Here is a 144,179-nt window from a genome sequence, read left to right as displayed (position 1 = left end):
AGCGGCATGGAGTGGAGTGAAGTGGTGTAGAGTGGAGTGGTGTGGCATAGAGTGCGTACAGTAGAGGGTTGTGTTTCGATTTAGATGTCCGTACATAGGTTTTCCTAACTCATGTCCTTATATAGGCACAATTCGCATTGCCCTTATTTAGCATAGAATCCCAGTCCTTATTTAGGCATTAGCCATGCTATCCAAATACAGGCATGGTCACCTACATCCGTCCATCCCAACGTCACAACGAGTTCTTAGAAACCAGACCCTTAAACCTTTGGAACTTTCCCTAGCTAGGATTATTGATTTCTCCAAGAACTCATCTATTATGCATGAACTACTATTCCTTGGGGGTTCATTCATGACGTCTTTCTCTGCCCGAATTTACGTCAATGCTAACACTCCTAAGCACCTTCCAGGTATAAATTTACCTTCCCTTACCATGGCAAACCACGGCTCGGCTACACAGCTCGATACGGCTCGCCACGGCAAGTTCGGAAGAATTCGAGTCCCCGCCTGACGCACTGATCAGACGCTGTCATCCCTGCTTGCAGAGAATCCAGCTTCCAGTGTTCAGACTCCCTTCGCGGGGTGTTAGAGTTTGAGACCTGGAAAAAGATTCCCACCTCTCTCATTCTAAGGTATGGAGCTGACTAGAACCTAGAGGGACTCTCGGCATATGCAAAACTATAGCATACCATACTATAGAATCCAGCACCTACTTTTTACCTTGTACTACACTTAGGTTAGGTACACTGGGGTAGAACTATTTAGAAGCATCAAACGAGTATCCACTTTTTAGCCTGTTATTTATGTATGTGTATATGAATATATGTCATAGCTAGAAGACAATGCTGTTGCAGTATTATTTCTTTTTACTGCTTACACTGTACGTATTATTTCTCGCATACTCTTGCGATTGTAACAGCTCATATCTCTTACACAAGAAACAAGACTGTTCAATAAACCCTTTTTATTGAAACGCCTGTCTATCTATTGCTGTGTAACTCTGAAGAAACTAAGCATGCACGATTGACTGAGTGAAACTGTTATCTGTTGTTTCCAAGATTCTGAGACATGTTCCGATTCTAAGGGAAACAAAGTTGTCATGTTTATGCGGTTGCCAGAAACTACTCCCTTCTTGATTATTCAAGGAGTTTCTAGTGGCCTCTGAGTTAGCTGGCACACAAAGTAATTAAGTTTAATGTACTCGATAGAGGCATACTGACCTCAGTCCTATGCCACAACTATAGTGTATATTATTCCAATGCGGAGAGCCTATAGGGAAATAGGAACTACACTACAAGAGTGCAATAGAGTGAAATGGTGTAGAGTAGAGTGGCATACAGTGGCATACATTAGAGTGGTATTGAGTGGAAAGGCGTAGAGTGCCTTAGAGTTGGATTGTGTGGAATAGAGTGGCATAGAGTGGAGTGGAGTGGTGTAGAGTGGCACAGAGTGGAGTGACATAGAATAGAGTGGAGTAGAGTGGCGTGGAGTAGAATGGCATGAAGTAGAGTGGTGTAGAATGGAGTGATGTAGAGCAGAGTGGCATGGAGTGGCATAGAGTAGCATGGAAGTAGAATAGAATAAATTGGCATAGAGTGGAATTGAGTGGAATGGCGGAAATTGGCTTAGGGAAGAGTGCGTTAGAGTGGAGTGGGAGAGAGTGTCATTGTTTGGAGTGGAGAGGCACAGAGTAGAGTGGCATAGAGTGGAGTTGCATGGAAGGGCATACAGTGGAGTGGAGTGGCGTGGAGCGGAGCAGCATAGAGTGGAGTAGCTTACAGTAGAGTGGAGTGGCATAGAGTGGAGGAGCGCAGAGTGGCATAGAGTAGAATGGTATAGAGTAGAGTGGTACAGAGTAGAGTGGCATAGATTGGTGTGGAGTTGAGTGGTGTAGAGTGGCCTAGAGTGGAGTGGCATAGATTAGATTACAGTGGCTTAGAGTACAGTGGCAGAGAGTGCCATAGAGTAGAGTCCGTTGAGTAGAGTGGCATGAAGAGGCGTGGAGTGGTGTAGAGTACAGTGGTATAGAGTGGATTGTCATAAAGTGCCATAGAGTGACACTGTGTGGAGGGGAGGGGCCTAACGTGGAGTGGCATAGAGCAGAGTGATGTAGAGTGCAGAGAAGCGGAGTAGAGTGGCATGAAGTGGAGTGGCATAGAGTAGCGTAGAAAAGGGTGGTTTGGAGTGGAGTAGAGTGACATGGAGTAGAGTGGTGTGGAGCAGAGTGGCCTAGAGTGGAGTGGAATAAATTGGCGTGGAGTGGCATAGAGTAGAGTACTATAGATTGGAATGGCGTAGAGTAGGATTGTATGGAATGGAGTGGCAAGGAGTAGAGTGAAGTGGCATAGAGTGGCATAGAGTGGAGTACAGTGGAGTAGAGTGGTGTAGAGTGGAGTGGCATAGAGAGCAGAGTGGTGTAGAACAGATTGGGGTGGAGTAGACTGGCATGGAGTAAAGTGACACAGAATGGAGTGGTGTAGATTAGAGTGGCCTGGAGTAGCATAGAGTGGCATGGAGTGGTATAAAGTAAATTGACATAGAGTGGTATAGAGCAGAGTGGCCGAAAGTGACATGGAGGAGAGTGGCTTAGAGTGGAGTGGAGTAGAGTGTTGCAGAGTGATATTGAGCAGAGAGGCACAGAGTAGAGTGGCAGAGAGTAGAGTGGCATTTAGTGAAGTGGCATGGAGTGGTATGGCATAGAGTGGAGTGGCATAGAGTAGAGAAGAGTGGCACAGAATAGAATAAAGTGGTGTAAAGTAGAGTGGCATAGAATGGAGTGGTATGGAGAGGTGTAGAGTGGAGTGGCGTAGAGTCCATTAGAATGGCATAGGGTAGTGTGGCGCAGAGTAGAATGGACTAGAGCGGCGTATAGGAGAGTGGAGAGGATTGGAGAGGCATACAGTGGAGTGGTGTAGAATGAAGTGGCATGGAGTGGAGTGGCATAGAATAGAGTGGTGTGGTGTAGAGGGGAGTGGCATACAGTGCAGTGGTGTAGACTGGAGTACGGTAGAGTAGAGTATTGTACAGTAATACAGTTGTGGGTGTAAGTAACTAAAGCGTCAATAGAGATGGCAGATAGGGTGAAAGCAACATAAATAAGAAGCAGTATGCCGGTGCTAAAAGTAGGAAAGCACATTTTGTGAATTAATACTGAAATGCTTATAAAATAAAACATTGTGCGTTGCCAAAAGACGAGGAAGAACAAAGACAAGAAAGACCACATTTACTTGGTCCATGCTCCAGGGAGGAGTTAACACAAGAAAGGTAGGTACGCCTATGAGAGGTAAGCAATCAAAAGATAGCAGATTATAGTGACAATGAATACAACTAATAGTATGCTGTAGGTGGGGTGTAAGACCACCGAATTGTATATAAGTCTCGCAGCACAGCGCGTGAGCTATGTAGGTGAGACCTACCAATGAAGGTATATTAAGCACTGTGTTCAATCTTAGGGCGTTGACAATATTTCTGAGATTTTGTGGAATGTTTCAAAATGATATATGTGGCAGGTGTTGTTAAGAGTACAAACGTACTGTCAGCTAAAGTGTTTGGCTTCCTGTTCATTTTTGTGATAGTAGGGTCGGTTTGAGTGTACTGTATGGGGCCAGGATCGGCCTCAGCCCTGGCGTTGATGATCAATAAAGGCTTAACTTCATTCCAATTTTCAGAATGACTGACAGCTTTACAAAATATATAGGGGGATATTCACAAGGAGCTATCGCCTAGTTAACGGCACTTCATTGCAGCCAAAGTTGCGATAAATCGATTGCCCCATTCACAAGCTGGTGTTAACAGCCCACTACACAAGTTTACCTGCAATAGCAGCCGCAAAAAACACCGCCACAGAAGACCCCCGCAACTATCGCTAATGAGATGCAGAGTAGGCGTTCTGATGCCCAAAGCCGCGACAACACCACTCCACAACATTCACAACAACCAGCCAGAACTGCGATAAGAACACAAAACAGGAAATAAGGCGTGTTAGCAGCAGGAAAATAACACCTGCTCTGACCTGGTGCAAAGTCGTACCACAGCTTGCACCACAAAAGGGAGCACAGCCCACAGCCACATCGGAAGGGCAACAGATGCCATGGAGCCACTGGTCATGCGGGCCAGACACCCAAGAGGGCCACAATACCCACCGCCACCACCCAAGGACCCCAACCCCCACCCGGAACACCCCCCGGACTAGACAAAGCCAGCAGACCCCCAGGGACCACCTACACCCCACAAAGGAGATCCACACTGCCATAGGGACAGATGCTGATGCACATTCACAGTCCACAACCATGCCCAGGGGCATGCACATATCAGTCACACACCCACGTTGGCCCTGCGTACGACGGCCCAGTGGGTGATGACAAAGCAACACTTCTGCGAACTGCCCCACTGGCCGTTGTGACATGGTTGCGTCCACTTTCCACTACACTCCATACACCAGAGGTGTATGTCGCCATGAATATGGGTGTGTTCGGCATACTGAGGTCTGTCCAGCACATCTCTGCCACTCTTGGCATGGTGTGATTTCCCAGTCATGGCACAGGGTCAAGACTGATTTGCATATGGCTGGGTTCAAACTGGAACGGCATAGTGAGCAAATAAATGATGGATTTATGCCCAGATCTCTGTACTGGGGTGAATGTATGACATTGTTCTACATTCTGTCCATTAACTGTTGTTTTTGCATTTGTCACACGAGTGGGAAGGGTATGCCCAGACGTGGGTCCTGTGCTCTCCATGCCACTGGACTCGAGCTATCCTGGCTGAAGAGGGGTGAGACCCCGAAACCAGTCCTAGGATGCTTGTTTCCAGTCCAGGGAGGACCTGGATTGGCAGTTCGGGCTGGACTGTTCCCATGAGGCACAGGGTCAAGACTGATTTGCATATGGCTGGGTTCAAACTGGAACGGCATGGTGAGCAAAAAAACAATGGATTTAGGCCCAGATCTCTGTACTGGGGTGAATATATGACATTGTTCTGCATTCTGTCCATCAACTGTTGCTTTTGCATTTGTCACCCCGAGTGGGAAGGGTATGCCCAGACGTGGGTCCTGTGCTCTCCATACCACTGGAATCAAGCTATCCTGGCTGAAGAGGGGTGAAACCCCGAAACCGGTCCTAGGATGCTTGTTTCCAGTCCAGGGAGGACCTGGCTTGGCAGTTCGGGCTGGACTGTTCCCATGAGGCACAGGGTCAAGACTGATTTGCGTATAGAGGGGTTCAAACTGGAACGGCATTGTGAGCAAAACAACAATAAAATTAGGCCCAGATCTCTGTACTGGGGTGAATGTATGACATTGTTCTGCATTCTGTCCATCAACTGTTGTTTTTGCATTTGTCACCCTGTGTGGGAAGGGTATGACCAGACGTGGGTCCTGTACTCTCCATGCCACTGGAATCAAGCTATCCTGGCTGAAGTAGGGTGAAACCCCGACACCGGTCCCAGGATGCTTGTTTCCAGTGGAGGAAGGACCTGGCTTGGCAGTTCGGGCTGGACTGTTCCCATGAGGCACAGGGTCAAGACTGATTTGCATATGGCTGGGTTCAAACTGGAACGGCATGGTGAGCAAAAAAACAATGGATTTAGGCCCAGATCTCTGTACTGGGGTGAATGTATGACATTGTTCTGCATTCTGTCCATCAACTGTTGGTTTTGCATTTGTCACCCGAGTGGGAAGGGTATGCCCAGACGTGGGTCCCGTGCTCTCCATGCCACTGGAATCAAGCTATCCTGTCTGAAGAGGGGTGAAACCCCGAGACCGGTCCTAGGATGCTTGCTTCCAGGCCAGGGAGGACCTGGCTTGGCAGTTCTGGCTGGACTGTTCCCATGAGGCAGAGGGTCAAGACTGATTTACATATGGCTGGGTTCAAACTGGAACGGCATGGTGAGCAAAAAAACGATGGATTTAGGCCCAAATCTCTGTACAGGGGTGGATGTATGACATTGTTCTGCATTCTGTCCATCAACTGTTGCTTTTGCATTTGCATTTGCATTGGTGCTAGGCAGCTAATTTTAGTGCGAGCACATGGGAAAACATAGGGGTGTACCGTATTCTTGAAAATACGATGCATCCCTGCATTTTGGTAAATGTTGGAGTGTGGCGCTGCCATATTTGGTGGTGCGCTGCGCTCCAACATTTCCTTCTAAATATGCCCCTCTATGTTAGCATCTTGAAAGTCCAGCTGCTGATACTCAGAGATCAACTGTTTGTGTTATTTGGTTTTCCATTTATTGAGAAGTAGCTGTTACTTTGTGGGTCATTATTAATTGTAGCGCCCTTGCAATAATTAATCAATTATGCTCTCGAAAGGTACAAGGGTGCTAACGCACCACCAATAGAATGCCTCCCTGTGGGGCAGAGTACAGCAGCGATTTTTGCTGCGTTGCATTACTCTGAATTTATTGAGCCACTCAGGGCAACGCAAGGGGGCCTACGTGGCTTGAGAAATTGCTTCTTGAGGTTTGTGGCTCTTTTGCAACCATTGCGTGATACAAAACCAACACAACCCCTCGATAAATATGGCCCAAGGTGTATTGGCGATGCTGTGTGTAGTTCCTTGTGCTAGAATAACAGGAGGCACTACGGTTACATTAAAAAGTATCGACAGGATACAGAAATGTGTATGAATGGAGGTCGCGCGTACCGCGACCCAAGATGGCCGCCTGACGACGGAGCTCCGCATCGCGCCGGACTTCGTATTTCACCTCGGAGCGGTTCCAGCGCCTGTCTGCACATCATGTTGTCATTTTCCTGAATCGGAATATCTCCTCTTCAAAAAGATGCCCTTTTCCCTCCTCTTCCTCATGGAGAAATAACAGAATTCTGCAGGTGATTATTTTTCACTCTCTAGCGGCCGCCATTTTGTTTTTCTCTCAGCCGTTTTTTGCTCATGTTTTCTCAAATGGCGCCTCGTTACTCATTTTCTACGATGACTCCTGTATCTTTACGCATTTTTCTTGATTGACTCTTGCTTCTCATTGTAGGTCTTCAGTATTTTTTGCATTTGCTGTTTTTTTTTTAGGTACTCTTGCATATCCTTCTATATGATGCCAGTATTTTTTCCTGCACTTTTCATAGCACACTACATGGGTAGGAGCAAACGTTTACTTCACCTCACCAAAATATCGAAGTTGAACAATCCTACTACTTGTGACACCAACGACACTACCCCTAACAAATTCTCATATCTATCTGAGATATCGTCATACGGGGTTTGTCCTACCCTGGCATCTAAAGCACAGTTACCTCCATCTACCGGCAAGAGACTTAAACAAGACCCTCCCTCTCCTCCTAAATCTGTCTCTCCGGTTTTCTTGGACATTGTTTTGGAGGAGATATGTGCCGTCTATCCCTTTATTGAGGAAACCAACTTTCATCTACAAACCTTGGACAGTAAATGGTCATCTATGGAGTCCCGTCTTACTGTGGTGAACCAACACCTTGATGAGGTTAAAGACTCATCTTCAAAGATTTCCTTCTTGGAGAAGGAAATTTTGCAATTAAGGAGAGCGACTGAAGATTTGAAAAATAGGAACCGTCGTAATAATCTACGCATTTACGGTCTTCCTGAGGGACTTGAAGGTGACGACCCTGTTGAGTACTTTACTTCCTTCTTGCCACAGTTTTTGGGTCTTCCTCCTACAGCCAAACTGAATATACAACGAGCACATAGACTGGGCCCACGTCTGTCTTCTTCTGCTGCTCCATCTAATCCTCGTGGAGTAATTATTTTATTCTTACAATTCACTGACCTTTTGCGGGTACTGAATACCGCTACATCTAAAAAGCAGCTACTCTGGCATGGTACAAAAGTGTTTATCTCCCAGGATGTTTCTTCAATAACTGCCAATCGACAAAAAGAATTTCTGGATCTCTGTCCGGCTCTTCGTTCCTTAGATGCAAGATATGGTTTGTTCCATCCATGCCTGTTTAAGGTCACCTTTCTCAACAAGACTTCTACTTTTGAAGACCCAGCTGACCTCAGAAGATGTATTCAATCGCACTCTATTGACTCAATAGAGACGGCTCCTCTTTCTTCTGGATCTTGACTGTAGTACTTCTTTTGATCCACTACTGTGTTGAATTAGCTGTTGTGATTTATACTATTTGGTCTCCATTGTTCCTCTTGTTTTTATATATATAACTCTTTATTCTTTTTACAGGTTCATTGAATGTTCACTGTGCTCTTCTCCATGTTCCAGCTCCTGCTCATGTCTATTTGATGTTCTGGTGTGGTGTGTTGCCCCTTGTTGGGTGTGCTGTTTTCCTTGTCCATTGCCGCCTCTCATCCTTCCCTTTTGTCCCCCGTAAGGTACGTATTACAGTCGTCATTTGACATGTACTGTCTCCTCTTGTTCATATTCTCTCTTCCCTTCCTTTCTTTCCTCTTTTCGTATTTTTCCTCTCTTTTTTCTTGACTGACTTGCATACCTCTTTCTTTATGTTCCCTTTCTCATGTGACTTCTCATTTTTTCCCTCTTTTTCTTTCCTATCTCTTACCTCATAATTCTATTGTCGCATATATTGTTCTTTATGTATTCTTGATGGTTTTACATTCAGAGTTATTTCCTGGAATGTGAAAGGTTTTATTAGCCCAATTAAGAGACAGACAATATTATCCCATCTTAACTCTTAATCTTGATTTGGTTCTCTTACAAGAAACCCACCTTACAGAACCCGAAGCGTTAAAACTAAAAAAAGGTTGGGTGTGTTCAGTTTTATTCTCCCCTACTTCCAATAAGAAAAATGGTGTTAATATTTTATGCCACAAGAGGCTGAATTGTAAAGTTGTATCGCAAGAGACTGATACAGAAGGAAGATGGTTGTTAGCGAAGTTGTTAATTAATAACATTTCTTTGACTGTATTCAATGTTTATGGTCCTACCCAACCTGACTGTTCCTTTTGGCCTCTGGTTACACAGAAATGTATTCAGTTTAGAGATGATTTCTTTATACTAGGAGGTGACTGCAATCAAGTCGTTGATCCCTTTCTTGACCGCCAATCTCAAGTGCGCTTTGTTCCTAGTAAAACGCACAAACACTTTCTTGACACTATCTCCCAAACACACTTATTGGATGCCTGGAGACTCTCACACCTCGACACTCTTGATTTTTCTTTCTTTTCTTCTCCTCATAATTCTCTCCCCCATTTAGACTATATTTTTCTTTCTCAATCTCTATCCACCTCTATTGAGCCTATTGTTATTTCTTACCATGCCCCAATTATAACCGATCTTGATCTGCTCCCTCCACATGCTAAGTCCTCCCGGTGGCGTTTTAATTACTCTCTCCTACTTGACCTGTTTTTCTCTTCCTCTTTCATTACTTTTGCTAATGAATTATTGAAACTAAACAGTGATCCCAACTCCCCTCCCCATATATTATGGGATTCCTTCAAGGCTACAGCGAGAGGTTTTATTATAGACTTTGTCTCCAAAAAAAAGAAATGTTTTCTTCAACAACAAAAAGCTACCCTATCATACATTAAAGACCTAGAACACAAATTCCATACCTCTTCGGCGGATTCAGTCTTACCAGCTCTTACCCGTCATAATTAGCCTTTAACAAATCCATGAGTGATAATGCCTCTTCCATGCTTCTTCGTAGCAGTGCTCAATACTATGGTGGATGTAATAAAGTGGGTAAGCTTTTAGCAAATTCTCTCAAGTCCCAAAAAGACCGTACTCTCATCGATACTATCTACTCCTCAGAGGGTACTCCCATTCATAAAGATCAGGACATTCTTAATGAATTTATGCTATTTTACAAAGATCTCTATTCTCCAGAATCTCCCCCGTCCACCTCCCTCATCCAATCTTATCTCGATAAACTCCCAACCCCTTCTAATGATCGCCTTAATCTTTCTGATCTTGATATAGATTTATCCCTTAATGAATTATCTACTGCGTTAAATGTTTTAAAGAAAGGGAAAACCCCTCGGTCTAGATGGTTTTTCAGTTGAATTTTATTTACATTTTTCCAACCTATTACTCCCTAAACTTTTATCTCTTTTTCATTCATTTTTTCTTTCCGGTAAGACAGAAGGCACTTTTCAGGAGGCCACGATTTGTCTCACACATAGGAAGGCCGGGATCCTATGTTTTGTAAAAATTATCGGCCGATCTCCCTGGTTGATGTAGACTACAAATTGTTTGCCAACGTCCTTGCTTTACGACTTGATCCTCTCATGCCTCATCTGGTGGGTAAAGAGCAATGAGGCTTTGTCAAGGGCAGATTGACTTCAGATAATGCTCTTCTTTTTCTTAATGTTTTGAACAAAATCCCTTCCCTTTCCACATCCTTGGCGGCCATTTCTGTTGATGCTGAAAACGCATTTGATTCGGTTGATTGGTTCTTTTTTTTTGCATCCTTGAAATGGCATGATTTTGGTCCCAAGTTGATTTCACTTATCTCTTTATTATATTCTGCCACCAGAGCTTCAGTATTAGTCAATGGTTCTCTTTCTTCTTACTTTTCCCTGCAACGTGGTGTCCGCCAGGGCTGTCCTCTCTCCCCCCATCTTTTTATCTTAGCTCTCGAACCCTTCCGATCCCCAATTCGCAATAATGATTCTATATCCGGTTTTTCCTCTGGTGAACAACATTTAAAATTCTCCGCTTATGCGAATGACATCCTTCTTTTCATTTCCGATCCTGAAACCTCTATCCCTCCTTTATTACATGAATTCACTTCCTTCTCCCTAGTTTCGGGCTATTAAATAAATTCAGATAAAACAGAAATTCTTCCTCTTACAAAATGTTGTCTTCCACATTCCTTCTCTTCCACCAGTTTTGCATGGAATAGTTCCAAAATCAAATATTTAGGTATGTGGTTCTCCAATTCCATCGCCTCTTCTGTTAAATTAAATATGATTGAGGTCCTATCTCAGATTGACAAATTATTTTCCTCCTGAATCCTCTCTTCCTTTAATGGTGGGGTTGGGTAGACTCAATTAAGATGATGATCATCCCTATATTGATTTATGCTCTTTCCATGCTTCCTGGTCATATTCCTGCCTGCTATTTTAAAAAGATTGATTCTCGTCTTTCTAAGTTTCTTTGGAAAAACAAAAAAGCCAGGATTTTCTTATCGTCTCTTTGCAAGCCAAAATCTAATGGGGGTGTGAATTTCCCTGACTTTCTCATTTATCATAAATCCTTTTGTCTACATCAAGCTTCGAAATGGCTACTTTCCGAACCTTTCCCTTTTACCCCCCTTTGGTTTTCCATTGAACAAGCACTGTTATTACCCTTCTCTTTAAAGGAAGTTCTGGCCTTCTCTGTTAAAACTCCTCATAGTTCTTTCTCCTTGTTTAAACATACTTGTTCCCTGCTGAAAGCTTTGACCCAACCAAAATTTGTTTCTAGAGAATCCTTTTTAGAACCCCCAATTTGGCACAACTCCCTTATTTCTATCATCTTTCTACCATCTTTTGGAAATCCTGGAGATCAAAGGGTATAGTTTGGGTTAAGAACCGATTTGATGGCTTGTCTCTGTGCTCATTCCCCCAATTTCAAGCAATTTTCCACTGTCCCCGTTCCTTCCTCCAGAAATTCTCTATCCTAATGGCTGTTATTCTTGATACCTTCTACTCTCTTCCCTCTCGCCCTCCTCTCTCTGATCATAATCCTCTTCTTAAGATTCTCCACACTCTAACCAAAGCTTCTCTCATCTATAAACTCTCCTTAGCTCCTAAACTTGATCGTACCAAAACTGAATTGGAACGTACATGGGCATCTGACCTGGGATGTGAATAGGCTATCATCTTTTGGGACAAAATCTGGTCCCGCTCTCTCAAAATTTCTCGCTCAGCCTGTCTTACTTAAACTATGTTTTCCTTTACCATAGACTCTACTTCACTCTTATTTCTATAGCTAGGTTTACCCACTCTACTGATACAAACTGCTCGACTTGTGGCTCTTCTAATGCTGATTTCATACACCTTCTTTTTCTTTGCCCTTCAGTATCTCTCTTCTGGGGGAAAATATGGTCCCATATTTCTCGCTTATTTCACATTCTCATTCCTTTTTCTAGTCCTCTTCTTTTCTCTGGGAGTTTATCTGACTCCTTAGATCTTCCCACTCATACACGGTCTTTTTTTACCTTATGTTAGCTTTAGCTTTTCAGCACATAACTCTTAATTGGAAAACTCTTACAAAGATCTCTGTCCACTGGTGGAATAGTCTGTGCCATTTTCACCGACTTAACATTGCTTTTGCCTCCTCTTGCAAACCAATGGTTAATAGGGAGCTCTTCTGGCTGCCACTCACTACTTATTTAGACAAACTAGCATTAGCAAATGATTCTCGTTTAAATGCGGAAAATGTTAAGCCACCTTAAACATTGATTTTCTCTGTTCTTTTCTTCCAACCCTTGTTGGCTTCTTGTTTTATATTAATCGTATTATAATTCTTGTTCACATTCCTTTGTAGATATGCACTATTATATTTTAGCAATTTGAAGGAGCTAGCCCTTTCCTCCCCTTCCCCCCTCTCCCCTCCTCCCCTCTCCCCCTTACTTCCTTATAAAACGTAAACAGCTTTCTTTTCTCTTCTCCTGCTAGCCATTTTATCATTTTGTAGTCATTTTAATATGTTATTCTCTGTATTGCTGGTCTTTTGTATTCTCTGTTATTGTTCAATAAAGCTTTTTAAACATAAAAAAGAAATGTGTATGAATTTCAATGATCGAAATTGGAATAATTAGGTAAACATTGAGGTACATTTGTTGAAGTGTGTGCTTGTGGGTCTGTTCCAGCACTGAAATAGCAGGATGTGCTACAGAATAGGAGCAGTTGCTTTGCTCTGTGCCCTTTGCACAGAGCAAGTGGATAGCAGGAAGGGTTGCGCCTGCATTGAGATGCATTGACAGGGCTGTGTGTCTGTGTGTGTGTTCCAACACTCAAAGAGCACGCGGTGCCGCAGGTCAGCAGTGAACTGCATTGGTAAAGCCCTTTCAAGTCCCGCTGCTGCAGAGAGGTATGGCGCCCTCGGGCTGATGTATAGTACCACGCCAGGTGCATTACTGTTAATTTTCAGTCTGCATCCTCCGGGGAGCGGTGCGTCCCTCCTGATTCACGTGAAGGTGATATTCATAAGCGCGCGCTGGGCCTGAGGGGAGCGCGAGCTCTCCTTCATTCCATCACAAGGAGAGATAGACGCCGCATCTACTTTCCTTCCATTTTAATTAGATTTGCAGCCCCGCAATCACACCACTGACTCATTTGCATTCGCTCTTAAGGAGACTGCTGCTGGAATAGTTCCTCACTTTTCGAAGGAACTCGGATGAATCCGGACAGGCCTATAGACAATCTGACAGTGCTCGAAGTGTTAGTCTTGACAGGTCTGTGTGTGGGCCGCTTTCTGCTCTATAGTCCGGTGGGCTGGTTTCTACAGTTGATTTCCTTGCTATTACCGCAACCATTGCCTGCAGCAAGTGCAAATGCAGGCAGGCTCCCATAATTTGCAAAACACCTATACAGCTTGTCTTTACAAGTGCAATCTACCAAGTACTTTAAATGGGCTGGTACTGTCTGGTATACAGTACCAGCACTTTTTTATTCTGAGAGGAAGAGTACCTGCACTTTTCAAGAGAAACGTAATACTTTAAATTTGCAAGTACTTCTCAGAAACAAGCAGGTACTTTGGTACAGAGTACCTGCACTTTTATTTTTCCATTTCAAGCACTGAATCTATCACTTTTTTAGCGATCTGATTCTCTAAGGAGCAGTGGCGGCTGGCAGGGAACAGGCGGGGGGTAGTGGAGATGGCAGGACGGGGGGAAAGAAAAAATGTACAAAAAAAGTACCTTTTGTCGGCCGACGTCGCTGCTCCGCTTCAGTCCCTTCCCACACCTCCTTAGCTTCAGTGGAAGCAGGAAGCACACAGGCTCCCTCCCCTAAGCCAATCACAATGCTGCAATGCAGCATTGTGTTTGGTCTGAGCGCCGTAGTTCGGCACTCAGACGGGAAATGGGAGCCTGGTGATGTTCCTCATCAGGCTGTGTGATGCAGCCTGGTGTGGAACATGTAAAGTGTGCATGACTGTTTGGCTGGCCTAAGAAAGCCGGCCAAAAAGTTATGCGCACTTGGAGCTGACCACTGCTCCCCCTGTGCCACCAGCCCCGCCTCGCCTTAACCTAGCGCCATAATGAAAAATAAAATGATAATAACTGGGTTATTATCATTTTATTTTTCCTTTCTCCTGCTCTGAGAGAAGTGGGGCGACGCTCCTCCGCCTTAGCGGAGGAGCCGCCCTTGCTAAGGAGTGCCACTTTTATTTTGGTGCTGGGACCTTTATTCTATTCCAGCCTCACCCTGGTTCTCAACTTGTTTTCATTCCACACCGTAACAACATTCTAACACTATTTCACCAGATGCTAAAAGCTACAGGCCTTCACAGAGTCCTGTTTTATATAGTCAGCAATAAAGAGAGGAGCAGACGAGGGCATAAAAGAGGTACGTTTGAGGCACGTACTGCCCCGCTGGCCTGCTCTGGCCGCCCCCTGTAATATACAGATGAATCTGGATGAAGAATGTGTCGGGGACAGGGCTCTGCATAGGCCGGTACCAAGAACATTGACTGGAAAGGCTCCACTTCTGTGACCTGCCCTGGAAGAAGAAAAAGGCTGCACCGACCTTTGTGTGGCAAGGACTGGACCCCCATACAGTACAACAAACAGCAAAGCGTAGCTCGCTAAAGCCGGCCAGGAGCCGCAAGGACCTTGCAGCCCAGTTGGCATCAACCGATGAAAGGACATATTGAGTGATCAGAGGATTGTGGACCGGTCAGGAACATTCCAGGTCTATGAGTGTGGCCCCCTGTGCCAATCCTGACCCTTCTTTCGCACTATTGATGATCATATCTGTCCGTTTCCAGACCGGGAGGGACACACATATGATCCTTCTCCACCAAAGGCCTCAGGATATTGTCCAATTGGTTGCACACCGTTGTCCTGATCCCTAAGACATTTTAATGACTTCCTTAGCCCTTACGTTTCTGAAGGTATCACTATCATCTCGCGTGGTCAAATCACATTTTATTCAGTTTGTAAACATCTCATGAAGATGCTCCTAATTTAGATTGTGTCAAAACACACCTTAGACTAATTCAAGATGGCGCTTTGAAATGAGTTACCATTAGGAATGTTAAATCGTCCTGGATACTTTTTAATATGTAAAACGCTTATTTTAAATGGTGCTTTACTGGAAAAATATTTCTGTAGATATTATAATTTTGCCAGGTTTAAAAGGCACTGCCTTAAATTAATGCAAACCTTTTTTTTTCGAATATTCTTTTAGGAACAACTTCATAGATTGTACACCAGCTGACGGAAAATATAACTGCGCACCTGCACTAATCACAAAGGAGGGCATATCGTCACACTGGTGATTGGGCATATAATCCCACAAATGCCCTGCAAAAATCACAGGCGCACATTGTTGAAGATATAGCCACTGTCCTTTGCATCCTATGAACATTTTGGAGAATGTACTTTTAAGGTGGGTTTTTGTGAATATCATCATTGATTTTAACATTTAAAAACGGTTGGCTTCTTAAATAAACACAGACGAAAAAGAGGCACATGTTCCTTCAGTGCATCTATTTGTTAGTTTTAATTATTTTCTATTTTATTTTGATTTTTTTTACCCGTGTTCTGGGATAAACAGATTTTCCAAAGATTAGAAAATTGACCCACACTTGAATTTATATGCTTGTCTCTTCCTTTAAAAAGGTCCCGTATTACTTTCCATATTTTTCCCCCTGTTCATTAGTGCCATAAAATGCAACATAAAAATGTGAGATTGACCACCGATCACAAAATGATGATATGGTTATGGAAATATAAAAAAATAGCACTTCACACATTTAGAAAAGCTAAGAAGATCATGATTAAAAAAAAAAGTTTTATTTGTAAAATTCACAGTAGTAAAATTCTAAATATTTTCGAAAAAATATTTTTTTGCCTGTTTTTTTAAACGTATTAACACAAAACTACAAACATTTAGTACCACTGAAGTTACCCTCAGATGGAGAAAAATTCCACACATTTTGGTTAGTGTTTTATAAAAAAAAGTGATTTACTGAATATCTATGACAGACATAATGTCTGATTTAGAATTTGGTGGACAAGATACTTCTTCACAAATGTGGTGGATGCCCTTGTCTGCCAAACTGACGTTCTACTCGCTCTATTTAGAGTTCGGTGGACACTCATGTTTCTGCTGGTGGTGCCTCTATTGGCTCTGTCATTGGTAACCTTACACCGACAGCCCAATCGACTTAGGGGCATCGGTTTAAGTACATCACACTTATGCAGTTGCGGCCCGTGCAGGTAAGCGCGGTGGGGTGTCGGGGCAGGGGTGAAAGTGACAAACTACAAACTACAAAATAGGGAAAATAAATAAATACAACCACTTACCTTGCGCACACTGCATCGCAGACTCAGCGATGCGGAGAGCGCAAGATAAGTGGTTTTATTTATTTATTTATTTTATTTTCCCTATTCCATCGTTTGTCACTCCCACCCACCCCGCCCCACCCCACAGCACTTAACTGCACGGGCCACCATTGCACTTATGCAATTTTTTCTTTTCAGGGCCACCAGTAAAAGCCCCAAAGAGAAAAAGCAAAAAATGACCCCAACATTCCGGGAGAAATCTCCCAAGGTGTCAAGGGCATTAGTTTTTTTGTGTTTGGGGCTTTGTTTTTGTAACCCAAAAAAGTTTGTTGAGGGGCCACATGAAACATGGTGGCCTCTTAGCAAACATGCAAAGCCTTCAAAAGAGCTGCTGTGGTGGAGACTTCTCTGAACTCATAGATATCGCCACCAGACCCGTGGAGAGCTCTTAATGCGGCAAGCGGTAGTCCTGCAGAACAGGCTAGAGGGCTGCCTGCCAAACTCTATTGGGCCCTTAGGTCACGGTTCAGTATTTTAAAGCTCAATGGAATAAAGTGAAAATGTCAGGATACTCTGCACGCCTTGCCTCAGGTTCTACAGATGGGCACAGCCATAACAGTGAAATACTGTATGGTCTCCAAGTTAATGAGCAAGGCCATGCATATGCTCTTTCATGGTGTCTCTGAATCTAGCACAGTTATCACAATCATAACGAAAATTAACAGGCAGTTAAAAATGAGTGTGTATGTCTGGCTGTGCGTTTTCATTTGGATTCCCAATTTCCAATACAATTTATATAAAGTCCCCTCTTCCTCGACTGCAAAATCTCGAGCAGTCCATTACAGTGTCTGGAATTGTTTGCACAGTGGTACTTTAGCAGCAAGGGTTCTGCCTCCATACTGTGAGCAGGCTGAAAAGAAACAGAATCCTACTGGGACTGCATTTTTCACTGATAGAGTTCCTTGCTGTGCAAAGTGCTTACTATAGGCATATTGCCACTTTACGATTGGTTGCGTAAACCTACAGTGCTCCGCTCCGTCCTCAAATGCAGTTACGCCTGTTCACGTTTTACATGTTAGATGTTTCTGCAGTTCAGTGTTAGTTAACTTAAACATTCTACATACCGAAGAAGTTTTTGCTGGAATAGGTAATATTACACCTCCATTTCTGTTTATCATTTGGCAAGGGCGAAAAGTAAATGTGCGACACAATTTTGGGAATTTAGCGTTACACATGTTATTCAAAATTCCCGTAATTACACCATTACGTCATGTTATACAATTACGCTGCTGCTCCCGACAAGATTATAGTGCATGAGTACAGAAACAACACGAAAAACCAGAGCACGAGCAGCTGTTGTGTTTTTGCACTATTTATTTTAGTTCAAAATGTGCCCATGTGTCAAAAATGGAGAGATGGATATTTTGCGCTAAAATATAATGCTAAATTACAGATTTGTATTTTACTTAGGTTCCCATCATTTTCTCAATTTTTCGCACGATTTCGTAAAAGCAAATTATGCGAATATCTCACACCCCTATTTATCATTCACTTACATTAAAAAAAATGTTTCAAACATTGTTCTTTGTAACACGTGTCTTTTATGTAATAGCAGTAATTAGGTCGTATATATTTATTATATATGTACACACTGTTTTAATTTTAGATAAATGTCTTTTAGTGCATTATACTATATATCAGCTATGCATAGATAACATTTTATACAGGACTTCCAGTTTTATGGTAACTTTTTTTTAACAATTCTTTCTGTATTTATCCCTATTTGTTTTTCCTCATCTTATTTACATGTGGCCATATTTTCTTGCATTCTCTGAAAAATGAAGTTGGAACTTGTTTATTTTCACATTTATTTAACCCATAAATCGAAACTCACATGTTGGTTCTATTCGGATTTTAGCGCTACCAGCAACCATAAATGCCAAAATAATACACGCATATGAAAACATTAGCATTATACTACGAACTCATGTGGATATTTGCAGCAATGTAAGAATATTCTGTACATTTGTGATTCTCCATGCTGACAACCCATACAGATATTGGCCTGGCATTCATGGAGAGTCATTCAAAAGAACTTAGCCCATAGTGGGAGATTTATATTGTGCACATGTAGCACATCATTAATAATGCTCATTATGTATACCTAGTCTGCACATTATGATCAGTTCCAGTTATGGCAAGTGACCACATCAAGACTAACTTTCATTATGCAGGTGGAATTTTGTCTGAAGACTTAGGGCCGGATTCTGAGTTCAGCGATCCATTTGACAGCCGAACCTTTGGTGGCAGTCTGACAACCGCCGAACTGTGGGACCGCCTGCAGTATCACAATTGTGGCAGTCAGACCTCCACAAGACCACCGGCACAGCCTGGACCAAGGATCCCGCTGGGCTGGCGGCCTTCAACCAGCAGAAAGATGCTGGTGGTGCCAAAGCTATCACTGCCGAGCATATTCCAAATTGCCATTTCACCGCCCTTTTCAAGGTGGTGAACCCAGCATGAAAAGGGTGGCGGAATGGCAGCAAAGGGGTCCATTACAGGGCCCTCAGATGGGTTTGGGTACTGGCGGTGCTTGTGTGTGGAGGGGCACATGTAGTGCACCCCTGGATTTGCACCCCCCTTCCTGCACGGTGTGGAATGGATGCCACACCGTGCAGGAAGGTGCAGTTGATGCTTTAAGAACAGCGGTCTGCCTGTTAGGCTCTGTAATGAGCCTGACAGACTGCCGTTCTCAGACCACTGCAGGACTGCTCGACAAACCAGGAAAAACTCCTGACCTTGCGGGCGGTCTCACCACGGGTTTGGCGGTCCCACAGCAGGCGGCACGTAGCACCATCCGCTGGGCGACTGCCAAACACGTAATGAGGCCTTGATTTATATCAGGAGGACGGCCAGTCATTCCACCACGGGGACTTAGTAAATTACTCCATTTACATGACAAAGGGGGCCTCTGCCTAATTTATAAATGACCACCAAGCAGGTGGTCATTTTTAAAAGCATTGCCAGGAACCGCCATCAATGGTGGTTCCTGGGAAGGAATTTTACTCAATGCTATGGGGCTACGTCAGCAGGACGCAACCCTACAGCACAGAATATTCTTTTTTTTCTTCACAAAAAGAAATCCCGAAATGGGATTTTCTTTTGATAAAGGAAAATATAATGCTCCCCTTGCCATGGAAAGTCTTCTCCCATGGCGGGTGGAGCAATAGAATGTTTTTACTGTTCCTTTAGTAAGGAGCTGTAAAAAATTACTACATGACCACCCATCTAAATTGGGAGGGATGAGATGTAGTCATTTCTCCGATGGCCCTTACTCCCCAGGGCCCACAGAGAAGTTTAGCTACTTCAGAGACAGAGTAGTCTTCATCGTGGTCAAACTGAAGATCCGTCGACTTTTAAATTGGGCTGGCAGATTCAGGTTGGTGATATGTAAACCCCAATGCCATTGCGAAGAGGTATACATACCACCAACATCTAAATCATCTCCATAGTTATGTACTTTCCAAACCAGAAACCCTCTAGTCTTCTCTTGCTAGCAGAAATTGTTCAGTTCTATGCAAATGGCTTTATCTCCCAGTGCCTTTGATTTCAGGTATGAAATTGCACTTGAGAGCTAGGCTGTCCTTTTACTCAGCCTGCACTGTCAATCCTAGTATTGCGGATGAGTGTCATGCATGTTCGGCTGCTTCTTCTTAAAGAGACTGCAACCACAAATGTATTTTAGATATACAGGAAGGTAAGCACTGCTCCCATCAATATTAAAATTGTTTGGGGCAAATCTATGCACTACCAAGACTTCTTCCTATGGAACTCTGTTCCACTGCGTGTATGCGATGTTACTTCCATCAGCTATGTCTGAACGCAACTGAAGAACCACCTCTTTCTCCACGCATTTGGATCCTAGATGACTTTCTCCTTCAATTCTCACCTCCAAGCATTTGTTCCTCCAACTATCGAGAAGACTACACTCTGCCTCCCTTTCACTTGCTGATACTCCCTGCATCTACCGAAGCAGAAGTGGAGGACACTCCTTCTCCCACATTGCAGCAAAGACCTGGAACGGCCTCCCACGCAACTCAGGACCATCACCTCACTTTCAGAATTCCGAATAGCCCTCAAGAACTGGCTGTTCGAAAAAGCCTCTGAGGCCTGCAAGCGCCTGGATGCCCTATCGGGTGATTAGTTGAACATTATAAATCCTGATTGATTGATTGATTGAATTAATTTTGTCTTTTCCATCCCCCTCATGTGCTTGCGCTCTGTTGGGACCGTTGGTCACCTCAGAGTGTCATAAAAAGCTTCAAATAAATAAAATAATAATGATCAGCGGACAAGAGGTCTTGAATGAAAAAATACGAGATATAATGGGTAACCCAATCAACCCTTGACGCTTGGGTAATACAAGATAAGCAGGTAAGTATGCCACAAGGGATTTGTTTATGTAAATAATTTGAATTATTTTTAAGTTTTTACTTAAAACAAGCTTTTATGATATGCTTGCAAATGAATTTCTTTTGGTGCATAAACAGTTCATATAGTTTCGTTTAAAAAAAAAAATGAAAACATCAGTATATGTCAAATATGGAAAGAATTTACCAAAAGGATAATATATCAAAAACGCGGGTGTATAGTGAAAAAAAGGTTTTATCGTATTAAAAAAATATTCAGGGGTACTAGATCATTAAACACACAATGTAACAGGAAGTTGCATACATGAATTGTTGTTTTTTGTACTTCTCAGTAACAATTGTGTACACTTTTTTCAAAGTAGAGATGAGGCAGACCCATATATAAAACAAATGGATATTGCCTATATTGACATTATACAGAAAATAAGTGTGGTTATCGACGTTTCGGTCGATGGGCTGTCGTCTATTCGACCATCTTCAGGACTGTAGGAGTTTGCAATGGTTGACCCCTATTTGAAGACGGAAAGAATTTTGATTACCTTGTTTACAGTTCAATATTCGTTATTGTTAATAACGTATATCACCCGTGTGGAAAGATGAGATGGAACAGTGATTTTATTAGAACAAGGTAAAGTTATGAATAAAACTAAAACATTAGTCATTGTAGTATTAACCTGTCACGCATACCAGAAAAGGAGTGGTGAAGGAATCAGAAATCTAAAAAGAAGTAAGAGTAGAATCAAATATTGGCACTGACTCAAAAATCTATTCGAATAGAGATTATCTTTTTTGTCTGGAAAATCAGGTATTTGTTGAATCACAAATCCTGTTTGAAGGAATGGAACCAGGTCTGGAACAATGAAAATTATATTGTCCGTTAGAGTATAAAGGATCTGTAATTTTGGATGCATATATGCATAAAAGGGCCAGATATGCAATACCATAATTACTGCATGGAATAGATAATAATAATAATAATAATAAAGCCATTTCTAAAGCGCCTGGCTGCACTAAAAATAGTGTGTCCCCGCGCTGAATTGTTGCTATGTCACAGGAGGTAATGAGTCATGAAAGTGGAAGGGGGCGGGGGGGGGGAGAAGGGGATTAGTTAGGTGGAAAAAGGTAAGTTTTAAGTTTGCCACGAAATCTGGTCTCTGAAGGTTCCATACGGAGGTCAATCGGTAGATCATTCCAATGCCTAGGGGCCAGGTACCTGAACGAGCAACCACCCATTCTAGCTCTGCGGATGCGGGGAAGTTTAAACAGCATCGCGCCGGATGACCTTAAATTCCGGGCGGGGCAATGGATCGTGAGAAGCTTTTGTAAGTATCTAGGACCTTTGCCATGGGCGATGCGATGCATGAAGCATAAGGCTTTAAATTTAATACGCTCCTTAACCGGGAGCCAGTGGAGTTTAGTTAGAGCATTCTTCCCAGATGCTCTACGAGGCAGGTTAAGTACCAGGCGAGCCGCCGCGTTTTGTACGCACTGAAGACGATGTAGGCCTGTTTTACTTAAACCTAGGAGCAAAATATTGCCGTAGTCCAGGTGGGGTGTGACTAAGGCATGGACGAGAGTTTTTCTGGTGTTGATGGGAAGCAGGTCAATGACTTTGCAGAGAGTTTTTATTGTGCTGAAGCATCTACCCGTTACTTTGCTAACCTGAGACCTGAAAGAGAGATCGGAGTCGATCATTACTCCGAGGTTTCTGACAGATTCGGCGGGAGTGGGAAGATTTCCTAATTCCGCAGGCCACCACATATGCGTCCAGGCATTTGAGGCTTTTCCGACGATTAAAAGTTCCGTTTTGTCGCCATTAAGGCGCAAACAGTTGTTGTTCATCCACGTTGCCACTGCTGATAGGCAGTTGGAGAAATTAGTGGCATCTTCCGTGTGGTCGAGCGTAAGCTTGATCATTAACTGGGTATCGTCAGCATAGGTGACAATATCCACACCAAAAGCTTCAACAATATGGGCCAAGGGTTCCATATAAAGGTTAAACAGAGTTGGGCTCAGACTGGAGCCCTGTGGAACTCCATGGGTCAGCTTGCGGGGGGAAGATTTAAAGGGAGGGCAGTGCATTTGGAAACTCCTGTTATCTAGGTAAGATTTTATCCAGGCAAGGGCGGATCCCTTCACCCCCATATCAGAGAGGCGGGACAGCAGCGTGGTGTGCATCACGGTGTCAAAAGCTGCACTAAGGTCAAGTAAAACCAACGCTGCTGTCTGTCCTTCATCCACCATCTGTCTAAGGCATTCGGTGGAGTAAAGGACGGCTGATTCCGTTGAGTAACCAGCTCTGAAACCCGATTGGGTGGGGTGAAGAAGGGATTCCTCCTCCAGATAGGTCATGAGTTGGCCGTCGACCACTTTTTCCAAAATTTTCGCGCAAAAGGGGAGGAGGGAGATGGGGCGAAGATTTTGCAGTTGGGAGATGTGGGTGTTGGTTTTTTTTTTCAGTGGGATGACCTGTGCTGTTTTCCATGCATCAAGCACATGGCATTCTTGGAAGGAGAGGCTGGCAATATGAGTGATCTGATCAATCATGCTATCCAAGACTCCCTTACAGCGCTTAGGGGGACACACGTCACAGGGGGAGCCAGATTGTATGCTGTAGGCAATATTCAGCAATTCTTGTCTTTCGGGAACTTTGAAGTGTGTCAGACCAGGTATTATTGTAAGATTGTCTGTAGGTGATGCATGCTTACTAGGGACATCGGTGTTGATTGTTAAAGTGGCATGTATTTTATCAACCTTGCCAACAAAATGATCAGCAATAGCATCACATAATTCGCTGGAGTAGGTATCTTGCGCTTCGAGTCTGGTAGGGACCGTTAGTTCTTTGTAGATGGTAAAGAGTTCTCTGGTGGGATTGTCGGCGGATTCTATTCTACTCTTGAAGTGGGCACCTTTTACTGTTCTTATAAGTTTATGGTATTTGTTAAGTTCTGTTCTGTATAGTGACTTACTTTTATGGTTATAGTTTTTCCTCCATTGCCTTTCCAAATTTTTGCATTTAACTTTGGCTATTTTAAGTTCCTCAGAGAACCAGGGGGCCGTTTTGGTACGTCTTGCTGGTGGTTTATGTGTCCAGGGGGCTACCGTATCTAACGCGTTGGACATCCAGGTTTCATAGCTATTCCATGCCTCCTGTAAGGTGTTACTAGGGGGTGGAGGTTTTTCAAGTAGGGCAAGATTAAATGCTTCTTGATTGAATTTTTTCCAATCTCTCCGTTTCAGGGGTAGGGGTATGTTGGATCTTGTTTCTGAGGACGTGTTTTCTATATCGAACGGAATAATAAAGTGGTCTGACCAAATCGTTCTGATCGGGGGGGACACGTTTACACCCTCCCAGTTGGCAAAGATAGGATCGAGAAGGTGGCCTAGTTGGTGTGTGGGGGAATTGGATTGGAGGTTAAATTCTAGGGCTTTCAGTGCTTCTGCTACGTCTTGTGCCTCCCTGCAATCGGCAACATCGAAATGAAGGTTTAAATCTCCTAAAATGAGAAATTTTTTGTATCGAAGTGCTGGTTGGGTGATTAGTTCTGTAAGTAGGTCGCCGAACTGAGCTGCCCCTCCGGGCGGGCGGTATATAAGTAGCCCATTAATGATATTTTTAGTTCCTGCCTTTATAGTGAAGAAACCACTCTCGCTATTAGGTAGCGAAGCCTTCCCTAGGGTGCATTCTAAGTGTGCTTTATGCAATAATGCAAGCCCCCCCCCTCTCTGTTTCTGTCTGTCTAATCTGAGTATGCAATAACCAGAAGGGATGGCTTCGAGAATTTCGGGCGATGAGGTTTCGTCAAGCCATGTCTCGGTAAGAAAAAGAACATCCGGACAACTCTCCGTCAATAGATCGTGTATTTCTATTTTGTGTTTCTTCAAAGATCTGCAGTTTAATAGCAGCATTTTTAATTTCGTTGTCGCCCGTTTTTCCTTTAGCAAGGGTTGGAAGGTGCATTTGCAGGTTTCGCAGATGAGGGGTAGAGCTTCCGCCTGCGCGGTGTGGAAGCAGCAGTCTGTCGGTGTACGGCATAGGGATAATAGTTCTTGTTTAGTGTAATGTAAGTTTTGTCTGTGGACTGCCGGAAAGTCCCGGGGGACAAGCGAACCAGGGGGTAGATGATTATTGAACTCAAATAGTGGTTCTTTCTAAAGTCTTTAGTATATTCAGTCCACTATTAATCTATATAGTGGGAGGAAGTTATATTACAATACCACCTTAGTCACATGTGTTCGAGAATTTGACCTCGAAAGGGAAAGATAGCTTTACCTAAGGTATAAAGAGATGTATTTAATCAGGCACGGTTATTAATGGCTCGTCTAGCTTGGGAGAGTAGCTATATATGAACGCTATTGTCTCAAAGAAATGTAACATATAGGACAACTTAGACAACGTAGTCTCCTCAAAAATATGTATCAAGTAACTCATATTGTGCAGGGAATTAGAGTTAAAAGGAGATCAATTGAGTACTGATCTTTAGTTCAGTACAAACTGTATGCAAATACATATAGAATCGTTAAATCAAGTACCTGAATAATATTGTAGCGGTTTTACTGCAAAATCTGTAATGGCCCATATTGTCAGTGATTGTTAGTATACTTATAGATAAATAATGCTCATAGCAATTAATGCACGATGGAAAGAAATCCATAAAAAGGGAAGCAAGTAGTCTGTATTTACTTGAAGGTCAAAGTATATTATAATTCAACCAAATAAAGCACCTAATGGAGTCTCTATGATCTCCTTGCTACATACCTGAATAGTATTGTGGCAATGCACTTCAAGGTCTGTGCTCAATCGTCGAAGTCTACGCTCGCTTGTAAAAGTCGGCGTCTGTTTGTAAAGCTGGTAGCGCGATTTAAGTACAGTGGTTTTTTAGAGCGCGAAAGAGAACTGTGTTGTGGCTGGTGATAAACGTATCTAACAGACGCTGGCCATTATAGAGTATATATGAAGGGAAAAAGGTCAATTGATGTCATCAATATTGCGTGAAAGTAAAAAGATTGTCAGGCCTTCGCCACCATAGACCAACCTATATTAAGGTGCTTTGTTCTTTAAAAACAAAGATTTTTCGATAGATGTAAATCGTGAATTGGTAAGTATGGTTATAAAAGTTAGTAAATCCAACACCACGATTAGTAGAGAAAAGGGTCCAATATGGTCTATCATCATTCTCATAATGCTCTATAGCAAACAATACTGAAGTAATTCATACAGAATTATATTCAATTTTCACACTATGAATTCCAGATGTATAGTACGAAAATTAGAATAACTTGTTTTTGATGTAACATGACAGGAAATGACTTGTAGTGTTGTGTTTTAATATCATTATACCATTTCTTATCAATTTCCTTGATAGTGAGGATGCAAATGATAACAAATAAGATAGTAGTATGCCTGGAGACGACTAGTAGCATTATGTTTCAATATCATTCTAACATTTCTTGTCGATTTCCTTGATGATAACGATGCAAATGATGACAAATAAGATAGTAATTCAAGTCATACATAGTTCATCATAGAGCAATATTTTGTATCATTAAACATCAATATTCACAAACTAAAACAATATTTTTACTTTCACGCAATATTGATGACATCAATTGGCCATTTGCACTTCATATATACTCTATATTGGCAATAATTCACCACGCTAAGATGGCCCCCATCTGTTAGATACGTTTATCGCCAACCACAACACAGTCCTCTTTCGCGCTCTAAACAACTGCTGTACTTTAATCGCGCTACCGGCTTTGCAAACAGATGCCAACTTTTACAAGCCAGTGTAGACTTCGACGAGTGAGCACAGATCTTGAAGTGCATTGCCACAATACTATTCAGGTATGTAGCAAGGAGATCATAGAGACTCCATTAGGTGCTTTATTTGGCTGAATTATAATATACTTTGACCTTCAAGTAAATACAGACTACTTGCTTCCTCTTTTATGGATTTCTTTCCATCATGCATTAATTGCTATGAGCATTATTTATCTATAAGAATACTAAACAGTGCTGACAACGTGGGTGATTAAAGATTTTGCAGTAAAACCACTACGATATTATTCAGATACTTGATTTAACGTTTCCATATGTATTTGCATACAGTTTGTACTGAATTAAAAATCAGTACTCAATTGATCTAGTTGTAACTCAAATTCACCGCACAATATGGGTTAGTTGATAAATATTTTTGAGGAGACTACGTTGTCTAAGTTGCCCTATATGTTACATCCCTTTGAGGCAATAGCGTTCATATATAGCTACTCTCCCAAGCTAGACGAGCCATTAATAATCATGCCTTAGTAAATACATCTCTCTATACCTTAGGTAAAGCTATATTTCTCTTTTGAGGTCCAATTCTCGAAATCATGTCACTAAAGTGGCATTGTAATAAATCTTCCTCCCACTAGATAGATTAATAGTGGACTGAATATACTAAAGACTTTAGAAAGAACCACTATTTGAGTTCAATACTCATCGATTCCATGTAAACAGGCATGAAGTTCACTGTTGGCCTATATCGACTACCTATACAATGCAGTAATTATGGTATTGCATATCTGGTCCTATTATGCATATATGCATCTAAAATTACAGATCTTTTATACTCTAACGGTCAATATAATTTTCATTGTTCCAGACCTGGTTCCATTCCTTCAAACAGGATTTGTGATTCAACAAATACCTGATTTTCCAGACAAAAAAGATAATCTCTATTCGAATAGATTTTTGAGTAAGTGCCAATATTTGATTCTACTCTTACTTCTTTGTAGATTTCTGATTCCTTCAGTACTCCTTTTCTGGTATGCGTGACAGGTTAATACTACACTGACTACTGTTTTAGTTTTATTCGTAACTTTACCTTGTTCTAATAAAATCACTATTCCATCTCATCTTTCCACACGGGTGATATACGTTATTAACAATAACGAATATTGAACTGTAAACACGGTAATCAAAATTCTTTCCGTGTTTAAATAGGTGTCAACCATTGCAAACTCCTTCAGTCCTGAAGATGGTCGAATAGACGACAGCCCATCGACCGAAACGTCGACAACCACACTTATTTTCTGTATAATGTCAATGGAGGCAATATCCATTTGTTTTATTTGTGGGTCTGCCTCATCTCTTCTTTGAAAAAAAGTGTATACAATTGTTACTGAGAAGTACAAAAAACAACAATTCATGTATGCAACTTCCTGTTACATTGTGTGTTTAATGATCTAGTACTCCTGAATATTTTTTAATTACGATACAACCTTTTTTCACTATACACCCGTGTTTTTGATATATTACTGTTTGGTAAACTCTTTCCATATTTGACATATACTGATGTTTTCATATTTGTTTTTAAAAAACGAAACTATATGAACTGTTTATGCACCAAACTAAATTAATTTGCAAGCATATCATAAAAGCTTGTTATAAGTGAAAAAGTAAAAATTATTCACATTATTTACATAAACAAATCCCTTGTTGGTACATACTTACCTGCTTATCTTGAAACAATAAAGGCAAATGTTTTGAAGACCGGGCATGTCACATAGTTTCTCAATCTTATGGGATGGTCTTAGCTGTTAATGGGACCCAGGCCCTTGATGTGAATTTAGTGAGTCACTCGTTACGCCTTTGCCTTCTGCAGAGACCACACCATGTCTTCATGTTTTTTTAATACAGCATCTTTTTTGTAAAGGAACATTTGGTGTTCTGGAACATATTTACACCCGTATTGGTTAGACTTTTTCTTCTAACTCGCAATCACTTCTGGATACGTAGTTTGCACAGTTTGAGTTAAAGGCAGAATTGGTTAGCCCTGTGTTGTTCATGAACTTTCACTTGCCTTGGCAAGTTGGAGCAGGGGGGTTTAGGGCTAGTGAGACTGCTGTGAACTCTCGGATGTTCATGTGTATCAACTGCCTTACTTTATCAATGTGCCACGTGCCTTCAATGGTCCTTTAGTTGAATCTAACCAGATGTGGTTATAGAGAGATGAAGGACCAGGAACCCAAAGGAAACCTCCATTACAATAGGTATGTTCATGGCTCAAATAGGGATTCAAGCGGGGAGGACAAACTAAAGGAATTTTCAAAATGGAAGCACCTTTCATATGCAGTTTAATTTCACGATGTCACTGGGAGGGTACTAAATGCAATCCAGCAGCAGGCCTTGCAGGTAATTGGTGGGGCCGGGAGGAGGAAGGGGAGATTTCGACAGACGACGAGGAGGGAAATGTAATTATTTATTTAATTTTTCCTCCTAGTCGACTGTTGAATCCCCCCCACCTGGCCAACCCGGCCCAAACACTCTTACCTGCACGGGCAACGGCTGCTGCAATCCATTAATCTTGCTATCGCAAGCAAATGCAAAGAGAGCACTGTACCGAACAAACAGGCCAGGAAAGAAGAGCAAGCTTCAGCAACCTATGCTCACACTATCTGATACTCATACATATTGTGTTGGCTGTGCCAATATTTGTTTTGTAATTGACTCTGTGCAGATAGATAACTAGAAAGCGTAATATGATTTTTGGGGGTCTGAACCCTCCATTTGATGGTAATATTACTAAACCTGCAGAAAAAGAGTTGACTAAAAATAATTACACCTAAAGACATACCAATTACTTTTACCGACTGGGTTAAAAAATGCAATAAAACCCACTAACTACAATTCGTTTCATGTTTTTTTTTAATTAGGATTCATGTTTGTGTCCTGGAAAGCTTTATTTGATTGTTTTCTCTTTATGATTGAATGCAAATTTTTTATTTATCCCATTTGTTTTCATGACCAGAATGCTAAACCTAAATAAGTATTATTAAATCTAAAGACACAGAGGGGCATATTTATGAGCCCCTTGCGCCTCATTTATGCCGCCGTTGCGTCACTTTTGTGACGCAGCGGCGGCGCAAATCCTGCGCCATGCTGCGGGGTATTTACAACGTGACGCATCTGGCAGATGCGTCACGTTGTAAAGCCCTGCGCCACATGTAGGCGTTCTGGAGCAGGGGGGGGCGTTCCGGCGCAGGAACGCCTCCGAAAAATGGCTGAGTGAAATCTACAAGATTTCACTCAGTCACTTTTTAAGCCATGCTGCATCAAAACCCCGCGCCTGCTTGAAGCAGGCGTAAGGATTGACGCAGCATGTAAGGGAGAGGGCATCCCCGAGCCTTGCTGGAGCTGTGTCGCGCTTGCGACGCAACTCCAGCAATGCGCCGCATTTCCGACAGGAGATGCGTCACGCATCTGCCCATCCGTGTGCCACGGTGCGCCGCATTGTAAATGCGGCGCATCAATGGTGGCGCACGGGTGGGCAGATGCGTCGCAACTCTTCTGGCGCATCTCTGCTGATTAGCAGAGATGCGCCAGACGTCATAAATCTGCCCCAGAGTATTGAAATGTAGTGCTTTGTTTATTGAGCAATGGAATAGTAAAATTCTGGCTGGTTTTCAGAATGGCCAATGATAACATTTTAAATGTCCCTAACTGAGTTCATTACATGTACGCCAGCTTCACTTACCTTTGTGGTGGACATGACGAAAACATGACTGGATTTTAATAGCGGGGTTGTCATGGTGGCCAACAAGCATGCCAGTGACCTCCACTAACGCTCAATAACCATAAATTGACAATATGTACATTCATTATGGGTAGGGAGAAAGGAAAACATCCATTACAGTGCAGTTATTACATCGCACTGCTTTTACAACGCAACTATTACAACGCAATTACCTTTACATGGCATGCCATTACAATGCATGTCACTAAAAACGCATGCCATTACAACGCATACCATTACAACACATGCCAATACAACACATTATAATGTAAGTAATAGAGATTTTTTAGTTTCAGGGTGGGTATGGGTTTTGCGGTGGATGGGAATAGTCATTTTTACCCCTACACTTCCCAACACTTTCCCTATTGTTGCACTCACTGGAGTGGGAATAGTAATTTTTACCCCTACACCATCCAACACTTACCCTACTGTTGTGCTCACTCGAGTGAGAATAGTAATTTTTACCCCTACACCATCCAACACTTACCCTACTGTTGCACTCACTGGAGTGGGAATAGTAATTCTTACCCCTACACTATCCAACACTTACCCTACTGTTGCCCTAAAAGTAGTATGCATTGTAATGGTCTGCGCTATAATGGTAGTTTTTGAAAATGCGTTGTGATGGCATGTGTTGTAAAATCATGCGATGTAGTGGTAGTTGCAATGTAAAAACCGTGTTGTAAAAGCATGTGTTGTAAATTGTTTGCGTTGCCTTTGGTGTTTCAACGAGTCCTGGTCTCATAAAATTCTGCTAATTTAATATCTGTATGTGGCATATCCTTGTGGTATGGGGATATGTGAAACACGACCAGATGAAAGAATGAATGTCATGAAACGGAACAGCAAGCCCTCCTGTGTCAAAAGTTTTGACTTTAATAACTCGCGAGCTTTTCTGGCGTCATCAGTCTAACTCATGTTAATAAGCGCTCTAGAAAGCTGCATATATATTTATGAACATAGCGCTGGAAGGTGTCCCAGCTCACATTAAGTATGGACATTTGATTGTTTTGCAGATACAGGCACGGTTGCTGATGTCTTCGTGGAAAAACGTAGATGGGAAATCGCATTTTTCATATTCCGTTCAGAAATCATAAAAAATGAATTACATTTTCCAGAGATGAAGTGAAGAAAGAACCGATGTGGAGCGATGTCTGTGTTCTGGAGGCATGATCTTAAGTGTCGATTTTAATGCTTTGTCTTGGAGGGCGCACATAGCTAGCAGTCCTGGATTTTGTAGGGTTCTTACAGGTCTGTATAAAGAACCGTTTGCTTTACCTAAAACAATCTCACAGGCTGTTGTGATATAAAATCCATGAACAGCCAGCCAAGAACACACAGATCCCATCGGGGTAGCCAGGCCACCTACGGCAACGTCTAGAATGCGTGAAGCCCCTTCCGGGTCCGTCTCGCTAAGGTTAGCACTAGGGTGCCCCGTGAGGCGCTCTTCCCAAATTCTTCTGTCGCTGCCTTCCTAGAAGCCCAGTAACCAGGAAAAAAGGTAGCCCCCCCTGCCATTCTGCCACCAATCCTTCTTGCATAGGGGGCCAGCAGCCATTGCTTCAATAGGGGGAGCATCAGGAAGAGAATACACTCCTCTGCAGCCCCTGTCCTAGTAGCTCTCAATCACTCCCCGATTACTTTCTCTGACCCCTCCTTATTTACTTCCGCCTTTTCCCCTTCCTATTCCCTCCTGTGTGTTCTTTGTGAATGACATCTAAGGTGCCCAAAGAGGACAGCAGACACCTCGATGTGCAAGTCATGGAACTGCGGTTCCAAGGGTAGCGGTATGGGCTTCATTAATTAAGCATTATTGCCTGAGCCTGCAGGCAATAATGACTGGTAATTACCCTCCCAGCAATTATGGGTCTAAGCAGCAGGCAAGGGCGCATAATGAGTGGAGGATAGTTAACAGCTGTTATTGCCCAGCAGGTATTGACAGTTAGGCTACTGGCACCCTCCCTTTCCCTCTCCCCCAGCGGTGAACTCACTCACCCTGGATGAGGCCATTAAACGCTAATGCACAGCCCCTATTGTTTTAACACAATCTGCTCTCCAAGTCACACTGTGCAGGCCCCGCCCTGTCCTTCACTTAAAGGGGCTATTCGTAAGCTCTAATGGCCAGTTGAGAAAAACAAATATCACAATTTTTTTTATTTTGACTTTGCTTCTTGCCGTTAGGGCTTGCATTCCTCTTAAGTGCAGAAAGGGTAGAAGCCGGCATGGTGTGGCAGAGCCCGGGGTGCCCAGGCGCCATTTATCCCCTTGCCAACTGTGAGCTGAAATCACCGCTGGGTTAAAGGGGAATGGTAATGAAGCGGAGCACCCAGACGAGAAAAGAACGGCCCTCATGGAGTGCTCCCTTTAAGGGATCTGTAATGATGGCTACGGCTCGCAAAGAGACCATTCTGATTGGATGGCCATCGCCCAACATTCGATAAAGGTTGCTAATTAAAGGGGCCAACCATCCAGTGTAGAGAAAAAACAAACATTTATCATCATCTAGTCCCATACTGCTAACAGTCACCAACAGCAGGTGTTCTAGAATGTTGCTTTTTTGATGATGTCATCTGGGCTTTTAAGAAGTATCATTCACAGGATGGGCCTTTTAAATGGAGACACTGCTCCTGTATGAGAGTTCCATATCTGCACAACTTATGTGCGCCTCATTTTCTCTTGGTACTGTGTGAGTTTGCTACGGTTATCACTGCACCTTAAGGGGCTCCCACTTATCCTACCACATTAGTCCTGTGTGAAAGGTACTGTGTTGAAAAGTCTGGCTCTCGCCTGTGAGAAGCTGGCCTGGTATATGATGTCCACTCATGTAAGTGGGCACCTTGCACCAGTTCAGGCAACCCTTATGGTGATTTAAGAGGTCTTAGACTATCTTAGAAAGCTCTTTAGGTGGTAGCTGCGGAGAGCAGCCTTCAGACATAGTCCAGAAGGAGTGTAAAGCAGCTTGTTTTACCAGAATGCAATCTTATAGCATAGATTAAGTGAAAAAGAACTGCACAAAGTATTTATATAAATATGTATTTATTATCTAACACTCTCTAACACATAGAAATATCTCCTACAAGGAGATATGCACAATGCACACAATACTTCAGAAAATATGCACAGTAAATAGCACAAAATATTCAGTGGCCCCTGGGGGGGGACGACCAAACCATACACTAAGAAAGTGGTATAAGAAAGACGACACAGGTCAAGACATCATTGAGAGGAGGTAGAAGTGCTGGGGACCCAAGGAACCACCCAAGGTGAGTAAATAGGGACACCACGGAGAACATGTGCAGTGAGGGAACATGACCGAGTGCTCTGTACAACTCTACGTGGAAGTCATGGTTGGATTTTTAAAGATTAAGGACCCTTCCCAGTGGACCCTGAAGAAACCCAGTGGAAGACAGAAGTTTGGAGAGCCACCCCACCAGTGTATACCCTAGTACCCACATTACCTACACCAGGGAAGCTGGGTGCATAAGTGTAAAGTGGTGTCGGAAACCGCAGTCAAACCCAATGGAGGTCTTCAGGAAAGTGCCGCTATTGAAGAAGAAGAAAGTGTCTGGTGGAATCCAAGGATGGATTCTGGTTGTGAGGTACATGCAAACAGAGGGGACAGAGTCTATTTCACTCAGGAGTGACCAGGCGACTTGGAAGACGAATGCCCTCCGATGTGTTGCAGGATGGATGGCAAGGCGGGTTGCACAATGAGGTCATTCTGGCAAGGCGGGTTCCGTGGGTAGGTGAGTCAGTCAAAAGGGGTTCAGGGGATTGCGTCCTGGTCAATTTCAGAGACCCAAGTTGCTTACATCTGTAATTGGGTCGGGGGTTCCCCTTATACCACCATACAGACACTTCCCTTATCGGCCTTCTATCCTAACAGATTAGAGCGGTCTGCGGAGGGAGGCGATGAGGGTTGGACATGGGTGGGCCCGAGAAAGTTGCACCAAGGGAGAAGAGTTTTTCCCCATGGGGATCCCTGGGGTACAAATAGATGGACCAACCAACCCTGGGTCTGAATGGGGTCCCATCTACCCACTTTACTCACTTTAACAGATTTGACTGTCTTGATGCTGTGGATTGACGGTATAATTCCAAAGGGGAGCTTACTGTCTCTCCAACTTCTGGGGCTGAGAGGAAAACAGGGGTGGGAGGGTGCTTACCAAGGAAGGTCTCCTTGCCACGGGCTATCCCAGCCAACGAACACTCTACCACTGTGGGTTCGGCCCCCTCCGGGTCAGTTCAAACTATTCCCGCTGAGACTGTCACTAACACAGATAAGGATCTGAGGTTTCTAGAAATCCTATCCTGGAACATAGCGGGGTTACCCAACAAACTAGATTGTTGTGAATGGGAAGACTTCATCAAAAACTATGATATATGTATGTTCCAGGAGACATGGGCCAGAGAGAACCATTGTTATGCTGGGTTCGCAACTTTTAATGTTCTAGCCACATGGGGTGGGAAGGGACGTCCGTCTGGTGGCCTGTCAATATGGGTTGCTTCTCATCTCGGCTGCAAGGCAGAGATTGTAGAAACAAACTCCTTGGATATTTTGTGCGTGGCCTTGTGTTGGCCCACTGGGATGGGTCTAACATTGGTAAACGTATACTCCAGATCGGTTGGTGTAGTGGGCACCTCAGGGACATTGGAAGACCTGGCTACTTTTCTTGATTCTGTTTCCAGCTCAGCAACACTCCTTGTCGGAGGTGACTTTAACATCCAGTATGAACCCCTCTCGGCATATCTAGACGGGGTTAGTAGTGAGGAGGACGATCTCTGGGGCATTCCAATCATTGCGGGCCCCCCGGTCAGGGCATGCTCACCACTTGTATCCCAACTAACATCTATAACCCTTGCAAACTCACTTAGAGCTTGCAATGGCAGGTTCAAAGGTGACATACCACCGCGACCAACTTTCAATAGACTAGGCCACGAGTCCCGGATAGACTACATACTAACTAGATTACAGGACTGGAAACTAGTTAAAGAATTTAAAATAGTCCCTAGGCCGGATAGCGACCACAATGGCCTGTCTCTCTCCCTAGCAGCCGATGGATTCCTTTATCCTGCTGTGGCAGAAAACAAAGCAGTGGCGACAAGTTTAACTATATCTAGTAACAGGCGAAGAATAAGGTGGGAAAAACTTCTGGAAAATCCAAATCGCATTCAGGCGATTTATAAGTTAGTGGCCCCAGCCCTCGAGAAGGTGGGTAGGCTCCTCCCACAACTGCCTTCGCCCGTCGGTTGCCGCTCCTTGGGGGATATTCATCTGTACAGAAACAACAGAAGAAGGTACTAAGTCAAACAACACAAAGCAGAGGGAGCTAGTAGGAAGCTATGAACAAAGTGAAAGGACCTCTCAGAATAATCAATACATCATTGTGTCAGAAGCAAAGAGTCCATCAGCCCACCCTTATTGGCGGAGCATCGTCATTTGAGACTCTGAGGGGTCAAAAGTCTGGGCCAACACTATCGAACCAGCCGGCTCTGCTGAGTGCCCGACCTAATGATCCCCGATCGTAGAGACTCCTGACACAATGTGTAATCCGATTGGTTAGGACTCAAAAGTAGACTAAAACAAAAGTGCAGTGCTAAAAATGTGATAGTGTGCTAAAAATGACTACGTGGGCAAAAAGTTATCTTTAATAGAGATTGACCAGGTGTCATGTCTAAAAAGGACCAAATAGTCTTGAAAAAATAGACTATTACTTGATTTGGTCTCAAAGGGTCGACATGTTTCAGCCGAGGTGGTCACCTGACCCGGCTTTCTTCAGGACCTATATCGATGGAGCTAAGGCTACTGCAAAAGTGATATGTCTAATGAGACAATGTGAAAAACAGGAAATCATAAAGTTTGTGGCTACAGCCACCCTACCAGGCAAGCAATTTTTTGCTCGGGTATAGGAACTTGGTCCTCTTTCCTGGAACAAACAAAAGAAAGGTGCAACACACAATTGAATACAGCTTCCATAACCAGCATTCCGCAGTGACTATTAGACACTGTCGAACTCATAAAACCCAAAACGTGGACACTGAGTTCATCCTCCGAAAGAGTCCTGGAACTAAGATTTACCACAAGATCGTTCACTCGTTGGTCGAGCCGGGGGTTTGTTGAAGATTGCCCCTCCTGCTCCGAGTGTTCGGAAATGTCGACTCCGGTTGCCAATGGACGGTGGAATTGCCTCTCCGTTTGCCCCTCGTGCGGCCTTGGCCCTGATCTAAAAAAGGCTGATTAGGGAAGAATTGTTGAGGTGGAAAGGATGGCATGTGTGGTGGAAACGGAGGTGGTTGGTAGCCCCAAGGAGCCGGTGGCCCCCATTGTCCTTGTCCAGGGTAGAAACCTTGTGTTCCACGCCGCTTGTTATATCTCCGGGATTGCCTTAGATCAGGGCCAAGGCCGCACGAGGGGCAAACGGAGAGGCAATTCCACCGTCCATTGGCAACCGGAGTCGACATTTCCGAACACTCGGAGCAGGAGGGGCAATCTTCAACAAACCCCCGGCTCGACCAACGAGTGAACGATCTTGTGGTAAATCTTAGTTCCAGGACTCTTTCGGAGGATGAACTCAGTGTCCTCAATAGAGGTTTGGGCTTTGTGCCCACCCATCTGGGTGACCCATTCACTATGCGATGTGAGTTGGAGAATTTCTTTAGGAAGATTCGACTCCACTTTTTCTTCGAAAATAGGGCACCAGAGGTTGACATTGAGTCTAGTCTAGATCCCAGTCTTGCCAACACAGGATTGCGCCCAAAAAGTAATTTTACACCTTTGGTACACCAGGTCCCGTCTCAAGTGTGCACTTTTGAAAAGGCGGTTACATTTGACGCAATGGCGCTATGTGACACCCAGTCTAAGAATTTTTGCAATTTTTCCAGAAAGGATAAATTAGCCCTTGAGAACTTAACCAAAGACACGTCCATCACTATTAAGCAAGCGGAAAAGGGGGGCGCCACTGTCCTGCAAGATACTGTGGTCTATCGAACCGAGTGCCTCCGGCAACTCATGGACATCAAATCCTATCGTGTCTTAGAAACAGATCCGACGCCAAGACTTACCCTGGAGATAAAACATCTGGTCGAGGAAGGTGAGGCAGAGGGGTGGATCACGTCCCAGGAAGCTTGTTTCCTGGTGACGAATAGTCCGGTGATCCCCTACTTTTACTGCCTCCCTAAGATTCATAAGAGCCAGCGGCCCCCTCCAGGACGCCCCATTATATCTGGGATAGGCTCACTGTTGGAGCCATTATCTAAATTCGTAGATGTTTTTCTACGACCTATGGTTTTGGAAATGCCTACCTACCTGAAAGATACGGCTGATGTCCTGCGGATGCTACCAGATATCGAGTTCGATAGTAGGACCGATATTTTGGCGAGTTTTGATGTAGAGTCTCTCTACACGTGTATTCCGCAAATCGAAACTCTGGACTCCATCAAAGGACTTCTCGAAGCACGTGACCTGAACAGCATAACTCCCGTCTCTTTCATCATGGAGTGTGCCAGGATAGCTATGACCGAGAACTTTTTCAGATTCGAGGATCAGATCTTTTTACAGATCTCTGGCACATCCATGGGGAGCGTTTTTGCGCCTAGCCTGGCCAACCTCTACGTTCATCTGTTTGAACAACATCATGTATTGAACCACAGTAACCCTTTTTTTGAACATCTGGTGCTGTGGAAGAGGTACATTGACGATGTACTGGTGGTGTGGCGTGGCACGACCCAGGAGATCCAAGCTTTTCACATCTGGCTCAATCAACAAAATACTTTCCTAAAGTTCACCATCGAGCACAGTAAAGAAAGATTGTCCTTTTTAGATATTTCCATCTTTCCTGTTGGGGGGATTTTACATAGTGAACTCTTCAAGAAACCCATGTCAAGGAACTCGTTACTCTCATTTGACAGCTACCACCCAAGGGCTCTTGGAGAAAATCTCCCTGTGGGTCAGTTCCTACGCATCAGAAGGAACTGTTCCACCAGGGATCTCTTTGACAAACACGCCAAAGCATTGGCATCCCAACTTCAGTCACGACGATACCCTAAACGTTTGGTGCGGAAAGCGTGGAAGAGGGCTTCCAACAACAATCGGGAAGCACTGTTGGACAACAGTGTTTCCAAGACCCCTAATGATAGACTGACCTTTGTAACCACTTTCTGCTCCCATTCCAACAGGTTACAGAAAATCGTCCGCAAACATTGGCACATTCTCAATGTAGCCTCAGGCAACATTCCATCTCCTTTGTTTGCCTTTAAAAAGGGTCCGAGTCTACGTAACAGTCTGGTGCACACACGACCACCAACACGGCCAATACGTACTGACAACACTTTGTGGTCATTACCTCCGGTACGAGGTCACTACCCCTGTGGCTCTTGTAGCGTTTGCCCCCAGACAACTAAGGCCACCTCAGTCGACATAGGTACCAGCCGCCCCTGGATACTCAACAGTCATACGAACTGCAACTCTGAGGGCGTAATATATATGATCACATGCCCCTGTTCTCTTCACTATATTGGGCATACCACGCGCAAAGTCAAGCTCCGCATTAGTGAGCATAAAAGCACGATTCGGTGCAAGAAACAATCCACCTGCCTCACAGATCATTTCTTGGCTAAACAACATAGAGCCGATGAGCTGAGGTGGGTCGTGTTGGAACGACCTTTGATTCCCCAGCATGTGACTGACATCACTCGTTTTTTGTTTCTGAGAGAGCAGAGGATGATTTTCAAGATGGGAACAGACACACATGGTTTAAATGACAAAATTCCATGGACCTTGGTGTGAACTGTGTGTCCGCTGAATCCGGGCATGGGTACTTTGAGATTCACACAGTATAGTGGTGATTTCTTGATGGCCCTTGACTGTTCAAAATTCTAACAAAAATGTTTTGTTCTGTTTGCTCCTATGATAGTACATCTGTGAAGATCTGATTGTTGGAATATGTCCTGTATTAACTCTATTCTGACATATTTACAATGACATCGGAAAGACCTTGCCAGTGTCACATACTGTTAGACCTGGCACCTTGGCGTGAGTTTCCCTTCCACTTTTTGCTGATGTGCCTCATTGTGTTTTGTTGGTGTTAGCTGCTCAGGGCACTGTGCCACTGCTAATCAGTGCCACAGTGCAAGTGCTCCCTTTGTAAAGTGTATACATTGATTGGTGTCCCTGATTGGCTTATTTGGTTTACTGTCAGCCCCTAGTAGAGTGCACCAGGAGTGCCAGGGCTTGTAAATACAAATGCCGCTAGTGGGCTTGCAGCACTGGTTGTGCCACCCACAGAAGCGGCCTAGTAAAATGTGTCTAGGATCTGCCACTGCAGAACCTGCGCGCAGTCTGGTACTGTCGCGCTGACTGCGCAAGTGCACCCACTTGCCAGTCCCTAAACCTTCCCTTAACTACATATTAGTCACCCCTCTGGTAGGCCCAAGGGCAGGGTGCATTGTAGGCATAAGGTAGGACAGGCCCTGATGTGTGTGGCGTGTCTTAATAGTGAATTACAGCCATTTTCGTTTTTCACTATTGAAGGCTACCTGCTCTCCATAGGCCAGAATGGGCTACTGGAATTACTACACCCTGTAATCCCAGTGGACTCATAGAGCATGGTAGGAAGTTATGTTTAGTATGCCTGAACTCAGAATAATAAAATACTTCTTTTAGTAAAGTTTATTTTAATATCCTGCGTTTGTAAATACTACTTTTAGAAAGTTAGTATTTACTGACCTGGCCATTTCAGTCCGCCTCTGCTGTGTGTGTGTGTTCTGCCTAGCAACAGTAAGGAGCAGGGTTGGGGAATCCCCAGAGACAGGCTGGCTGCCAGGTGGTGGGTAGAGAGATTACACCAGGATGGGTGGGAGGAGTCCACCCTTGACTCTGAATAGACCTGTGCTCTGACAGCACAAAGCCGGCGCCGCCCCCTGTGGGGCGGCTGATGTCTCTGCCCTGCTGCTGAAAGGAAAGAGCAGAGTCACCATAACAAAGTGCTCCAGAACTGGACTGAGCCAGGCCCAGGCCCCCTGGCGCTAAAGAACAAAAGAATCGCACTATAAAAGTAGGAGCCTGGCTCCTAAGAAATCAGATCCTGTTTACGCAACGACGAACCTCTGCCTGAAGGAGAAGGACCTGGAGAAGCTGAAGGAGGAATACTGTCTCTCTGCCTGAGAGACTGGCCTGCAGTGGGTGCCTGTCTGCTGGAAGGAGAGGAAAAGACTGAAGGAAAAAGACTTTGAATCAACTTGTGCTGAACAATCTCCAAGGGCTTGCTTGTGAACTTGCCCTCTGATCTGCGCCCCAGGAACAGTGGGCGCAACCTACCCCCAGAAGAGGAGAAGTCGCTGGACGCCATCCCGTGACGCTGATCCCCAGAGAACCTGTGTGCCTCTCCCCCTTTCTCTACACCGCGACATCTGCCACCTGGGACTACCACGAGCACCGCCAGGACCTGCCTACCTGGTCCAAGCACCGCAAGTACCAGCCCCTCCGAGCCGTAGCTCGCAACGCGGAGAAAGGCACCTGAAGGCCGGCGCACCGAGCCCTGGCGACCCTGTGCCGTCAAGATCACCGCGAGGCCCTGTGCCCACTTGTGATCCCCTGAAAAGCTGATCGCGCTGCAACAGCGCTGTGGATTGCCCCGGAGCTGCTTCCCCCTCTTCTGCCCTTGGTCGTGTGGCTGAGACCTTCTTCGGGTGCCCCACGAAGCACCGCCGCCCTCTGACTGCGAGGGACGACACCGCGACGTGGGACACCGCTCCGTCGAAACCCGAGGCCGCTGGGACCATCCCCGTGCGAACAAAAAGGTATTGGTGGCTTCGCGCGCTAAATCCCGGCCCGTACTGCCCTTCGTACGAACCGTGCCAGCATTAGAAGGATTTGGGATTGTGCGCGCTGTTTGTACGGACCGTATGTACATCTGAAGTGTTTGAGCCTACTCCCCCCTGAAGTAAACGTGCTTCGCACCGTACTGGTGGCCCGTACTGTTTGCACCATACTGCCCGTGTACACACAGGCATCCTGTTTGAATCGTACTGTCTGCATCATAGTACGAGCCGTACCCGCCTTTTAACTGCTTGTGGCTGGCGCGTAGTTTTGAATCGTACTGCCCATCTGAGAGGATTGTGCTTTGAGTCGTACTGTCTGCATCATAGTACGAGCCATACCCGCCTTTTAACTGCTTGTGGCTGGCGCGTAGTTTTGAATCGTACTGCCCATCTGAGAGGATTGTGCTTTGAGTCGTACTGCCTGCATCCTAGTACGAGCCGTACCTGCCTTTGGCATATGGGTGTCTGGGGCCGTAGTTCACCCCTACTGCTCCCTGTTCGCACCGTATTGACCCGCTCTGAGTTCGCACCGTACTGAGGAAGCCGTGTTCGCACCGGACCGGTGCTTCCCTCCAGGTACGGAGTGTCCCTGACAGTCCGAACCGTACCCGCATAGAAAACCATTGCCGGTGCTCACGCGAGAAGAGTGAGACTCGGCAAGCGTACTCGGGCTCACGCGAGAAGCGTGAGAAACGGCAAGGTCCTGTTAAAACCTTGCCCAGAGTACCCCAAAGGCACTACGAAGGGCCCCGAAGACCTAAAGAACTTATTTTAAAGAGAACTGTGCCATTTTAAAACCTGTGGACTGCCCTTAAGCATTTTAAAGTAACTGGATTGAGATTCGCTAAGAGAACTGTATTTATTCAACCTGCCTAAAAGAAAACCCTTTTATATAAAGACTTCTACTTTTGATAAATACAGCCTTGTGTCTTTTGTGTGGTGGGGTGGTGATTATTGTGTGGGACAACTTGAACGCTTAACCATATGCCCTCTGGGAATTTAGCCTGACTGCTCGCGCCACGTTACCTAGAGGGTGAGCAGGGGTTATTTTTAAAGAGGTGATCCTTTGCCCTGACTTGGAGGAAAGGGTCCCTGCTTGTCGCAAGTGCATACCTGCGCCAACCAGAGACCCCGGATTCTAACATTGGTGGCAGCGGTGAGGATTTACGGATTTGCGTTCTTGGTGTCTGCACAGTGATTACTAACCATTGCACAGTAGACAGTCCAGTAGCTTGAGCCACAGAACTTTTTATTTTTGCTTGCCAAGAGAAGACGATCCCTTGTGTTTGAAACCATGCCGGGTTCAAACAGCATTGAGAAATCGCTCTCTGAAACCTCTGAAAGGCCAGAATTGGAATGGGATGAGTCCCAACTGGGAAAATACACAAGAGATCAACTCCAACATTTCTGCAAGAAATTCAAAGTTCCACGCAAAGGATGCACAAACAAGGTGCACTTCCAGACGGCACTGAGAGCCTGGGTGGAATCAAGGAAGGGAGCTGGGAATGTTGTACCGGAAGTTGACCTAGTGGAGCCAGCAGAGAGCATCCACAGTGCTGGCAGAGGTCTGTCACCAGAGGAGTTGGCAGACAGACAGGCCGCAAGAGATCATGAGGTTACTTTGGCCAAGTTGAAATTGGATGGCCAAATGGAGCTAGAGAGCAAGAAGATGGCTCTTGAAGAAAGAAAGCTACAGATGGAACACGACGCCAGAATGAGGGAACTGGCGATAAAAGAGAAGAGTTTGGAAAACACTCCCTCTGGTGGCAGCGCAACGCCGGTGCAGGTAGAGTCAAGGGTTTACATCCCAAAAGATGTAGTTAAAGAGTTCTACAGGAATGATGACATAGGGCAATGGTTCCGGGCCTATGAAGTAGCCATGTCCTCCCACCGGGTCCCTGAGAAAGACTGGGGAGCAGGGTTGTGGGGGCGGTTCCTCAGTGAGGGGCGGGACACACTTTTAGATTTGCCCTTAGACATGCAGAATTCTTACCCCCACATGAAAGAAGCTTTAATGACCAGATATGGGCTAACTCCTGAAATGTATAGACAAAGGTTCAGGGGGTGTACCAAGATTGCGGGGGGTACGTATGTGGAGTATGTGACCTTTTTCTGCAGAGCACTGGATGGCTGGGTGAAGGGTAGTAAAGTAGATGATTACCAAGGTCTCTTTGATTTAATTGCATGGGAGCACTTGTCGCTTAATTGTTTTCCTGAGCTACGCCAACACTTGATAGATAGCAAGCTGACTAACCCTAGGAAGCTTGCTGAGGAGGCGGACCGCTGGCTCAGCACCAGGGTCCACAAGGGTCCCGTGGGAGACTCCGCCAAGGGTGGGCAGGGTCCCCAGCAGAAGAATGGGGGGGACAAGGGAAAACAGAAAGGGTTCCAAAAAGGCCCCCAAAGTAATCCCCAAGGGAACCAGCAGAAGGGTTCTCAGCCTCCCCCGACCCCGAAGCAGACAGGGGCCCGACAGGTAAACCTGTTCCCAAGGGGCCCCCTCAATGTTATAAATGTGGTGAACTAGGTCACTTTGCCAGTGATCCCAAGTGTCGCCAATATGTGAAACCCGCACCCACTGGTGCTCCACCCAGGCAAGTGGCTACAGTAGCCTTTGGGGAGGAGGTAGAAGTCCAAGGTGGGTGGGACCCCGTCCAGATGACCTTAGTCTCACTAGGAGACAGTGAGATGGTCCCCCAAGCCAACTTGCCCTCTAACACTAAGAAATATGGGCAAGTGGTGACCGTCAATGGGAAGAAGGTAGAGGCTCTTAGAGACACAGGAGCCAGCGTGACTGCAGTACGGCAGCACCTGGTATCTCAAGAGCAGGTCGTACCCCATGCCTATTGTCGGGTTGTCAATGCTGACAACACGGAGAGTCATTGTCCAATGGCTCAAGTTCCCTTTGAGTGGGGGGGGGTCTCTGGTACTCTGCAAGTCGCTGTGAGAACTGCCATGCCTGTAGACTGTCTCCTAGGGAATGACTTGGAGAGCTCCCCTTGGGAAAAGGTGGAGAAGACAGCCCATCTGCGGATGGTGGGCTTACCTGATTGGGCGTGCGTGACCACCCGGTCAATGGCAGCCAGTAGGGGTGTTGAAGGGACCCTGGAGCCTGAGGGAGAGGCCCAGGAACCGGCCTTAGAGAGAGGGCAAGGGAGGCACGGGAAACCGGCTCCTGAAGTTCCCACGGCCCAGGAGGAAGCAGACCTTGAGGGGGATGCCCTGGAGCCTACAGGGGAACAGATAGCCGAACTGGGGGACCTGCCTGAGCTGACCCATTGGCAGCAAGAAGGAGGCCCCTCCAGGGAGGAATTCTGCAGGGAGCAGAAAGAGTGCCCCTCTCTAGAGGGTATGCGGCAGCAGGCTGCAGCCCAGGCCAATGGTGATCAGTCCGGAACTCACTTGATCTACTGGGAGAACGACCTCCTATACTCAGAGCCTAAGGTTGCTGAACCTGGGTCAGCCCGTGCGCTGGTGGTACCCCAGAAGTTCAGAACCTTCCTACTGGGGCTGGCTCACGACGTGCCATTAGCAGGGCATTTGGGGCAGGACAAGACCTTTGAAAGGCTTGTCACCCACTTCTATTGGCCCCAAATGCGCAGGAGTTCTGATACTCACTGCAGGACATGCCAGACTTGCCAGGCAAGTGGCAAGAGTGGAAGGAAGCTGAAAGCTCCACTCCAACCTTTCCCTGTAGTCAGTACCCCATTCCAGCGAGTGGGGATTGACATTGTGGGGCCACTGGACCCCAAGACAGCCATGGGCAACAGGTTTATCCTGGTCTTGGTGGACCATGCCACCCGGTACCCTGAAGCCATCCCTCTGAGGACAGTGACGGCCCCCGTGGTGGGACGAGCACTGATGGGAATTTTCTCATGAGTAGGATTCCCTCTAGAGGTGGTGTCCGATAGGGGGACCAATTTCATATCGAAATATATGAAATCCCTTTGGCAAGAGTGTGGTGTGACCTACAAGTTCACCACCCCTTACCATCCACAAGGAAACGGGTTGGTTGAGCGGTTCAACCGAACCCTAAAGGGCATGATCATGGGCCTTGAAGGACCAATGAGGCGTAAGTGGGACGTCCTCTTACCATGCCTTCTCTTTGCGTACCGTGAGGTGCCACAGAAGTCTCTGGGGTTCAGTCCCTTTGAGCTTCTGTATGGTCACCCTGTACGTGGACCTCTGAGTCTGGTCAAGGAAGGCTGGGAGCAATCTCCCAGGAAACCTCCCCAGAATGTATTTAGTTACATGCTGGCCTTCAGGAACCAGACTAGGTGTTTCAGGCAACTTGCTGAGGCAAATCTGGAAGCCAGCCAGGAGGAAATGAAGCGGTGGTACGACCAGAATGCCACTCTGGTTGAGCTTCAACCTGGTCAAAAGGTATGGGTCCTTGCCCCTGTGGAGCCTTGTGCACTCCAGGACAAGTGGACAGGACCCTTTGAGATTGTGGAGCGCAAGAGTTCTGTCACCTACTTGGTGAACTTGCAGTCTCCTAGGAACCCCTTAAGGGTCCTACATGTCAATCGCCTCAAGCCCCACTTGGAGAGGTCCGAAGTGGGCATGCTCTTGGCCACCGATGATGGGACGGAGGAGGAGTCAGAACCTCTTCCTGACCTCTTGGTAGCCTCAGAGCAGGACGGGTCAGTGGATGGAGTTAACCTCTCACCCACCCTGACCCCTGAGCAACAGGATGACTGCCGCCAGCTGTTGGGGCAGTTTCCTGACCTGTTCTCCCTGGTTCCTGGTATCACAGATTGGTGCGTCCATGATGTGGATACAGGAGACAGCTTACCTGTGAAGCACAAAGCTTACAGGGTAACTGACAGGGTCAGAGCCTGCTTCAAAGAGGAGGTCTCAAAGATGCTTGCTCTTGGGGTGGTTGAGTCCTCCAGCAGTCCTTGGGCCAGCCCAGTGGTCTTGGTCCCAAAGGCTGCAGCGCCGGGTGCCACACCCGAACTCCGGTTCTGTGTGGACTACAGAGGACTCAATTCAGTCACGAAGACTGACGCGCACCCCATCCCCAGAGCTGATGAGCTCATCGATCGGTTAGGGGCTGCCCGGTACCTCAGCACGTTTGATCTAACGTCTGGGTACTGGCAGATCGCCTTAACTGATGGGGCCAAAGAGAGGTCTGCATTCTCCACACCAGATGGGCATTTCCAGTTCCGTGTCATGCCATTTGGGATGAAGAATGCCCCTGCCACCTTCCAGAGGTTGGTCAACCAGGTGTTGGCTGGACTGACCGAGTTCAGCGCAGCATACCTGGATGACATCGCAGTGTTCAGCGGCACATGGGAAGAACACCTGCAACATCTCTGGGAAGTATTGATGGCACTGCGCAAGGCAGGCCTCACGATCAAGGCAAGCAAGTGTCAGATCGGGCAGGGGTCCGTGGTGTACTTGGGACACCAGGTGGGGAGCGGCCAGGTGGCGCCCCTCCAACCCAAGATAGAAACCATCCTGGCTTGGGAGCCCCCAAAGACCCAGACGGAGGTGAGGGCCTTTTTAGGACTCACGGGGTACTACAGGAGGTTTGTCAAGGGGTATGGCAGCATCGTTGCCCCCTTGACAGAGCTGACTTCGAAGAAGCAGCCCAGAAAAGTGATATGGACTGACACCTGTCAGAAGGCCTTTGACACCCTGAAAACTGCCATGTGCACGGCGCCCGTGCTCTTGGCTCCTGACTTCTCCAAGGAATTCCTAGTGCAGACAGACGCATCAGAGCATGGTGTAGGGGCTGTTCTCTCACAGATGACTGAGGAGGGCTGGGACCAACCTGTAGCCTTTATTAGTAGAAGGTTACTTCCACGGGAACAAAGGTGGAGTGCGATAGAGCGAGAAGCGTTTGCTGTGGTCTGGGCGCTGAAGAAGCTAAGACCCTACTTGTTTGGGTCTCACTTCCGGGTTCAGACCGACCACAGGCCCCTCAGATGGTTGATGCAAATGAGGGGTGAAAACCCAAAACTGTTGAGGTGGTCCATCTCCCTACAGGGTATGGACTTTACGGTGGAACATCGCCCTGGCACAGATCACGCCAATGCTGACGGTCTGTCCAGGTTTTTCCGCCTTAGTGAAGAGGAACTCCCTGGGGTAGGGTAGTTCTCCCCACATTTCAGCTGGAGGGGACACGTGTTAGACCTGGCACCTTGGCGTGAGTTTCCCTTCCACTTTTTGCTGATGTGCCTCATTGTGTTTTGTTGGTGTTAGCTGCTCAGGGCACTGTGCCACTGCTAATCAGTGCCACAGTGCAAGTGCTCCCTTTGTAAAGTGTATACATTGATTGGTGTCCCTGATTGGCTTATTTGGTTTACTGTCAGCCCCTAGTAGAGTGCACCAGGAGTGCCAGGGCTTGTAAATACAAATGCCGCTAGTGGGCTTGCAGCACTGGTTGTGCCACCCACAGAAGCGGCCTAGTAAAATGTGTCTAGGATCTGCCACTGCAGAACCTGCGCGCAGTCTGGTACTGTCGCGCTGACTGCGCAAGTGCACCCACTTGCCAGTCCCTAAACCTTCCCTTAACTACATATTAGTCACCCCTCTGGTAGGCCCAAGGGCAGGGTGCATTGTAGGCATAAGGTAGGACAGGCCCTGATGTGTGTGGCATGTCTTAATAGTGAATTACAGCCATTTTCGTTTTTCACTATTGAAGGCTACCTGCTCTCCATAGGCCAGAATGGGCTACTGGAATTACTACACCCTGTAATCCCAGTGGACTCATAGAGCATGGTAGGAAGTTATGTTTAGTATGCCTGAACTCAGAATAATAAAATACTTCTTTTAGTAAAGTTTATTTTAATATCCTGCGTTTGTAAATACTACTTTTAGAAAGTTAGTATTTACTGACCTGGCCATTTCAGTCCGCCTCTGCTGTGTGTGTGTGTTCTGCCTAGCAACAGTAAGGAGCAGGGTTGGGGAATCCCCAGAGACAGGCTGGCTGCCAGGTGGTGGGTAGAGAGATTACACCAGGATGGGTGGGAGGAGTCCACCCTTGACTCTGAATAGACCTGTGCTCTGACAGCACAAAGCCGGCGCCGCCCCCTGTGGGGCGGCTGATGTCTCTGCCCTGCTGCTGAAAGGAAAGAGCAGAGTCACCATAACAAAGTGCTCCAGAACTGGACTGAGCCAGGCCCAGGCCCCCTGGCGCTAAAGAACAAAAGAATCGCACTATAAAAGTAGGAGCCTGGCTCCTAAGAAATCAGATCCTGTTTACGCAACGACGAACCTCTGCCTGAAGGAGAAGGACCTGGAGAAGCTGAAGGAGGAATACTGTCTCTCTGCCTGAGAGACTGGCCTGCAGTGGGTGCCTGTCTGCTGGAAGGAGAGGAAAAGACTGAAGGAAAAAGACTTTGAATCAACTTGTGCTGAACAATCTCCAAGGGCTTGCTTGTGAACTTGCCCCCTGATCTGCGCCCCAGGAACAGTGGGCGCAACCTACCCCCAGAAGAGGAGAAGTCGCTGGACGCCATCCCGTGACGCTGATCCCCAGAGAACCTGTGTGCCTCTCCCCCTTTCTCTACACCGCGACATCTGCCACCTGGGACTACCACGAGCACCGCCAGGACCTGCCTACCTGGTCCAAGCACCGCAAGTACCAGCCCCTCCGAGCCGTAGCTCGCAACGCGGAGAAAGGCACCTGAAGGCCGGCGCACCGAGCCCTGGCGACCCTGTGCCGTCAAGATCACCGCGAGGCCCTGTGCCCACTTGTGATCCCCTGAAAAGCTGATCGCGCTGCAACAGCGCTGTGGATTGGCCCGGAGCTGCTTCCCCCTCTTCTGCCCTTGGTCGTGTGGCTGAGACCTTCTTCGGGTGCCCCACGAAGCACCGCCACCCTCTGACTGCGAGGGACGACACCGCGACGTGGGACACCGCTCCGTCGAAACCCGAGGCCGCTGGGACCATCCCCGTGCGAACAAAAAGGTATTGGTGGCTTCGCGCGCTAAATCCCGGCCCGTACTGCCCTTCGTACGAACCGTGCCAGCATTAGAAGGATTTGGGATTGTGCGCGCTGTTTGTACGGACCGTATGTACATCTGAAGTGTTTGAGCCTACTCCCCCCTGAAGTAAACGTGCTTCGCACCGTACTGGTGGCCCGTACTGTTTGCACCATACTGCCCGTGTACACACAGGCATCCTGTTTGAATCGTACTGTCTGCATCATAGTACGAGCCGTACGCATCATAGTACGAGCCGTACCCGCCTTTTAACTGCTTGTGGCTGGCGCGTAGTTTTGAATCGTACTGCCCATCTGAGAGGATTGTGCTTTGAGTCGTACTGTCTGCATCATAGTACGAGCCGTACCCGCCTTTTAACTGCTTGTGGCTGGCGCGTAGTTTTGAATCGTACTGCCCATCTGAGAGGATTGTGCTTTGAGTCGTACTGCCTGCATCCTAGTACGAGCCGTACCTGCCTTTGGCATATGGGTGTCTGGGGCCGTAGTTCACCCCTACTGCTCCCTGTTCGCACCGTATTGACCCGCTCTGAGTTCGCACCGTACTGAGGAAGCCGTGTTCGCACCGGACCGGTGCTTCCCTCCAGGTACGGAGCGTCCCTGACAGTCCGAACCGTACCCGCATAGAAAACCATTGCCGGTGCTCACGCGAGAAGAGTGAGACTCGGCAAGCGTACTCGGGCTCACGCGAGAAGCGTGAGAAACGGCAAGGTCCTGTTAAAACCTTGCCCAGAGTACCCCAAAGGCGCTACGAAGGGCCCCGAAGACCTAAAGAACTTATTTTAAAGAGAACTGTGCCATTTTAAAACCTGTGGACTGCCCTTAAGCATTTTAAAGTAACTGGATTGAGATTCGCTAAGAGAACTGTATTTATTCAACCTGCCTAAAAGAAAACCCTTTTATATAAAGACTTCTACTTTTGATAAATACAGCCTTGTGTCTTTTGTGTGGTGGGGTGGTGATTATTGTGTGGGACAACTTGAATGCTTAACCATATGCCCTCTGGGAATTTAGCCTGACTGCTCGCGCCACGTTACCTAGAGGGTGAGCAGGGGTTATTTTTAAAGAGGTGAACCGTTGCCCTGACTTGGAGGAAAGGGTCCCTGCTTGTCGCAAGTGCATACCTGCGCCAACCAGAGACCCCGGATTCTAACCCATACTTTAATTTCTTGGCAGCGCGCGACCTCTAGAGCTGTTGGTCATAAAGTCGTTGTGGATAGTGGGCCCCTCCCTGTCCCTTACACCTCGGTACACATATTGTTCAGGATGGCCCTATTAGTCCCCATGTCATGCAACGAACCTGTGTTGTGCATTTCACGAATGAGCCGTTCTGAGCCATTCTGAGCCTTAACCTGACTTGATCAACGATCCTGCCGATAATACACTTGCTGTTTGATCATGCACCACCTTTGCTGTATGGGTAGTCCATGTGTATACTCTCACCTTTTAATCTGAAGGATGGTTAATTGATTAATATGTAGGATCATGAAAGGTACATTTGTTTTCACTTAGGGACATCCAGAGAGTGAGACTGTTACAACTTTGTATTGCTCTGGGTGGCTGTATTTATCCGATCCTTGTAAATAGTATGCGTAGAGATCACTACCGCTTCACGCGATTGTCCACTACATATCGGAATATAAATACAGGTCTCCACTCTTTCTATTGTAAGAAGTGATCCACTTGCATCTGATGATCTGACCCTGGCTCGTAATGTTTGTTGTCTTCCTATGCGGTGATCGTTGGACCCCCTCTTTTTGGTTGCATCTAGAACAGTGGGTCTGCGTGGCATGCATCGTCCCGCATTGATGAGGACCGCACATGAGCGGGAGACTAGTGCCTTGTCGTCGGTCTATGCCCCTATCATGTGACCTTTGAGTCTTGTAGTATACGCTCAGGAGCAATAGGGAGACGCTGCACACACTCCCCCGCATGATTCTTTGAACTGCGCATGCACTTGTGACTAGCGTCTCGATACTGGCTCACGCTCACTTTAGATACTCGGGGATGGACATTAGACGATTACTTACACCTGTGTTTTGAGTGAAGGATCGCTCCTATTAGAGGGGGTATTTAAAGAGCCCTCCCCTTCCTGCCGTCACCTCCCAGACTGCGCGGAGTCCGGCTCGAGGTATATACGGATAGGTAAGGAGAGGGGTACGTTTGTCTTCGTATCGAGTAGATTCAGTTCCATGACCCCAGTTTTTGACACTCTTACTTGGGTAACAGTTAATGTTACGGTACCACTTCTGCTTTACAATTTAACGGAGGAGGGCCAGAACTCTGTTGGGTCTTGCGAATAGAAGATGTACAGAGTGAGGCTGTGATTCTGGTATCAGAGGAAGGGTGGCCCTCACTTTGACTGTATAACATACATTTAAATTCATAGGCACACTGGGATAAAGACAGCTGTTTGGGTTGGAGGCGACAGATTGCCACTCTCCCGGACACCCGGCCTATCTTGACTTTTAGGGCGGATCTTTTAGAGTCATTACCTCGAATGGGGTTGTGGTGTTAAACGGAGAGTAGGGAGCACAGATAGACAAGTATCCATGTGCAACTTGTTGTCTTTTCCTACCTGTTAACAGAGCGGTGCCTCCTTCTCCGAGCAGTCAGCCGGGTGAGGTGAGGCTGTCCTCCCACAGAAAGCTGGGTGAGTTGAATTTTTATATTATATTGCACTTTTTTTAAAGTAGTAACCACGTTTTGGGTTTTATGAGTTCGACAGTGTCTAATAGTCACTGCGGAATGCTGGTTATGGAAGCTGTATTCAATTGTGTGTTGCACCTTTCTTTTGTTTGTTCCAGGAAAGAGGACCAAGTTCCTATACCCGAGCAAAAAATTGCTTGCCTGGTAGGGTGGCTGTTGCCACAAACTTTATGATTTCCTGTTTTTCACATTGTCTCATTAGACATATCACTTTTGCAGTAGCCTTAGCTCCATCGATATAGGTCCTGAAGAAAGCCGGGTCAGGTGACCACCTCGGCTGAAACATGTCGACCCTTTGAGACCAAATCAAGTAATAGTCTATTTTTTCAAGACTATTTGGTCCTTTTTAGACATGACACCTGGTCAATCTCTATTAAAGATAACTTTTTGCCCACGTAGTCATTTTTAGCACACTATCACATTTTTAGCACTGCACTTTTGTTTTAGTCTACTTTTGAGTCCTAACCAATCGGATTACACATTGTGTCAGGAGTCTCTACGATCGGGGATCATTAGGTCGGGCACTCAGCAGAGCCGGCTGGTTCGATAGTGTTGGCCCAGACTTTTGACCCCTCAGAGTCTCAAATGACGATGCTCCGCCAATAAGGGTGGGCTGATGGACTCTTTGCTTCTGACACAATGATGTATTGATTATTCTGAGAGGTCCTTTCACTTTGTTCATAGCTTCCTACTAGCTCCCTCTGCTTTGTGTTGTTTGACTTAGTACCTTCTTCTGTTGTTTCTGTGTAGTTTGGGGTATTAAGGCACGTTAGTCGTTAAACTAGTTTCCCCTTGGACCCTTGTATATATGGTGTTTTTGGGGATATTCATCTGTCCCTGTGTAATAATCTTGCTGAGGTGTTGAACCCAGTGGTTCGGCAGAGGATACTGAGAAGGGAAAAAGCATCTTGGTTCAATGCCAGGTGCAGGAAAGCCAAGGCAGACCTCCTTCAAGCACTTAAAAATAGGGAGGCCCATTCAGCTATTACGGAGAGGCGGGCTGCTTACAAGTTGCTCCTCGAAAATGCCAAAATAAACTGGGACTGGGAGAACTGGTCTGAAATGGCAACAGCTCTCAAAGTCAGAGACTCCAGGAAGTTCTGCCAAATAGTGAAATACGGCTCTCTCGAGCCTGCTCTGGCTATAGAGGCTAATATTGCGCCCGCAGTGTGGGAGGAACACTTTTCGTCCCTCTACAGTGTGGCAGGTCTGGATCACCTGGGAACCGAGGTTGGAGAGATAGCGTCCCTAACCAGTGCCAATTCTCCCATGTTGGAAGATTTTACCTTAAAGGATCTGGAAATGGCGATCGCTCGCCTTTCCTCGGGAAAAGCGCCAGGACTTGATAAGCTCCCAGGAGACCTCTTAAAACACGAGGTTAGAATCTGGGCCCCCTACTTCCTTGTACTCTTCAATGCCATCGTCCACGGTATGCCGGTTCCCTCTACCTGGCTCGGGGCAGAGATCGTCCCCATATTTAAAAGGGGTTCACCTCTGCTTCCGGCCAATTACAGACCGATCAGTCTGATAGACGTCCCTCAGAAGCTTTTTGCGAGGCTTCTGCTGGATCGCCTCTCGGACTGGATCGAAGGTAGGGAAATCCTGAGCCCTCTCCAGGCTGGGTTTCGACAAAAGGTTTCTACCGTCGACCAGGTCTTTAGGCTTTCCCTCATATATTGGAAAACAATACAGTTGGAGGGTGGCAGCCTCTATACTGTGTTTGTGGACCTGAGGGCGGCCTTTGACCTGGTTCCACGAGGTAAGCTGTGGGAAGTGCTGGCCAGAATGGGGGTACCGAGCGCCTTACTGTCGATGATTATCCGACTTCATACCAACACCTACGCTCAAGTGAGGTGTGGTAAGCAAGGCGCTCTATCCAACAAGTTTCCCGTGGGCAGAGGGGTAAGACAGGGGTGCGTACTCGCACCGACCCTGTTCTGCCTCTTTGTCAACGGGGTCATCGACCACCTCAATGGGGTCCCTAATTCTGACGTCCCCAAGCTGGCAGGGAGGAGGGTTCCGGCAATTATGTTTGCGGATGACACCCTCCTCCTCTCCAAGTCACCGATGGGAATCCAGCGTGTTCTAGACGGCTTTGTGGACTTCTGTAGAGAGCACGGACTGGAGATTAACACCACGAAGACCAAATTTATGGCCTTCAAACCCCCGATTAGATTCCACTGCATCCCTCGCATTGGAAATAATACGTTAGAAAGGGTGAACACCTTCGAATATCTTGGTGTAACCCTTAACGAGAAAATGGGGTGGGTTCCGCACCAGGAGAAAGCTAAGCTAAAACTAGCTCAACACGTGGGCGGGATAATGAGGTTGATGGGGAAGAATAGGTCGACTCTCAAACCTATAGGCCCTCCACTCCACATCTATAGGGCCCAAGCCAGAGGAGCCGTTACTTATGGCAGTGAATTATGGGGCCATAAAGTCTCGTCTTGTCTGGCCAAGGAGGAGAACAGGTTCCTTAGGTGCTTAGTAGCTCTCCCCCCTAGCACACCCCTAGTGCCATTGAGACTTGACCTAGGAATTAGACCCCTGGAAGAAGATCTGGCGCTCCGTCCTCTGATCTACTGGCGCAGATTGTGGACGGTGCCCGAATTGATTCACTACAGGCAGGGCCTGCAGGAAGTCCTCAGCCTTCCAAATTCGGGGAATATTAGCTGGCTCAGATTTGTGAGGAGTAGTCTGATGGGCTTAGGCCTTGATACCTTATGGAATGATCCTCTTGAGGCTTGCTCTAGGCTCCTAAAAAAGGCCCTCACCAAAATCTATTATGATTCTAAGGCTCCCGCATTGCTCCCTTTCAAAACCCCTGGGACACTTACGGAGCAATTTATTTGTATAAAAAATGTTTATAGCCTGGAACCAGCCTTGGATAATATATATCCAGTACAAATAAGGAAGCTGTTCTTGCAATGGAGGCATGGGTCCCTGCCAATCCGTGCATTTACTAGCCATTGGATTGAGTCCGCCCCCAGCACTTGCCCGGCCTGCAGAATGAGTGATGAAACTGAATTGCATATCATATTCTTCTGCCCGGTCTACAGCGAGGTGCGGAGAAAATGGATTGTCCCCATTTGTAGGAATTTGGGTTTTACCAGGTGCAATGAAGCCTTCAGAATTCTAAAGAGTGAAATGGCTCCCCACATTGTGTTTGCTGTGGCCAAATTTCTGGGGGCCTTCTGGCAAACTAGGACACGGTACTTGAAAACGCTTACTTGATTCATTTGTACTGGCTCAAATTGTATGTGTTTGTTGTAATGAGTGGCCATATAGATGTCCTGGTTCTAAATGTTTTTAAACATCTTAAATTATCTTTTAATCCATTTCACGCATGTTTCCTTTTAAACATTTTAACATTATTATAATTGTATAATTTTATGTATCTTTTATGGAGATCTTCTCCGAAATAAAGTTATATTGACTTGGATGGCAAGGACTTTGACTCTGCAGCTGTGAGGATCAGGCGACGCTGATGAGGACCATGAGCCATGCAAGAGCTCTTCCATGAAGGATGTCAAGTGCTGAGGGGTCGGTGTCTGGCAGGAGCACCAACAAGCCTTGGCAAAGGCAAGCCACACAGGAATAAAAGAAGGAGCAACATTGGGACCAGCAAGGTCCAGAGGACTCACCAAAGGCAGGGGCGTCAGGGCAGGACCCGTTCAATCAGGGCAGACCAAAAGAAACAAGTGTGACGCTCAAGTGGACCCACAGGCCGGAGGCTCTGGAGTCGCAGGAGGACCTCAAGCAGCCTACCAAAAGATGCAGGCCACGAGGCACACGATGCGGTGTGGCTGAAGATTCTGGTCCCTGGAGGTGCTCGAGGTTGGGGCTAACTGGAGCCTGAAGATTTTCTTGGAAAGAAACCAACAAGCCTTTGCAACTGCAAATTGGACGCAGTGCACAGGGGTTTGGTTATTGCAACCCCCACAAGGGATACTGGCCAAAGACTTGGTGAGATGGCAGGCTGGGCCTCTGGAGCTGTGGAAAACCACCAAATGTGATGCAGAGCACATGGAGTCTGTAGGAGCTCAGGATCTGCAGACTGATCGATTTAGTTGTGGTGCCAGGGAATGCAGGGGAGTGACTCCTTCACTCCAAGGGAGATTTTATTCAGTTGTCTTTGATGCTTCACAGGCCTTGGAAGGTTCCTATATAATGCACAGGCATGGACTATGCAGCAGACTGGAAGGGAGACAAAGTCAGGCCAAAACGAAGTCCAGCAAAGTCCATAGTGCCCAGACTGTAGAAGAGCAATGGTGTCTGATCTGAATCTCATCCCACGACAAATCTAGGGACCTAATCCCAGGTAAACCCTTGAGTACCCTAGGGAAAGGGTTAGGAAGATTCATGGGACAGCCGAACCCATGGTGGCAGTCCGACAACCGCCGCACTGCGGGACCGCATGCAGTATTACAACTGTGGCAGTCAAACCTCAACGAGACCACCGGCACAACCAGGACCAAGGCGGCCTTCCACCAGCAGAAATATGCTTGTAGTGACACAGACAGCACTATATTCCAAGTCGGCATTTCACCGTCCTTTTCAAGGTAGTGAACCCACCATGAAAAGGGTGGCGTAATGGCAACAAAGGTGGCCAATACAGGGCCCACTACAGAGTTTGGGTACTGTTGGTGCATGCGTGGGGGGACACATGTAGTGCCCCCCTGGACTTGCACCCATCTTTCTGCACTGTGTGGAATGTATGCCACACCATGCAGGAAGGTGCAGTTGATGATCTGAGAACAGTGGTCTGCCTGTTAGGCTTTTAATGGGCCTGACAGACTGCCGTTCTGAGACCGCAGCAGGACTGCTCGCCAGACCAGGAACAATCTCCTGACCATGCGGGTGGTCTCACCACGGGTTTGGTAGTTCCACAGCAAGCGGCATGTTGCACCGTCCGCTGCGGGACCGCCAAACTTGTAATTAGGTCTGAGGCCTTGATTTATATCAGGTGGACGGGAAGTCGTTCCACCACGGGGACTTAGTAAATGACTACATTTCCATGACAAGGGGGGCCACAGCCCAATTTATAAATGACCGCCAAGCAGATGGTCATTTTTAACCCCTTCCCCGCTCATGACGGAGCCGCTCCGTCATGAGCCACGGTTGCGCTGTGCTCATGACGGAACGGTTCCGTCATGTCACGGCCGTTGGCGGCCGCTCCGCCTATGCGGCGCTGTTTCCCTGCCTGTGCGGGGGGACAACGCAAATGGGTGGAGTCATGACGGAACCGTTCCGTCATGAGCACAGCTCAACCGTGGCTCATGACGGAGCGGCTCCGTCATGAGCACAGCGCCACCGCGCTGCCCCCCCCGCACCCCCCAGCGCTGCGGCGGAATTCCCGCTGCAGCGAAAGGGTTAAAAGCATTGCCAGGAACCGCCATCAACGGCGGTTCTTGTGAATGCATTTTACTCAATGCTACAGGGCTATGTCAGCAGGACGCAACCCTGCAGCACAGAGTATTCTTTTTTTCTTCACAAAAAGAAAATCCCGAAATGGGATTTTCTTTTGATAAAGGAAAAATGTAATGCTCCCCATGACATGGAAAGTCTTCTTTCATGGCGGGGGAGCATTATATTGTTTTTAATGTTCCTTTAGTAAAGAGCAGTGAAAAATGATAACATGACCACCCATCTTAATTGGGCGGGGTGAGATGTAGTCATTTCTCCAATGGCCCTTACTCCCCAGGGCCCTCAGAGATGTTAAGCCGCTTCAGAGACAGAGTAGTCTTCATCGTGGTCATACTGAAGATCCATCCGCTTTTAAATCAGACTGGCAGACCTTCATGTTGGCGGTATGTAAACCCCAATGCCATTGCAAGGAGGTATGCATACCACCAACATGTAAATCTCCCCCAAAGTTATGTGCTTTCCAAACCAGACACCCTCTAGTCTTCTATTGCGAACCAAAATTGTTCAGTTCTATGCAAATGGCTTTATCTCCCAGTGCCTTTGATTTCAGGTATGAAATTGCACTTGAGAGCTAGAGCTAGGCTGTCTTTTTACTCCAAGCTCTCTAGCAATCCTAGTATTGCGGCTGAGTACCATGCATGTCCGGCTGCTTCATCTTAAAGAGCCTGCAACCACAAATATATTTTAGATATACAGGAAGGTAAGCACTGCTCCTATCAATATTAAAAATTGTTTGGGGCAAATCTATGCACTACCAAGACTTCTTCCGATGGAACTCTGTCCCAATGTGTGTGTGTTCGATGTTACTATCATCATCTATGTCTGAACGCAACTGAAGTACCACCTCTTCCTCCAAGCATTTGGATTCTACATCACTTTCTCCTTCAATTCTCACCTCTAAGCATTTACTCCACCAACTATCGAGAAGAATACACTCTGGCTCCCTTCACTTGCCCATACTCCCCGCTTCTACCGAAGCAGAAGTGGCTGATGCTCCTTCTCCCACATTGCAGCAAAGACCTGGAGCAGCCTCCCCACTCAACTCCAGACCATCGCCTCAATTTCGGAATTCCGAATGGCCCTCATGACCTTGCTGTTCGAAAAAGCCTCTGAGGCCTGCAAGCGCCTGGATACCCTTTCGGGTGATTAGTTGCACATTATAAATCCTGATTGATTAATTGAATTACTTTTGCCTTTCCATCATCCTCATGTGCTTGCGCTCTGTTGAGACCGTTGGTCACTTGAGAGTGTCATATGAAGCTTCAAATAAATAAATAAATAATGATCAGTGGACAAGAGATCTTGACTGAATAAAGGCAAATGTATTGAAGACCGGGCATGTCACATAGTCTCTCAATCTTATGGGCTGGTCTTAACTGTTAATGGGACCCAGGCCCTTGATGTGCATTCAGTGAGTCACTGGTTACTCCTTTGCCTTCTGCAGAGACCAAACCATGTCTTCATGTTTATTTAATACAGCAACATTTTTGGAAAGGAACATTTGGTGTTCTGGAACATATGTATGCCCATATTGGTTAGACTTTTTCTTCTAACTCACAATCCCTTCCGGATACGTAGTTTGCACAGTTTGAGTTAAAGGCAGAATTTGTTAACCCTGTGTCGTTCATGAACTTCCACTTGCCTTGGCAAGTTGGAGCAGAGGAGTTTAGGGCTAGTGAGACTGCCGTGCACATGTTTATGTGTCTCAACTGCCAAACGTTATCAATGCGCCGAGTGCCTTCAATGGTCCCTTAGTTGAATATAACCAAATATTGTTATAGAGAGATGAAGGACCAGGAACCCAAAGGAAACCTCCATTACAATAGGTATGTTCATGGCTCAAATAGGGATTTAAGCGGGGAGGACATACTAAAGGAATTTTCAAAATGGCAGCACCTTTCATATGCAGTTTAATTTCATGATATCACTGGGAGGGTACTAAATGCAATTCAGCGGTGGGCCGTGCAGGTAAGAGTGGTGGGGCCGGGTCGGAGAAGGGGGGATTTAGACAGACGACGAGGAGGGAAATGTAATTATTTATTTAATTTTCCCTCTTGGTAGAATGTCAATTCCCCCCTAACCCGGTCCCCCTCCCCAAATCTTTTACCTGCACGGGCCGGTGTTGCTGCAATCCATTAATCTTGCTATCGCAACCAAACGCAAAGAGAGCACGGTAGTGAACAAACAGGCCAGGAAAGAAAAGCAAGCTTCAGCAACCTATGCTCACACTATCTGATACTCATACATATTGTGTTGGCTGTGCCAATATTTGTTTTGTGATTGACTCTGTGCCGGTAGATAACTAGAAAGCATGATTTGATTTTGGGGGGTCTGAACCCTCCAATTGATTGTGATATTACTAAACCTGCACAAAAGGAGTTGACTAAAAATAATTACACCTAAAGACATACCAATTATTTTTACTGACTAGGTTAAAAAATGCAATAAAATCCACTAACTACAATTCGTTTCATGTTTTTATTTGATTAGGATTCATGTTTTTGTCCTGGAAAGCTTTATTTTATTCTTTTCTCTTTCAGATAAAATGCAGATTTTTTATTTATCCCATTTGTTTTCATGACCAGAATGCTAAACCTAAATAAGTAGCATTACATTTAAAGACACTGAGTGTTAAATTGTAGTGCTTGGTTTATTGAGCAATGGAATAGTAAAATCCTGGCTGGTTTTCAGAATGGCCAATGATAACATTTTGAATGTTCCTAACTGAGTTCAGTACATGTAAGCCAGCTTCACTCACCTTCGTGGTGGACATGACGAAAACATGACTGGGTTTTAATAGCAGGGTTGTCATGGTGGCAAACAAGCATTCAAGTGACCTCCACTAACGCTCAATAACCATAAATTGACCCTATGTTCAATCATTATGGGTAGACAGAACACCTGAATGGATTTTGCCTTTGGTGCCTCAACGAGTCCAGGTCTCATAAAATTCTGCTAATTTAGGGGCATATTCTCAAGCACGGCGTTAAAACTGCCCTTGAGAATTTCCATAGAAGCCCATGTTGACACCAGAACATGGGCTTCTATGGGAATTCACAAAGGCATATTATCAAGCCCATTATCGCTGCTTTAGCGGCAGTTCTCTGCCGCTAAAGCCGCGATAATTATAACGCCGTTTCTTGATAATATGCCCCTTGATCCCTGTATTTGGCATATCCTGTGGTATGGGTGAAATGTGAAACACAACCAGAAGAAAGAATGAATGTCAAGAAACAGAACAGCAAGCACTCCTGTGTCAAACGTTTTGACTTTAATCACTCGCGAGCTTTTCTGGCGTCTTCTGTCTAACTCATGTTAACAAGCGCTCTAGAAAGCTGCATATATATTTATGAACATAGTGCTGGAAGGTGTCCCAGCTGACATTAAGTATGGACATTTGATTGTTTTGTAGATACAGGCTGATGCCTTCCTGAAAAAACGTAGATGGGAAATCGCATTTTTCATATTCCTTTCTGAAATCATAAAAAATGAATTATATTTTCCAGTGATGAGGTGAAGAAAAAAAACCGATGTGAAGCGATGTCTGTGTTCTGGAGGCATGATCTCAAGTGTCGAATTTAGGGGCATATCATCAAGGCGGCGCTATGAAATTATCGCTGCTTTTGCGTGTTTTGCTGACTTAGTGCCCGTTGCAACAACGCCCAGCTTTGCATCGCTAATGAGATGCAAAGTGGGCGTTCCTTCCGAAAACAACTAGAGAAATGTCGCTAACCGACATTTCTCCTATTATCAATCTGCACGCTAACAAGCATAGCGATAAGAAAAGTAGCGCTAACTGCGGTTATCGCTACTTTCTTTATGCCTGCTTTTAGTTTGACTTAGCCATGATATCCAATGGAAGGTGGATATCATGGTTAAGTCTGCCCTGCCTTATCAACAACATAGCGCCAAACGTTGTGTGATTATCACTGGAATCCCAGCGATAATTGCACATTTGGCAGCTAACTCAGGTATTTTTATCGCTCTGGAGATAAGCGTCGCTGATAGCGCACTATCTCCACGATAAAAACAAGCGATAGCCGGCGATAATTATCCTAGCGCTAAGTGCTCTTAGTGATAATTATCGCCGGTTGTTGATAATATGCCACTAAGGAACATATCATCAAGGCGATGCGATACAATTATCGCTGCTTTAGCGTCCATTTTCGGATGAAAAGCAGTGATAATTTTATCGCCCTAGCAGCATGGACACGCTAACGTGAGAATCCATGCCTTAGCGCCTGTTTCCTGAACGCCCAGCTTTCCATCTCTAATGATATGCAAAGTGGGCGTTCCTTCCCAAAATAACTGTAGAAATCTCGCTAGCCGACATTTCTCCTATTAGCAATGGGCACGCTAACAAGCATAGCGATAAGAAAAGTAGCGCTAACCGCGGTTATCGCTACTTTCCTTACGCCTGCTTTTAGTTTGACTTAGCCATGATAACCAATAGAAGGTGGATATCATGGTTAAGTCTGCCCTGCCCTATCAACAAGCTATCGCCAAACGTTGTGCAATTATCGCTGAAATCCCAGCGATAATTGCACATTTGGCAGCTAACTCAGGTATTTTTATCGCTCTGGAGATAAGCGTCGCTGATAGCGCACTATCTCCACGATAAAAACAAGCGATAGCCGGCGATAATTATCCTAGCGCTAAGTGCTCTTAGTGATAATTATCGCCGGTTGTTGATAATATGCCACTAAGGAACATATCATCAAGGCGATGCGATACAATTATCGCTGCTTTAGCGTCCATTTTCGGATGAAAAGCAGTGATAATGTTATCACCCTAGCAGCATGGACACGCTAACGTGAGAATCCATGCCTTAGCGCCTGTTTCCTGAACGCCCAGCTTTCCATCTCTAATGATATGCAAAGTGGGCGTTCCTTCCCAAAATAACTGTAGAAATCTCGCTAGCCGACATTTCTCCTATTAGCAATGGGCACGCTAACAAGCATAGCGATAAGAAAAGTAGCGCTAACCGCGGTTATCGCTACTTTCCTTACGCCTGCTTTTAGTTTGACTTAGCCATGATAACCAATAGAAGGTGGATATCATGGTTAAGTCTGCCCTGCCCTATCAACAAGCTATCGCCAAACGTTGTGCAATTATCGCTGAAATCCCAGCGATAATTGCACATGTGGCAGCTAACTCGGTTATATTTATCGCTCTGTAGATAAGCGTCGCTGATAGAGCGCTATCTCGGCGATAAAAACAAGTGATGCCGGCGATAATTATCCTAGCGCTAAGTGCGCTTAGCGATAAATATCGCCGGTTGTTGATGATATGCCCCCACCTCTTTGATGGCTGCCGATGGCAAGGTATCGCCTGAATACCTATCGCCTCTTAGCGGGAGTTATCGTGCCCTTTCCCTGACACTATCGCCTCTTACAGACGTGTTGATAATACGTCGGTAAGAAGCCAAAAATTATAGGGGAAAGGAGGCGATAACAAAACTCCCGATACTTGGCACGGGCGATAATTATCGCCCTTACTTGCTAATATGTCCCCAAATGCTTTGTCTTGGAGGGCGCACATAGCTAGCAGCCCTGGATTTTGTAGGGTTCATACAGGTCTGTATAAAGAACCGTTTGTTTTACCGAAAACAATCTCACAGTGTGTTGTGCTATAAAATCCTAGAACAACCAGCCAAGAACATACAGATCCCATCGGAGTAGCCAGGCCACCTATGGCAAAGTCTAGAATGCGTGACGCCCATTCCGGGTCCGTCTTGCTAAGGTTAGCGCTAGGGTGCCCCGTGAAGCGCTCCTCTCCATATTCTTCTGTCGCTGCCTTCCTAGAAGCCCTGTACCCAGGAAAAAAGGTAGCACCCCCTGCCATTCTGCCACCAGTCCTTCTTTCACAGGGGGCCAGCAGCTATTGTTTCTACAGGGGGTGCACCATGAAGAAATACACTCTTCTGCAGCCCTGCCTGTCCTAGTATCTCTCAAACAGTATACCCTGATTTCCCACTCTCTATCACTCCCCGATTACTTTCTCTGCCCTGACTACCTATTGACTTCCTCCTTCCCTTCCCATTCCCTCCTGTCTGTTCTTTGTGAATGACATCTAATGTGCCCAAAGAGGACAGCATAAACCTCGATGTGCAAGCCATGGAACTGCGGTTCCAAAGGTAGAGGTATGGGCTTCATTAATTAAGCATTATTGCCTGAGCCCGCAGGCAATAATGACTGATAATTACCCTCCCAGCAATTATGGGTGCAAGCAGCAGGCGAAAGCGCATAATGAGTGGAGGGTAGTTAACAGCTGTTATTGCCCAGCAGGTAATGGCAGACTACTGGCACCCTCCCTTTCCCTCTTTCCCAGTGGTGAACTCACTCACCCTGGATGAGGTCATAAATGGCTAATGCACAGCCCCTGTTGTTTTAACACAATCTGCTCTTCAAGTCACACTGTGCTGGCCCCTCCCTGTCCTTCAGTTAAGGGAATGTAAGCCCTAATGGCCAGTTGAGAAAAACAAATATTGAAGTTTTTTTTTTACTTTGCTTCTTGCTGTTAGGGCTTGCATTCCTCTTAAGTGCAGAAAGGAAACAAGCCGGCATGATTTGACATAGAATCAGAGCTGCCCAGGAGCCATTTATCCCCTTGCCAACCGTGAGCCGAATTCACCACTGGGTTAAAGGGGATTGGTAATGAAGCGGAGCACCCAGACGAGAAAAGAACGGCCCTAATGGAGTGCTCCCTTTAAGAGGTCTGTAATGATACCTACGGCTTGCAAAGCGACCATTCTGATTGGCTGGCTATCGCCCAACATTCGATAAAGGGTGCTAATTAAAGGAGCCAGCCAGTGTATAGAAAACAAGCATTGGCATAGCCAATAGGTCTTGTCTTTGGGACCTTATAAGTTTTTTGCCATGCTGTACATTATCCTAAATGGAACAACAAGCAGGCGGGTTTACTTTAATTCCTGCACTGAAACCAGCTCCCACTTATAAAGAAGCTGTATTAGCCTTTTAATGGGCAGGACACCTCGGGACAGAGAAGAGGAGATATCGCAGAGCAGGGAGACACGACTGCGACCGCCAAGCGCCTCTTGAGGCAACTTGAAGCCCTCCTGGTTACAGCGGAGGAGCATGTGTAAGGTCTGCTCTTCCAGCGCTCCTTTAACGACTATGAAGAGCCCTCGGTGAGAGAAGACGAGCCTCTGCTGGCATCAGAGGCGCAACTAAAGCCACATTTCGGGGGGGGGGGGCTACTAAACATTTCGGGGGTACTGATTCTTCCAGCAATATGCAGAGTGGAGATGCAGGGGCTCTTAGAAGGGGTGAAAACACAACAAAGCCTCGTTAGCAAGTAAATGAGCTTTTAAAGCCCTGTGAAGTACTCGGGTGCGGCTGTGTGTGTGCCTGGGAAGCTGTCTCAGCCGGGCTGACACACACGACGGGGGGCTGAAGCCCTTTGAGCCCAATGGGTGTTGCGCACCTGGCTGGGATCTAACCGTGTAGCCGTAGGGCTGGGAGGAGGACCCATGGGGCAGGGAGATACGTATGAGGCCATCTAGTGTCTCTTATTAGAACTCGAAGAGCTCTTGAAGGAAGCACTAGAGTCTGTCCAGAAATCTTACAGTGCAATCTTTGAGCAGCGAACAGGCTCCTGGGGCTGGGGGGAGGCATGTGAGGCCGTCAAGCTCCTCTTGAGGGGACTTTCGCAGCTCTCGATGGAAGCAGAGGAGGCCGTCAGGAAGTACTATCCAACCCTGAGGCAGGGAGGGGGCACCGCGGGTCAAAGAGGAGACCCCGCCGCAGGTCAGAGTGGAGACGCCGCGGGCATGGTGGTCTGTCGATTACCGTACAGTGCCTCATGACAGTAGTTGCAGGTGTCCTGACAACAGCAGAGCAGTGTCTGCAGACACAGCGCACCGCGGCTGGGAGTGACAAGAATGAGGTCTACCGGCTCCTCTGCACACAACTTGCTCAGCTCGTGAGGAGTACACAAGGCTTTGTCCTGACATTTAACAGTGCAACTAAGGACCAGAGACAACTCCCGGGTGCCGTCGGGCGCCTCTTGATAGACCTCGCACAGCACTTGAAGAAATCAGCGGCCTCCGTGAGATCTTACCGTGTAAACATACCAGAAAACACGCCTGTGACCGACCAGCTACCTCTCCTAGCGGGATCCTTAGTAAGTGCCCCCCTTACAGTGTGCTCCCGGGAAGGTTGTGGTGAGCTCCTGTTGTCTTTCTTGGGGGGTAGGGTGCACAGAGCTGTGGGCGCGTGGGGCAGGTGCAGTAACTCAGAACAGTCAGTGACTGTACTGGTCAGCGGTCACTGGTTGCTACAGGCAGCTCTGGACATGTCATGTGCTCAGCCTGGAGTGTACTAAGTGAGTGCAGAGCGAGTTCAACCATCCCCTGGTAGGATTTTATGCTTTCACACGCAGCCCAAGTCATGTTACTTTAGAAATGTCATTGTATCAATCGCTGACTACTCGGGGCAGGGGGGAGTCACCGCAGGGCAGAGAGCAGACACCAAGATACAGGCCCGGCGCCTTTTGATAGACCTTGCAGAGCACTTGAAGGGAGCGGAAGACCAGTGGATCCCACAGCAACAGCGCCGCCTTCAGGCCGACCAGTGCCAGCTGGTGAGGAGCCTCCAGCCGGCCTCATTCATGTGACTCTCACTTTGGACGCAAAGGGGCAGCGGTTCAGCGTAAGAAGCGTAAATATACAGTAAACACTGACGGCAGAAATGTACACACAAAAAAATCCCTAACGCGGTTAAGGGAAGAGAAGTAATACATTTAAAAGTCACACTGTAGTTGCTCAGATGCACAACCCCGTAAAGGCAAAGGAAGACGAACAAGCGCAGCCGCGCGGCCGGCGAAAGTAAAAGCAACCTTTGTAATATGACCCAGAACAGATGGCACCCTGTGCGCCGCTGCTTGCTCTCAACAGCTGTAGACCGTGGTAGGAAATATTTACTGGGAAAGGTCGGACATGCACTCGCCTTTGGCCAATTGCGTGCTTTCATTTTTTAAAGCCACACGCAATGGGCAATACAATGTGTGCAAAAAAAACCCCACACGCGCGAGTTCGCTGAAAAGCTGGAGTGATTACAAGAGGTCATCTCCTAGCGCAGCGCATGCGCGCTGATCTAGGCTCGACCTAAAAAACACATTTCTCTTCATCTAGTCCTGTACTGCTAGCAGTTACAAACAACAGGCGTTCTAGAATGTTGCTCTGTTTGATGATGTCATCTGGTCTTTTGAGAAGTGTCATTCACAGGACGGCCCCTTTAAAGGAAGACACTTCACTTGTGTGGAAGTTCCATACCTGCACAACTTATGTGCACCTCATTTTCTCCTGGTACTGTGTGGGTTACCCACGGCTATCACTGTACCTTCAGGGGCTCCCACTTATCCTATCACATTAGTCCTTTGTCAAAGGTACTGTATTGAAAAGTGTGGATGACGTTGCTGTCTAATTGATGGAAATGAAGGAAACTGAGTGTGCCACAAAGAACGCAACTATGCTGTTTGGAAGTGGTTATGAGTACAAAACATTTCTTTGGTTGCCAAATACTGGTGATGTGAACAGTATGGCACACTGTTCACACTCATCTAAGCCCATTTCAGCTATCAGTTAGATACAGACAAGAAGAAATCAGTGCTGGATCAAACCCTGTGGAGGTCCCTAGGCAACCAAAATTTCAGGGCCCAGGTTCCCCAAGCAAATTATCTTCGAATAAATTTTTAATTTTAACAACCATATGTCTCTGGTTTATGTACTTTAAGTAGTTAATGGGTACATTGCATTAATACAGTATTTTCCTTATAGAGTGTTTAATGTAAAGTTTTCGTTTCTTTGAGTTGATTCATTTTCTGTATCTTTTGGGAACAATTTAAGAAAGTATGATTGTAATTTTCTTTCAAGATCAAATCAATATTATTTTGATCCATTGTCGAGGGGCCCCTAAAAGGTGTAGGTCCGTTGCCTACTTTGCTTATTTGGTAATCTGGAACTGGAAGGAATTCATACTGCTTAACACCAAGCAGGGTCAAGGAGAGTCGAACGATGCTCTTTGCACACATTTTGTGGAACAAGTCATGTACAGTGATGAACGCTGAGGAGGCACTGAGGGTACGTATTATACAAGCTCGCAGGACCTCAGAACGTGGCGCCATCATCCACAAAGACATGGATGTCCCCTGGAACACGTCGGAGCTATGATTCTGCCAGCGCTTGAATGTGAGGATGGTGCATATGGAGGAGGCCATTGCCAATGTTTCAGTTAAGCAGGACCTAGTGGACACGGGGTATGTACAGGGACGTGTGACCACTTAAGAGATGGACAGCACATGACCAAAGGCAAACTTCGTTACAACAAACAAATGATGGACGGAATGCTGACAATGCAGACATTCTCCCCCAGTCAAGAGATCTGGGTTAAATCCATCGTTCTTTTGCCCACTACACCACCCCAGTTTAGACATGGCCATATGCAAATCAGTCTTGACCCTGTGCCTCATGGGAACAGTCCAGCCCGAACTGCCAAGCCATGTCTTCCCTGGACCGGAATCAAGCATCCTAGGACCGGTTTCTGGCTATCAGCCGTCATCAGCCAGGATAGCTTGACTCCAGTGGCGTAGTGAGCACGGGTCCCACGTCTGGGAATACCCATCCCACTTAGGGCGAAAAGCGTTACAACAAACAAATGATGGACGGAATGCTGACAATGCAGACATTCTCCCCCAGTCAAGAGATCTGGGTTAAATCCATCGTTCTTTTGCCCACTACACCACCCCAGTTTAGACATGGCCATATGCAAATCAGTCTTGACCCTGTGCCTCATGGGAACAGTCCAGCCCGAACTGCCAAGCCATGTCTTCCCTGGACCGGAATCAAGCATCCTAGGACCGGTTTCTGGCTATCAGCCGTCATCGGCCAGGATAGCTTGACTCCAGTGGCGTAGTGAGCACGGGTCCCACGTCTGGGAATACCCATCCCACTTAGGGCGAAAAGCGTTACAACAAACAAATGATGGACGGAATGCTGACAATGCAGACATTCTCCCCCAGTCAAGAGATCTGGGTTAAATCCATCGTTCTTTTGCCCACTACACCACCCCAGTTTAGACATGGCCATATGCAAATCAGTCCTGACCCTGTGCCTCATGGGAACAGTCCAGCCCGAACTGCCAAGCCATGTCTTCCCTGGACCGGAATCAAGCATCCTAGGACCGGTTTCTGGCTATCAGCCGTCATCAGCCAGGATAGCTTGACTCCAGTGGCGTAGTGAGCACGGGTCCCACGTCTGGGAATACCCATCCCATTTAGGGCGAAAAGCGTTACAACAAACAAATGATGGACGGAATGCTGACAATGCAGACATTCTCCCCCAGTCAAGAGATCTGGGTTAAATCCATCGTTCTTTTGCCCACTACACCACCCCAGTTTAGACATGGCCATATGCAAATCAGTCTTGACCCTGTGCCTCATGGGAACAGTCCAGCCCAAACTGCCAAGCCATGTCTTCCCTGGACCGGAATCAAGCATCCTAGGACCGGTTTCTGGCTATCAGCCGTCATCAGCCAGGATAGCTTGACTCCAGTGGCGTAGTGAGCACGGGTCCCACGTCTGGGAATACCCATCCCACTTAGGGCGAAAAGCGTTACAACAAACAAATGATGGACGGAATGCTGACAATGCAGACATTCTCCCCCAGTCAAGAGATCTGGGTTAAATCCATCGTTCTTTTGCCCACTACACCACCCCAGTTTAGACATGGCCATATGCAAATCAGTCTTGAGCCTGTGCCTCATGGGAACAGTCCAGCCCGAACTGCCAAGCCATGTCTTCCCTGGACCGGAATCAAGCATCCTAGGACCGGTTTCTGGCTATCAGCCGTCATCAGCCAGGATAGCTTGACTCCAGTGGCGTAGTGAGCACGGGTCCCACGTCTGGGAATACCCATCCCACTTAGGGCGAAAAGCGTTACAACAAACAAATGCAAACTTCGGCCTGTAGCTGCTGAGGAGGTGAGCTGCTGCATGATGGCTGGTTACCATAGAAGGGAAATGCTTGAGCATAGAAAGCTGAATCACCATGCTAAACTGTGCTGGGCCCATGGCCCTGCCAAACAGAGAAGGGGCTTCTGAGGATGAAAATGAAAGTAAAATTATCAGAAATATTTGCACTGAGAATCAGGGGCATATTTACAAAAAAGTCACGCGGTGCAGCAAGTCACATTGCTGCGGTGCACTGCATTACAGGGAAAGGGCAGTAATGTTTCGTATTTAAGGCAATATGGCACATTCTGCCTAGCACCAACGCAGGCTCCCTTGCACCATGGTGCAAGTGTGCTTGCTTTGTAAGCATTATTGTTCTTGTGCAGGAAAGGGCACCTTCCTGCAAAAAAACAATCCTGGGAGGCATATGTCTCTTTCTAAGTGTGCTGCAGCATGCAGCACACATAGACAGAGGAAGAAAAGAGGATAAATCAAGATAGTTCTCCTTGTTACGCCTCCCCTGGGAAGCAGAAGCTTTTGGCGCATTCCCAGATTTACAAGTTCTTGTAAAATGGAGAATGCATCAAAATCAATGGTAGTTGCCTTGGAACACCCCCGCAACGCCCATGGAACGCCTTACCGGGGCCAAGTAACGCAATGCAGCGATTTGTACCACATTGTGTTACTCCAGATTTTCGAAGGGAAAGCCTAAAAAATCTGACTTAGAGGTTCGTGTCACGCGTTTACCACGTTGCGTGGTGCAAACGTGGCGCAAGCCTCTCCTAGATATGCCCCTCAATTCTTTGCAACCAAACATTCAGATGAAGAAAACATTTTCATCATTTCCATCATTGGTCATGGGAGAAGAAACCAGTGCTGTCATCCAGAGTGCAGAGTGAACACCCAATATTGTCCCATGTTGTTACAGCCTCACTGTCTCGGTTGTTGGCCAGCGTTTCTAGTTTCACACTCTCTGCTCTGTCCTTGTTGATGTGCACCTTTATTGTCCTAGATTTCAGTGTTCCTTGATTGCATACTTCCTGTCGTTTTTTTCATAGAATCTGCTTTTCCTGTTCTATTCCCTTCATCGTCTCTTGTTTTTATGGCAAAATCTTATTGTTACCAAGGGTGATAGGCATAAATTCAGCAACACATTTTTATTGCAGTTTGGCTGCCAAACTCTGGAAACACACGCACAGAAGGGAATGCATCTTGCAGCATCCTCCTCCTCATAGTTACATTTTTATTTTATACCATAAAATAATTCTTTAGTACTCTTTATTTTCTGGCAGAGCCTAGATCATGGTTTGTGGACATAAAAAGGGGAACTATCGAACACCACCAATACCAATACCCAAATGAACACCACTAAATCATACCATTCTCTTAAGAGCAAAGGTACGATGTCTTCCTCTGGTACTACGGCTGACCATCAGTCTACACATCTTTACCCCCTTCTAAACCGTGTAACAGTCCCAGTCTCTGCTACAGGTCCTGCCATGAGCGTGCACCGCCATATTGTATTTTGCTGCTGGACTGCACCCACCTTCCTGTTCCGTGGGTTCTTAATTTGCAATTGTCTGCTCACTCCCATGGCCTGAATTTGATTATGCAAATGCATGCAACTTGTTTGCGTGTGTCGAAACCTGCATGTGTTGTAGTAACTCTCCTTTGGACTGTGGCAGGTTGAGTTATGTTGATCACTGGTTTCAAGCTAGCCTGGCTGATGAGGGGTGATGCTCCAAAACCGGCCCCAGGATGCTTGTTTTCTGGTCCAGGGAGGAACTGACCTGACAGTTCGGGCTGGACTGTTCCCATGGGCAACAGGGTCAAGGCTGGTTTGCATATGGCTGGGTTCAAACTGGAATGGCGTGGCGAGCAAAGTAACAATGGATTAAACCCAGATCTGTGACTGGGGGTGAATGTTTGACAATGTTTAACATTCCGCCCATCATCTTTTTGTGATGATCCTCATGCCTGCACATCAGTCCAATTCTCCTCACGCAGAAAATCTCCATTCCCTCTAGTTCTTGGGATATGGCCTTACCTGAGCAACAGTTAAACTGTCAGAATTCTGCAATCCCCCTTCTAGGAGACTTACAAAATCTTATCATATTTTGTTGGTAGATGGACAACGCAGTTTGACATGCCTTTCTGCCTACATACATGTGCGTTCAGGGGCGCCCCCTTCAGAGCCACAGAGGTATGTGTGTGCTCTGCTGATCCACCTCCATTTTATAACAATGGATCTCTCCCTATACCTCACCAAAATAGCCACTGCCATTTCAAGTTATATTTGGACTGGTGGGGATTGGTAAATTGTCTAGGGAGTTGGAGCACCACTCTCCCCTGCTGGGGTATCAGCCCTCATATCACAGGCATCCTGAGGCCTCCTGTGCCCCGAGAGGAGTCGCTTTTCAAGGGTACATAGTTCAAATCCAGATTCCGCTCATCTGTCACTGCCTCTGCTGTCCCTGGAAAAATCACTTTATTTCTCGTGCCAAACCGTGGTTCTGCTGCAGGATTCCTGAAGCTCCTTCCCTTTCCTGCAAACACCGCCTTCACCTACCGAAGTAGCAGAGCTCTTTATCTGGAATGTCCAGATGCCCCGTTAATTAGGTGTGGTGGCCGCCATCTTGAACGAACCGTTGGGATGAAAAGGAAGAACGTAAGCATTCTGAAGAGAACGTTGGGCACCCCCCTCCCCCCCCCAAAATGGGCTTCTCTGCATCATTCCCAGTCAAGATGAAACTTCCTCATACCAGGAAAATGGCTTAGGGAGCCCAAAAGGGAGAGGGGGCCTAAGCAATGCAACAACATTACTTTCACAGAGCCCAGCTGTCTCTACTCCTGTTCCGGCACCACCGTTCAAAATGGAGTACAAATGTAGGCTAAATGTAGTGGTTGATGGTACAAAACGTAAGAAAAGAAAGTTTGGAAGAAATTCATCATTTTACTGGCATATATTAAATGCGAACTCCAGGTTGGAAGGGGGTGCAGAGAAACAGCATGTTGAAAAAGAACACAGAGTAAAAACTTCGAAGCCAAAACTGTAATTCCTATGCCATTCCCCAAATCAGCGATTCCAACCTAGGCGTGGTCCCTTGAGGTGCCTTTTTGTAGGCTGAAATATGTCTGTCTCATTTACACGGCTACTTCATACATTCATTATCTGTGTATGAGTAACCCCATTTTCCATTTACAGGTCTACGTACAGAACCACACACCAAGGGGCATATTTACAAGGGCTTTATCTCCACGTTTTTGGCTTAAAAAGCCAAAAAAGCGGAGATAAAACTATCGCCCTATCTACAAGAAGGTGCAAACATGCATAATCGCATGTTAGCACCCTTTTTCCCAGCGCCTCCCTTTGCATCTCTAATGAGATGCAAAGTGGGCGTCACTGGGCGTACCGCGGATGGACTACCTTGCAAATATCGCGGATGTTCACATCGCGATATTTACAAGGTAGCCCACAGGATTTTAGCAGACGTTAGATTTTGGCAAAAACTGCAGTTTTCGCCAAAATCTAACGTCTGCTAAAATCCTGACTTACCTATGTTTGACATAGGGGGTGGATTATGCTGATACGACCACAGGGTCGTATCAGCAACTTAATCGCAGTTTTGCAGGGAACATCACTGGAAAACCAGCGATGTTCCCTGCAAAACGGCGATAACCTCGCTATCTCTGGAATTTTTATCGCCCTGGAGAAAAGCGTTGTTAATAACGCGCTACCAGGGCGATAAATTCCAGAGATAGCCAGCAATAAGAAATGTATCGCTAAGTACGGCCAGCGATAATTATTGGTGGCCGTTGATAAAATGCCCCCAAGCTTTTTGAATTTATGGACTGCTCCAAGCTTTTTCATTTGAAGGACTGCTCCAAGCCTTTTCATTTAAGGGGCTCCTCTAAGCTTTTTAATATATTAGGAGACTACAACAACCTTTTCTTGTACTGGGCTGGTCGATGTTTTACTCTTTTGCAGAACTGCTCCAAGCCTTTTCATTTAAAGGGCTCCGCCAAGCCTTTTCATTTAATGGGTGCTTTCAAAGTCTTTACATCCAAGGTGTTTCTCTAAGCATAGTCATTTAAAAGGCTTCTTCAAGAGTTTTTTCTTAAGGCACAATTTCAAGCGCTTCCATTTTCATTAAAATGCCTGCTCCACATATTTTTATTTATAAGCCTACCCCAAGCTTTTTCTTTTGCAGGCCCCTTACTGTTCTTTCTTTTTTGTACAGTTACCCTATCATTTTCTTTTGCAGGACTGACTCAGGCTTTCATACCTTCTTTGCATGCAATACTGTTAGTCTTTAATACAATTGAATCTAAGAGGTGGCATTCATGATTTATTGATTTTAGACACATTGAGTGCCTCTCCTTGGAAAGCAGATCAGACATTAGCAAGCATTGGTTTGCCTTTGTGACCTATTGGCTTTGCCAATGTTTTTTAGTCAGGCTGTGTAGCGTGGCTAAGGTAAAAAAAACACAAAACTCAAAAACCTTTGACGTGGATGACTGTGTTATTTTGTAGGAGTGCACCTAAAAAATGATGTGGTTTTTTTTGTTTTAGTTACCAATCCGAGTTGGATAAGCAACTAAAAATAAAATATAACATGCAAAGTGTTTTTTTTAAAGCAGGTGAGTTGGGAGAGGGTGGGAGCATTGACGAAGCAACATGGGGGAGGGTGGGGCTTAACACCAAAGCAACACAGGGTGGGACACATTAATGGGGGAGGGTGGGGCTTAACACCAAAGCAACACAGGGTGGGACACATTAGCAATGGGAGGGAGGGTGTGGGAGGAACGCAACAGCAACAGTGGGAGGGCGGGAGCAAAGCAACACAAGTTTGTGGGACAGCAGGAAAGAGAGCACAGGTGGAGGGAAGCAGTAGGGAGAAGCACATGGGTTAACGCAAGAAGGAGGAGGGCGGGGAGAAACAGTGAGGGAACAGGGAGCAACACGGAGTGCTGAGGGAGAGATGTACACGGGGCAGATGGCTCAAAAACACGCACACTCTTATGGAGTGTTTCACACAAAAGAAAAAAGTAGTGCTTGAAAAGCAAGCATTGGAAGCAGTGATGCCAGCCTATCAAAAGTTTGTAAAGAGGCAATGCTCCATGGGAGGGACAGACACAAGATTGACAAGCTGGACATGAATAAGTAGCAGGCAAATGTAAGTTACAAGGAAACCAATTAATTTTAAGCAATGAGCGGGCTCTAAGCCCCTTTATGCTCTTGGTAAGTCACAATGGGCCATATGTAGGTAAAACGTGTTTTGCGATTCTCTAATTGCAATTTTTAGGGAATCGCAATTAGAGAATTGCAAAACGCAATGTAGGTAGGATTAGCAAAATATTTTGCGATTCCCACCTATTCCTTATTTGCGAATCCCAAATTGAGATTCGAAAATAAGGAATACCTTGCCATTCATTCCTATGGGCTAGAAGGCCCATAGGAATGAATAGGAAGACATTCTCAATTTGCGATTCTCAATTAGAGAATCGCAAATTGAGAATGCAATTTCAAGGTTGCAAGGGTGTCAATAGGACACCCTTTTGCACCCCTGAAATAAACATGTGTGCACATGTGGCGCACATACATGCGCTAAGGGCATGTATGTGCGCCACAGGGCACTTTGAAAAATGCAAAAAAGTGCATTTTTCAAAGAAATCGCAAATTACCACCAACCTGAAGTTGGTGGTAATTTGCGATTCCTTAAGCCAAAATCGCACAACTTGGGTGCTTCCTACATTGCATTTAAGGAATCGCAATTTGGGATTCCTTAAATGCATTAGCAAAATAAGGAATCGCAAAGTTTGCGATTCCTTATTTTGGATGTGGATTTTTGTGTGCTACATAGCACACTGCCCAAATTGCGATCGCAAATGCTGAAATTCGGTGAATTTCAGCGTTTGCGATCGCAATTTGGCTTCCTACATATCGCCCGATATTCCTTGCAACAGACAGCCCATGCATTGTTTAGCAGGCTCAACCTAAAAAGGGTATTTTCTCTCTTCCAAATTCTTTCACTCCAAATACAAACTTTATTTCTAATTGGTAAAATGTTTACACTCTAGTTATTCTATCTTTTGCACAGATTGTTTAATGCCGCGCAAATCATAGTCCAATAATGCCTGTATCATCAATCTTGCTTGAGCAGTCACTGCCTAGTATGGACAGGCCATTCTGCCAATCTGGCATTTCCTTGGTAGTTTCCAGACTAGGAGGCTGCTTTGAGGTCAGGATGGGCTGCCATAACCAAACCATGGGCCTCATTAAGATGGCATCCATTCGGAGTTGGGACCGCCCGCCTACAAGGCGACGGTCCCACACGCCGAATTACGATGTGACCGCCACCACAGTGGTCGCAATGTCTATTCATTGTATTGCGGCGGGTGCTGCGGTCTGCAGCACCCGCCGCAGTACAATGAAATGACATGTTACATATCCCTGCGCTATGTTGCAGGCACCATTCAGTGCCTGCCACATGGTAATGGGATATGGTACCCCCCAGGGCCCATGTCTCAGGCCCAAGGGGTATGGGGCGCCTGTTACGGGCCCCCAAGTGTGTTTCCGCCTGCCTGGTCATGGTGGGTTAACCACCGCTAACAGACAGGCGGAAAGGCACCGCCGCTATTCTGTGGTATGCGGGAGGTCTGATGGGCAGTCGGAATCATTCTGACTGTCGGACCTGTGGCAGTCGGTCTCTTCGACTGCCACACATCCGCCCACTATCCAAATGTGGCGGGCGGAAAACATGATTGTTAACCGGGCCCTAAGTTCCCATGGACCCATTTTAGTAATTCCCACTTACAGTTTCTTGCTGGGCTGAACATTTTTGCCAGGGCTTATTTTGGTTCTCATTCTGGCCTTGACTACCACTACATAATAGTGGCATAGGCCAGGCCTGCTCCCTCTACCCACTCAGAGTCCAGCCACTCCCTCCCTCCATCAAAAGAGTTGAAAACTGGGCCACTCACAAGCGGTTATGGCCCTCAGTGACGTCCTTGCCCCAGCTCCCACCATGTAAGGGTAACATGACTTAGATCTGCTCCCCCTCAGCCAATCACTGTTCAGACATTTCTTCCTCTTAACAACGAAGTTGGTTGAAACGTGAGCTAATCCCCCCTCTACGATCATGGACATAGCCTCCTCAGCAACAAGTGGACAAAGCCAAGGACATAAACTGTCTTGGCCTAGTCTGGCCAAGTAGGGCCTAGACCAGAATCCCTGCCCCTACAGCAACAGAATTAAGCAGGTGTCAGCACATTACAATGTGTCTCCACCCTGGACACTACTCCAATTATCCCCACAGTTACATCTAGACACAGAAAAAACAACCACTCATACTACACATGCACAGCACACAGCTCCAGTCTCATTCTTGTACTACTCACCCACAAACAAGACATAATGTCCAACTCATGCTCATTAAATATTTGTCAGCATTATTCCAAACTCCAGATATTGTAGATCTCACCACATTGCAACAACTCAATACAGTCTTCACCAAAAAACACATGACTCACCACATCCTCATAGGTCCTTGAGATCCTTGTGCCTACAGCATACACTAGACACATAAAACAGAGAGATACCTTAATACCATGCACAATCTTCCTGCACCATGAACAAGCAAGACTCAGATCCTTCTCTCTGTAACCTAAACAACCACTTTTCAATTCATGTAGGACCCCAGGGACAGAACAAGATGAAATAGCTGACCTCTTCATTATTTGACTTGCCCCTCACCCCAACACTGTCATGATGCACAGACCGCACTCACCTGTAGTTACAAGACTCGCATGGAAATGTGCTTCCTTGAACTTCATGAGCGCCCAATACTTTTGAGGCAGAAGTGTTTAGTAGTGGCCCGCACAGAATGTGGGTGCCAACTGATGTGAGGTTTTGCATCTCCACATACAAACTACACAAAGAACATGGGTGAAGTCAGAATATGCTACAAGTCCCAGGGCACCACAGGACTTTTATGAGAGTTGCAATAGCGGTGGCAATCTTGGATTTTCGGACTATAAGTACCTTTTGGATTTAGAACGTTCTTTTCTGTGCAATCAAATAACTAAGATTTTACACCGTGTTTGCATCACAAAAGTGATGCAAATCGGCACATAATATTTTTTTTTCAGATTTACTTACCAGCGCTGGAAATACCCTGAAAGTAAAGCAAAGCACCGCATAGCGCTGCTTGCATTACTTAGGGCAAAGGGGGTATACCATTGGTGGAGCATGGGCATTCCCATGCAACCACCCAAGGTTTCTGACACTAAACACAATTTATTAAATAAAGTAGACCGGGTTTAGTGTCAGAAAACTGCGGCCTTTTAAAGTAAGCGCAAGGAAGGAGAAATGCTTTAATTTCTCCTTCCTTTTCCAACTTTGTATGTGTGCTGCACTGTACAGCACACATACAAAGAGGGGAAATGGTTTAAGTCAGTCTATGTATAGTAGTTTGTACTAGAAGGGTATCCTTCCAGTACAAAACCTACGCTAGACTCACAGAGACACCCTTACACCATGGCGCAAGGTGTCTCGTGGTGCACTGCAGCTGATTTCAGCACCAGCGCTAGGGAAAGGGGAGGAGAGTGCCATAATTCAATAAATTTGTCGGTCTCCTCCTCTCTCCTTTTCACACAGTGCAGCATTTGTGGCTGATGCACTGCACTGCGTGAAAAAGTGGTAAATCTGCCGCTAAGTATCATATTTACTAATCTTTCACCTTACGCAGGGCAGCAAACAAAGTTTCTGCATTCATGAAAGGGAGAGAGTAGAAAGCTTCCAATTCACAAAGATATGGAGCATTTCTGCTCTCTCCTTTATCTGGCACACTATGTGCTGCCTAGCACCAATGCAGGCACCAGGGTGCCTGTGTTCTAGCAGGATTGTTTTTGTGCAGGAAGGCAAATGTTTCTGCACAGAAACAATCCTTAGAGGCATTTTCCTCTTTCTATGTGTGATGCTGAATGTGTCATGCAAAGAAAGAGGAAGAAACAAGGAGAAATAAAGATATTTCTCCTCATTACGCCTCACTCTGGAAGGCATGGCATTTTTACCCAGTCACAAGTTTACTAGCATTAGTGTATCAGGGAATGTGCCAAAATTCATGGGTGGATACATGGGAATGCCCGTGCTCCACCCATGATATGCCTTCCAGCTTGAAATGTATGTAACGTAACACAAAGCAAGCTGCTATGCTGCGTTACATTGTGTACAAAGCCACGCAAGGTGGTTCAAATCTCCCCTTGCATGGCTTTGTAAATATTATTGAAGTCTTTGCGTTGTTCTTGTCTCGCACAAGGCTTGAGTCTGACTTTTGATATATGGATTTTATTTATGGCAGTCATGCTTCCAAGGAGTATGCTCTCTAACATGCAATATTTACTCAAAGGGTGAGTGAGAAGAATCCTTACGTGTACAGATTTATTTATGTTTTCTTTAATCATGACGAAGACGGAAGGTACAAAACCAATATATATTTCTTATGTCCTAGCTGATGAACTTGTTACATTAAGAATAATTCAGAGCACAAATGTAATTTATGAATCACTGAAGGTAGTTATTAACATAAAAACAAGTGCTGTAGCTGAGTTATTTCCTTACACCTATTATAGAAGTTTCATATAGAAGTAGCTTGGAAGTTCAAAAGCTTCAACTGCCTAGAGAAAGTTGCACATACCAAGACTGTCATGAGGTATATCCTATTTAGGCTACCTTATTTTATGTTTAAACCTCTGATAACTGATAAAGCCCCTGCAAAAAAGAAGTAGCTCTCATTACTGTAAACATATACATACTGATAAACACCTGTGCCTCTACAAACTAAAATGCCATTCAAAGAAAGGAAAGTGAGAGAGAATCAGTTATTTTTGTTTCTTTATTTATTTCTAAAGAGCTCTACATAATGTAACTTTGTTATACAAGGTAGCAGTAAGAAAGACTAGTGTAAGATTGTTATGCTTGACGTTTGTTGTTCAAGGATGTCGATGTAAAATATTGTTTCTTCTTCCTTTTGTTCCTTCCAGTTTTGTGTGCTTGGATTAAAGGTACAGAGTTTAGAAGCATGTTTTAGTTCTTATCTAATTATTTTATACACTGTAGAGAATATGGGAATATTAAAAACATATTGTATCATTTGGAAGTATTTCTTTCTTTCACTGATTGGTAAAATGTCTAGCTCATAACACTCTTGTACAATCACTTTTACACACAGAATGAGTAAACCTTTTGATACATTAGCCCCTTTTCTAACAAGTCACCATTGAAAACAGGTCACCTTTAAAGGTTTCACAAGGCAATCTGCTGTGGGTAGTGTTAACCACCCTTACAATGTCATGATATTCAGTAAGAGGTAGGTAAATGACCCCGCATCCTTGTCCAGGAATTTGTTTATTAAACCTTTGAATATAGCACTCTTACTTTTATAATCCATAATAGTCCTGTAAACCAGACAGAATCTTGACAGAGTGCGTGTTAGAGGCAATTAAATGTGAGAAACTTGGACCCACACCCACACTTTGAACCCACGCTAGGAATCTCAGAATAATTATCAACAGCAAACTGGACATGGCAGCACAATTCAACGCCATCACTGCATCCTGCTTCCACACCCTGAAGATACTGAGAAAGATCTTCAAGTGACTCCCAAGCAACACTAGAAAAACTGTTACTCATGCCCTGGACAACAGCCAGTTGGACTATGGGAACACCTCTACCCTGTGATCCCCAAACAACTCATTAGAAGACTACAAAACATTCAGAACTTAGCAGGCAGATTAATTTTCATTCTCCCATACAGAACTCACATCACACCACACCTCAGGGAACTACACTGTCTCCCGATACACAAATGCACTCAATTTAAAATCATCACACACACATTCAAGGCACTACACAACTTAGGCCCCAACTACCTGAACAGTCGTATCTCCTTCCAGCAACCACACTGACACATCCTCTCTGAAGGACTCCTACTCACACACATTCCACACATATACAGACCCAGATCATGAGGATGGGCATTCTCTTACATCACTCCTAAAGCATGAACAACCTCCCACTCCACATCAGAGCCTTCTCCTCTCTTCTTGAATTCTGGAAGAAACTAAAGGCCTGGCTTTTCAATTAACCAACTGTAGGAAGGTGGAGTATTATGTGGTGAGGCAGGTTAGGCTTCACCATGCAATTCTATCACAAACCCCATTGATGGTCCTTGGACTCACACTAATAAATCCTTAGCTCATTCCTGGTGGTGTGGAAAAGAGCAGTCAGACTCTACTAGAAGAACATGTTAAGCATTTCAGAGAACCAACATGAATGATAAGTAATTGACATGACTCGAAGGAAACCCGACACCAATTTATAAAAATAAAGCAGATTTTCTTATTATTTAGACACCAAAACAAGCATGATTAGATACATATAGCCGGAATTATGGATTTTAGAAGAAAACAAACTACAGCAATTAAATACTGCAGAACCTTTGCATTGCAATCAATGGGAAAAAGTGGTAGTGACAATCGGCCACTTCCAGTACAAGTTGCGTTGAACCCAAGGAGGGTAAAGGTGATGCGGGTCCCAGGACCAAGCCACGACAGTCAGTTCAATTTTACCAGACCCTTGGAGCCCCAGTGCAGAGTTGTTCTGGCTGTCCTTGGTGCTGAACAGGTGCCGCGGGAGAGCTGCTTTTACTGCTTATATAATGCTGCGGGGGAACAGGGTGCAAAATATCAACAACGGGGCCACTGCTGATGTCAGGTGAAAGTTGGATGGAGTTCCCTCTAGATGCAGTGTTGAGTGAAGGGGTGAGTTGCCGGACTTGCGACCAACAAGTCCTGGCAGCGGTAAGAACAGCAGATGGTTCCTTTGACGTCAGGTGGTCGCGGGGAACATGATAGTTGTCTTAAACTCTGTGGAGGGCAGGACTACAGTTTCTACAATGAACTAGACCATCTGGACTTGGGCGTTCGCTCGGAAAGCCTGATTGCCAGCGATCCTTCAGATCCGGAGCATTGTTTTACCTGCAGGTTGCAGGGGACTAGTGCCACTAGTTCAGGGGAGTCTGGTGATGCCTTTGGCTCTCAAAGGGGTCCTTCTTTCTGGGAGAAACGAATTTTGGTCCAGGCCGAGTTGCAGTTGTGCGGTTCCATGAAGGTTGCCATAGGTGCAGAGTATTATGCCTTTGCTTTGTGCGGGTCCTGTTGTTGCAGACACGGGTCACCTCTTTATCCTCTTGCAAGTCAGATTATAATTAAAGTTCTGTGTGTCAGGGTGGCCCTGAATCCTAGATTTAGGGGTGTTAGGACTGTGGGCGGAAAAGGTGACCTACATCCCCGGATGTCACTTCAGGGGCGTTAGGGATGTGGGTACAAGTGGCCAATGGGCCTCAAGCCCCAGCGGCTATTCTGCCCTTGAAGTGACATCCGAGGGTGTAGGTCACCTTTTCTGCCCAAAACCGTGTATTTAACCACTTTTAAAGATGGTAGACGTCTTACTCTGCTGTACAGGCTAGGTAGCCCACCCTGGAGGTTTGGCTAGCCTTCTGGGGGTGTTCGCTTCCTGAATACCTTTATTTTCTACCTGCCTGGGTGTAAATGTGCCTGAGGGCAGGGAGATGGCTGTTCTTTCCTTTGGGAGGCATCCTGGATGCATATCAGAGGCGGTGAAAGCTTTGAAGCTCATCACTTTGATGTACCACTTCACTAGTCAGCCTGCCATGGAGGGAGGTGTGGCCTCCTTCCCATCCAGGCCTTTGTTTCTGACTCCTGGGAGAGTTCACACCTCCTCGTAGGGGGTCAGAATCCTGTCATGGTGGCAGCAAGTGCAGGCTGACAGCCAAAGAACAGCAAAGCTGGGGCAACCGGGGGCAACTTCTAAAGTAGTCACCTGGGTGCATGCCACATCGCCTCTGGCACGAGCTTCATGTCAGGGGTGAGGAAGCCCATTGTTTGATACCAAGCATGAGATATTTAAGCAGTGCCATACAGAAGCTGGCAACCTTGGGTTTGCCCGGCTGCCAGCCCATGTTATCCTAGGGACCGTCTATCACTTATAGTGTCCTTTAATGGTAAAGGCCACTATAGAGTCGGGGGCGCTAGAGGGCGCGCACGCAGTATGGCCGCGCTTCGGTGAGGCTCCTGCTGCCTGGGCACAGAATCCTACCATTATCCTGATTCCCCGATCGCCCGCCGGACCGTGACCGGGTGTCCATGTGGCTGCTGGGCCCTGGCGGCTCCGGCTGAAGTTTTGGAGCCGAGAGCCCATCGAGGACGCTGGGAGACGCGTTTGAAGCCCCGTCGGGCCGATAGCTGAGACGCAGTGGTAACGGCGGCCGGATTCTGTAACCACGCGAGCCCGGTGCTGTGCACGAGGCAGGTGGGCCCTGGCCTCCCCCCCTGGCCGAAGCGACCTTTGCTGAGGAGAACGTGGAGATTGTTTGCGGTGCGGGGGCGGCGGAGTGCGGAGGTGTGCTGGAGTCTCCCTGTGCCTGGCTTGGCCCCCCCCCGGCCGCCGTGTGGATCCCCGAGGCCCTACGGCGAAGAGTGGCTGTCCTCCCTGTGTGACCCCGAGACTGGAGAGACTGCGTTGCCTGGCGGTTGGGGGGCCCCCCCCGCTCTGCCTGGGCGCTGCTGCCCCCGCTGCCGGAGTTGACCAGGACGCGGACACTGCGGCGGGGCTATCTGGCCTTCCGGCGGTGCTGCTGGCGGACGAGTGATCTGCGGCGCGGGCCCGGCGCTTCACGGACCTGGCTTACACTGCTCCTGGACGACTCCCCCTGCCTCCCTTCGCTGCGGCCTGGAGGCCCCCCCCCTGTTGGTGCTGCTCTGGGGTCCCAGGTGTGAGGGCTTCTCCGCGTGGGCTTGCGGCCTTCCCGTGCGCTGGGCCCACATCAGAGTGCTGGCTGAGCTTGCCCCTGTGGCTATGTGACTTGTCGGAGCGCCTGCCTCCATCGCTGCGCCAAGGTGCACACCGGCGCCTACCGGGGCTGTGCTGCCCGTTACTGGCCCCCAGTTTCCGTCCTGAAGACGGCTCTGTGGTGTGGGCTGGTCCCCCACGACGAGCCCACGATGGGCAAGCATGACGCTAAGCAGGCGAAGCTGTCGTTTACTGCCCCAGCTGCGAAGCCGGGGCTGCGGAGTGCGCCGGATGATGGAGGCGCACAAGCCCCCCCGGGGCTGGACGTGGACAAGGCCCCGCCGCCGATAGATATGCAGCAAATGATGCGGGAAATGAGGCAAGGCTTCGCCACAGTGGTGGATAAGGTGGACCGCCTTACATCCCGAATGGATGCGTACGCGCAGAAGATCGATGCCCATGAGGAGCGCCTTACTGAGGCCGAACGGCGGATCTCGGAGACTGAAGATGCGACCGCATCCCACTCTACCCAGCTCAATAAAATGGACAATGTCCTGCGCATCATAGCTGCTAAAAATGAGGAGTTGGAAGCCCGCAGCCGGCGCAACAACATCCGCGTGGTGGGTGTGCCGGAGTCCACCAACACGGGGCGCATGGAGGAATATGTGGAGAAGATCCTCATTGCCTCAATTGGCGCAGACGCCTTCTCCAAGCAGTTCATCGTGGAGAGGGCTGACCGGTCACTTGGCCCGCGACCACGTCCCGGCGCCCCACCCCGGCCCATCATCGCGCGGCTCCTGAACTACCGCGACCGAGATGCTGCGCTGCGGGCTGCGCGGGCGAACCAGAACTTGTCCTTTGAGGGGGTCAACTTCACCATCTTCCCTGATTTTACTCCTGTTGTGCAAGACCAACGTCGCAAATTTGTTGATGTAAAGAAAAAGCTGAGAGCCCTCCAAATCGACTATGCACTACTTTACCCGGCGAAGCTACGTGTCACCCATCAAGCGAAGCAACACTTCTTCACGAATCCGCAGCAGGTGGAGGACTTTTTGAAATCCCTGCGGAAAGCGCATCGAGACCGACTTGATGAACAAGATGCTGCCTCGGAGAACGAACATTGACTGCCCATCTGGGAGTTAACGTGATTCCTTCTCTGCATTTCTGTGCCACCTTTCTGTGCCTTTCCTGTTTGCCCTCCCCTGTGAACCACTTGATGGGCTATGTATTGACTGACTGACGGAGGCCCGGTTGCGTGCTGGACGGAGATCGGTAATGTATGCCAGGCACCACCCTACTCCCTCCCTCTATGACTATGGTGGGTTACGGGCAGGCAAGGGTGGATCTGTGTGCCCTCTGGATGTCCCCTGTAGGGTGTACCCCCTGGACTCTATTGACTGAGTTGCTCCTGTTGAGCTTACTGAGGGTTCGACTGGGTGGGGGGAGGGTTGACATTCCTGGCGAGTTGGGGTTGCTTCAGTGGGTGGGGGGCGGGGTGATGGGACGCGGGTTTCTGTGGGTAGTCTTGCCCAAGTTGGGCTGTGGGTTTGTTTTGGGGGCGGCTGGGTGGGCCCTGGGGTCCAGGCGTTGGAGGACTAAGCGCCTCACTTCCCTCTGTAGCCCGGCACTAGAGCCGGATACTGGTGATCTGCTAGGACGGGCTGCTGGGTTAGGTTCGGGACCCGAGATGGTTTTTTATGTTGTTGTTATGTTTGCTACAGCTGTGTACAAGACGCTGCCGCTCATGGAGCTATTCCAAGCTTTTGCTGCCTTTTCGTGGCGTAGACCCCTGAGGGGGCGTGATGTTTACCCGTATATTAATGATACCTTCGACCTCGGCTTGACTGGTGATATGGACGGTGGAAAGCTTGAGGCTGGGTGTGTGGTGCGTGGTGCAATTCGCGCATGCAGCGGATGGGGGGTGACTGGATTGGGCCCCTCGGCCGCTGCTCTTCCTACCTGTCCTGGTCGACCTGGCCATGGGGGACACTGATTTGAATGTACTCACATGGAATGTTAGAGGCCTGGGGGACCCTAGGAAACGAAGGAACGTCCTCTCCTACCTAGATCGCCACGCTATACACATAGCGTTCCTTCAAGAGACCCATTTCCGTGCGCAGGCTGCCCCTACTTTCGCTAGCAGGTGGGCGAAGTGCTCTGCCTTTTCGTCCTATTCCTCATATTCCCGTGGGGTTGCTATATTAGTTAAACGGACTACCCCCTTCGTGCTGGCGGGTATGAAAAGTGATGCCCAAGGCCGATACTGCCTGATGTGGGGGAGACTGGGCCATAAAATGGTCACTCTGGCCTGCTGCTATGGTCCCAATGTAGACGACCCTGCCTCCTTCGCAGACCTCGGTGCGGATCTAATAGGTGTGGGTACGCAGCACCTCATACTGGGGGGAGATTTTAACGTTACGCTTGCCCCGGCGCTTGACAGGTCCCACCCGGCCCCGCATCATTACACACGGTCTCGTGAGATGCTTTTGGACATCATAGCAGAACATAGGCTGATTGACACGTGGAGACACCTCCATGTGGACGCCCGTGAGGGTACCCACTTCACGGCGCAGGCGCGCTCCTGGGCCAGGCTCGATTACGTCTTCCTGACCCCACAGTTTCATGCGGCGCTGACTGGAGCGCAACATCTTCCGCGTACATTCTCTGACCATGCGCCAGTGCGAGTCACGCTGCGGGCGGCGGAACTCGGCCCCCCTCTGGCGGCCTGGCGGCTGCAGCCCACGATCCTTCTCGATGCCCTTTTTCAGGAGGAGCTGCGGGAGGAGTGCTTGGCGTTCTTTGAGCGCAACAAGGACTCTGTGCAAGACGTTGAGACTATATGGGATGCTTTCAAGGTGACCCTCCGGGGCCTGTGCATTGCCAAAGGATCAGGGGTACTGAAGAGCATTATGGCGCGCCTGCGCACCTTGGAAGATGACCTCCGGGCGCTAGAGACGTCGCTTGCGACCAACCCTGACGACGCTGGGCTGGCAAGCATTCGGGACAAAATTTCCGAATATACCACGGAGGCCACTCGGGAGGCTAACTTTCGAGGCAAATACTGGGTGGCCCGGAGTTATGGAGAGGGAGAGAGGCCGGGGAAGGCCCTGGCTGCAACGATGAGGCTAGCACGACCGCCTAATACGATCATGGAGATTAGAGGAGTGGATGGCGCAAGGTACAGTGAGACCGCGCATATCCTCAATGCGTTTGTAGCTCACTATAGCGTGCTCTACGCGTCCACTAGAGTTGGAGAACTCCAACTGCATGATTACCTTGACGATGTGTCCCTGGGGTGGCTAAGCGATGCGCAACGGGAGTTTCTGAGCTCCCCTTTTGAGCTTGATGAGGTGCGGGAGGCCATTATGCAGATGAGTTCAGGAAAAACCGCCGGACTCGACGGAATACCCATTGAATTCTACAAAACCTATATCGACTTTATGGCCCCGGTGCTGAGAGAAGTCTACGAAGATGCATTGGAAGTGGGGCATCTCCCCCCGTCGATGCGCATGGCCCTCATTACCTCGCTCCTTAAACCAGGGAAGGAGGCTAACGACTGTGACTCCTATAGGCCTCTCTCCCTCCTCAACTGTGATGTGAAAATTCTAGCCAAACTCATCGCCAATCGAATCAATCTATTGCTCCCCAACCTGATACTGCCTGACCAGGCCGGTTTTGTGCCAGGCAGAGCCACAACGCATAACCTGCGCACGTTCTTTTCGATCCTTAATTCTGTGCATGACGATCTGCCCATGGCCGCCGTGTTCCTAGACGCCACGAAGGCCTTCGACTCACTCGAATGGGACTACCTGTTCCAAGTTCTGGGGCGCATGGGCTTCCCGGCTATATTCATCTCGTGGATTAAATTATTGTATACTGCCCCTAGGGCCAAAGTCTTAGTGAAAGGGAGGCTATCCTCTGACTTCCCCATTACCAGGGGCACCAGGCAGGGCTGTCCCCTTTCGCCGCTACTCTTTGCTCTGGCCATGGAGCCTCTAGCGGCCAAACTGCGGCAACACCATCGGGACAAGGCGCTGCGGTGCTTCCAGAGGCAGATACTCGTATCCATGTATGCCGACGACATCACCCTCTATGTACGGGAGCCGGAGGAAAATCTCAACCCGATCCTCCGCGAATTCATTCGGTTTGGCGTGATCTCCGGCATTCAGATCAACTGGAGCAAATCTTGTATATTTCCCCTGACGGCCTCCACGAGCAGATTTGTGCCCGACTTCCCCCTTGCCTGGTGTGACGGGGACTTTAAGTACCTGGGCGTCCGCATTGAAAAAGACAGAGAGGAACTCATGAGGGCTAACTATGGGACGGCCATGTCCCGCATTACTGATTCCATCACTCGCTGGATCACCCTGCCCCTTTCCATGGCTGGCAGGTCCTCACTGGTTAAGATGGTGATCTTGCCGCAACTACTGTACCTCTTCTTGAATATTCCCTTCTATCCTGGTGCTGTTTTCTTTTGACAGCTCCGCTCGGAGCTTACCAGACTAGTGTGGGGCGGGAAGTCCCCCCGGCTCCGGTGGGACGTCCTGATCAGGCCCTATGAGCAGGGTGGCTTCGGCATTCCTAACTTCGAGCTCTACTATCAGGCAGCCCAGGCACACTACGCTTACTACTGGCTGCGGCAGCCCCGATACATGCCCCAACTAGCGGCGGAACATTGGTTAGCCCATCCCGTTCCCATAGAGGGCGCGCTGTACATTCCGGTGACAGGCAGAGATAGGACGCCCACGACATTGATCAGTACGGTTACTGCGTGGACTAAGCTGGCCGCCGCCCTAGAGCTCGACATGGTGTACACGCCGCTCCTGCCTCTTGTTTATCATCCCGACATGCCCCTGCTGCAGGAGACGGGCTTCCGAAAACTGCTTCGCTCTATTCACGTGACTACGTGGGGCGACCTGTACCACGACGGCACGTTCCGGTCCATGGAGCACATGTATGCCACCATTCAGCCTACTCCCCTCGATGTCTTCTTCTACCTGCGCCTGCGGCGGGGGCTGAGGGCCCTCATGCCCTGCTTCCCCCAGGAGCCCCCACATCTGGCTCCGCTGCATCGTATACTAAGCGACGACACTCCAGCTAAGCTGGTCTCCAAAATCTACCGCTCGGTCCACACCTCCTTGCAGGCGCCACGGTTAGCAGCCAGGGAGAGATGGGACCTGGAACTAAGTGTCCCGCTGACGGACAAACAGTGGCAGTTCTGCCTGATGCAGACGGACCGCGTATCCTCCAGTAGCCGCCTCAGGATTATCCATTATAAATACCTTCATAGGCTCTACTTCACGCCCGCCAGACTTCACAAATATCGGCTACGTGACAATGATAATTGCGACAGGTGCCGGGCTCCGGGTGCGGACTTTCTTCACCTGGCCTGGACGTGTGATGCAGTTCACCGCTATTGGTGCCAGGTGTTTGAGGCGCTCTCCAAGATGGTCGATACAGTATTACAGCCCTCCCCTCTCCTGGCCCTGCTGGGTTATGTAGAACCTATACAGGCGGCGCACCGTAAATTCATCGCACTGGCCTTTCTGCTTGCTAAAAGGAGAGTGGCGTGTCGCTGGGGCAGGGGCAGGGCCCCCAAATTTAAGGAGTGGATGAGAGATCTAGTTTACTGTCAAGATCAGATCCGCACGTACTCTGAGCTCATGCCGCCCAGGTCGCGGCCCGCTGATATATGGGCCCCATTACAGTGTTATCTCCTTGCTGGGGCGGCGGCCTCGGATAGCAGCCAAGATGCTGAATGAGCGTGTGCCGACTGGTGCGGCGACTGGGGATGCTTGCTCGAGATCTGGTCTAGGATGTGTTGGCATTGATCGCGCTTGTGGCGTGGGTCTCCTCTCTGTTCTATGGGAGAATGTGTCGCTGTGGAGGGCGTGATGTGGGTGCTGCCCCCCCCCTTCCCTCCCCCTCCCCCCCCCCAGAGGGGTATATACTCCTTGCAATGATCTCTTGAGTTCAGCACTTTGGCTACTGTTTTACAATGAGGACTGTATTGATGCAGAGGTGTATGGCTAGTGCTGCAATAGCTATATATTTTTGCATGTTATTTAGGTAGATTTTTATCTACCTTATTGACACTTTTGGGTAGTGAGTGTCCATAGCTAACTAAGCACCCAAATTCTATTTCATATATATCCACTTATTTTACGCCTCTTTAACTTAACTGTTGACAAGTGTGTGTGTTTTTTTGATGTGCAGGTCTTTTCCTTTTCAGGAACACCACTACCCTCTTTCAGGACTGTATTGATGTTCACGTCACCCCCCGCACAGAATCTGTCTCCGCTACATTTGTCCTTCCTTCTCTGTACCGCCCCCATTGAGATGTGCGCACATTGGCGCCTTTGTACCACAGCTGTATGTTTATTTTTGTCTTAAAACTTTCAAAATAAAAATTAAAAAAAAAAAAAAAAAGGCCACTATAGAGTCATATAAACTTGCAGTCATATGTCCTCACCCTCAATATAATGTACCCTGCCTCATGGGCTGAGGAGGCGTTCCTTAGGGGTGACTGACATAGATTAAACATGGTGAGGGCAAAGTCGAATTTGAACAGTTTGCACTGCTCCTGAAATCTGCAATGTCAGTAGTTTACTTGGATCACTCAGGGTGGCACAAACAGTGCTTCAGACCCTGGAGACTCCTTTAACACCCATGCCCTGGGTACCACTGGTACCATATACTAGGGACTTATAAGGGGGTTGAAGGTCTTTACCAATTGGTTTTACCAATTCACAGTTAACAGTTTTAGGGCAAGAGCACTGGCACTGGGGCCTGATTAGCAGGCTCCAGGGCCCTGTCAGAGTAAAACAAGCATTTGCAATGCAATAGGTCACACATCTGCGAGAATTTGAGCTATTGTTATTGTAAATGACAATGCCTTTTATTTATGTGTTTGAAAACCTGCAAGCTGTGCGTAAACAAGCACTTTGTACTTATAGTCCTTGCTTATAAGAAGCAAGGTTGGCAGTATGTTTTACTGCCAGCCTTGCTTTTCGTAAGCAAGGACTATACGTACAAAGTGCGTGTTTATGCACCGGTTGCAGGTTTTCAAAACAAATTAATAAAAGGCATTGTCGTTTACAATGTTAATAGCTCCAATTCTCGCAAATGCGAGACCTATTGCATTGCAAATGCTTGTTTTTTAAGAACTACTGAAAGTATAACAGAGCTGAAGCCGCCTATGACCAGACCTAAACAGATATGTCTAGTTACACAGTTGCTGTAATATTGGTTTGTGTTCCTTCTGCTGAAATTAAAGGGGTCAGTCAGATTTGCTGATATGTGTGTTGTATGCTACTTCCAAATATTTGGCGGAAATGACATGACTAATTTCTTCACGCTACTTACCTCTAGTGTACATGAAGATTCTACTTCTCATATATATCAATAAATGTTATTCAAGAAACACTTCTTTGGATTTTGACCACATCATGAAAACAGACTGATAATACACAGAAAAGCAATATGGCCTGGTACTTTTTTGTTATTTTCAACCATACTTGAATATTTGAATAGAATATGAATGTTTGCGATAGAGTCTTAAAACAAAAACTATTAATTTGACAAGGTAGACATACCGCACTACACGTCTTTATCTAACTCACTGACCTTAACTCCTGGGAGGCATGCGCCCTTGGTGTTTTTAAATGAAGAAAAAGCCCCTCTGTCCGCACCCGGTTTGCGAGCCTAGCTTTACTATTAGTCAAGAGAGGAATTACAATGTACTGAAAAGCACATTGGAGGCATGGCGTGGTGCGATGCGTAAGTGGGAACCACGGACGGTACAGCTCAACGCTACAAAGAAACACATCACATTCGAAAAAGTCCAATTTCTCCTGAATGGGACACACTTCTTTCTCAGTTCTAACACCTCATCACTTCGGAAGATCCTACCGCGGACTCTACCTCACCAACTCTCTCTACGGAAGCCACTAGAGACCCCACAGAGGTCATTCTTCACGTTCCTTACCAATCTGCAAAGTGCCCCCGGCCATATGCGTGCTAGGATATTGGTCACTGAAACCCCAACTTCGAGATCTTGTGCCAACCCCCTGTACACACCATGATTATTTATATTGCTCACTATAATTGACTCCAATCCCGTCCTACACCCTCCCTATTAGTCTACGAGTTTACTTTCTTTTGTTGCCGAATTTTAAGATGTGATTTAATGTTCCAATGGGACTTCAATTACCACTTGTATATGTCCAAGTATGTAGTGCCAAAACAAATGCTGATGCATGCAAATTGCAACCAACTAGTGTATCTATGAGCAAGAGTCCTTCCCTTCAGTTATGTTGCTTCCATCTGGTGAATCAAGCAGAAGGCAACGACACGTCCAATAGCCATGACAGGCAGCACTGCTGCATTAGGCATGCATACTTTCTCTCAAAAGTGAAGAAAGTCCAAAGTCACTTACCCTTAAATAAATAACAGCAGGCTCCAGATAAGCCGCGCCAAACAAGACGCTCTTGTGTACTAAAATGTGAGTCGATTTCACATGACCGACCGATCTGTAGGCTACTGTGCGCACTTTGAAGTAGTTTTGAACTTTGGAGTCCACACACAACTGAGCAGTTAACCATTTCAACAATCAACCTCAAAGGCTTGAACAATCCAGGTAGCTTGCAAGAGGCATCGATCATTCCAGAAACGCATTACACAAACTGAAACCAAACTTCTCAAAGACTAAGGGGCATATTATCAAGACAGGCGATAAAATTATCGCTGCTTTAACGGCAGAAAACTGCCGCTAAAACGGCGATAATGGGCTTGATAATATGCTCTATGGAATTCCAATTGAAGCCCATGTTAGATGTGAAGGGCATCTAACCTGAGCTTCAATTGGAATTCCATAGAGCATATTATCAAGCCCATTATCGCTGCTTTAGCGGCAGTTTTCTGCCGCTAAAGCGGCGATAATTTTATCGCCTGTCTTGATAATATGCCCCTCAATGTGAAGAAAATGGAGGATAAACGCGTGCTGCCGTTCTTTTAGAAAAGGCGTAAAAGGAATCCAATAATGACTTGCAGTTAAAAATTGCACAAATCCAACACTGCTACTACAACAAGCAATGGCCGCGCGGCGTGAAAGTGACACAGCCACGCGACGCTAAAGTGAAAGGAAACCAGTGGTGCGCGCGCACCACAGAGGAGCAGGGGCAACGGAGCGCGGTAGCGAGGCGAACGCGCGTGGCTGCGCATGCTAGACACGGACGGGAATCGGCAGAGCAAAGGCGGGAAATGCGCCCGCCTTTACCCAATTGCGTGCCTTTTTAAAAAAAGAATAAAACACGTGAAACCCAATGGCTGCCGGCAAAAGCAAAACCACACGCACGAGCGTGTGGTCAGCTTTCAAAACCCCCTACATAAGGTCTCGCGCTGCGCGAGCAGTTCTAAGCACTGCAACGCTAGGCGCAAGACCTAAAATCAGCATCTAGTAGCCCAACTGTGGGCAAAAAGTGAGGGACATCTGCAAAAAGGGCCTGTTTTCTTACACCAACCTACCACAGGCAGAGCTAGGCACACACAACTGCTCAGCACTAGGCTAGCCTTATGGGTGATAGTGCACTTTACAAATACACATAACATAACATCAACGCCTCCAGTGGAGAAGCTCCCTCATTAAGCCATCTTTCCAGAAGCCCTTACAACTGAGCAGATCGTCCTATTTTTGAAGAAAACTGCCCTAGGGAATGTTGTCAGAATATTATTGACTAAATATAATTTGACAAAAATATTGTATCTTAAGTATTGCTTACAAAAATATCATTCCTATTAGAGATAGTAATAGAAAATCAACACCCAGTGTGATTATATTTTTGTAAACAATATTTACTGCACAATATTTATGTCAGACAATATTTTGGTCAATGATAATGTGATATAAAAGCAGACAAAGGGCCTGAATGCACTCACCAGCAACTGGCCAATCCCATTTAACTTTCATCTAAAAAATAATCAAAAAATCAGGCTGCTCTCAAATGCAGAAACACCTAGGGCCCGATTTGGATGTCGGGCGAAGAGCCTCCGACCAGCGGTTGGAGGCTCTCCGCCCAGCATCCTGAAGTTTCCCTCTGACTGCCGTATTTTGATTACGGTGGTAGGAGGGAATCCCACAGGGGATTCTGCTCCTCTTCCAACGGGCTCTATGAGCCAGTCGGAACCGGAATGGAATAGTAATCCCTTCAACGATGATGGAGCCAGGCTTGGCTTTGCCGTCGGGATTACGATGTCAGTAACCGACAGCTTGACATGGATTGGCTGTCGGGAACTGATTTAGGGGGCCTCTAGCAGGCCCCCCTTGCCCCAGGCCCTCTGCGATGAGGCCTGGGGGCCACCCATGGTGCCCCCCTTAACATCCCTGTACCACACAGTGCAGGGATGTTTTACACCTCCAATTTTCAATGGAAGCTCATGCTGCAGGCCTTTTCCGCCCACCGCACAAGCTTCCATTGGGAAATTGAGGTTTGCTACCGCCCTAGGGGCGGTCGCATAATAATAGAGCAGTCGGAACCGCCGATCTAAGGTCGGGCTGTTCTTTTTCTGCAACGGTGACATTGTAATAAGGCCCATAAACTCAAATCATCTCCATTAGGATTACCAAAAAGGTACTCTATCATGTACACAACTTAACCACCAGCATACATCCAATAGACAATTGTTGTATTGTATTGTAATTGCATTTGTATAGCACTTACTAGCCCTGGTGAGGTGTCTAAGCGCTTTTTCGGCGATTAGCACGCTACTCCGGGACCCATAGAGGATTAGTGTTGAATTAGTATAGTGAAACATGCAAGTAAATTTTAAGTGGTGGATAGGTTAGTCAGTTATTTGGATTCAGAAGGATAGCAGAAGGAAAGAAGAAGAAAAAAGGTTTGTATTTATTTAGCGCTTGTTACCCCTGATGGGTGTTGAAGGGCTTTTCTGGCGAGTAGCATGCTACTCCAGGACCCATAAAGGATTAGTGTTGAAAAATTAGTATAGTGAAATATGAAGTAATTTGAGTGGTGGATATGTTATTCAGATATTTGGATAGAGAAGGGTAGGTGGTGGGATAGAAGAGGGAAAGAGGTTTGTATTTATATAGCGCTTGCTACCCCTGATGGGGTTTTGAAGTGCTTTTTTGGCAAGTAGCATGCTACTCTGGAACCCATAAGGATTAGTTTTGAATTAGTATGGTGAAACATGAAATTAATTTGAGTGGTGGATATGTTAGTCGGTTATTTGGATTGAGAAGGGTTGGGGAGGGGTAGAAAAGGTTTGCATTTATATAGCGCTTGTAACCCTGATGGGGTGTTGAAACGCTTTATTGGCACGCTATTCTGGAACCCATAAAGGATTAGTGGCGAATTAGTATAGTGGAATATGGAATTTGAGACGTGAACGTGTTAGTCTGTTATTTTGATTGAAAAGGATAGTGGAGGGAAAAAGAGTGAAGGATTTTTTATTTTTGGTCATAGTAGTAGGAGCAGGCTTTTGGATGAGTAAAAAGGGTTTTTGGAGGGGAAGAGTCAGAGGAAAGAGTTTGGAAAGGTTTGTTTTGGAGTTCGGTATAGTAAAAGAGTTGTCAGATGATGCAAGGAGGAGTAGAGTAGGAGAGAGTCTAGAAAGAGTTATTTTGGGGATCATGGTAGTGGTATAGGGTTTGGGATAAATGAGAGAGTGGATGTAGATGATATATTGATAGATGTATAGGGTGAGAGATAGGGCAGTGCATTGGAAAGAATAGTAGAAAGAAGTTTGAGATGAGTCAGAAAGTTGGGCTAGAAGTTATATTGAGAGAAGTATAGGCTGAGAAATAGAGTAGTACATTGGAAATGCCAAATTAGAAGAAAGTGATAAATATATCACAGAAAAGCCTAACAGTATCTCCAATCCACCAGAGTCAATTTATGCCAGCATACCAACAGGGTTACCCATACAACCTCCTATCACTCCTCAACCTAGAATGGAGTCTGAAAATCTCAGTGCCCCTCACCCAGTGATGAATCTTGATAATCTCAGCTCGCAATCCATCAAGATGTATAAAGCCATGCAATTCGCTATCAGAGATATGAAGAACCTTCTACTCTTATCTGAAAATTTTCTATCAAAATTGGAACTTGTACAGAAATCCACTCACAAAACCCAGAATAAAGTAAAATCTATCCCAATGGTAGCAGCAAACAGACTATTCCGTCCTTGTGATCAACTTAGTTGTCTGACAGACAATGAGATACAAACCCTTTTGCTATCCTATGAACCAGCCCCCATTCCTCCGACTAAATTAGATGAACACAGTATTCAGTCAGTCCCAACTAACGCATGCAGAATTGCAAAGACTAGCAATAGAATGCTAAATTTGAACAACCTAAAAAATGTGTTAATAACTCCTGAAAAACCAGACTCACCAACGATCAAACCACAGAAAACATTCGGTGTATACTACTAACTGTCGATCAGCAAAGAAACATGCTGCAGATATAGCCGACCTCATACTAAGCCAGGAAATCGACGTAACTATACTAAGAGAATCATGGCTATCTGACTCTTCTTCCCCATGCCTAGATCTATCAGTCCCCCCGAACTATTGCATTATGAGACTAGACAGGCCAAATAAAAAGGGAGGAGGCATCGCCTGTATATATAGATCTGATCTTGCCATTATGAAAATACAATCTGACCCCCTAGAGTCTTGTGAATATCTCAGTATGTCCTTAAGATCCTCTGACAATCAAATTTGCAAACTTCACACATTCTACCACCTCCCAGGCAAAAATACCAAGTTCATAGACCAGCTGACAGAAATCATCACAGCAAACTCTACTCCTCATTCCAATGATATTTTCAAGACTTCTTGGGAGGATCATACTGACAATCAGATCAATCTACTCAAAGCCTGCTTCGAAGATCAATCGCTGGTCCAAGAATGTCCTCTTCCAACCCACTCCAAAGGCTCTACCTTAGACTGGATCATAGCTAAAGAAAAAGCTATTGATAAAATGTAAATTATCCCCTGCAATTGGTCTGATCATCACATCATTACCTTCCAAAAACCTCTTCACAACCAATAAAACCTAGAAAATGGATTCGTGCCACTAGAGGGCTCAATATGGATAACGTCGCAGCACGCTGTGAGACAGAATTGAAACCGCCTAATAATATGGTTGACGTCAGTGACCTCACAAAGTATTACAACAATACAATGTCGAGTATTATTGAGGACATAGCCCCGTTAAAATTCAAAAGGATCCCTGACAAAGATAAAAACCCTTGGTTTAATGGTGCCCTCAATGAAGAAAGATGTTCACTCAGATTCACAGAGAGGAAATGGCAATAATAACCTTCCTCACCCCATCTAATCCAACTAAGACAGGCCAGAAAAGCCTACAATAAAATCATTCTAAACTCAAAAAAAGACTTCTTCAGGAAATAACTGGATAATGCAAAAAACAGACAGAGAAATCTATTTGATCTGCTAAAAGATTAATTCAATAAAACGGCCAAATCTGATCAACTACTACAAAATCGAAAATAAGCAGTGAAGATTTCTCCTCCTTCTTCAGAGTCAAAGCAAAATCGATGGAAGTGGAGCTCAAAAAAGTAGCTGAATGCCTTTGGATCACTAAGAGCACCCCAGATGAGCATCACTCTCAAACAGATCTGGAAACGCCTAAAAATAATGCTGGATGGTCAGAATTCAAGCCTATCAGTGATCCAGACACAGCAAAGATCATCCCGACCATTAAACCAAACAATCATTCCAACGATCCTCTACCGGCAAAGTGTTGGTCTACAACAAACCATCTGCTCATCTCCTCATGGACAAAGATCATTAACACTTCTCTGGCACAAGGTAAAATACCGGACTGCCTAAAAACAGGGCAAGTCACTCCAAACAACAGAAAACCCCTCTGACCCTAACAATTTCAGACCAGTAACAAACATTCCCATGCACCAGAAAGACCAGGTTGGGAGGCCGCTCATTCTCCTTCCTCGCGGTCAGAGCCTGGAACGACCTTCCGCTCCACCTCAGACAGACAACATCGCTCCCCATCTTCGCAAGAAACCTCAAAACCTGGCTCTTCGACAGAACCCCTCCTTGATGGACAGGAACCTGCGACCCCCCCCCCCCAGCGCCTTGAGACCCTTTGGGTGCGTAGTCACGCTTAACAAACACCTGATTGATTGATTGATGCTAGCCAAAGTCCTGGAAAAATTTGTACAACCACAATTGAGCCAACATATCTCTGAATTGAATCTGTTGAATGACTTCCAATCAGGATTTAGACCAAACCATAGTCCTGAAACAGCAATTCTGCACATCGTGGATGACGCTCTACTTGCCCTCGAGCACAACAAAACCTGTCTCCTATAGCTGCTCGACCTCTCTTCGGCATTCGACTCGGTAAACCATGCTAAAATACTTGATCGAAGGAAAAATGGGATGGGATTAGAGGGTACAGTCCTAAAATGGTTTAGCTCGTTCTTAGAGAACAGATCGCAAAAATTCATAGTCAACTAAACATTATCAGTTTCATCTAGTAATGCGATCGGAGTTCCTCAGGGCTCAACACTATCCCCGGCGTTATTCAATCTGTACGTAGAGACACTCACAGAAGCCTTACAACAAGCAAACAGCTAGTTCCACATGTACGCAGATAACACACAGCTTTACTTCAAGATCACATCGTCAGAAGAGATAGGTATCATGAACAAGGCACTAAAGAGAACCATCCATTGGCTAACCAGTAATCACCTGAAGCTTAACCCACATAAAACCGAATTTCTGCCGATTTCCCCCAGAAAAGCGCTACGAACATCCTAGAGTGGACCAATCTGATCACGGCACTAAACTGTACTCCGAGGATTGTTAATTCTACCAAATCCCTGGGAATTGTACTAAACAATAACCTGAACATGCATTCACATATTAACAAGATGGCAAAAAAACCCTGGTTCCATTTGAACTACCTCAGAAAACTGAAACCTTTCTTAAATAAGTCAGACCTTAAAACAGCAGTCCAGGCACTAGTCATTTCAAGGATCGAGTACGGTTGCACAACTCTAGCTAGTCTTCCCAAGATCTCAACAGCCCGCTGAAAGCCTGTCTCAATACGGCCACAAAACTCATAACTGGCTCCAGAAAATTCGACCACATCACCCCCCATCTGAAAGCGCTTAACTGGCTGCCTTACGAAGCAAGAATACATCTAAAAATGGCACGTATCCCTCACAAAACGATACATTACAATACACCAGTGTACCTAGCCCAGAAAATCACACTATCAGGAGGATGCCGTGTCTCCCGGAGTCATGGAGAACTATTACTGAAACCGGCCAGTTTCCGTAGTAAAATAACTTATGACATGCTTTCTCTGGTGCAGCCCCTAGAATTTGGAACGCTCTCCCTCCAACATTAAAAGAATTTCGTCCATCTCTACTTTCAAAAATGAAGCCAAATCTTTCTCTATGTGTAAATATCTCCCATAATCTCAGCAGACTCTCCACTATCATTGATCCTCCATGATCATACACATGCTACCTCTCATCGAACATTAACCTCTTTGTGGTCTTGTCTATATGTATATGAAGCTTTAATGTTTTTCTCAAAATCAATGTACAAGTACTGATGACTTGGTAACATAACTGTTTCTTGATATATAAATGTAAAGCGCTCTGACACCCTACTCAGGGTCATGTTCGCGCTATATAAAACACCAAATAAACTCATAAAATATATAGATCCATAACTATATTGAAAGTATATAGATGCATAAAGGATTTAAGTATATGTAGATTAAAGATATTGATAGAGGTACTGGATGAGAAATTTGGTAGTATTATGGTGCTGTGGAGTTCGCAATGACAAACTCCCAGTACCACACGCCCCCAACGGCAGCACTGCACCCACAATGTCCAAGAAAGGACCCATACACTGCAGGGGCACAGGGCCCACGTGCCTGTACCCCACAACTGGCACAGTGCACCCAGCCAAAGGGACGACCGATCCAATGCCCTCCTGACTCGAGACAAGGATGAACACTCTTATCTATGGACCTTTGCCATTGTCTACCATCCTACCCTTATTCACACCTTGAAGTCTCAAAAGTGATATGCTAGCAATGTGCTCCAGTGGTTTTACCTTTACAAATCAAACTGTCATTGGCTAATCTAAATAAGGACCTCAAGATCCCAGAATCTCCCCGTCACTTCAGAGTACCCCAGGGCTCCACCCTGTCCCCATCATATTCATCCTCTATATTAAGCCCATTAAATCCCTAATCACTGATAGTGACGTCAAAATTCAATCATGCACTGACAAAATGGGGTGTGTGAAATGTGCGTGCCTTGCTTTTGTGTGATTTTGTGAAATTCCACAATAATTGAGTGAAATTCTGTGAAATGCAAACCCAGCTTTCAGTAATATATTTTAGTGTGATATGTGTCCTCACATACATTTTGCAACAGACAATGCATTCCGTACTAAAAAAAAAAATAGTGGAAATAACAAGTGGTACAAACAACAGCCCTCGTGTTCTGGTCATTCGTGTTCTTCCCGTGCTCCTGCGCAAAATGTTTACGCGGCAAAATGGGGTCATTTTAGGAATTTCCCATAACCAGCGTAACGTGAAATATGCATCATTTTCTTGTAGATGAGGCCCAGAGTTTTTTAGTTAGTCCAATATAAGGTTTAAAAACCCTGCAATTCGAGGATACTTTGACAGGACTAATACAGGGGCACTCTTTTAGGGGCATATCAGCAACAACCGGTGATAATTATGGCTAAGCACACTTAGCGCTCGGATAATCATCGCCGGCTATCGCTGGATTCTATTGCGGAGATAGCATGCTATCAGCAACGCATATCTCCAAAGCAATAGAAATCCAAGCGTAAGCTACAAAACAGTGCGATTATCGCTGGAAAACCGGGGATAATCGCACTGCAACAGGCGATACCTTGCTGATAGGGCAGGGTGGACTTAGCCATGTAATCCACCTCCCATTGGATTACATGGCTAAATCAGATTAAAAGCAGGTGTACAGAAACCTGCGTTAAACGCGGCTAGTGCTTCTTTTATTATCGCTAAGCAGGTTAGCGATTTCCTTGTTAATTGGAGAAATGTTGTTTAGCGACATTCTCCACGTAAGTTTGGCAAGGTGTGCCCACTTTGCATCTCATTAGAGATGCAAAGCTGGGCGTTAATGGAAAGGGCGCTAAGGCAAGGATTAACCAGATGGCGTGACCTTGCTGATAAGGCGATAAAATTATGGCCGCATTTCAGGTGAAAACAGACGCAAAAGCGGCGATAATTTTATTGCGCCGCCTTGATGATATGCCCCTTAATCTTTTCTGGTATTTTCCTTTATCTGTCCATTTTCTTGCCCCTATTTGTCTTTGTCCTTGCTCTACACCTTGGTGGTTTCTAATTTCCACTTCTATTGTTTGCGCTATTTAGTGTAATTATGTGCATGACTTTTCCTATATTGCTATTGGTCGCCTGCCTCATCATCAAGCTCTCTGTTAACTGAGCAGTTACCCATGCCTCTGCATCTGGGCAGCCTATCGCTATCTCAGTCCCAATTCCCCGTTGTGAAAAGTTGCTCCTCGTTGATTAAAAGCATCAGTCCAAAAAACAAGTCATGTTGTGGGACAAGGACCAATCCCAGGCGGTGACGGGACAGGCTATTTATTGATTGCTTTTTGCCACTGCAGCTGGCAGAGAATTATCTCTGGCACGTGATGGACCAACAGGCGATCCGCAGATCAATCGCGCGAGGAAGCCCGCGCTTTCTTGCAGACAGCAGGGTCTGTGCTGAACGGCCTCACAGTCTCACGCTGTGTTTGTCAATTTGTCCTCTTCTTCTCAAATAAAGAAAATGAAGTTTTCAGCAGTGGCGGCTGGTGACATTGGAAAGTAGTGGGCGTAAAAGTTCTGAGTGCCCTGTGGTGAGTGAGCGTAGCGAGCGAGCATGACCGCCTTAAGGGTGGTTCAGGGGCCTTCTACCCACAATAACATTTTTAAACAAGAGTGGGCAAATGGTGCATTTTCAAACCAATTTGATAAAGTGAGAAGGTTAAAAAAGCAATTGTGAAAATGTAGTTATGACATCAATAAAGAGATTTCATATGATAATGACGTAGGTAGATGCTTATTCAGTATAACCACAGAACTGCATAACAGACTTTGAGATAACAATGAATCATATGTGTGTAAATCAGTGTATAGAAAATATTACACGTAGGATTCATGTCATCCATACTGTTATGCATTTTCAAGAGTGCTTGGTGATATGAAGAAACACAAACTCAGGATTGAGACGTAACACAGTGGTTAGTGTTAGCTGAGCTAATAAGAATTTATTTCTATCCAAACAAACCCTTTTTTAGCAACATTAGGATAATTGAAAGACTTAGAAAAAAACATAACTTTCTAACCTGTACCACGTGGCGTGCTTGCAGCACTTTGATGGCAGTTCAAAGGTCACTGTGAGATACAATTGTAATTTATGAACTGCACAGTAACAGAAAGGCCTCTGTGACAAAAGCAGTAACCCACTAAGCTATGCACATAAAATGCTGTTCTGTAATCTGCATAGTACATCCATGTTCTTTCCAGCAGGCATATTAACCCTCTGTGCTACCTTAAATGAGTCAAAACTGCCACGAGACAAAACTGTGATTTCTCTCCAGGAAGAATATTAATCATTAGAGTTATCTTGAAACTACTGGATGTAGAGGGAACTCTGCAGTTCATGCTTTCAATATTACTGTAACTGCTACAAAACGGGCCCCCACTCAGTCCGGCCGGCACCCCATAAAGACATCTGTGCTGTACTTACTGCATAGAAATACACAAAACCCACAGGGTGGAGATCTCAGCCCAATTAAGATAACCCTCTGGGTGATTGCACCAACTGCTGATGACTGTGATTAACCTGCATACCACAGAAATGCCCTATACGATAACTGAGTGGGTACATGAACGAGGTGCAGGGCTCGGCAGTCGCCTACTAGCCAAAGGCTCAAATGATGTGAGAAAGATGAATTGGTGCATTGTTTACATTTTATAAAATAATTACCAATGTTATAATATGTCTCCCTACCGTAAGGCAAAATGCTTACTACTAATTTGCACATAAAAGTTTCCCTGAAAATACATCAAATAAGAAAACAAGCTTATGCGCATTGATCAAATTATGTCACAAACGAATTGATCTGTGGAAAAATGAATCGTTCTTGAAAACAAACCAATTTGTGAAAAATGAAATGAAGGCAAAACAACCAAATTTTCACAGAAACAGATTGCTTCACTTCAGTTTTGTCTGTATTCGCTGAACCCAGATTTAGGCCAGTACTAAACTCATCATCCTCGATATAAAAATTCCCCACCCCCACAACAGACCATGAGAATTTCGTTTCAATGTAGGGCTGAAAGGCGTTCTTAATTCTCTCCCACATTCGTCAACCTTCCCTCCCAAACCACTGACCTCTCATTTATCGTTTCAATTCAGGGGAAAACAATGCGATTTTTGGAAGAAGTTGAGCTGGAGTTTAGCCCGGGGACTAAGAGAGTCGGGGAGCAAGGCGCAGGGACAGAGGTAGCATTAAAGGGGAGGTGACCCTAAGGGAGAGCGAACGGGTGGAGAGAAAACATGGCAGTAAGGGTGATTCCTTGTAAACATACATAGGTGCCAACCTGTATTCTTTTGGGCCTGCGTTGCAACGAAAGCGTTTCCAAAAGTGAAAGCACACGAGGAATGAGAGAATCCAGCTGCACCCCTCCGAAAACCCCGCCCCCTCTCGTGATGACTTTACATTGTTAACACCCATTACCTCGTTCTCCTCCTCAGCCTGCCCCGCCCCCTGCCATTGAAATGAATGGAGTTCTGTGAACCCCTCCCAGGGCCATTGTGTAAGCACCTGAAATCCAAACCTATTTACGGCATTGAAAATCGGCACACCCTCTGCCCTGATGTCACAGCTGTAGCTTGTGCCTGCAGGTCGAAGAATACCTCGCCCAGCAGGCACACACGCAGCAGGACATCTGCAAAGTTCATCACAGCTGCCCATAACAAATAATAAGAGAGCAGCAAGTAGTAGTGGCTGTGGCAATTTCTAAATTCTCTTTTTGCCTCTCCCCTCAGAGTGGTAGGGGCAGGGGGCGACGCCCATTTTGCCCATTAAAACCAGCCGCCACTGGTTTTCAGTGACTTGTCAGGCTGGTAAAATGTGCTTGGTTGCTATTATTTGAGCAGATCAAAACAATATGTCCGCATTTTTACAAATTTTTCGATTTCCTGATCAGTATTTGGTTCTATTAGTTTTCTCCTCTAAGAAAGATGTCCTCCCAAACAGCACACCCGCTTATATTCTTGGTAATGCTAGATATGAGACTTAATGCATAGTAGAGAATCATAGGACCTCAAAACCATTACCAGAAAACCATCACCACAAAGTTTTTAGTTAAGTTTGTCACCATTGCGCTTTTTTTTGCAGGATCCCCTCCAAAATGCCTTTCTCACGCCCACCAGGTTCCTCTTAAGGTCATCTCTGTCCACCCCACCCCTATTTTTCTATAGTCATAGTTATAGATTTTCTCGTCCATTTTTTCATTGTAATTGGTGGAACTGGTTCTGGGGTGGGGAAGTACCCCAGGGCACTCAGAGGTTACTGGGTCCAGTTGTGGCAATGAGGTCGTTTAACTCTGGCTTATGAAAGGCACCTTACCTTACTACCAAGTGACAGGCTGGAAAGAGCAGGTGCACGCGCACCACAGCATCCTGTGCCTCCTTCTTCAGCCCTGCACTGTCTCCTCTCAATAATTGTTTTGCTTCCTCAATCCAGTTCCTCTTCCCAAAACAGATTTTCCTCGCCCACATAGGGCCTTCTTTACAAGACTTTGCCTAGAGCAGCGCCGCCGGCCTTCCTGATGAGCTGCCCTAAGGCAAAAGAAAAGGGCAGGAATGCACCGTATCTATCAGATACATCACATTCCTGTCCTTTTCCCCTGCGCTGGAGCACAATGGGCTGTCATGCTCCAATGCAGGCAACTTTGCCCCATTGTGCAAGGGTGCCTGCGTTGCAGGGATGATTGTTTTTGTGCAGGAAGGAAAACCTTCCTGCACAAAATCAATCATACTTCATGCACGAAAACAATCATAAGAGGCTTTTCCCTCATTCATTATGTGCTATAGAATGCAGCATACATAGAAAAAGGACAAATTAGGAGAAATAAAGGTATTTCTCCTCGTTGTGCCTCCCTTACGCCTCCCCAGGAGAGGCATACGTTTTTGGTGCGGCCTCACAGGTACGATTACTCTAAAATCTGTCTCAGTGTCATCAAGCCATGGGTGTTGCTGGGAATGTCCCAGCAACACCCATTGCACACCCCTTTAATGCAGAAAACTGCATTAAAGGGATTGATATTTACAAGGCCGCATTAAACCACGCAAAGTGGCTTAGTGCTGCCTGGTAAACATGGAGCAGGCCCCTGCGCCACCGGAGCGTCGCAAAAAGTGGCGCAACATCATTGTAAACGATGCCCATAGTGGGTACCAGAGTAGGAGCAATTGAAAGGGGACTGGAGCTATTCACTCGTGCTCGCTTGCCATAATTTCGGACACAGGTGTAATGAGGGGCCAAAGCTGGAGGCACACACAGTAGTTTGAGGTGACTGAAGTGGCGGGAAAGCCATGCCAAAGGAGATCAGATTTCCATCTGTAGAACCATGGAGAAGGCGACTGGCTGAACAAAAGGGACCATGAAGACTGGCTTTAGGGGAAAATAGCTCTGCAACTGTTAGTTTCGTATGCTTTAGGGGAATTTAGGAGGTTAGGTCACACTGGAAATCCCTCCAGATCCACCCAGGACAAAGAAAAGGACCAGGCAAGCTCACGGTCCCGTTGGGGGAAACCAGGGGCACAAACTGGCAATTTCTGGGGCAGAATGGTCTCCCCACATTCCTCCTCTGGGCCTTGCAGCCTTGGGGTTTTGGTTGGTTCTTCAATCCTTCTACAGGGCTTTCTCAGTGCTCTCCTCTTTTGGACAGCTTTTCCTCCTGCAGAGAGACCTACAAGCACCCACTTCCTACTAAATGTTTTTTCTTCTCAAGAAGAGAGTCGAACAGCATTTCTGCACGAGTTCAGGATCCTCAAGCCTCCCATGATTTGTAAGGGAGACGGCCAGTTACCCAGAGCCCTGGAGAGAACTGAAGCTCACTGCTGAGGGCTTCCTTGGTAAAGAATACTCTGGAGCACGGGCTGGGCTTTCTACACAGTGCTTATCTCTGTCTGGAAGATACAGATAGAAATTCCAGAGCTCTTCTATGTTTTGAGTAATGTGTTGTTTGGATGTCGGAAAGTTTCACGCAGGCTGCACCAGCCATACTCTTTGATTTGTAGAATCACCAGGAGGAGAGGTTGTTGAGTGCACCTGAAAGTTGATGTGAAAGGAAGGCACAAATGTGGGAGAATGATTCCCTCCAGACACCACACAAATTTGCCTGCAGCGACACTTCTGGGGAAAAAGGAAGCAGGGAAAGGCAGGACTGCCTTTGTATTTCAAAGGGAGGCTACACTCACCCTCAAACTACTCAGTGGCGGTTCCTCCGCTAAGGTGGTGGAGTGTAGCCCCCTCCTTTTTTTGCAGTGAAACACAGAGAAAAAAAAATGATAATAACTGGTGTTATAATTTTTTTACTGAGTTTTATATAGCGCGAACTTGACCAGAATCAGGTATCAGAGCGCTTTACATAGCACCAGTTGCGTTACATGAGGACACATTTATTTTTTTTTTTTTGATTAGGCACGGGGAGATTAAGTGATTTGCCCAGAATCACAGGATGTTCAGCATCATTGCCGAGACTTGAACCCAGTTCTCCAGATTCGAGGTCGACTGCCCTAACCGTTAGGCCAACTCCTCTCCCCATTATCATTTTATTTTCTCTTACTTTCTCCCACATCTTTGCGAGAGGGGGTGGGGCAGGGAAGGAGTGGTAGTACCCTCCTAAAGTGCGCAATGACTGCTTGGCCGGTCGTCTCAGGCCACCCAAAACAGTCTTGCGCACTTTGCATGTTCTCCATGCAGGCTACATTACAGCCTACGTGGAGAACATGCCCAGGCCTCCAGTAAGCATCTAAGCGCCGAAACACGACGCTCAGACCAATCACAACGCTGCTAAGACAGCGTTGTGATTGGCTGACTGGGAGCCTGGGTGTGCTTCCTGTTGCCGAGCGAGGGACGGGCTACAGAGGAGGAATGCAGTGAGGAAGCGGCGAAAAAGTAAGTTTTTTAAACTATATATATTTGTTTATAGCCGCTTTCACCACGTCCTCCCCCTCCCACATCCTCCTCCCTACCTCCTGTGTCCTCCACCCACGCCCCCCCCCCCCCCCCCTAACTTCGATCCATGCAAGCCACCGCTGAAACTACTACGGCCTGGCCCACTCTAAAGGAGAGCCTGAAGAACGGTCCAGGACCTTTAGCCAATAAACAAAGAAACTGAGCAGGTTCACTTCCAGTCTCCATTGTGTTAGATGTGCACACACAGGAGTTCCAGGAGGACAGATTCCTGTCACCATGCAGTGAAGCGACATACAATGCAAACATGCCATGCTCAGGGTACACATGAACTCTCAATCCATGTTCCGTATGGATCTAGCCAAGGACCTGGAGGGGAAGGGGGTGGGTAGGCAGACCTTGTAACAGGAGAGCCAGGTAGGCATCTCTTCCTCTGAAGGTGATTGGCAAAAAGGGCATGTTCCTTCTAGTATAAGTGAATATTATGTATTTATTTATTTATTTTTGCAGGTTCATCAAGTGCAAACAAAACTCAAATGGGTATCTGATCACCTTCCATGAGGACAGTTACTACTGCTGACCATCATAACTACATGACATAGAAGTAGCAGGAAATTACAGGAAGAACAGGTTTAAATGGTATTTGCTGAATCCTTACTGCAGTTAGAGTACTAGATATTGTGAAAATCAGGATGAGTGGAAAGGTGGCGTGTGCAGTAGCGAATGAACAAAACGCACTAGCTTGAATCTTCATGGGAGCAGGATTTCGGAATTGGTGGCTATCTTGGATTTTATTGCATAAAAGGAGATTGGAGTTGGAGTCTCATTGCTTCTCTCAGCAGTCTGTGGCTGGCAGTCATCAGAGAATGATCCAGGAGCAAGTGGCTTGCAGTAGGGGTGTTGGGTTGGGGCTTTGACTTCCTGTTTTTCCACTATCTTTCCCATTAAGATTGCACTTTCAATGTTACCAGTTTCAAGGCCTTGTATATGTACATGTATTTGCACGCTCTCCTTTTATCACACTTTTGGTTTTTCAAGCAGATTCTTATTTTACATTTTGTGTCTCTTTTGTTTTCTTCTTCGTCATTGTACATATTGTTATTATTCCAGATTTTCAAGAATTACCTAGTTGAACTCCTGTGCATTTAACTCTCTAGTAAGGTATTTGAGAAAACCACACCGCATGGATTCCAAAAGACAACACTGATCATTGTTTTTCTATATTTTCAGTCAGAGAACTGCATCTAAGTTTAGAGAAGAAGTGGCTGAGATAGAGGACTTGTTGCTTGAGGTAATTAGGTAGAAGGATTGTATATTTTACTCAAGGTAAAAGGTTCTTTACTAATCTGATATTGTTTCTTACAGACTTCCATAGCATAACAGGAGCAAGTGTGACGTGCGTTACATCAGTGTTTATGTCTCTCTTCCCCTTACCTTTTTCCCCTCTATATGGGCTGCTGTGATTTCTGTTACATTTAGAAGTCATGGTCTCTCTGTGGAGGTGAATAGAACTAGCTTTGTGTCACTACTGCAGATTGGTAAATTGAAAGATGTGAACTACAACAGTTTGTGAAGCCTGTGTTGTCTTATCTTCCTAGGTGCCATCAATTTCTCCACCTTTTCTCTTGATGATATTTGGAAAGCAATGAAATGATTTGGAGGAAGTTAGGAGTGAGAATTAATTGCACAGACAACACGTATTTAAATATATCACATTAAATGATTTATTTTTATTTTTTATTGTTTAGTTCATTAAAACCATTACAATTTTCCTCACTGTTTATAGCAGCTAAGAATCAACAAGATTTAAAATCATTCAACAACAATTACACTAAAAAGTGTCTCACGGGTTAAAATCACTATTAAACCATAAATATACTGTAAAATTCGATGAAATAATGCCTGTGCTCTACTTTTTCTACATGGATTGCAATTATGAAAAGACAATTGACAGATGAAAGAAGTTAGTCACTTAGGTACCAACAATAAGTCAATATAAGTAAAAGTAGTAGTCTCTGCGGGCAGGTGGGCCAAACCTCTTGCTCCCTCCTTGTGATATCGTCATCAAACAAAGGATCTGTTATTACTAACATAAACCTTTCTATGAGTGGAACCTCTCATTATTGTATTGACTTTGTTGACTGATCATGTATGCGCAGGAACTTAACAATTTCATCTGGGGGTCAGATGGATCAAGCCCTTTAATTATAGCTTCCCGACATGTTCGTATTCCTCTTTAAATAAATACAATGATTAGTTGTGGGGGCTTCAACATGAGGTAAAAATTTAGACAAAAATCTAGTGGAGGTAGTACCTTTGATCCGTGTCCTCATATTGATGTAACTGTAACCATACCGTTAGCTCCACCAGAAAGGAACAGTGGTGACTCATAAAAGCTAGGGATCTTCTTAAATCAATGTGGGTTTCAAATTTTATGTAGGACCAGTTCCTTTCCACGTCAGAATCTAAGGTTTCGTTCATGTTATCCTATTTATCAGGAGATGCATTAACTTGGACTACGACTTTAATAGAAAGGGTCGACCCATTGTCAAATTATTTTGATGCACTCAAAAAAGAATTAAGGAGAATTTTTGATAGAAGAGCATTAACTCAAGGGCCTGATCATGAGCTACTAGATCTTAGGCAGCATGTGACTCAATTTAAAAAAATTGATATTCAAAACCCATTGACCTGAAGAAAAGGAAAAAAAACATTTTTCAAAGGGGACTAAATGATGAACTAAAAATTCTATTCTGTCTCAGAATCCAGTTCTCCGTAAAAGTGTAGAAAATGTAATCAATTTAACTATAAGAATCGATAAAAGATTAACAGACAGACTGTTGCACTTTCCTCTGGTGCCTGATTAGGGTGCACTCTATGTGCTACTGGTTTAGCCCTAAGAGTCCCTGCTGCGCCCCATGTGCTTGTCCTCCCTAAACTCTGCAACCCGCCATCGCCCTCTCTTTCCTGAGTGCCTGCAGCCCCCCACATGGTCATTGGTTCCTTTTGAAATGGTGCCTCAATGCCTGAAATTTCCCCATACTTCTCACGTATTTTTCCCACGGTGCACCTGCCAACCAAACCCTGGAATCCACGGCCCGTGCTCCTGAAAGAGAAGAACATAAAGACAAGTAAGATCGTCTTTTTTACTCAATGCACCAGGCAGTGCCGCTAAGAGACACACACAACAAGCGCTTGCAACCCTTGAAAGCTCAACTATTGCTATTTGAAAAGCAACTTGCACACAAGGACTTGAAGAGCACAGAGCGAGTAGATATTCTGGTTCGCCCCCCATGAACATCGTGCGAACATTAAACTGATTGGAAAAGGTGGTTCTATGGATTATTTGAATTTAGTAATTCTTGAGCCTTATAAGGAATATTTTCAAGGGTCATGTGATTTACAAAAAGCTGTTGTTGAGTCAGGTATGCAGGAGTATGTTTCTTTTTATAATGCACATTATAAGTGTGTTATATAAGAGCTTCTTTTAATAATCCCTGGATTCTCAAGCTGAAGCGCTCAGCACCTGGCTGTCTTCATCTTGCGACCAGGTTGCTCCGCTCAGGAAAACTAAGGCCGTTCGTCCCTATGACGCTCATAAATGGTTTACCTCCGATCTCAAAGCTCTGAAATTAGATCTGAGACGTTCTGAGCGTCATTGGAGACGTAATTATTGCCCCGCTCTTCGGGCTCAATATAAACATCTCCTATACGAATATAAGCGAGCCGTTTCTGCTAACAAATCCAAGGAGATCTTCTCTCTGGTAATGACCTGGAGTTCTCGGACCGCACCAATTCCAGTCTCATCCCCTCTCAGGACCTATGCTCTTCTCTCAATGACTTTTTCATTGAGAAGATCGTCAAGATCAAATCTAATATTCCCTCGCTTCCCCTTCTTTCTTCCATTCCTTCTCAGTCGGTATCTTCTTCTTTTTTCGATTCTTTTCCCCCTATTTCTTTAGACACATTTCTCACCTTGATTATTAAGATTAAGTCTGGCTCTCCGGCTGACTGTGCCCCTGCCCGTATATTGAGAGCATTATTTACTAACTGTCCTTCTCCCCTTCTTTCATTCCTTAATGCTTCTCTTGCCCTGGGCTCAGTCCCTTCATCCTTTAAATCTGCTATTGTTCTGCCTATTCTTAAAAAGCCTGGTCTAGATCCTTCACTCCCCTCTAACTTTAGGACCATTTCCCTTCTTCCCTATCTCGGCAAGATTTTAGAAAGTTATGTCACTTCTTGCCTATCTGCTTATATTGAGGAGAACCATCTCTTGGCCTCCCATCAAGCAGGTTTCCGCCGAGGCCAATCTACAGAGTCAGTGGTCCTTGCGGTCCTAGATGAGTTGAAATCAAAGGCTGATTCCTCTCTCCCTCAAGCCTTGGTTCTCCTTGATTTGTCCGCTGCGTTTGACACGGTTGATCATTCCATCCTTCTCGACCGCGCCAGCGCAGCGAGCATTCGGGGTCCGGCACTCTCTTGGCTCGCCTCCTTTCTTTCAGGTCGTTCTCAGGCAGTTCATTTGTCCGGCTTTTCTGCCCCCACCCGTTTGGTCTCCTGTGGGGTTCCCCAAGGTTCCTCTCTTTCTCCTCTGCTTTTCAACCTTTACATCTATCCCCTTATTACTGCTCTCCTCGACCTGGGGGTCTCCGTGTATAATTACGCGGACGACCTCCAGCTTGTCTTTGATCTTTCTTCTTCATCTTTGTCTCTTTCGAAATTTCACTCTTCTTTGGTCTTTATTTCTGAATGGATGATCTCTAACCATCTTAAACTCAACCCGGACAAGACCGAGTTGGTCTTGACGGGCGGCTCATCCAGTCCTTGGTCTTCTGCCTTCTGGCCCTCCACCTTTGGTTCCCTTCCCACTCCTGTTTCCTCAGTCAGAACTTTGGGGATCCAGGTCAGTCATAATCTTTCCATGCACGCTCAAATCAGCTCTGTTGTTTCCTCTTGTTTTCTATCTCTTCGGCTCATCCGAAAGATTTCCCGTTTCTTTTCTTCAGATGCACTTAAAATCATTATCATGGCCTTGATCACCTCTCGCCTCGACTATGGGAACAGCTTGTACGTGGGCATTCCAGCTTATGAAACACGCCGCTTGCAAGCTATTCAGAACCAGGCCGCCCGTCTCATTTTCCACCTCTCTAAAACTCATCATATTACCCCTGTGCTCAAGTCTCTTCATTGGCTTCCTGTTTTTCAGCGGTCGCTTTTCAAAATGGGTTGTCTTGTCTTTCTGGCTCTTGCCCGTTCTGCTCCGGCCTTTATCTGCTCTCTTATTTCCTCTCACACTCCTGCTCGCACTCTTCGCTCTTCTACTTTGGCCCTTCTTAATGTCCCTCGTTTCCGTAAATCCAGAACTGGAGGCACACGTTTTTCTGTTCTGGCCCCCCGTTTCTGGAACAGCCTTCCCCTCTCTATGCGATCCATTCCTATCTACTCTCATTTTCGCAAAGCATTGAAAACTTTTCTGTTCTCTCAGGCGTATTCTTGCTAAATTTCTCGGGCTGCCCTTGTGACTGTTGGTCTTAGCTATCAGCGCCAGGAAGCCGCTTGGCCACAGTGCGCTTTATCAAATACTTTTTTCATTCATTCATTCATAATTGTGTTTCCTAATGCAGTGTCTCCCAGAACTGGCCCAGTACCAATCAGAGGGATACGTGACTCAAGGCGTTCCACCTGTCCCACCCAAACCCAGAAGAGAAGCCTAGAAACAGATACCGATATTTCTCTTTTTCATCCCACTCCCCCATTCCTCTGGGGGTCAATTGCCAGCCCAGATACACCTAGCAAAGAAGGCTGAGATTTGTTCTCAAGTGGTGTGGGTGGTCCAGCATCGCCCCAGCAGAATCATCTGCAATTCAGGTGAGTGGCTTGTGAGAGAAAGCCAAGCCACAACATTTAATATTCCGTTTGGGTGACATGGAGTCCCAAGACCAGTTGAATGTACAAGACCTAGCCCACATCTTAGCTGAGGAAACCCCAAGGATGGAAGAGCTGGCCAGGGTCCTAAATAGTTTACAAACTAAAGTGCAGAGACTAAGAGATGAAAGTGCTGAATTAAAAGGAGAATGGCAAAGGCTTAATCCACGATTAATGCCATGGGGAGGGTCAATACCTAAAACAGCCCGTTCTCCCTCTTTTCCTCCCAAGTTTGGTGAACCAACTAGGAAAGGGCCACAATCTAGACTGATAGGGGCACAACCCCTAAACATTACAGTAACCACGCCAGTACAGATTCCCGTGGCCGCACCAGAACGATTCTACGGGGATAGAGCCAAATATGATTTCTTTATGAGTCAATGTCAGTTGCAGTTTTTTTGCAGACCTACAGCCTTTCCCAATGATGCTGCCAAAGTTGTGTCTGTGATTTCATATCTAAGTGGAAATGCTGCTAATTGTTCTATTTCCCTTGTAGACACAAGTGACCCATTTTGTATGATTTTAATAAGTTTAAGGGGAGCATGAGAAAGTTGTTCGCTTGGCATGTATTTGTCCTGTCCAGCGACAATGAGCTTTTCAAACCAAACCAAACCAAAACAAGGATTTAAATATCTATTATCTTAAATAGCCACTTTCAACAGTTTGGTTTTACAGAAACCCGATGATCAGAGGAAAAAAGGAGTCATCTTTTTTGTCGAGATTTTAGAGATGACCTCAAGGATTCGCTAGCCCAAATTGTCAATCTGCCACATGACAGCTCAGCCTTCATAGATCAGGTGGTGAAACTAGAGCATTGCCTCAGTGAGCAAAGAGGAGAGAGACCCCATGGGCAAAACATAGTAGTGGTTTTTAAAACAGAGAAAAGGGAAATTGATGGCAAAGAACAAGACATTGGACCCTTGCAAATTGGGGCAATGTGCAGTTCCTTAATTCCAGACAAAAAATAATGAAGAAGAAAGCTCAACCTATGTCTGTATTGTGGCAAAGTAGGGCATTTGGCTTAGGAGTGCTTGGCCAAGTCTTTGAATAGAAAGGAAATTGCTACCGTTCAGAGGAAAGAAACAGGCCAGGGAAACTAGACTGCTCGACAGGTTTGGAGGTTGGCTTGTTGAGCAAAGAGACTATAAAGATCTCTCAGTAACTGGCTAATACCATTTGTAGGGTGCTGTGTCATTTGACCATCACTGTCACATTAGTGATATCTCCCCAACTAAGGAAAGTCCTTCCTATGCTCATTGATTCTGGTGCAACAGGCAATTTCTTGGACCTTTCTTTTGCCGCCCAGTTGGGAATAACTAAAATCCAAAAGGATGAACCAGAGTTGATTCGGGCTGTGGATGGCTCTGAGCTATCTTCCGCTGTAATCTGATTGCAAACTGTGCCCTTGTTAATGGTGTGTTGAAATGGTCATACAGAGGAAATTGCATTTGATTTTATTGATACTCCTACATTTGGCGATATCCTAGGGGTTCCCGTGGCTAGAATGCCGTAACCCAAAAATTGATTGGGCCCTGCAAAAGATTACTCTAGATCCTCTCAGTTGTTTTCTGTCTTGTTGTCAGGATACCCCTGAGCTATTGGTCCCTCTACATTGTGTTGGCAATCAAGCAACTCAGGAAAAGCTTTGATCAGCCCTGTATCTAGATTATGCCTACGTTTTTGATGCTAAAAAGGCAAGTAAGTTACCCCTTCACATGCCGTTCGATTTCATAATTGATCTCATTCCTCAGGTTCCACTTCTCTGCAGTCAAATATATGCTATAAAGGAGCCTGAGACACAACAGCTAAAGGCTTATCTGGATGAATTACGGGGATTGGGGTTTATCAGGCATTTAACTTCCCCTCTTTCAACCCTGTTGTTCGTCGTTTCTGAAGAAGAATGGGTAATTATGGGCTTGCATCAACTACCGGGCAGTCAATAAGGCCACCATCAAAAACCAGTACCCACTTCCATTATTTATACCAAATTACATCTACAGGGAGCCTACCATCTCATTTGCATCTGAGAGGTCGACGAATGGAAAACTGCCTTCAGGACTGAGTTTGGACTGTTTGAATATACGGTCATGTCGTTTAGGCTTTGTAATGCCCCAGGGGCATTACAATATTTTTATAAATGAAGTCCTACGAAAGTTATTGAATGTCTGCGCTATTGTCTATATAGACTATATATATATTTATTCCAAAACTGAAGATGAGCATGCACAATACATCAGGACCATCCTCCAATGTACCATACAATAACTTACTTGCCAAACTCAAAAATGTGCATTCCATATATGATCCATAGAATTCTTGTGGTACTACCTCTCTCCTGAGGGGATAATCATGGAACCCAAGAAAGTTCAAGCAATACTGAAGTGGCTCTCCTGGCAACTGTAAAGGAAATACAATGCCTCCTGGGATTTGCTAATTGTTCCTGGAGGTTTATCACACATTTTTTGGACATACTAATACCCATCACACAATTGCTCAAAAAAGGAAAAACCTTCCAGTGGTCAGAAGAAGCTGAGTAAACCTTCCCGCCTTGAATCAAAAGTTCACCACAGCACCCATCATTCATCACCCAGACTCAGGCCATCCTTTCTACTTGGAGGCGTATGCCTCTCAAGAAGCAGTAGGAGGGGTGCTGATACAAAGGGATCCAGAGACCAGGCATCTTTACCCCATAGCTTACTTTTCCAAGAAGTTATTATTAACTGAACAGAATTATACAGTGCAAACACAAGGAGATGATGGATGGAGTGCTGAAACTTTTCAAACACTCACCCCCAGTCACAGATCTGGGTTGAATCCATCATCATTATTTAGCTCACTTTGCCACCCCAGTTCAGACACAGCTATATGCAAATCAGTCTTGACCATGTGCCTCATGGGAACAGTCCAGCCCAAACTGCCAAGCCATGTCTTCCCTGGACCGGAAACAAGCATCCTGGGACAGGTTTCAGGCTAACAGCCCTCTTCAGCCAGCCTAGCTTGAATCCAGTGGCAAAGTGAGCAAGGAACCCACATCTAGGCATACCCTGCCAACTTAGGGCGAACAAAGCAAACACAGGGAGATGATGGACGGCCTGCTGAAACTTTTCAAACACTCACCCCTAGTCACAGATCTGGGTTGAATCCATCATAATTCTTTAGCTCACTTTGCCTCCCCAGTTCAGACACAGCTATATGCAAATCAGTCATGAACCTGTGCCTCATGGGAACAGTCCAGCCCGAACTGCCAAGCCATGTCTTCCCTGGACTGGAAACAAGCATCCTGGGACCGGTTTCTTATTTTGCATTTGTCACCCCGAGTGGGACGGGTATGCCCAAACGTGGGTCCTGTGCTCTCCATGCCACTGGAGTCCAGCTATACTGGCTGATGAGGGCTGAAATTCCGAAACCGGTCCTAGGATGCTTGTTTCCAGTCCAGGGGGGACCTGGCTTGGTAGTTCGAGCTGGACTGTTCCCGTTTGGTGCAGGGTCAAGACTGATTTGCATATGGCTGGGTCAAAACTGGAATGGCATGGTGAGCAAAAAAACAAAGGATTTAGGCCCAGATCTCTGTACTGGGGTGAATGTATGACATTGTTCTGCATTCTGTCCATCAATTTTTAATTTGCAGAATTATACAGTGACACACCTACCATTTATTTAGACCATAAAAACCTAAAGTTCTTTGGTTCAGTAAAGGCTCCAACTCCTCGACAGATGCACTGGCTACTATTCTTTAGTGAATTTGACTTTCGTATCACTTATCGCCAAGGTATAAAACAAATCAAGGCTGATACCCTGTCTCACTATGGATTTTCTACACCTTCCCCCATGCTCAGAAGACCCTCATGACATCATCCCACAAGAATCATTTATAGCCATCTGCAAAAGTGAGGAGTTCTGTGAAGAAACACAAAGAGTACTCCAATACGTTGATTGAGGGCAGTGGTTATCAGAACAGGTAAACACCATCCGCGAAGGGTTGTTCTTTCATAATGACAAACTGTTTGTTCCTACCCTTCAGCTTATTAAAAAGCAATTGGCTGGAATCATGACACAGCCTTGGCAGGGCATGTGGGCATTGAAAAATCCTTAGACAATTGTAAACATCAGTTTTGGTGGCGAACTATGGGGCAGATTTACAAGCCCCTTGCACCACTTTTGCGTCACTTTTAACATGGGAAAAGTGACGCAAAAGTGGCGCAAGGGGCTTGTAAATATGCCCCTATGCCCCTCAACCTACAGGAATACACACAGGCCTGTCTCATTGTGCATGCAATAAAACCTCTCACACCGCCCCAGTGGCTTGTTGCAAGCAGCACCGATACCTCGGTTCCATGGCATACCATCAATTTAGAGTTTGTTACGGGCTACTAATGTCGAATAAGAATACCGCAATCCTAGTGGTAGTGGATTCACTATCCAAGATGGTTCATTTTATTCCTTTACTGAAAATTCCCACTGCAGCGGAATCAGCGAAATTGAGCGAAATATTTATCAAACAAGCTGTAAACCTCCATGGTCTTCCGTCCAAGATTATCTCAGATCGAGTGGCACAGTTCACATCTAACTTCTGGCATAGTCATGGTGCATCTCTGGGCATGTTGTCTGCCTATCATCCCCAATATGATGGGCAGACAGAACATGCGAATCAGTCCATGGAACAAATTGTACGTGATTTGCTTTCTACTGTAACTAGTGAGTGGATAAAGCCCTTCCTCTGGCTGAATTTTTATACAATAACAGTACACATTCAGCAACCGGGTACTCTCCTTTTTTTTATACTATGGGCTCACATCCTAAAGAGATGCATTTTTAATATTTTGGTCCTTCTTTGGTACCATCGTAGAGGGACACATTCAATAACTACAGCTACTTCATTAACAAATTCAGACCAACCTTGGGTAAACCACACAGAGAATGAAATTAAATGCATACAAACATCGCTCTCCAGAGCCTCCTCTTCAGCCGGGTGTTCTAGTCTGGCTCTCAACTCACAATCTCCGTCTGGAACAGTGCCACAAGTTAGAAGCCTGATATATTGAACCATTTCCCATTGTGACCATGATTACTCCTGTTACTGTGAAACTGCTCTTACCCCTGAATATGATATACACTCAGTGTTTCTTGTGTTCCTCCTCACACCCATTCATCTGGACACCCGCCCTGACAATCCCCAACTTCCTGTTCTTGTTGAAAATCGTCCTGCATATGAGGTCAATAGGATTCTGGACTCAAAATCAATCAAGGGTCATCTTCACTACATTGTCGATTGGAAGGGCTACGGGCCATGAGACCAGTCCTTGGAACCGACCTTCTTTGTTCATGCACCTCTTCTGGTTCATCGCTTTCACACCCTGTTCCTCCGCAAGCTTTGACCAGTCAGTCGGCCTTGGGGGGGGGGGGGGGGGGAGGGGAACTCTTGCACTTCTCACTCGTGCCCAATGAGGGTGCACTCTGTGTGCTGCTGTTTTTACCCTAAGACTTTCTGCCGCTCCCCAGGTACTTGTCCTCCCTAAAGCCTGTAACTCCCATGGCCCTCTCTTTCCTGAGTCCATGAAGCCCCCTTCATGGTCATTGGTTCCTTTAGAAATGGCACTTTCATGCAGGAAATGGCTGCCTGCTTGCCCATGTATGAAATCTGCGTCTTCTCACGAAATCTCGACTCACCATGAGATCTGGCGGCAATATTTGGGGCGCAGCTATAAATACCACACCCCATGCATGAGACCCCACTTGATTTCATCCATTTCCAATGAAGCTGTATTCCAGAGAGCCCTGGCCTCCCGAATAACCCTGGGCGTAGTGGGGCTACGCGGAGGGCCACGGAGGTACGAACAAACTCTGTGGCTCTCATGGCCCTCTGCGTAGCCCCGCTACGCCACCCGCCTCCACCCCCCCTATATTATTAACAATACATTTTACAACTAATAAGTACATTTAAACCACTTACCTGAACTGCAGCGTACCCGGGCTGCCCTCCTCCTCTTCGTCACCGTTTCCACTAATTCTTGCGAAAACTGCACATGCGTACGCGACCGCGCATTTCTCACAAGAAATGCGCATGCACTGACACGCGTGCATGCTCAGTTTTCACAAGAATTAGCAGAAACTGTGACGAAGAGGAGGAGGGCAGCCCGGGAATGCCGCAGTTCAGGTAAGTGGTTTAAATGTACTTATTAGTTGTATAATTTATTGTTAATATAGGGGGTGGAGGCTGGCCAACTCCGCTATGCTGCGAAGTGTGCGGAGATTTGCCTTCTCCGTGTTATCTGCGGAACGCGGAGGAGGCAAATCTCCGGACACTCCGCGGGCAGAGCGGAGGTCTCCGCCCGGGGTTACTCCTGAATTCCCAAGACAGAGACCCACTTACCTTCAAACCAGAGCCTGGAATCCACGGTGCCAAGCTCCTGAAAGAGAAGAACAAAAAGACAAGTAAGATTGTTTATTTACTCAGCTCGCAAGGTGGCGCTGCCAAGACACACACAGAACAAGCGCTTGCAACCCTTGAAAGCTCAACTATTGCTATTTTAAAAGGAACTCACACCCAAGGACATGAGGAGCATAGAGCAAGTAGACATTCTGGTCCCTCCCCTTTGAACACTGTGCGAAAAATAAACTGTTTGGAACAGGTGGTTCAATTGAACATTTGAACTTGGTATTTCTTGAGCCTTATAAGGAAGATTTCACATGGTCATGTTATTTACAAAAAGCTCTTGTTGAGCCAGCTATACATGGATACATTTCTTTTATAATGTAAATTATAAGTGTGTTACATAAGAGCTTCTTTTAATAATTGTGTTTCCCATTGCAGTGCCTCCCAGAACTGACCTGATCCCAATCAGGATACTGGATGTAAAGTGTTCCACTTGCCCCATCCAAACCCCGTAGAGAAGCCAAGAAACAGATACAGGAGTGTTTCTCTTTTTCATCATACTCTCCGTTTCCCTGGGGGTCAATTGCCAGCCTTGATATGCCTAACTGAGAAGGCTGAGAATTGTTCTCAAGGGGTGTGGGCGGTCCAGCATCTCACCAGCGGAATCGCCTGCAATTCAGGTGAGTGGCTCATGACACAGACAATTTGAAAACAGAGGATCTAAATTTAGAACAAGAATGTTTGAGAGAAATCCTGAAGTACTAAGAACCACCCTTCCCCCTCTTCAGCCAATGCAATTAGGTACTGTACATCTACTAACTTCGGGGCATATCTACAAGGCGGCGATATAAAATGATCGCCGCTTTTGTGGCTTTTTTCGGCCGAAAAGCGGCGATAATTTTATCGCTATATTAGCAAGGTCACGCTATCGCGTGAAACCTTGCCTTAGCGCCTGAGTTACTAATGACCATCTATGCATCTCTAATGAGATGCAAAGTGGGCGTTCCTCCCCAGGATAACGGGAGAAATGTCGCTAAGCGACATTTCTCCTATTATCAAGCCTCACGCAAGGCAGCATAGCGACAAGAAAAGTAGCGATAACCTCTGTTATCGCTACTTTCCTTACGCCTGCTTTGAACCTGATTTAGCCATGATATCCTATGGAAGGTGGATATCATGGCTAAGTATGTGAGGCCCTATCAGCAAGCTATCGCCAAACTTCGTGGGATTATCGCTGGGTTTCCAGCAATAATCTCACGTTTGGCAGTTAGCACTAGGATTTTTATCGCTTTTGAGATAAGCGTTGCTAATAGCACGCTATCTCAGCGATAAAAATCCACGCTAGCCGGCGATAATTATCCTAGCGCTAAGTGCGCTTAGCGATAATTATTGCCGGTTGTTGCTGATATGCCTCTAAAGAAGAAAGGGGCAAGAGAAGGGAGCAAGGGTTGTGTTTAAATTGTGGTTTAGATCAACATAACGTTAGGCAATGCAAGAAGAAACATGTGAAAAGAGTAAGACATCAGGAAAACTAGAATGCTCAACTGAAGTAAGGAGGGGTTTGTTGAGTCAATTGTTTAGTAGGCTCCTCCCAAAAACATTTGAACACATTACAGCCAGGTACAACACATGTCTGTTTGAACATAACATTGCAGGAAAATGAAAAAAATCACATCTTACAGCAGTCTTTGATTCAGGGGCTACTGGGAATTTTTTAGGTTGGAAACATTAGGAATTTGAAATTACACTGCATTAAGAAAAACCCAGAACAAGTGAGAGCGGTAGATGGTATAGAGTTCAAATCTAGATGAATCCCCCATTCCACCGCTTATATACTAGTTATTAGTCAAGATGATCAGAACACATTTGATATAATCGATAGTCTTCAATTCCAGATCATTTTAGGAAATCCATGGTTAGTTAAACATAACCCTAAGATTATTAGGGACCACGGCACAATACAATTTCAGTCATTAAATTGTAAAACTATTTGCAATCAAGAAGTAGATTTGGCATCAGAGAATATTGATGCTCATCTACAAAGGGCAGCTATGGTATCTGTGGGAAAATCTGCGGAAGATATTAATTTAATTAAAATGATTCCTAAGGAATATCATCCTATGTTAGAAGTCTTTAGTAAACAGCAAGCAGGACAGCTACTACCCCACAGACAATATGATGGTACGATTGATTTAAATGACTATGTGGCAGAATATATGCACTGACGATAAAGAGACCGACATTTGAAACAATATATAGATAAATATACGGCCAATGGTTTTATTAGCAACAATGTCTCAACAGGTAACATTTATAGACGATTAGGTAGAATGTAAACACCAATCACAACAGAAAAGAAGCAGGGACACAACAATAATTTTTTAGAAAATAAAGCAGTCTATGTTGAGAAAAATACTAATACAATTTGTAGATGGTGTATCAGCACTGTGTACACTGTATGTAAGTGTAATCCAAACATTGGTGTGCACATCAGTGCTCGTGCAAAAAGTGAACAGAGCTAGTGACACGTGGCAAAGTGTAAGGAACAATGAAGACTGCAGAAAAATTACTACTTAAAGAATGGTAACAAAACACGAAGAAAGAGAATACAATTAATGAAGAACATGTTTAGGAACCAATGAACACCAGACATTGTGCTGGGAGGTCGACGCCGTTTTAACAGGGTTGCATTTCAGGTCATCATCAGGACCAGATTACAAAAAACTCTGTTGGTGCTGAGGTGGAGTCATATCAAATTCCATAAAACATTGGTACATCAAAGGGTGCACCCAAGGACCGAAAATAACTGGAGCATTAACTGTGCGATACATCAAGAATGGTAGACTAGTAGGTGACACCTATAGGCCATGGCATAAACTGACTATAGAATCCTTTCAGGATGTTTTCAACATCAACCTGCCCCAAACCAATCAATCGGTCTTGAACTTGCTGGAGTCCTTCAACTCTGCCCTGACGGCAGCTTTAGATTTAACTGTCCCTCTCAGACCTTGCCGTGCCACCTATTACCGACCCTTGGCCCCCTGGTACACACCAGAGTTAAAAACTGAAAAAGCAAAATGAAAGATTTTAGAGCGACGCTGGCATAACAACAAATATCCCTTGACAAAGACTTGTACAGACAATCGCTGGCCCGTTACCACCACAACATCAAATTAGCAAGACGTAGACATATCGTTAATCAAATCAATCAGGCGAGTAACTCATCCAAAGCCCTTTTTAACATAGTTCACAACTTCATCACTCCCACGGCGTGCTCCCAAGCGTTGCCTGAGTCCCAGAATTTCTGCAACTCGCTGGCTAACTTTTTTCATGACAAAATCTCCAACATTTATTCAAAACTACACATCGTCCCTAATCAAGACCCAGTAATTCCCACCCCCAAATCTAAGCATCCAACAACCACCCCTTACATTTTAGAGAGTTTTGAGCCATTTTCACTAGGAGAAATCCATGGCTCCCTGGTATCTGCAAAGTCAGGTTCTCCGTTGGATACCTGCCCACCTAAAATAATGTCCCTGTTGGCCACGCTTTGTGCCCCAGGCATCTTAGAGATTTTTAACTGTTCAATTAAAACAGGTACCATCCCGGCAGAATGGAAGACGGCCTGTGTACGCCCCATTCTAAAAAAAGCCTTCTCTGGATTACAAATTGCTAGGCAACTATCACCCTATATCTTTACTACCTCTTTTAGCCAAACAACTCGAAAGTCTCGTCAATAAGCAACTCAGCTCTTATCTAGAAACTAATCAGATCCTTGATCCTTCCCAATTTGGCTTTCGCCTGGGCCAAAGCACCGAGACAGCGCTTCTGGCAGTGACTAACTCTCTGCGCCTGGGAGTGGATGCAGGAAACCCAATGATACTTGTATTATTGAACCTCTCCTCAGCCTTCAACGCCATCTCCCATATGAGGCTGATGGAGAGGTTACAAGAAATTAACATTCAGCGTCTGGCATTAAAATGGCTCCATCGTTTTCTGAGTGACAGACATCAAACTGTCATCATGGGTGCTTATTCTTCACGCAAATCAATCCTAGATAAGGGAGTGCCGCAGGGCTCATGTTTGAGCCCTACCTTGTTTAATATTTACATGGCCCCTTTAGCGGAGATTGCGGAGCAATTTGGCTTTGATATAATTTCTTATGCTGACGATACACAGCTGCTGTTTATACCTGGCCATGAACTGGCGGCAGAAAAAGAACGGTACTCCTCAGGCATGCTAGCCATCTCAGACTGGATGAACAAGAACTATCTCCAGCTGAATGCAAATAAGATCGAGATTATGCTGTTCGGTAAAACCCCTGCCTTGTGGACTGATGACTGGTGGGCGCAGCAGCTGGGCGTCCCCCCCTTTACCCAATCATGCAGTAAAAAACCTGGGGATAAAAATTGACCAAAAAATGACCAAGCCCTAACCATGAGAAATCATATCCTGACCACTACTGGCTCATGCTACCACTACTTACGCCTTTTGCATAGAATCTTCCCTTATCTTCCTATCACCGCCCGGAGAACGCTGATCCAGGCCTTAGTAATAAGCAGATTGGACTATGGCACCGCCCTGTTGAGGCCACTGAATCACTTATATCTAAGCTTCAAGTGGTTCAAAATACTGCTGCAAGGCTTTTGCTCAACTGCCCGTTGGCTCCACTGCTGAAAGAACTACACTGGCTTCCTATGAGGAAACGTGCACATTTTAAAATCTGCTGCCTTACATACAATGCTTTAAAGGGCAAAGGCCCACCCTATCTTCAGAAGCATGAAAGCATATGCCCCCTGCCGTAATTTAAGATCCAGCTCGAATTCACTGCTGTGGATCCCCCGTATCCGGCTTACACGCAGTGGTGGTAAGGCTTTCTCTTATCTCGCCCCCTTGTACTGGAACAAGCTCCCTCTTCACATCCGTTCTTATCCCAGTTACTGTAAATTCAGGAAACAACTTAAAGCTCATCTATTTTAACAACCCACGCTGTTGCGGGGATTCTGCTCATGCACAGAACTATGCACAGGAAACCAGGACCTCAGTGAATTGTGGTGTACCAAAAAACTCACCTCAGTATCCCGAACCCCTATCCGACTAGCATCAGTGTCTCATTCGTACTCCGTACTACAGCGAAGCTACCAATGATTAGACAACCCAGAACAAGCGACTTAGGGTACCCTCAGGAATAGTGGGAATCAAGAACACTCTTTCGTTTTTATTCACATACAAGTCCACAACGTGAGTAATCAGAGACACGGAAAACGTTTAAAATGTTTATTTTTAACTACGTGCTCTAGGATGCAATATTTTGGCTAACATAAGAAGGCAAATGATTAGAAATAAAACAATCAGCATTGTTACAATTCCATAAAACACATAGGGAGAAATCATGTTATAATGATAGTGGAAACAGGTCTTATAGCACCTTGTGTACCACCCTCCCCTGGCTAGAAGCTTGGTTTTATAATAATAGAAGGTCTCTAGGTTTGAACGGGGAACCCCATACCTCCAAGATCAGCTAAGGTGAATCAAATCACAGGATCAGCAACGCTCTCTGTAGATGGAAAGGTTTTCTCCAAGTGCCAGCATCATGCATGCAATGCAATATTAAGGGCACCCGAGTTTCGGATATTTGCAGCTGTGTGCGTGTTGTGTCTAGAACATGGGCCGATCAACCTGAATCAACAGCATACATTGTTATTTGACCTTGAAGACTTCTGCACACAGTGTAGAGACTGAGGTCGCGTTGCAAGTCTAGGGATGTGAAAAACAGACCGTTCTCATTCAAATAAAAGCAAGCAGTTTAACTTACAATAACAGTTACATGTAGTGTTGTGTGCATAAGCGGCCAAGTGGCAATATGGTGTTTAAACTTCTAATACGCTTATGCTAACATAGCAATGTGTGCAAGCAGAACCCTGTCTTCACTACACCATCCCTTGATCGGACCAGGAACAAAAAAGGTAAGCAATTTAGGAATGCAGAGTTCAAGTTTGAGTGAGACAGAACCAAGTTCATATTTTGCCAAACCGGATAATTGGTAGTGATAAGTTCGAAGTTGTGAGGTAAAAAAAATATGCTAACATAGTAATGTGTGCAAGCAGAACCCTGTCTTGACTACACCGCATGTAGTTTCTGTAATTGACCTGCATTCAGCGCCAAGATGCCCCAGGGTGATGTGCGCGCTAAATCAAGTCGATTTGACATAACATAACATAACATATCAGGGAAAGCTCGACAGCTTGCCACAGAGCTGTTGAAAGGACACTCCTGTTCACAGTGGTTTTTTTTTCAGCTCAAGCCCTTGTAACGGGACCTTCTCTCCACTCTATGTTTTGTTTCTCTTGGACCGCCAATATCACAGCCAGAATACATACTTTATTCCAGCGTTCGAGCTCCCGACTGACTTAAGACGTGTTGATAAATATAAACAGCATTTGCCTAAATGCCGAAAAAAAGGCATTTTTGTTGTCTGCTTGCTCTCGAGAAAAATGCATGGTGATGGTGGTTTGCTCAAGACTGCGTACGTTGACGCATTCTCCCTAAAAACTTGTTTTAAATGGCATGTTGTGTACTACACATGATCCGGCTCTTCTTTAGTTTATTCTCCAGTGTAGTTCCTGTGTCATATTTACACTGCATTATGATATCTCACTTGTTGACACCATGCTCTGATTTTTATGTGATTGGCCCCTGCTTCAGTGCCTTAAACCCTTTCAGGGGCATATGTATCAAGCTACTTTGAGGCCACAAACACTGTGAATCGCAAAAAAACAATGTTTGCGATCGCAAAATAGCCACCTCCGATGTATAACTGACAATCGCAGTGCAAAATAGGTATTTGCAAAATTAGCGAATACATATTTTGCGATTGTTCCAATCTGCGAATAATTTTTGCGATTTCACAAATACCGACACACTATTTGCAATAATTGCAAAAAGCATTATTGCAAATTGCGAATTCGCTAAGATATGTATAAAAAACGCAAATTGCGAATTTACGAAATTCGCAATTTTGCACATTAATTTTACTATCAACTCAAAGCAGGTGGTAACCAGGTGCAACATATTTAAACTGGCCCACAATGCAACATGAGCTTCCACAATGGCAGCGCTGTATGTGATAGCCAGGAGGATGCTAATTCAAGCTGCAGCACAGAGAAGGAGGCGACAGGAGCGGATGTTCAGAGTGTGCATCACTCTGCTCCAGCAGACAGAAGAAGAGATCCATGAGAAGTATAGGCAGGACTCAGCTACCATTATTGTTGGACCCGGCCTCGTGGCGTGGTCCTGACTTCCCTGGGGTTGGGCCCGTTCCCCGCCCTGGCCTCCACGGGCTACCCGTTCGAGCCGCACGAGGTCACATACACCTCGGGGCTCCCCCATTTTGTTGCCTGCCACGTGACCCTGCACACCAGCCCACATGACCCCGCTCAACCCGGCCTCGGCCCCAGCAAGGCCCAGACATTGAGGCACCAAGAACTGGCCAGGGGGTATCACGCGAACACCTCATCGCCCCTGGCGGAGGGCGGTAACGATGGGGCCCCCAACCGTCCCCACACACCGAGGTGCGATCGGCCTCCATCTCTCCTGGGCCGGGCGCCTCTCCTGCTGGGCGTCTGGCCGCTCCCAACCCGGCCTCTCCGCCCCCGGGCGCAAGGGTCCGGACATCAAAGGGCTCCAGGCCTATATCTGGGGCGACCCCGCAACAGACCGGCAGTTGTATCCCGGAGTCGAGAGCCCTGCTGATCGAATCGCGGCCGACCCTACGGAGAAGAACTCTTGCTTGAAACCACCACGAGCCCTGCAGACTGCGTCGCGGCTCCTTCTTGCTGAAACCTTGAAGCCCCCCGGAACATCGGGGCCCTGCTGACGCTGTCGCGGCCCAACCTCGCTGAAACCTCCCTCGGAGCCCTGCTGACAACGTCGCGGCTCGAGCAGAGCAGAAACCATCTTGAGAGCCCCGCTGACCTGGTCGCGGCTCTCCACGAACTGAACGCCCGAGCCCTGCTGACGCCGTCGCGGCTCGACCCCTCCGAGATCCGGAGGTCCTCCAGCTTGAGGATAAGAACTGGGCCCCAGGTACCCTCGTACCAAGCTCCTGCCAAAGACTGTCCCGCTACCCCTTCCCTTCTAAAGAGACACTGAGACTTTTGTGGATCCCTTGATCCCTTTTGTGTAAATATTGATCCCGTAACATTTAAGTGCTGATAAAGAATTGCTCGTCTTGAGACAACCTCTTTGAGTCCGGTGTGGTGGTGTTACTGTGCTAGTACATGATAGGAGAAGGATCTCCCCCGGAGGCTTCTCAGCAGCGCTCGGCTACTTCGTACAGTGTGGGGGCCCCTTTGGGTGGTCTCTCTGACTCCCCGAGGTCCGCCTTCCAACATTTGGTGGCCAGCGACGGGATCCGAGCCGAACGCAGGACGTACAAGCCAGTAACCCACTAGCTACCCATCCAGACAAACGGAAGTCATGAGCAACCAGGAAAACAACGTGACCACGGAGTTCCAGCCCGAACGGTTGGAGGAATACACGCACAAAGAATTGAAACAGTTCTGCAAGGACAAGGGCATTGCAACCACCGGCCTAGGTACCAAAGAGGAGATGCAGAAAGCCCTGAGGACCTGGCTAGAGGCCGAGGCAGGCCCCTCCCAGGACGAAGGTCCCCTGCCCCTGACTGTGGCCACATCAACCGCACCGGCTCCGGCAACCGGAGGAAGAAACAGCCTAGAAACCGGCCTCTCCGAAGAAGAGATACGAGAACGGGAGAAGGTCCGGAACCACGAACTAGAGCTCGCACGACTGCGGCTGGATGGCGAACTCCAGCTGGCGGAAAAGAAACTGGCCCTAGAGCAGCTACGGCTACAAGAGGAAATAGAAGAGAAGAGACGGCATCGAGAGTTGGAAGAAAAGAGACTGACCCTTGAGCACGAGCGAAGTCTCAAAGAGCTCGAGCTCAAGGCAAAGAAAGGGGGGACCGACACCCCCAGTAATAGAGACACCCTACCGCCTGCCGAAGCCAAGGTACACATCCCTAAAGATGTCGTCAAGGAGTACTACAAGAATGACGACATCCAACAATGGTTCAAGGCATACGAGGTGGCCATGACCTCCCATCGGGTGCCCCGAAAGGACTGGGGTGCCGGCCTGTGGGGTCGGTTCCTTAGTGAAGGTCGAGACACACTGCTCCAGCTGCCAGAAGAGGTGATGACCTCCTACGACCACATGAAGGAGGCCCTGCTCACCCGCTACGGGCTAACTGCGGAAATGTACCGCCAGCGGTTCAGAGATTGCAAGAAGATCCCTGGTACCACCTGGGTGGAATATGTGGACTTTTTCAGCCGGGCCCTAGAAGGGTGGATCAATGGTAGCAAGGTCACCACCTACGGGCAGCTGGTCGACCTCATTGTTTGGGAACATCTCTCCAACAACTGCTTTGTGGAGCTAAGGCAACACCTCCTCGACAGCAAGATGACCGACCCACGAAAACTCGCCGTCGAGGCCGATCGATGGGTCAACACCCGAGTCCCCCGGAACTCAATGGGGGAGTACCAGAGGAACCCCACCGGACCTCCCCACCAATGCGGTGGAGGGGGAGAGCCGAACCGGAACCGGGACCCCCCGCCGGGGCCCCCCGGAGCCCGCCTCGAGGGCCGCCACAGCAACACCTCTCCCCGAGCCTAGCCCGAAGAGGGGCGACCCCAGCCAGAACCGGACCACGGCCCCCAGTAACCTGCTACGGCTGTCAACAAACCGGACACTATGCCAGTGATCCGGTCTGCCCCCTGAACCGAAGAAGCGGGGCCGGCGGGCCCCCACCCCGACAGCTGGCGGCCGCCGCCCTGGGGGAAGGAGAGGAAGAGGAAGAACCCCTCGACCGAGGAACGACCGAGTGGGAGCCGGCGGCCATGTCCCTGGTCTGCCTGGGCAGCCGAGAAATGGTGCCCCGCACACCCATCCCAAGCAACACCCAGAAATATCAGCAGCAGGTCACCATCAATGGACGACGTGCCGAAGCCCTTCGCGACACCGGCGCCAGTGTCACCGCTGTCCGCTGCCACCTGGTGACCCCCGAACAAATCCTACCCAATGTGCTGTGCCCCGTCCGGACGGCCGACTACAGCGAAAGCCTGTGCCAGATGGCCCTGGTCCCCTTCGAGTGGGGAGGGGTGACAGGCCTACTAAAAGTGACTGTCCGCGACGACGCACCAGTGGACTGCCTCCTGGGGAACGACCTCGAGAGTTCCCCCTGGGCTCAAGTGGAGCGACGAGAGCACCTCCGAATGCTGGGACTATCCGAATGGGCCTGCGCCATCACCCGGTCCATGGCCGCCCAGGCCCCCCGCTCGTCCCTGGCCTCCGGGTCCGCCCAGCCCGCGGGGCTCGCACCACCCCCCGCCTGCAGCGAGGGGGAGGCGGACACTGACACTGGACCTACCGAACCCTCCCCCGAAGAGATCGCTTCCCTCGGCGCCCTACCAGAACTTGCACAATGGCGCCACGACGGGGGCCCCACCCGAGAGCAGTTCCAGCAAGAACAGCAGTCCTGTCCCTCTCTCGAAGGGGTCCGGCAGCAGGCGTCCGCACAAGCCAACGGTGACGAGACCGGCACCCACTGGGTCTACTGGGCCGAGGGCCTATTGTACAGTGAACAGAAAGTGGCAGAACTCGGGGCCAGCCGCGTGTTGGTGGTCCCCCTCCGCTTCCGGGAGTTCCTTCTCAACCTGGCACATGACGTGCCCCTCGCCGGACACCTCGGGCAAGACAAAACTTACAGCCGTCTGGTGACCCACTTCTACTGGCCCCGGATGCGGAGAGACGTGGACAACCACTGCCGGTCCTGCCAGACCTGCCAAGCCAGCGGGAAGACGGGGGGTCGGGTCAAGGCCCCCCTCCAGCCCTTTCCAGCCGTCAGCACCCCGTTCGAACGGGTCGGGATCGACATTGTGGGGCCCCTGGACCCCCAGACCGCCCTGGGCCACCGCTTCATCCTGGTCCTCGTGGACCACGCCACCAGGTACCCGGAGGCTGTCCCGCTGAGAACTGTAACGGCCCCCGTGGTGGGCCGGGCCTTAATGGGAATCTTCTCAAGAGTGGGATTTCCCCGCGAAGTGGTGAGCGACCGGGGCACAAACTTCATCTCCAAATACATGCGGTCCCTGTGGCAGCAGTGCGGGGGCATGTGCAAATTCACCACCCCCTATCACCCTCAGGGAAACGGACTGGTCGAGCGCTTTAACAGAACCCTAAAGGGGATGATTCAGGGCCTGGAAGAGCCCCTCCGGAGGAGATGGGATGTCCTACTGCCATGCCTCCTGTTCGCCTATCGGGAGGTCCCGCAGAAGTCCCTGGGGTTCAGCCCGTTTGAACTGTTGTATGGGCATCCGGTCCGCGGACCCCTCAGCCTGGTCAAGGAGGGCTGGGAGACGAAGCTCCAAGGCGCCCCTCCTGACGTCTACCGATACCTCCTGACCCTACGAAACCAGACCCGCAAGTTCCGAGCCCTGGCCGAAGCCAACCTCGAGGCCAGCCAGGAGGACATGAAGCGGTGGTACGATCGGAACACCTCTACAATCGAGTTCAAGCCAGGCCAGCGAGTCTGGGTCATGGCCCCTGTTGAGCCCTGCGCCCTCCAGGACAAGTGGACCGGGCCCTTCAAGGTGGTGGAGAAGAAGAGCCCCGTCACCTACCTAGTCGACCTAGAGTCCCCCCGGAACCCTCTCCGGGTTCTGCACGCTAACCGGCTCAAACCCCACTTTGCCCGGACCGAACTGAGCCTGCTGCTGGCGACCGACGAGGGGGGCGAGGACGACTCCGAGCCCCTACCCGACCTCTTGCAGAACGACGTCCACGACGGATCCATCAAGGGTGTCCAACTCGCCTCCTCTCTGACCCCGGAACAGCGTAACGACCGTCGACAACTGCTGCAGGACTACGCAGCCCTCTTCTCCCTCACCCCGGGGGTGACCCACTGGTGCGTCCACGACGTCGACACCGGGGACAGTCCCCCCGTGCGACACCGAGCCTACAGGGTACCCAACCGAGTACGGGCATGCATCCAGGCCGAAGTAGCGAAGATGTCAGCCCTCGGGTTCATCGAGCCCTCCGACAGCCCGTGGGCCAGCCCTGTCGTCCTGGTACCGAAGGCCGCAGCACAAGGCCATCCCCCGGAGTTACGATTCTGTGTAGACTACCGAGCCCTGAATGCTGTGACCAAGACGGACGCCCATCCTATACCCCGGGCCGACGAACTCATCGACCGCTTGGGGTCCGCCCACTACCTGAGCACGCTGGACCTCACCGCCGGGTACTGGCAGATCCAGCTCACCTCCGGCGCCCGAGAGAGATCCGCCTTTTCCACCCCTGATGGGCATTACCACTTTCGGGTGATGCCCTTCGGCATGAAGAAGGCCCCGGCCACCTTTCAGAGACTCGTAAACAAGGTTTTGGCCGGGCTCGAGGCCTTCAGCGCGGCCTATTTGGATGACATTGCCGTGTACAGCAACAACTGGGCTGAGCACCTGGTTCACCTCAAAGCAGTCCTGGCCGCCCTCCAAAGGGCCGGGCTCACGATCAAGGCCAGCAAATGCCAGATCGGCCAAGGATCGGTGACATACCTGGGCCATCAGGTGGGAAGCGGTCAGGTGGCCCCCCTCCAGCCAAAAGTCGATGCCATCCAGGCATGGGAACCCCCCACTACCCAGACCGCTGTACGGGCCTTCCTGGGCCTCACCGGATACTACCGGCGGTTCATCCGGGACTATGGGAGCATTGTTGGGCCTCTCACGGAGCTCACCTCCAAGAAACAACCCAAGAAAGTGCACTGGACTCCCCGCTGCCAATCAGCTTTCGAGACTCTCAAGGCAGCGATGTGCACTGCCCCTGTGCTCCAGGCCCCTGACTACAGTAAAGAGTTCATCGTGCAGACAGACGCCACCGAATATGGGATCGGGCCGTCCTGTCTCAGGTTGATGAGAAGGGACTCGACCGACCAGTGGCCTTCATCAGCCGACGGCTGCTGCCCCGGGAGCAACGATGGAGCACCATCGAGCGCGAGGCCTTCGCAGTAGTGTGGGCCCTTAAGAAGCTCCGGCCCTATCTCTTCGGTACCCACTTTCGGGTCCAGACCGACCACCGGCCCTTGCGGTGGTTAATGCAAATGAGGGGCGAGAATCCCAAGCTGCTGCGGTGGTCCATTGCCCTGCAAGGGATGGACTTTTCTGTTGAGCACCGGCCCGGCAATGACCACGCCAACGCTGACGGCCTATCCCGCTTCTTCCGCCTTGACGAGGAGAATCCCCAAGGAGATGGGTGACTCTCCCTGCCTTCGGCTGGGGGGGACGCCTGTTGGACCCGGCCTCGTGGCGTGGTCCTGACTTCCCTGGGGTTGGGCCCGTTCCCCGCCCTGGCCTCCACGGGCTACCCGTTCGAGCCGCACGAGGTCACATACACCTCGGGGCTCCCCCATTTTGTTGCCTGCCACGTGCCCCTGCACACCAGCCCACATGACCCCGCTCAACCCGGCCTTGGCCCCAGCAAGGCCCAGACATTGAGGCACCAAGAACTGGCCAGGGGGTATCACGCGAACACCTCATCGCCCCTGGCGGAGGGCGGTAACGATGGGGCCCCCAACCGTCCCCACACACCGAGGTGCGATCGGCCTCCATCTCTCCTGGGCCGGGCGCCTCTCCTGCTGGGCGTCTGGCCGCTCCGAACCCGGCCTCTCCGCCCCCGGGCGCAAGGGTCCGGACATCAAAGGGCTCCAGGCCTATATCTGGGGCGACCCCGCAACAGACCGGCAGTTGTATCCCGGAGTCGAGAGCCCTGCTGATCGAATCGCGGCCGACCCTACGGAGAAGAACTCTTGCTTGAAACCACCACGAGCCCTGCAGACTGCGTCGCGGCTCCTTCTTGCTGAAACCTTGAAGCCCCCCGGAACATCGGGGCCCTGCTGACGCTGTCGCGGCCCAACCTCGCTGAAACCTCCCTCGGAGCCCTGCTGACAACGTCGCGGCTCGAGCTGAGCAGAAACCATCTTGAGAGCCCCGCTGACCTGGTCGCGGCTCTCCACGAACTGAACGTCCGAGCCCTGCTGACGCCGTCGCGGCTCGACCCCTCCGAGATCCGGAGGTCCTCCAGCTTGAGGATAAGAACTGGGCCCCAGGTACCCTCGTACCAAGCTCCTGCCAAAGACTGTCCCGCTACCCCTTCCCTTCTAAACAGACACTGAGACTTTTGTGGATCCCTTGATCCCTTTTGTGTAAATATTGATCCCGTAACCTTTAAGTGCTGATAAAGAATTGCTCGTCTTGAGACAACCTCCTTGAGTCCGGTGTGGTGGTGTTACTATGCTAGTACATGATAGGAGAAGGATCTCCCCCGGAGGCTTCTCAGCAGCGCTCGGCTACTTCGTACAGTGTGGGGGCCCCTTTGGGTGGTCTCTCCGACTCCCCGAGGTCCGCCTTCCAACAATTATGGACTTGATTGCTGAGCTAAAACCCATGCTTGAACACCCAACCCGCAGGACCCAAACCATTCCACCACATGTGCAGGTCCTGTGTTCACTGCACTTCCTGGCAACAGGGAGTTTCAAGGGGGTGATAGTATCAGCAGGAGGGGTCTCCCAGAGTTGCCTGTCCCGCTTCTTCCATGCATTCTTGGATGCAATGGTACAGAGGCTACATCATCATATTCAATTCCCCACCACACAACAGGCAGTACCCCACACAAAACAGGACTTCTACGAGATTGCCCAATTTCCCCATGTCATTGGCTGTATAGATGGAACCCATGTAGCCCTCTCACCCCCCTCAAACAATGTGTATGTATTCAGGAACCGCAAATCTTATCATTCCATCAATATATAGGTCATCTGCAATGCTAAATATATCATAACGGATATAGTTGCAAAACAACCTGGCAGTACACATGACTCATTTATATTTAGACACAGTGGGATATACACACGTCTCACTGGTGGCGAATTTGGCAAGGACTACCTGCTAGGTAAATGCATGTCTAACACTCTAACATACAGTGAAGGTCTGATGTGAGAGGACAGTGATTAACTGCATGTCTTTCATCCTGTGGGTGATAGTGCATATGCTGTGCGAGATTTCATCCTCACACCGTACCTCAATCCAGCTAATCCAGGGGAGCGAAGATACAATTGTGCACATAAATCCACGTGCTGTGTAATTGAGCGGACATTTGGGATACTGAAGAGCAGGTTCCTCTGCCTGCATAAAAGTGGAGGAGCACTACAATACAGCCCAGAGACCTGCTGCAAGATTGTGGCGACTTGTGCCATGCTCCACAACATTGCAACTAGAAAAGGCATACCAGTTGAACTTACTGATAAAGATTCATCTGAGGATGAGGGCCCAGGTCCACGTTGCAGACCAGCAGGTAGTGTAGGGGCAGGTGAGGGCCGACGGAGACGTGATGGGATAACACAAAACTATTTCTAGGTGAATAATGATGACACATTTGTGCATGACTATGTTTTATTTCCCTTTAGCTGCAGGTAAATATCATTCACACAGCCTAAAAACACACTTTGTGGGTGGCACAATCTGTATCACATGTCATGTCCACAGTCCATGGATGAAGGCTAAACAAAAGTCCACATGCCATGGGTTACTTCATCAATTGGCATTCTGCTGTGGTGTTTATTTCTTGCATGCACGTCGCAATGTTGCACACTCAAAATGCTGACTCCCCTCCCCTGAGGCATCCAATGGTGTTCCCTGCCTCACACTGCACCGTCTGTGTTCGGCAATTGGTGGGGTGATGCTGCTTTGGCTTGAGAGCTCCTCACTATCCCCTGTGCCCAGGAGACCTGTGCCACCTAAGGTAGCTGTCTGCAGCTGTTCTACTACATTTGTCACCTGCACCAACCCTTTGGCCACATCCTGGCTGCAGTGTGCCATTTCGACCTGTATGCTAACTGAGCGGCAGGCCAGCACAGAAGTGGCATTCGGCAGGCGGTTGACCGCCTTGCTATAAGTGTCCAGACGGGTGTAGAGACGTTGTCTCCCCCTGCGTCTGGCTGCCTGGTCTCTTTTCATGGTGGCACAGAGTTCTTTTATTGCGCCCGTCATTTCTCTGATGCCCTCCTTCATGCCAGTCAGGTTATGGTTAACAGAAATCAGCTGCCTGTGTATTGACCTAATTTATTTTGTTTGCAGGCGCTGTACCTTAACCCTGGTGCCTTCCAGGCCAGAAAACACCGTAGGATCCTCTACAGCATCTGCGCTGGTGGTTGGCCTTGGCCTGCGTCTCCTGAATGTTTCTTCCCTAAGGTGCACAGGGGGCTGATCATAGACCTGTTGTGCATACTGTTCCTGGTCTGCCTGGGCCTCTTCCCCTATGGACTCTGGTTCTCCTTCTAACAGTAGAGGTGGAGGCACAATCTGACGGTGTCTCCGTGGGACAGGTGTTGGCAGTGTCGTCTGCTCTGTGTCCTCTTGCCCTGCCTGGTCCTCTGTGTGTACTGCCTCATCAGCTCCTGAATTGTCATCCTGTGTTTCAGGTTGAACTGTAAGTGACAAGGCACATTTTAATTGTGTGTTCTGCTTCACTGAATAAAGTTTTCTGAATTTTGGTTAGCTAAGTACTGTCTAGTGTTTTTTTCCTATACTAATTTACTTCCACATTGCTGTGTCTCATTGCTCCACTGTATAATGTGTGTGACTACATCTCTCATGATGCATTGCTGGGTGTGCTGGAAAAAGTGGAATGGAGTTGCATTGTTACATTGTAGTTGGTGCATTCCTGAGTGTGTGATTGAGTTGGTAATGTGTCAGGGCTGATTTGGCATGCATCTTACCTTTTATGGTGTTGGGAGTGTCAGAGCTGTCGATGTCAGCCACACCACTGATACTCTCAGTCTGTAGGGCGGACTCCACCAACTTCTCAATGGCATGGATTCAGTCTCATTGGATGTTCCCCCACCAGTCTTCTTTGCCTCCACAAGCCTGGTTGCCACCTTGTCCTTGGACCTGGAGCGCATATCATACCAACGCTTGCGTAGGTCGGCAACGGAGCGCTGGGTTACACCGATGGCATTGACATTTGCCTGGATGTCCAGCCATATTTTTCATTTTTGTGATTCTGGGACATGAAAGGATTTTGTCCCAAACAGCAACTCATGGCTAAGGACCTTTTCATCAATTAGAACCTCCTGCTCCCTCTCACTGAACTTATGCTTCCTTTTCCTCCCAGCCTCCTCCTTCTGCTTTTCCTGGGGATCCATTAGGTTTTGGTGGTGTTGGAGTCAAAAAGTGGTTTGTTTCTCCTCCCAGCCTCTCACACAGCCTTAGACAATCAGGAACAGCATTGGCAGTCTCACTTCCTGGGTGTGATGTCATCAAGCTGCACCTGAACTGCCGATTCGCTAATTTTGTGATTTCTTAATTGCGAATTCGCAATTAATGAATCGCTAATATGGACTTCGCAAACATATTCTGCTACTTTTTGAGAATCGCTAATATTTTGCGTTTTTTTATTTACATCGCATTTTGCGATTCTCAAAATGCGATTTGCTAAAAATCGCAATTTGAGAATCACAAAATCTTTTTTGATACATATGCCCCTTAGTGTCTGGCAATCTCCTGTGTGAATTTCCCTGTGGGTTCTGTGGCTTTTGAAAAGCACCTGAATAAGCTTACTAAATGTGGCCAAAGCTACATATGTGTCTTATTTGACGTGCATGGTCTTACTGGAGATTCAACTTGAGGAGCAGCAGAGATATTGTGGTAGCGTATTTTTTCTTTCATACAAAAAAACTGCAAATGCATCCTAAAATGTAATTTTGGAGAGTTGATACGTATGTTAAAACGTATCAAATATCTAAATATCTAAATGTATATTTTCATGATTTGTGATTGTGAAGGTCTTACTTACATTACCACAGGCTCATACAACCTACAACAGCAGCACGATTGCTATGCTATGCTAGGTTATAATAAAAATCCTTGGATGTCATGTTTCTGGCCTCAAACTTAGTCATGAATCATGATACATTTCTGCTGCAATGAGAAGGCCGCAGAGTAGAGGAGAGTACATACAAATAAATGTGAAAATTAAAAAAATAATAAGATAAACAGTGCACATGCCATGATAAAAATAAATATATTTATTATAGCCCCTCTCTTACCTCTATCACAGCTGGCAATATATAGGCTTCATACTTCTCAAAAGTGCCACCTCTAAATGCGCAGATCATGATGGCAAAAGTTACAACCTAGCACATTGCTCGGGGCACCCCTCTCTGACTTCAATCTGCAGTGGCAGCAGGCACAGACAGAGAAGCTGGCAACAGTTGCTGCGCCTGCTTCACAGAGTAGAGACCCCCCTCATTCTCCGCTTTCCACAACTGGCCCCAAGTTCCGCCTGGCGGCCTTGCCTTAATGGCCAAACGTGGCGACCAGCAACATTTGCTGTGAACATTCGACCCGAAAATCATGATACATTTCTTTGTGCTGCAGCGAGAAGGCCATAGTACAGAGTAGAGTACAACATAGAACACATAAAATATGAAAATGAAATAAATAAAACCAACACTCCACAAGTCTTGATAATATAAATAAATATATTTAGTATATATGACCCCTCACTTACCACCAGCTCAGCTGGTAATACCTGGGGCAACATAGTGCTCAAAAGCACCACCACCACTAAACGCGCAGATGGCAAATCCTAGTGCATTTCTTGAGGCACCCCTCAGCCTTCTCGCTACAGTCTTGGCAGCACACACAAACGCTTACTTCACAGTGAGTGAGTAGAACTCACCATGCCAGAGGCTCAAAGACTTCCAAGAAGTTCCACTGTAACACACCCACACGACACAAGAGTGACTGTCTCTGACTCACCGTCCGGACGGTCCATCACCGGAGAGGAACACTCCTGACTTTGCATCCACGAGGCCGGGCGTGCATGGAAGTTGCAACCAGTTCAGATTAGCCTTCAGTCCCACCCCCAGCAACTCCTGAGCCAATGTAGATGCTGTTCCCTTCCTGTTAAACAGCATGAGAGAGCAGCGAAAGGATTGTCTGGGTCAAGGGCTGCCATGCTCCTTAGGCGACCTGGAGGCTGTGCCAGTAACTCCCTATGTTCGTACATTGCAAAGGTAGGCGAGGTTTCAAGTGCCATGTCGAGCTGGGCAAAGCAAGGCACCCGTCCCATCTCACATGCGCACTTCACCCCAAGCAGGCCGGCAGCTGAGACTGTCAAAGCTCTTCACCCTCCCCCACCCACGTCCGCCCGTCAAGCTGCATAATGTAAATAAACTTTGCTGGGCCATGCCGCTCGCACTGCGGCTAATCAAACATGCTGATAGTAAACATTTATTATGGGGCATGCCACCCGGGGGCAGAAAAATAAACAAGGGGGCAATGCCCCCACGCATAAATAAAGGAACTGACGCTGAGTAGCTTATTTATACCAAAAACTGAATGACGCCAAAAATAATTCCACTATTCACTATTTCTGAAAAGGAGTTATTGGCTACTAAAGTAGCATTTACAGAGAAGAGACACTATTTGTTTGGAATGCATGCTCCAGTCATTGGTTTATACAGATCAACGTAATTTGTAATGTTTACGATCAGCCAAAGCATTAAATGCCAGACGGATGAGGTGGTCATTATTTTTCCCAGACTAAAATTTTGTGATATCATTCAGACTGCGGCAACAAAATCAGAAAACAGACTTGTTGTCTCATACAAATCATGACTATTGTGAAAAAGAGCAAATGATTGATCCAATCATTCTAGAGGAGAACATTGTTATGTCATCTATTTCTGAGATTATAAAGAGAGAAATGTCCAGTGAGGAAATTATTGATTGGGCTGATAAGGATGAGAGCTCTAGATTCTAAAATCAGTTACCTTGGTTTAAACTATTTCCATATATGACTATGGTGGAAATTAGAAATCGGTCATTAAAGGAAATACATGATTAACCATTGCCAGGTCATCCAGGTACAGATAAGACAATTGGATTAACAAAAAGACAATATTGATTGGAGAAGATGAATACAGATACATAAGACTATGTTTACACTTGTGACATTTGTTCAAGAGTGATCATAATAAGTCGATTGGATCGTTATATCCAGTACAAGTCTCTTAAGAACAGTGGCAAATGTTTTCTATGGATAAGGGTTTCAAAGTCATTCTTGTATTTGTTGAATCTGCTTCAAAAATGGTCCATTTTGTACCTGCAAAGGTTTACCATCAGCATCAAAGTAGTAAAATTGCATGGGTCACCTGAAGTGGTAATTTCTGATTGTGGAACTTTGTCTGTCAAGATTTTGAAAAGAGTTTTGTAAAAATGTGAAATTAAAAATGAGCATTGTGCCACTCCTGCAGATTGGTGAATCTAAAACTGTGAACTAGGATACAGTCAAGCAGTTAATCAATCAATCAATCAACATTTGCATCACCTCTGGGGATATCTGGGCGCTGGGGTGTGAGGTTTCCGTTGAAAAGCCAGGTCTTGAAGAAACGGCAGGAAGAGGGAAGAAACAAGCAGAAATGGCAAAAAAGAGGGCAGAAAAACAAGCGAGCATAAAAGGGAAACATAGGGCAGAAAAACGAGCAGGAAAAAAGGCCAAACAGATGGCAGAAAACAAGCAGAAAAGACAAAACAGAGAGCAGAAAAACAAGCAGAAAGGGCAAAACGGAGCAAGAAACAAGCAGAGAAGGCACAAACAGAGGGCAGCAGGTGGACAGGCAGAAGAGGGTAGAGGACTGCGGCCAAGCTGGACAGGAGAACTGTCTCAGAGGGAGCTCGCACAAGGACCTGCTTAATGGGGTTGCGCTGCGGCCTCTATTAAGTAAGTCCTGTGGGGTGGGCAGGGTATGGGTTGCGGGAGGAGGGAAATGGCAGGAGCAGCAAAACAGAGGGCAGAAAAACTAGCAGAAAAGGCAAAACAGAGCAGAAGAGGACAAAACAGAGGACAGAAAAACGAGCAGAAAGGCAAAACGGATGGCAGAAAATGAGCAGGAAAGGCTAACAGTGCAGAAGAGGACAAAATAGAGAGCAGAAAAACAGGCAGAAAAGGCCAAATAGAGTTCAGAAAAACAAGCAGAAAAGGCAAAGCAGAGCAAGAAACAAGCAGAGGAGGCACAAACAGAGGGCAGTAGTTAGACAGTCAGCAGAGGGTAGAGGACTGCAGGCAAGCTAGACAGGAGAAATGTCACAGAGGGAGCTCGCACAAGGACCTGCTTAATGGGGTTGAAGCGGCAGGAAGAGCTAAACAGAGGGCAGAAAAACAAGCAGAAAGGCAAAATAGAGCAGAAGAGGGCAAACAGAGGACAGAAAAACGAGCAGGAAGGCAAAACGGATGGCAGAAAAATGAGCAGAAAAGGACAAAATAGAGGACAGAAAAACAAACAGAAAAGGCCAAATAGAGGGCAGAAAAACAAGCAGAAAAGGAAAAACAGAACAAGAAATGAGCAGAGGAGGCACAAACAGAGGGCAGCAGGTAGATAGTCAGCAGAGAGTAGCGGACTGCAGGCAAGCTGGACAAGAGAACTGTCGCAGCGGGAGCTCGCACGAGGACGTGCTCAATGGGGTAGCGCTGCAGCCTCCACTAAGTAGGTCCTGGTGGGAGGCTGGGGCACTGGGTGGTGGCAGGAAGGAAATGGCTTGAAGAGGGAAACGGCGGACAGAAACGAGCAGAAAAAGGACAAAACAGAGGGCAGAAAAACTAGCAGAAAAGGCTAAATAAATGGCAGAAAAACATGCAGAAAAGGCAAAAGAGAGCAGAAGAGGGCAAAAGATAGGACAGAAAAATGAGCAGAAAAGGCAAGCCAGAGGGCAGAAAAACTAGCAGAAAGACAAAACAAAGCAGAAGAGGGCAAAACAAAGGGCAGAAAACAAGCAGAAAAGGCAAAATTGACTACAGAAAAATGAGCAGTAAAGGCAAAACAAAGGACAAAAAAATGAGCAGAAAAGGCAAAACAGATGCAGAAAAATTAACAGGAAGGTAAAACAGAGTAAGAAACGAGCAGAGAAGGCACAAACAGAGGGCAGCATATTGACAGGCAGCAGGGGTTATTGAACTGCGGGCAAGATGGCTAGGAGAAGTGTTGCATGGGGAGCTGGCATGAGGACCTGCTCAATGGTTTCACACTCCAGACTCCATTAAGTGTGTCCTGGGGGTAGGCGCTGGGTGGGGAGAATAGGAAAATGGCAGGAGGAGGGAAACAGTGAGAAGAGGGATGAAATGAGTAGAAAAAGGCAAAACAGAGGGCAGAAAAATGAGCGGAAAAGGCAATACAGATCACAAGAGGGCAAAACAGAGGGCAGGAAAACAAACAGAAAAGGCAGAAGCAGGTAGACAGGCAACAGAGGGCAGCGGGCAAGCAACAGAACAGTTTCATGGGTTTTGTGGCATTAAACAGTTTACAGTAAAATTAGGTTAAACAGACATCTCACAAAAACAAAAGAACATCTTTCTATAAATAAAAACTATATGGATGTCTTAAAGGTTAACACCATAATCCTGCAGTTTTCCTTCCGGCTTATCTATAAGTATGCTTGCCCTTTTAACAAACAGCATTTTGAAATTTAGAATGGAGACTGCATGAATTAACCTTTAACAAGAGCTATTAAAAAATAATAAGAAAACCCCCTCGAACTTCCTTTTCATCTACCAGGAACACCCCAAAATCCAAGCCTGAGTTATTGATCTGGAATATAGAATCCTTATATGGTTTCTTAAAGTCAAACTGATGGGAATATGAGTATGCGGTGCTTGATTCAGAACTTTTGCATTGGAGTAATTGTGACCGATGGAAACAATGTTTTGCATAAAATGTTTCAGAAAGTGTTAGGTACCTATACTGAATTATTACTTGGGCTGCTTATAAAAGTCAAAAAAGGATTCTGGGGCATATCAGCAACGAGGCGATAAAAAATTATCGCCGCTTTTGCTTCCGTTTTGCATCAATCCCCACGCTATGAAGCATAGCGGCAAGAAAAGTAGCGATAACCTTGTGCTATGGCGCAAGGATGTCTGTGTTGGCGCTATTCGCTTGGGAAAATACAGGGATGGGTCATATTCTTGTAAATACGGCTCATCACTGCATTTTGGAAATTACGCAGTGCTGCAAATATTGCCGCAGTGCCGTGCTGAGCCATTTTCGTGTACTCATGCCCCTTAGTCTGGGTCCTCAGGATGCAGGTGGGGATATGTAGCAAGCTGTAATGAGACGGTAGATGTAAAAAAGGGGAGTTTAGCACACACTCAGGAAGTTCAACCACAGGTCTCAAAACACAATGGAGCCACGCAGTCATACAAAGAGACTTTATTCTGTTCAAAGAACCATCAAAGCATAAAAAAGATAAACACAATAGGTGTTCACACTTAAAACTATGTAGCATCGATACTCTCATAAGCAAAAATAATAAAACAAAAAACAGTTCAATATAAGATTGCTAATATTGTGATCCAGTAAAAAAGGAATAAATGCGGTTATAAACTGCAATGATGTAACCTTCGACAGTGCAAAAGCCCCAAAGTGCATGATATAAACAAGCATTTGGTAAAAAAAAAAGCATAAAAGAATACAATTCAGTAGCACCTCCCACGATGATAACATAGCAGTAAAATTCAAGTTTAAAAAGAAATAAAATGAACTATACAATAATCGTTAAAACATTCCATTGTTAGAATGGTTCTCAAATGATTGCTATCCTAAAATGCAGTGCATAGTACAATTGGGACGATCCAAGAGTGGAGTCGCGCAGTCGCTTGACTCACTTCCGACTGTCTCAGAAGCATTCCTTCAACCCAGTCAATCTCTCATGCTACTACCTGCACCCAAATGTCTTCAGGGGGAGTCAGTTGTGGAGAGGGCAGTTGGTTCGCCACAATGAGGGTCAAAGGGGAACAACCGATGAATGGGATGTAACACAGGGGAGCCTTTTGATAGGAGGAGACACCCTGTCCGGTACACATTGAGCAGTATCGGGACAAGGCAATCCGGGCACAGCTTCTGGGGCGCATTGATATGGGTCGCACCAGATACTTCAGGTTTTCAAAACACAAGGAGTTGCAAATTCCTGGATGAGGCACAATGACCGGTGCAAGTTGAGATAGGTTGCACCAGGCAATTCCGGTCGCACACAGCGTAGAGTTGCAATTTCCGTACCTCACTGGAAATTAAGCACAGCGTCAGGTGCACGATGATACAGGTTGCGCCACACCAGTCTGGTCACACACACAGGCTCAAGTTCAGCAGAGCTGCATGAGGTAGAATGAGGCACTACTACGGGTACACCCCCACATCTGAGGGTCGCACCCTGTGAATTGGGCACCACATGCAATGAGCAGGCAGTTGGCGTAACGCATGAGAGAGATGCAGCACGATCGACGAAATGGGCCACGCAGGGTCCTGCAACTGGTGAATCTGTTCACCACCAACTAGACACTTATGAGTGCCAGGGTCCCTGTGGTACAGGAACCATATGCCTTAGTTGTGGGCAATATTTCTGGGACTCTGCACTAGACAATCCAGTCTCCAGGCACAAGTCCTAGTTCCACGCTCACAACGTGCTACCCGATGTGGGCATTTGAGAAGGCACCACTCTCTAGATGTCACAGGTAGATGGTGTAGGTCCCTCGTGGGAGACCTTTGATGTCCCTGAAATCTCCTGGACAACAGGATGCCCACTTATAGGACCTTAGAAAGCCACTATTCACAAAGGGCATGTGGTCCCCTTGAATGGAAGTAATCCTCCATGTGGACAATAGAATCTGCTGGCAGTGTGCACCATGCAGTCTGGGTTCTCTGGTCCCGCATCCCCACAAGCGTATCTCACACTTTGCTTAAGGATGGCACCAGTAGTTACACTGTTGTGTGTCTTTGAAGTTAGGGGTGGTTTAAGGGGTTACCATTTGAACCACAGATGTCTCCCCTACATTGTAGGTCTGTCTGCCCTGGGGCCGTGGAATGTAGATGTTAATCTTTAGTGGGGCCATGATCCGATCCCTAGAGGCCAAGTGTCAAAACCTCTCTCTCCAATCTATTCCATCCAGCCCTCTAATGGCAGAGGTCTGTCATTCCAGTGGCATGCCCATGGTTTATGTCTGTCACTGAGGAATGCACAGATGTGCTCCCCCGACCCCTGGTGTCCACCGGAGCCAGGCACAATGGCACACAAGTCTCTTAGACCATTGAAATTTTCATATTCTATAATTGCCATTTCTAAACGAGTTTTGCCAAAAAACCCTTTACCACTGGAAAGGTTTGGCATGACATATCCATTGATAGGAAACATCTTGAGGTTGCTCCACTTCAATCCACTATTGCAGCCCAAAGTAATGTCAACCACTTCCTAAAGTTCACCTATGGGAAGAGAAAGTCTCAAAGGCAGTAAAAACACACACAGGTATTCCTCACTACATGGGCGCACATGACCT

General features: G+C 46.7%; 1 long non-coding RNA gene across 1 annotated transcript; it reads left to right on the top strand.

Moving 5' to 3' along the window:
* The first annotated feature begins 48,368 nt into the window (after positions 1-48,368).
* Positions 48,369-135,235, top strand: LOC146833740 (uncharacterized). Its single transcript, XR_014960267.1, has 3 exons — positions 48,369-49,127; positions 119,175-119,416; positions 134,933-135,235. It is a non-coding gene; the product is annotated as an uncharacterized LOC146833740 (long non-coding RNA).
* The last annotated feature ends 8,944 nt before the right edge of the window (positions 135,236-144,179 follow it).

Source organism: Triturus cristatus, chromosome 4_2 (assembly GCF_964204655.1).
Source record: "Triturus cristatus chromosome 4_2, aTriCri1.1, whole genome shotgun sequence".
In the NCBI taxonomy this organism is placed as follows: Eukaryota; Metazoa; Chordata; class Amphibia; order Caudata; family Salamandridae; genus Triturus; species Triturus cristatus.
The sequence above is the reverse complement of the archived record's forward strand: the minus strand, read 5'-3'. Positions and strand labels throughout refer to the sequence as shown.